This window comes from Aythya fuligula, chromosome 3 (assembly GCF_009819795.1).
Source record: "Aythya fuligula isolate bAytFul2 chromosome 3, bAytFul2.pri, whole genome shotgun sequence".
NCBI classification, from domain to species: Eukaryota; Metazoa; Chordata; class Aves; order Anseriformes; family Anatidae; genus Aythya; species Aythya fuligula.
In genome coordinates this window covers 109,302,169-109,430,662 of record NC_045561.1, presented here as the reverse complement: position 1 = coordinate 109,430,662, position 128,494 = coordinate 109,302,169, and the positions used below count along the sequence as shown (strand labels likewise).

At 45.3% G+C, this 128,494-nt stretch overlaps 2 protein-coding genes and 1 non-coding gene across 3 annotated transcripts; 2 read left to right on the top strand and 1 right to left on the bottom strand.

Annotated features, from left to right (window-relative positions):
* Positions 1 to 7,415: 7,415 nt before the first annotated feature.
* GDF7 (growth differentiation factor 7) lies at positions 7,416 to 10,925 on the bottom strand. Its single transcript, XM_032185755.1, has 2 exons — positions 10,571 to 10,925; positions 7,416 to 8,341 (listed from the first exon to the last, which is right to left on the bottom strand). The coding sequence occupies exons 1-2, from the start codon at positions 10,923 to 10,925 to the stop codon at positions 7,416 to 7,418; spliced, it is 1,281 nt and encodes a 426-aa protein (XP_032041646.1).
* A 14,982-nt stretch (positions 10,926 to 25,907) lies between these two features.
* Positions 25,908 to 25,989, top strand: TRNAS-AGA. Its single transcript has one exon. It is a non-coding gene; the product is annotated as a tRNA-Ser (tRNA).
* A 70-nt stretch (positions 25,990 to 26,059) lies between these two features.
* HS1BP3 (HCLS1 binding protein 3) lies at positions 26,060 to 76,707 on the top strand. The gene is made up of 7 exons (XM_032185267.1): positions 26,060 to 26,182; positions 30,477 to 30,642; positions 39,284 to 39,491; positions 41,752 to 41,974; positions 63,173 to 63,324; positions 63,800 to 63,935; positions 74,949 to 76,707. The coding sequence occupies exons 1-7, from the start codon at positions 26,142 to 26,144 to the stop codon at positions 75,181 to 75,183; spliced, it is 1,161 nt and encodes a 386-aa protein (XP_032041158.1). The 5' UTR covers positions 26,060 to 26,141; the 3' UTR covers positions 75,184 to 76,707.
* Positions 76,708 to 128,494: the final 51,787 nt, after the last annotated feature.

The following is a 128,494-nucleotide window of genomic DNA, read 5'->3' as shown; positions in this document are numbered from 1 at the left end:
GCACTTAGTGATAATGAGGATTTAGGTTTTCAATGTAACAGGAGCATGCCTATGTCATACTAAAAGTAGGCCTGGCTCACCATATTTACCCCCAGTTCATAAAGCAGTGCTCCCCTCCCCCCAAAACAAAACAAAACAAAACAAACAAACAAAAAAATAATTTCCCTCTCTGGTCTAATTAATCTAATCTATCTGATCTAAATACAGGGGTACCAGATCTCCCTCTTGAGGTCCTGGCAGGCACCAACTTTATCTGTCTGTCTATCTATCTATCTATCTATCTATCTATTTATTACTAAATAAGGACAATTGCTTTGGGGTTAAGTCAGTAGATGCCCAAGTCAGGTTATATCCTCATTTAGCATTTTTTTCCACCATGTGTAGAAGTGACCCTGGACATCTTACCTGACTCTGCTGTGCCTCTGATTTCTTTCAGATATGGATTAACCGTGGCAATGCTTGTTTTTTAGAGTATATCTGAGGAATAAGTAATTTATTTTGTAAACCACATGAATAGTCTGAAGTCCTATTAGATTTTGTTGAAGACCTGACCGATTTCCTGTGAATAATCATTCAGTCCCACCCTTACAAATTTTGTTGAAAATAACTTAATACTTTCCTGTAAAACTGCACACGCAGCAGGCAGGCACCGTGGTAACCTGTCTTCCCCCACACGCCTAACCAGAGAACTTGTGCTACATGTACATTTACAGACAATGTGACTGCAAACAGGTATGTCAGGATACCTGAAGAATGGCTCGTGCTTGGTACGTCACCTCAGGTGCTCCAAGATAAGAAATCACCATGCCTGTCTCCAGCTGTACCATGTGCTTGTGTGTGTGCTTAAGATGAAAGGTCAGACTAGAAAATACCAGTGTTGTGGGAATTAATATTGAAGTCCTTCAGGCAAACCCCCATCATCAGTTCTCCACGTTGCTTCTTCTTGATTTCAGAACATGAGGTTGCTCTCTTGTGGCTGAAGCACATACCTGATGCTGCCTTGAAGGCCTCTTCCATGCTTCCAAACATCCTTACTCCACATCTGCATGTTCACAGTATTGTGTATGGTGGAGATGTATTGAAGGCAGTCTTAACCCTACCACATTCATCCGCTGTCCCCAGGTCACTTTGGTGATGACCATTGCAGGAACCATGCTACATCAGCTCACCCAGCCTGAAACTTGTCTTATTGCAACTATGCAATCCTAGTCAAAGCAAATAAGATAAAGGTCATATAGCTATTTGCAGCCCCACCTAGAATGTGCTTCACATAAAGACAATCTAATCTTACAGATTCCCTGCCTTCTGGATGCCCCATAACTTTTAAAGTTCACCTTCTAAGAATATAAAAGGGTTTCATGAGCCAGTGGGCTTTATTAAGCTATTAAAAATAAAAAATAAAATGCTTTGAAAGAGTGAGAAAGGGAATCAGGAGAATGAGAAGAAAAAAAATAATTAAAAATATATTAAAAGCAATATCTAATAAAAAGTTAAAAAAGTAATAGTAATATACAGTCTAATCTCTAGAATACTAACATACGTACAATGTGTATCAGTGATACCTAACAGGAATGAAACCACTAGGCCTGATCTGGGGGAAAAGAATTCCCCACTATATTTTCCAAGTATATTTTCATTTCCTAAGTTTAGAAATCCAAAATGTCTTCCTCATTTCCTAATGGGATATTTTCACTAGATGCAAACAGACTGGGCTTGTCCCACACCCCCTTTGGAAGGCCTTGCCCTGGGCTCCCTCTGCAGTGACTGCCAGGCTCTGGGCTCCTGCAGAGGCAGAGTCTTGTGTTCAAGTCAAACCTATCAGGAAAGCTTTGCATGGTCACAAGCACAATGTGAGCAGGGGAGATTACTCCAACTGTCGTATTTACCCCTTAAATTTTGTGTTTCTGAGCCTCCTGTTAAGTCAATGGTGAGCACCATGCTTGGCTGGTTGGAGCTGGGTAGCTACAGGTCAATGTAGGAGAACTGTATTCAGAAGCACAGGAAAGAAAAGGGACGTACCGTTTGATGACAAATCCATTGAAAACACTCACTGTTCTTCCACTTCTTCCCTTTGAAAAACACCTGAGCTTGCCCGGGAAGGCAGTGTAAAATGAATGGCTTTTTCATATTTGTCTTTTATAACCCAGGTAGCCCCGAAAGTTGATATGACTTATGAAAGATGCTCTGAAATGAACCATTTGGTTTTGATACACAGGCACAAGTTGTCAAAACGAAAACTCTTGCAGGATCTATTTATCAATAAAATATTTAATAAACTTATCTGTACAAAATATTAAAGAGGTTATTGAAGAGTATACAAGAATACTTATTTAACAAATATATACTGCTATATAATATATTCAAGAAAATATAGATTGCTGTTTACAGTTCATTTACAATCCAATATGTACAATCTATTTAAATTTTAGAATACATACAAACAATGCATTTACACCATCACTTACAGAACTATCTTCTTTAGAGATATTTCACACACTCAAACCTGGAAAAGCTGAACAAATACATGGATAGTTTAGAGGCACACACAGGGATACAAGTATTGCTTCAAAAAATTAACTACTAGAGATACGGCTATTGGAAACTTGAGTCCTTTTTCATTTATTGATATTTTCCTTTCTATTCGAAGGAAAGAAGACATAAATAAAACCATGACTGACCAGCAGAGAGGCTCATTTTGTCAAAAGAGCTCCAGATAGTCTTGATTTGACTTCAGAAAAAGAACAGGCACTGATAGGCTATGTGGTAATTTGGCAAACTGGATATACAAGCATGACTGACATTGCCCCGGGCTGCATCTAAGCTGGGGAGCACCGAGAACAGAGCAGGTCCTCCCTGCACAGAAGTGCCTTCAGTTCTTGGGAGCAGCGCCTTCACTTTGCCAGCGAGGAGCAGGAGCGTGACACGGGGCCAGTGACTTCAGGGGGCAAGGCTGGATCAAAGCCCCAAACCACAGCTAAGGTTTAAGGGCTTGATTTTCAGAGGCACGGCACTTCGGAAACTTAGACCTTTCTTTTGGGGCATGACTTACATCCCACAGATTAACCTGCTCATGTGGGGTGAATATAACCAGCGTGGTCACCCCCTCCCTGCCCAAGGAAAGTACCCCAGTCTCAGGTGACCAGAGCCAAAGTGACCACATCGCTTCAGCACCTCTTCAGTGACTACAGCCTGGTGTCTCCATGAGCAACCATTCCTTGTCCTGCCCTGTGGAAGTCCTTTAATGCCCCACTGCTACCAGCGCTACAGGCGCAAGCCCTCAGCCTAAGGACCAGCAGGGAGCGAGGCAGCCCTGAGCTCGGCCTTTTTTCCCCCTGTTCCTCTCCTCTCTGTCCTTCAAGGTAGGGATGAGGAAGCAGAAAAACTTCTTCATGGAGGAACACCATGGAGAACGTTGCCATCTCTCCCACGACCGAGACCAAAGTCAGCACCACAGCACTCAGTGAGGCCAGGCCTTGCCCAGTGTATTGTTCCTGTTATTCCTTCACTAGTGGAGACCTGGGCGACACCAGTGAAGGTTCATAACACAGCAAAGTGGAAAGTTTCCACTGGGAAAAGCACTTGAATGTCTGATTCAGCGTGAGCAAGTCCTCTCCTCCCACCACCTTTGACCCCACCAGGCCTGTAGCCCTGCAGGCCCATGCTCATGGACACAGATGGTGCCTGCAGCTCCCTCAGCCTTGCGTTCCTCACTTCACTCCACAACCCTGTGCTCCCCATCCTGAAAACCCAAAATACAAACACAAGTATCAAAACTGAAAAACGAGCTCACAAAATGTCAGACTGAATGCTGGAGTGGAGATGAAAGGAAAAAAAAAAAAAAAAAAGAAAAAAAAAAAAAAAAGAAGAGCAAAACCTGCTGAAACCTGGCCAGGTTTCGTCTGGGGCCATTTCTGGGAATAGATCAAGCTTTGGTTTAGGACGTTTAATAGTAACGTACTTGAAAATGCTTTGCTGCCTAATGCTTCCTGCTCTATTCCACTCATCCTAAAGTTAAACATGGGTGCATCAGCCTCTTGTGCTTTCCCCCCATGGTGTAAACCGGGATCCTCTCCAGTACAGCCAGTTCATGAGGACTGCTCTGATACCAGTACCAGTAGAAGGGAAAGCAGGACCTACGTGTGTCCTGAGGTGCAAGGCTGTAAAATATCCTTCTAGATGTAGGGCGGGGTCCTTGGTTAGTGTTTTCTACCAGCAAGAGTTCCAAATTCTGTTTGGTTTCTGTTTGTTTGTGGTGTTTTTTTTAAAGGTCCAGGACACTTGCTGATACAGCGTAACTGAGTTTCAGAGAGAGCTTTGCATTTCTACGTACACAGCAATGAACTGTGTTATGAATAAAGAGCCTTAAAAGAGTGAGGACAGATGGTTTTGTTGTGGAAAACAAAAAAACGCTTACGACAAAACCCAGTGTGTTAGATGCACCAGCCTGGTGCACCACCTCACTCTTACCAGAGATCAGTTTGAAGACAGGAGGGGTAGAAAAATGCTCACCCCACGTGCTGCGGTTACACGGGAGCCAGCAAGGTGACCACCACTAAAAAAACACTTCAAGGTTTGTGGGATAGGGGCCTAAAACTGCCAACAGGAGAAGTGGCTGCTTGCTTTGCAAAGGGAGTGTGACCAATAAATCACCGCAGACCTTCCCAGCTTTCCCCAGCAGTGAGAGCTGTGCAGTCAAGATGTGAGTTAAAATCCAGATGGTGCAAATGCACACAGAGCTGGCTGGCACTCAGGTTTGAGCAGAAGGCAGGCTCAGGTCTGCTCTTTATCTAAAGTGGTACATTGCCAGTCTTTTCCTCTTGGGTACACCAAGCATCAGCAAACAGCCAAGGAGGACCTTGTTGTTCCATCTGCCAGTGCTGACCAGAAGCACGGCCGCTGGCATTGGTGCAGCAATGCCAGGGCAAAGCTACGAACATCCATTGCTGTGCCAGAGGATATTCATCTCCCTTCTACACCTGGTTTGAGCAGGATGCAAAAAGCGTGGGGGTGTTATTTTAAGAGAATTAAAAAGCAATTATTCCTTTAAAAAAAATAGAAAAGGAAAATGGCTAAATTAGCATTTCCTGGGAAACCTTTTTAGGCCAGAAGTCACCATGGGCACTCAGGCAGTTAAACTGGGCACAAAACATCTAGCTTCTGCCTGTCCCTGCTTTGAGACCTCACCAGGCTTAAGCAGAGGCTCTGGTTTTATAGACCTCAACGAGCCTAAGGCAAGGCACATGCACCAAGCTTGGTCCGACCACGCACACTTCCCCAAATCCCAGCTCAGTGCTTTCAAATCATTTTTGGGTCACTCTGCAACTTTCCCTGCTCCTAAGCCATCACCACCCCATGCAAGTGGTGGAGCCCAATGAATGCGGGTACACAGTTCTTTATAAATGCCTGATATTTCTAGCTTCACTGTAATTACATCCTGCAGATAAAAATGGTGCTGAAGGTCAGACAAATCCTCCAGGAGAATATATTCTGCATGGAATTGGTTGTTGTCTTTTTTTTTTTTTTCCTGGAAAGGTTGTATAAATACTGCAGATCATGAACCTATAATTACCCATTCAAATCACTCTGAGCCTACTGAATTCACCTCTGTCCATGCTCAGCCTCTCGTCTCTTATTTATAATGCTTACATGTGCTCAAAAATCAGCTCAGGCAGGAGGCGACTGATCAGAAATACAGTTTTACTGGATGGTTTTGATGGCTTTCCCCCTTGGAAGTAAGCCCCCAGCAGGACCTGGCCTTACCTATCCCAATGCAGAGGTCTCTTCCAAAAAAACGACGTGCCTAATTTAGATAGAGCTGATTGATTCCTGCACGGACAAAACTACAGACAGCATCACCATCAGTAGTGGCCTCTGCACTCTCCCCAAAACCTCCCTGTTTATTTCAGTGATGCAGGCTGTGAACCTGCAGTGACCAAACCACAGCTTTTCTCCTCAGGGTGCTGCTGTGCCCTCGGACACGGCTCCCCGTCCTGCAGGCAGGGGGCTGAGGCTCACAGCAGCCACCAGCCCGCGGGGCTGCCAGGAGCTGTGTGTATACATGTGTGTATGTGTATATATGTATATATATCTTGCCTGTTTTTGAACTGCCCACAAACCTCCACCGCAAATATCTGGAGGAAAGGCGAGGGAGTAAAAGAAACAAAAACAAGAAAAATAATTAAAAAAAAAAAAAAGTTTCAACAGTGAGAAAACCAACAGGGATTGAAAAACGTGGTACAATGGAAGCTCGATGACTGTGCACGCCGTGGTGCCAGCTTCCTCCTGCTGTGATTTCTGCTGGCCACCAACACTGAGCCTGGGATGAGACCCGCCAACCCTCCCCAACCTTTCCTTGCCACAGAGGGTCACCATAGGGGGAAAAAACAAAACAGAAACACAACAGCAAGAAAAGCTGCTGGCACGGCCATGCTCCTTGAGACGCTCCTGAGATGGAGGATGAGGAGCTCGACAGGAAAAAAAAAAAAAAAAAAAAAAAATCAGCAGGGATTTTTCTCCCCCAAAGCAAACTCCTGTAGCTAGCGATCACCGATATTTATAAGGCAAGAGCTTGACCACCGGCAAAAATACAAACCATCCAAAGCAAAACCTGTGCAAACCCATCCCTGACCTACGCCAACCCAGCCACGATGCTGAAGCTCGGTACCAAACGCCACCAAGGCAGAGCAGAGCCCTCACGGCTTCCCACAGCTCCTTGCCGATGACAGGTTCTCTGGTTTGAAGGCATGATTTACGCTCAGCTCCAGAGCTCCTAAAATGTTGCAGCCCTCTTAGCACAGCCCAGAGCACCCTGCTCTACCCAGCTCAGCTGTTTGCGAGTTAAAAGTCTCTTTTTTGGCGGATCCAGGCTCCCTTAGGGGAGTGGGGAGAGGCAGGGAGGGATGGAGCTCGCTGTAAAACTGGTGCCAGCAGAAGGTGGGGTGGAGCCTGGCCTTTTTATAGCCAGATTATTTGGAAAAATAAGAACCCAAGCTAAATGACTCTTCCCTGGGGAACCTGGGGCTTTGCTTCTCCCCAGATACACCGAAGATGTGCCCTTTTACACTCCAAAAAGAGAGCTCCCACCGCCCCTGCACCCCACTGCCACAGCCGGAGGGCGATGCTGACCCGATGCTCCATCCCTCCCACCTTCCTCCACCGAGGCAATTTGGCAGAAAACCCCAAAACTTTGAGAAAGAAGCTGTCTGCAGGGAGGGTCTCCCCATTCCTCCCAGGCTCATGGCCAGGGCAGCCCCAGGGAGGGCAGGGGGCTCTTAGCTTGGCTTTTGGGAAGGCACACACCAGGACGTGTATGTATATATATATATATTTTATATATATATATATATATATTTCTATTTATATATTTAAAATGGGGCTGCCAGGCGGGGCGGGGAGGGGGAGAGCTGCAGAAATTGCTACCTGCAGCCGCACGTCTCCACGACCATGTCCTCGTACTGCTTGTAAACCACGTTGTTCCCGGAGTCTATGTAGAGGATGCTGATGGGGCTGAGCTTGGAGGGCACGCAGCAGCTCGGGGGGGTGGACTCCGGGTCCATGGAGTTCATCAGGGTCTGGATGATGGCGTGGTTGGTGGGCTCCAGGTGGGAGCGCAGGGGGAAGTCGCACACCCCCTCGCAGTGGTACGCCTCGTAATCCAGGGGGGCGATGATCCAGTCGTCCCAGCCCAGCTCCTTGAAGTTCACGTGCAGGGGCTTCCTGCTGCAGCGGGTCTTGGCCTTCTTCCCGTGGCCTCTGCCCCCGGCGCGGCCGGCGACGGCGGTGGTCCTCCTCTTCCTCCGCTTGGGGTACGCCTCCCGGCCCGGATCAGGAGGCTCCAGGAACGGGGGGCTGCCCAGAGCCTTGATCTTATCCCGGATCTCCTTGAAGAGGTTCTCCTTCCTCTGGGTGCGGGAGAAGGCCACGAGCAGGGCTCGCTCGTGGGGCTGCGGCCGGGGCTTGCTGAAGCCCAGCTGCCGGGGGGGCAGGAGCCTCCCTGACTGATCCGACACGATCCTCAGCAGGAAGCACAGCAGCTTGCCCGACGGAGACCTCTCCCTGCGGCCCCGCAGCGCTTCCCAGACGTCAAACACCTCCCATCTGGAGGAGCCCGCGTCCAAAACGTCTGCAGCCCTGGAGTCCAGCAGCCGGGGCTCCTCACCGTCGCGGCTGGGGCAGGTGGAGAGGAGGAGGTGGTGGAAGGTGCCTTCGGGGGACAGGGCCAAGCTGCGGTTTTCGGGGAGGGCACGCAGGACCCGCAGCTCCGCGCCCGTCACCTCTTCTGCCTCAGGCAGGCTGGAGATGTCAAAGAGGTACCGCTGCTCAGGGGTCGATAGGGAGGCATCTGGAAGAGATAAAACAAACAAACCAAAAAAAAAAAAAAAAAAAAAAAAAAAAGAAAAGAAGAAGAAATATAAAAACCCAGCCAGCTGAAGCCAAGCTCTTGCTGCAGAGGCACAAGGAGCAAACAGGGGAGAAGGCACGCTGAGCATCCCAGCGGGGAGGGACACGGCAGTGTGTCCTAGCAGGGCCACCCGGGCTGGAGGTGGTGGCAACAAAACGGGGAGGAGAAGGTGGGGAGGGAGGGAGGGAAGGAGGGAGGGAGAAATGGAAGCGGCTCCCTGTGTCCCGAGGTGTCCTCTGCCTCCTCCTGAGTGTTTCAGTGCCCCCAGCTGCGAGGTGCATCACCGCCCTGCACCCGTTTTGGCATGGAAAGCCCCCTCCATGCACAGCACAGTCCCCAGTGTCCAGGTTGTCACTGAGTGCTCCTGCCCTTTGTCCCCCCTCCAGCCATGCCAAGGAAAATGCTGCAAAAAAAATCTCCTTTTCCCTCGCAGGCAAGGTAGGGTGCACCCGTTGGGGATGCTGCTTCGGAGTGTCTGACACAGGAGCTGAAAGTGAGCCCCGCCTGCATTTGTCACTAATTTTGGTGGGTCCAAAGCCCAAACACAGCCTCGTGCAGTATCTGGTACCGATTAAATACACTAGGTGTGAATTAAAAAAAAAAAAAAAAAAAAAAAAAAGAAGAAGAAGAAGAAGAAGAAACGGTGGCAGAGGGGAAGATGAATGAGTTCTGGGAGGCTTGGTGTTTTGTTTTCTCCTCTCTAACCTGACCAGGGCGTGCAGCGAACGCTGCTGCTGAGCCCCAGCCCCATGGTTACCCCAACCTCTACCCTCAAAGCCTGATGCCTCCACTCCACAGCCTGCACCGTGTGGGAAATAGTTTTCTCCCCGTCATTTATTATTATTATTTTCTTTTAAAGCACATCTAAAATTCCTGCGAGGCCAGATAAGGAGATCCCTTTCAAGACTGCATCTGGTTTCGTTTTGTGCTGCAGCTCGCAGGGCACTGCCCTCCCTCCCCCCGAAGCATCTTCCCCCAGTGTCCCCTCGGTCCCTGGCTGCTCACTGGATTTGGGGGGGGGAGTAGGGGGGTGAAGGGGGGCTGCTTTCCCCTTTGGATTTTCATTGCATTTCGATCTGGGGGCTCTGATTTAATGTTTGGGGTTTTTCTCCCACGAAAACTTCGTCGGGAGGATGCGATGGGTACGCGGGCACATAAAAAAATACGTCGTTAAGCGTCTCTTCGATGCTTAGCGTTAGATCCGGGGGTGTGAAGGGGGAGAAAAGGGGGTAGAAGGGGAAAGGCACCGCGAGGCAGAGCCCCCCGAGCGGCCGCACTCCGTCCCCGTCCCCAAAATCCCCGCACCGCAGCCCCAGCGGCATCCCCGGCGCCACCCTCGCTGCCTGAGCATCCCTACTCGCTCCGGGCCGGTCCCCGCTCTCCCCCAGCCCCAACCCCGTCCACGACCCCGTTCGCCACCCCCTGCATCCCCCCCAGCCTTTTTCGGAGCCCGATCCCCGCGCACGGCCCCGTTCCCCATTAAAACACGGCGGAAGGGGCATCCCGCACCGCGCACAGCCCCGTGCGCGCCCCGACGGGGGGGACCCCGCTCCCCGACAAACCCCATCCCACCGCACGGCCCCGTACCCGAAACGGGGGATCCCGCTCCCAAAAGATCTCCATCCCACTGCGGTGACCGCATCCCACTCCCCAAGGAGCCTCATCCTGCTGCGAAGACCCCATCCCGTTCCCCAATGAGCCCTATTCCATTGCGCAGCTCCCATCCCGCTCCCCAACGACCCTCATCCCACTGCGGAGATCCCAGCCCGGTCCCAAAAGAGCCCTATCCCATCGAGCAGCTCCCATCCCGGTCCCCAACGAGCTTCATCCCATTGTGCAGACCCCATCCTGGTCCTCAAGGAGCCCTATTCCATTGCGGAGACCTCATCCCGGTTCCCAGCGAGCCTCATCCCACTGAGGAGATCCCATCCCGGTCCCCAACGAGCCCTATCCCGTTGCGCAGACCCCATCCCTTTCCCCAGCGAGCCTCATCCCGCTGCGGAGATTCCATCCCGGACCCCAGCGACCCCCATCCCATTGCGCAGCCCCCACCCCGCTCCCCACCGCTCCCCATCCCGCGGCACATCCCCCTTCCCCCCTTTTCCCCCCTCCAAACCCCATCCCGCCGCGCACACCCCCGGCTCCCCACGGCCACCCCCCGGCTCTCACCGCTGCGCCCCCGCTCCGCGAAGCCGGTCACCGTGGCGGGGGGGCGGCCGGCGCCCCGGCGGGCGGCCAGGCGCTGGTAGAGAGCCACCATGTAGTGGTGGGGCACCACGGTGCCGTTGCGCGGCGGAGGAGAAGAAGAAGAAGAAGAAGAGGAGGAGGAGGAGGAGGAGGAGGAGGAGGAGGAGACGGAGGAGGAGGAAGAGGAGGAGGAGGAGGAGGAGGAGGAAGGCGCGGCCGCCGAGGGTCGCGGGGGGGACGCCGCCGGCTGGCCGAGCACGGCGGCTGCCTCCAGCCCCCGGCGGAGGCGGCAGGCTCCGAGGAGGCAGAGGCAGAGGGCGGCGGCGGGGAGGCGCATGGCGGCGGCCGGGGCGCTCGGCGCGGTGCTGCTGCCGCCGCCGCTCCCCGCCGCCTTTTGAGCATCGTCCTTCGCCCCGGCGCCGCCGCCGCCGCCGCCGCCGCCGCCTTCGCCGCCGCCGTCGCCGCCGCCGCCGTCGCCTCCCGCCCGCGGCGCCCCCTGCCGGCAGCGCGGCCCCGCCCGGGCGCCGCCCCCGCCCCAAATCCTCCATTCCCCCCCCCCCCGCCCCAAATCCTCCTGTCCCCCTCCCTTCTCCAAATCCTCCTTTTTTTTTTTTTTTTCCCTTTTTTTCTTTTTTTTTCTCTCTTTTCTTCCCCCCCCCCCCCTCCCCGGTCTGTCTTTGTCTGCAGGTGAGCCCCCCCCCCCCCCCCCTCCCGGTCACTAAATGGGGTAGGGGGAGTCGCTAAGTGCTCGGAGGGGTTATGGGGAGATAAAGGTGAAGCCTGGTTTGGGATGGGTGAGAAAATGGGGTTTGTATGTCGCGGGGAGACCCTAAGCGTGTTGGTGGAGGGGGGAACGGAACGGAGGTGGGACCCACATGGTGCAGGGTGAGAGTGGTTTTGGGGTGAGGGCACCTTGTTGTGGGGAGGGGACACCTGCAGCACTTGCTTCGGAGGGCAGCCCTCGGTGCCAGGCTGGAGGGGGCACCCCCACCTTCCCCTCCATCATTTGGGCAGGGGAACCCCTCAACCCTAACCCCAACCCCAACCCCAATCCCAATTCCAATCCCAACCCCAACCCCAAACCTAACCCTGACCCTAACCCTAACCCTAACCCCTACCCCTACCAACCCCAACTCCAACCCCAAACCCCAACCCCTAACCCCAATCCCCCAGCACTTCGGGGCTGGGGGTTTCACCCCACACCGCTGAGGACTCAGACCAGGGACCCGGGCACCGGTGGCTCCGGGGACCCTCTGCCCGCCCCAGGACACGGAGCCCGCAGCAAAACAAAGCCGGGCCAGGCTGCGGGCTGATGTTTTCCCTCACACGGAGGGTTTCCTTGGTAAAATTCAGATGTTTCCTTGGGTCTCGATTAAAATAACAATGTGGGGTATTTACTAGGATGTTATTTCAAGTCTCTTAAGTCCCTGGTTATGTCTGTTGCGATTTCTCCGCAAATACAAAAACAAGCGCTGTGATGATTTATTGGAAGGAATGCAGGTGTTTCGCCAACACAAACACGGTGTTTTTCCTCTTCCCCCCCCCCCCAAACAATCGCTTCTCACGAGCGTTGTCACTCTGGCCTCTCGCATTTCTTTCGGCAGGGGTTTTACAGGTGCTTTGGTCGCAGGATCACCAGCGGGTTTCTAATGCCAACCAGCGGATTTGCTCCGTCCATGCACGTAGCGGGGAGCAGCTGCTGCAGCTCCCGGGACAACGTCCTGGTTTGCATGCCCTGCACACTTGCACAGTCTTTGCTCGCCGTTTGCACGCCCAACACGGCTTGCACAACGCTTGCACGGCATTTGCCTGGCTTGAATGGTGTTTGCATGACTTTTGCATGGCTTTTGCACACTTTATTGCACACTGCATCCAATTTGCACAATCATCACCACTCGTCTGGCAATTTGTGACCGCCAGGAGCCCTCACCTGGCTGGGGCAGAAGGCAGAGGAAGGGCAGGCTGAAGCCTTCACTGCCTGTTTTTCTCCTGCTTTTCTCCCCTTGTTAAATCCCATCCCAAAAACATGAAGGTGGAAAAGCTCTGTCCTGTCCCACACCTCCCATTCCTAACCCTAACCCTTCCCCACCTCCACCAGTGGCCCCATAGCCACGGACCATGCCCCAGGTGGGGACTCCCACTCCCCGGGTGTGTTCAGGGAAAGCGTCAGGGTTGAGTGAAATGGTCAGGAGAAGGATGGAAAGATGTGAGAGGAAAGACTGCCAAGCTTTAGAAAACACCAGGCAAGTCCGTCAGGGTTTCTTCCAATGGCTTCTGGAGCCTTCTGCCTGGATTCCTCTCATCCAGACCATTTCATGGGCAATGGTGAAAGGGGCAAAAATAATGTCTGTCATTTGTGAGGAACCTCCAGCCCCTCCAAAATCAAGGGGATTGGAACCATCACCACATTTTCCCCATCTATTGTTTAAAATAAAATAAAATAAAATAAAATTCTCTTAACTCAATGGACTTTTCTCTGACTTTTTTCTTTCCCCTGAGGCTTTTTCAGCCCCAGACCAGCACCTCTGCTCAGCGCCAGCCCCACCACGTACTGCTGGGTTCCCACCACCAGATTCCTTCTGAAGGCACAAACACAGGCAGCAGACACCCACACAGCGCCAAGTGACACGCACGTGGGCACACAGAGCCCAAGGAGCAAATCCTGCCCCGCTGTGCATCCCCCAGCCCATCCTCTCTGCCATCCAGGTGCATGAGCATTGATCTTCCCATCTGATCTCCATCACAGCTTCTTCTAAACCCTTTTGGTCTTGAATTTGCACCAACCCATCCCAGATGCAGGAGGTCCCCAAAGTGCCCTGGTCCCACATGGTGCAGCCCCAGCTCCTGCCCCAGCCCTTCCCCACTCCCCCCACTCTCTCTGCCGCGCACGATTTCACCCTGGCAAAGGGCCACCTCCTACCAGCCCCCTTCCAAAACCAAATTAGCACGCTGCTGCAGCAGCAGAAATTGGAGAGGAAAGGCTGGAGTTTTATTTTACAACTCAATTAGCAAGTTTATGCAGAAAAAACACCCATATAACCACGGGAGATCCGACGTCCTCTTGACTCCACCGGCAGAGACCCGCTCTTCCCGGGGGCGCTGCCGTTGCCACAGCCACTGCAATGTTCCCTGGCCTACGGTGGCCCTCTACCAAGGTGGTGAGGCTGGCTCCAGCCCTGCTTCCTTGCTCCACCCCTCCTTTGCTCTTACGAATCCTCCCGGTAACTCCAGCATGGACTGAAAAACAGAGCCCTGATATGTCCCACAGCACTATTTGCAACATTAAATGAACCAGAACCCAAGGTGAAGATAAAGAGACACATTTTCCTCGCTTTTTTTTCCACAAGAACCTATGCCTAATAACACAAAACCAAGGTTTGTGTGCCAGCAAGAGGTCCTACATCTCGCCATGGTGTCTCCCATCCTTACCCAGACACTGTCTGGGTTTTTGGATGGAAGGGGCGCTCCTGCTTGCCTCCCTCAGTCTCCCATGGTGGACAGGGAGCCTTTGCATATGAAGCAGATCCCCAGTTTGCTTCTGTGCCATGGGGCTGAGTCCTTGCTGTGGTGAACCCTTCCTGCACCCCTTTTTGGGGACTGGCACTGGCACAGGGGGGCTACCCTGCACGTGCTCCTCACCAGAGGGAAGAGGGAGATAGTTGGTTGAACCAGGAGGGCAAACACCCCACCAGCTCTGGAAGGTGACTTCTCAGAGGAGGAGACAGACAAAAGACATCCTTGAGGACTAACCATGAACCTGGTGGCACAGCCACAGAGCCCTGTGTCACCTTTCCTGTCATTGGCACTGTCTGACAGAACAAAAACAAACTGCAGTGACAAAATTCCTCCGCGCCTCACAGACGGAGGTGTTCGTGGCTGTTTCTACCAGCCAAGCCCAGCGGGGCTCCACCAAATTTTCAAGTCTTGAGCAAGTTTCCAGCAGCCACAGTACTGATGCTTGTGGTTATTTGGAAGAATATGTCTTCATGTAGTGACCGCGCAAGAAACCTCTTGTGGCTTCACTTGAGAAATGTCTTATAATGAGAAGGCTGCAAGCGCCAGCAGGGCCAGCTCAGCAGGTAGCCAAGAGTCAACATTTGCTTTCCAAATCTCCTCGCAAGTCTTTCCAAAACTTATGGAAGCTGAAGCCAAGCTGATTTATTTATTTATTTATTTTATTGTTTCTGATTGTCTGCACAGTGATGGGCAGGGAAGATAAGAAAATCAAGGTATGAAGTCAATGCATGTAACATCAGATGGATTCAAAACCCCATGGGACTGCTTTCCTTCAGGCCCACAGACCTCACATCACTGCGATCTGGATGTGTAAAGCCATGCTTTTGCCATCTAGCACTTTCTACTTGCATGCTGTGCTGTAGGTAAGGGACAGGAGACGTGGAAATGCCAGGCTGAGAGCTCAGCCCTGCAGGAAAAGAAACCCTCTGTGGATTAGGCTGTTGGGTCATGGGTACAGAGGTAGCCCAGGCTGGCATGTGGCTGGGACTCACCTCGCTTCATCTGGGCTTTTTTCTCTATCTAATTATTCATCTTCCTCCCATTTATAGCTGCTGGTGGAAGAGCAAGACCTCCAGATGTGGTTCCTACAGTGTTAGCAGAGGAGCCCAGCCGAGGGAGCTGCCACAGAGGTTTTGGTCTTCTTGCACAGAGCCATCCCTGCTGCCTCCCCATCCCCACCTGCCCCCTGTGAGGTGCCACCAGGAGAAATGCTCTCCTGCAGCTAGAGGGTATCAGCTGGTCCCAAAGGGGAGGCCGGTCTGGAAGAGGGCATGCCACTTGGCACCAAGGGAGTGTAAGAAAGCACCATACACAGCCCTAAGCGCTCTGAGGAGAGATGCCTCCCCCCTGAAAGACCCCACGGGACAAACCGAGGAGCTCAGAAAGCTCCTTGCTACCACCACACCATCTCCTGGGACTCCCGAGCAGAGCAGAGGAGGAGAACCCCTCCCAGAGGACCATCCCCACGCATCCCACGGAGCTGGGGCTTGCTGCGGAGGGACCGGAGCAGGGGGAAAGCTCCGGGCTGGCAGCGAGGGACATCTCCCGGGGCAGGAGCACCACCTCCCGGCCTAGGGATTTATAGCAGCGAGCCGTGCTGGAGCCCAGACGAGCCCAGATCACAGAATCAGAGAATCATTAGGGTTGGAAGAGACCTCCAAGATCATCTGGTCCGAGCATCCTCCTGCCACCAATGTCACTGTCAGTTGCAGGGTCAGCATCTCTCCCTCTGCATTGTCCCATCGCTGTCTCAAAGAGCCCTCAAGTTAATAAATACAGAATAATATTATATATATATAATATATATATGTGTAATATATACATGTATGTAATAAATACATTAAAACATTATATATATTATATAAGGTTATAATATATATATATTTAAAATCACAGCAAAGGGGCCTTTCCACAGCCTTATTATATAAGCCTCAAACAACTTTACTATAAACAAGTTTTTCATCCATATATCTTTGCCCAGTATATATATATTAAGAGGAGGTATGTGCAGTGTACTAAATCCTTCAGCCCCTGCCCATTTTATGCTCCTACTGAAGCTGAAGGCTCCTGGGCAGGTACAGCCCGTGCAAAGCCACACAGACCTGTTGCAGGGTGGGATGCCAAATCCTGTTAGAGGGGGGGATGCCTGCACATGGTCATGGCTGTGCACCTGCAGCTCCTTGCAGAATGTGCAAGCTGGCGTGGGCTGTGCTGACCTCAGCATACAGGTAACATACACTTCTGCCCTATTTATTTGTTTCAGGCAAAACGCTCAATTTGCCTTGCCATCCTGCCTCTTCCTACCCACCCAAACACTCACATGCAGGCCCAGGCATCTGAGACCATCTCAGATGCTTACTCGTGAGCATCTGCTGGCACCTGAGACTCCCTGGGTGCTGGCGGACCTCCAGCTGCTCTCAGGAAAGAGTGGGTCTGTCCTACATCTTCCGCCTTCTCTGCCAGCACCATGTGGATGTCTCAGGTGCCTCGCAGCCTGCAGAACAACCCCAGGTGCCTATTTAAGCACCTGAACAAAACACGTTCTCATATGAGACCATCATCAGAATTTAGCAGAAAAAATGCATGCGATGCATCTTCCTGGTATAGAAGAAATCCTTGAAGACCACACCACTGCTTGTGGGTCATGTCAGTAGCGTATTGGGAGTTATGGCTATTTCTGTCGTTTACACATTGGTCCCACCAGGTCAGTAAATCAAAATATGCCAGTCTGGGCGCCTTGCTCTGTGTCCACAATGAAAGTGCAGCTGGAAATGATTTGATGTGGTTGTATGAAATGAAATGAAATGAAATGAAATGAAATGAAATGAAATGATTGTCTGGCAGGCAGCTACCAGTTTGCTAACAAGCGCTTTGCTCCTGGAACAAGGAGGTGTTAAATTCTGCCCATATCCTTCCTGCAGCACCTCACCCTACAGCACAGATTAAGTCTGGGCTGGTGATTTTAATAAGAACCAAAGACACAAAGAGACTTAAGATCTTCCTGGGCCTTGCTGATTTTGATTTGGAAACTGCAAGTGAATCCAGCTCTGAATCTTCTCAACAGTCTTTGCTCTGTACAGTGAGGGCTGTACAGTGTGTGTAGGACAGGCTGTAAATGTACAGACTCTTAAGTCTTCCCATTAGTTCTCCTGGAGGACACGATTGTGGAAGCAGAACTAGCCGCTTTGGCTACATCTGTACAAGCAAATTAAATGTTTGTACTACCATTCCTTAGCACCAAGGTCAATTGCTGTGGACTAGCCCATGTCCATATGGCTAAACTCTCTCAGCCTCCAAGCCCGATGACCACGCACAAGCTGTTGGATGGGATTGGGCCCTGGCCTGCGTTAATAAGTGAATTGCCCCAGGAACTGCTCAGCGGAGTCCTAGGCTGAAAACGTGCCAGGGATCCTTTTACCAATGTCACAGTGCTGACAGCAGCGTCAGCCCTTGCTCCCTGGCATTGTTTGATTTACCTGTGCAAATGGTGTCCTGGAGATGCTGGAGGCCAAGGCAGGGTAGCTGATGAGCTTCTGTGTTGAAAACCCGTCTCACTCCTCCTCCCAGCTCAGTCAGCTAGAATAACATGGTCTATCAAGGAAACTTCACCTCCATTCTTCTCAGTTTAATTGTTTCTCTCACCAGGTGGTGGTTGCTTTTCCTTGCATTATGGGCTGCTGAAAACTTAGCTCAAAAGAAAAATGTCAGAAGTGTATGCTATGCCATTGTACCATGAAAGGTTATATCCATCTCTAGGTGTATTTTCCTCTGTATTTCTAAAGGACAATCATTCATTTCTATAAAATCTCCAACATTGATATTGTATTATTTTAGTAGTTGCTGTTTCGGAGGGGTGGGTTAAGGAAGCAGGTAGTGTGGATTCATTTCAATTGCAGATCTACAAAACAAGTGTGAGATTTACTAGACAATCATCAGCTTTATTGCTCTTTTAGCTGCAGAGACTGTACTGACTTGATTTTCAATCGCTGTGATAGACACATATATATTTAATGAGGGCTCATGAGGGCACCAACATTGTAACACCTACTTTTAAGGTCATGAATTTCTACCTTTTTAGCCTCATTCAGTTGCCTACACATAGACACTGTAAATAGAGATGTACATCATCCGCATGCCCTCTATAACCACTGGATAAAAATAGGCATCATCTTGAGGTGAGCACCTGAAGCAGGTCACAGTTCTTCCAGAAATTTGTCCCAGAAACACCCTTATCTCCATCAACTACTATGCAATTCTACCAGATCAGCACAGAGGAAGACGTTGGTAGGTTGCACTGGTTGTACTACGAGACAGAGACATACTTATATCTCCTTGAGCAGCTGGCCAGCTCCATCCTGACATGCTGTCACCAAAAATGGTTGGTCACTGTAATCTCTCCTAGCATCTGCCAGATTAATTATCTTGAATTAAAACTAGAGCAGCAGGACTAAGGTAACTCCATTTATAAACAATGTGTATTGTGCTTCCTTTATACTTCCTCCACATTGGAGGTACACAAAAAGCATCTGGCCTACTGATGAGCCAAACCTGACAATTTCCTTCAGAGTTTATTCTTCAGTCTTTCCCTTGGCGGGGTGCAAATGCCGACCTTTCATCCATCCACCAAATTTTTACAATAGTTGGAGGAGCTAAAAGCTGTCCAGCCATCTCTTCCACAGGTACATGAGTGATAAAAAGAAGAGCCGGGGAACTGTGGGCCCTCTCCAGAAGGAAATGGGAGATCTGGTCACCTGAGATATGGAGAAGGCTGAGGTACTCAATGACTTTTTTGCCTCAGTCTTCACTGACAATAGCACCAGCCACATGGCCTGGGCCCCACAAGGTGAAGGTGGGGACTGGAAGAATGATGAAACACCCCATGTGGGAGATGATCAGGTTTGAGATCATCAAAGGAACCTGAAGGTGCACAGGTCCATAGGACTTGATGAGATACACCCATGGGTCCTGAAGGAACCGGTGGATGTAGTTGCTAAGCCACTAAACCATGATATCTGAGATGTTGTCCCAGTCTGATGAAGTTCCTGCTGACTAGGAGAGGGGAAAGATAACACTCATTTTTAAAAAGGGAAAAGGGCCCAGGGAACTACAGGCCAGTCAGTCTCACTTCTGTGCCTGGCAAGTTCATGGAGCAGATCCTCCTGGAAACTATGCTGACAACACCAAGCTGTGTGGTGTGGTGTGGTCAACATGCTGGAGGGAAGGGAGGCCATCCAGGGGGACCTGGACAGGCCTGAGAGGTGGGGCTGTGTGAGCCTCATGAGGGTCAACAGGGCCAAGTGCACGGCCCTGCATCTGGGCTGGGGCAATCCCAGTACAAACACAGGCTGGGTGGAGAATGGATTGAGGGTAGCCCTGAGGTGAGGAGCTGGAGGTGGTGGTTGATGAGAAGCTCAACATAAGCCAGCAATGTGCACTTGCATCCCACAAAGCCAACCATATTCTGCCTGCATCAAAAGCAGCATGGCCAGCAGGGTAAGGGAGGTGATTGTCCCCCTCTGCTCTGCCCTTGTGAGACCCCACCTGAAGCCTGCATTCAGCTCTGGGGCTCCCAGCACAAGAAGGATGCATAAGTGAGTCCAGAGGAAGGCCATGAAAACTATCAAGGGGCTGGAGCACCTCTCCTATGAAGCCAGGCTGAGGGAGTTGGGGTTGTTCAGCATGGAGAAGAGAAAGCTCCGGGGACACCTTACAGCGGCCTCCCAGTGCCTAAAGGAAAGCTGGGGAGGGACTCTTTGTCAGGGGGTGGAGTGATAGGACAAGGGGTAATAGCTTTAAACTGAAAAAGGATAGATTTAGATTAGATATAAGGAAGAAATTCTTTACTGAGGGTGGTGAGACACTAGAACAGGTTGCCCAGAGAAGCTGTGTATGCCCCATCCCTGGAAGTATTCAAGGCCAAGCTGGATGGGGCTTTGGGCAGCCTGGTCTGGTGGGAGGTGTCCCTGCCCAGGGCAGCGGGGGTGGAACTGGATTATCTTTTAGGTCCCTTTGAACCCAAACCATTCTATGATTCTATCTCCTCTTCTGATCTATTTGGTTAAAATTGACCATCAGGTTATTATTACATGTTTATGTGGGAAGCAGACAGACAGGCTGACAGACACATGAAGCAACAGATCAACAGAGCAATTGCATACACCCATTTTAGGAAGAGATGCTGAAGAATAACATGTTAATGCCTTCTCATTAACCACCCCTTTCTCTTTTTCTTGCTAGCTCAAAAAGCTGAAATTTTTCCATTTGGGAGAATTTCAGGTAGGCCCAGAATCACTCGTAAAATGGAGGAATTGTTCCCACAGTGCCCATGGAATATTTTATAATTTTAAAAAGAAATCCAGGAGTGAAATTTGTAGCCAGCTCTAACCCAAGTGGCTGAAACTGTGCAATGATGGGTAGTTCAGCAGAGGAGTCGAGGTCTTCATGAACCTCAACCTTTTCCCCCTCCTGCAGGGGGAGAACATCTTCACAAAAAAATCTTCACAAAGAGAGTCATCTCGACACTTCACACAGGTGATGATGAGCAACCAGAGTGAGCACCAAAGCCAAGAGGCTGAGCTCATCTCCAACCAAATAAATTAGCATAGATATAAACACCTCCAGAGCTTACATGATGGGAATGACAGAAAACAAGGTAAAGTCCTTGGTCAACAGCACAGGTCAAGTGTGTGGTAAAGATGTACATGGAAAACATGAAAGCAATATATCTGGGAGTCTACATAGAAATGTGTGCAACTACTGACTGTACCTTCACCTTTCCTTGATCTGGGGAAATAACCTTTTCATTGCAACTACATAAAGAGTCAACTACCTGAAGCTGTCTTTGAAAATAAAGGAAGAAAGGAAGGAAGGAAGAAAAGAAGAAAGGAAGTCTATTGCTTCTGTCTACTGTAGATGTGTTTTTGAATTACATAGACAATTTTATGTTTTGTAAGGCTTTTTGGGGGGTTTGTTTTGTTTTAAACTGAGGCAAAACAGGGTAACATATTTTCTTCCTCACTGTCTATCAGGAAGTTTAGCCATGGTTTACTGAAGATGTCAAAATTTCAGATACAGGGAATTTTAATTTCAGGACTGCATCAGGGCAAGATCCAGGTTATCTTTCAGCAGGAATTACCTATGGTTTCTACTAGATTATTCCTGACATGTGGCTCATCATATTACAGGTTAACTGTTCGAAGGGGGAAAAGCATGAGGCATAATGAAGAACAGCAATATAACTCTCCTCCCTTCTCCTCAGAATAAATCCATCCCAAGTTTAGGAGGTGTATAGATTAAAAGACTGCCTTGAAAGGCTATCAACAGCCTTACCACATCATATAACAAGAGTGAACTTTAAAGCTAGCATTTCAGCTCCCTTTGAAACTCACGGAGCACCCCAGTCTTAATATAAAATCTCCCAGTGGTTCACATCTGGGTTCTGTAATTGTCATCTGAAAACAAATAGCGGTAGAAATGATAAAGTGACTGGGCATCTCACTGGAATACTATTACCCCAGTGCAGCCTTTTTTCAGCATTCTATTTCAGTAATTTAGTATTGTATTTCTCCCAACCTGATCTAGACCGAGAAAGGTTTCATTTCAGCTTTTAAACTGTGTTTTCATAGCCAATTTATTTTGTTTTTAAATATGTTCCTCCCTCCATGCTCCCCCCCCCCCTCCCCCCCAGTTTTGTTTACTATACCCTAAACAGGGCTCTGATTTCCCCACATCCACGATTACAAGCAGAGTGCTTTGCCAGGGATCCAAAATTTGGTGGACTGTTCCCCCATGGCTTATACACTCACTGTGGCTCGCCTGCTAGCTGTGGGGAGATGCAGAACGAACCCAAAAGCTGCCAAGAGTCACGCCCAGATGGGGCTGTGGTCAGCTGGCAGATGGATATGACCCTAGGAGGGGTTCATGGGGTTGCCCCCTGCCCTGATAGAGACCCCTGTCCCCTCTGCCCTCAGGGGGAGCAGGGAGGGATTAAGCCATAGGGTTGCAGCCCCTCGGCATTGATCTGAATGAACAGACCCCAGCCACAAATCACTCAGTATTTTAACAGGCTTTGGGATGTTTTCCTTCCTCACCTTAACCCTTTGTGGGAGCCTGGAGCCTGTGGAAGATAGTCTCTGGCACAAAAGGCTCCTTGATGCAAATCTGCTTTGTCCCAGCCAGAGCTGAGGGGACAGGGAGAATTGTCCCCTGCACCTCTTGGGTCTGGGCTCTGTGCTATGGCTGCTCCTGGCTGTCCAGGGTTTCCCTTTGCCTCACCAAATAGGTCCTCAAAGAGGCCAGAAGTTGCTTGTTAACCAGCTCACAGGTGTCAGAGCATGAACTTGGCAGCTGCCTACCAGCCCCAAGCCACCCAAGTGTGCCCAAGTCCTTGCAAACTTCCTTCATGTATTTTTCAGGTCACCACAGCAAGGGCAGGGGGGAAAGCTTTTGAGTCAGGTCCTGCAAAACAGAGCAGATGGGACTGTGCCCATTTCTGGGTGCTGGAGAGGGGTGGATGCTGTTTTTCATCAGTTCTCTCTGTAGCTTCTTGCCTGTCCTGTCCCAGCCCAGTGGATGGAGAATGATCTATAGTCTGGCAAAAATAGAAACAACAAAAAACAATGCTCTGTGCTGTTATAGGGAAAGGGCTCAGGGAACAGCAGCTGTGGGCTGCTGACTTCTAACATTTGCATTTCTTTCTTGTTCCCCTTTTTCACCCCACAGACCTCTTGGTGTTGAGGCATGTGAAAACTCCTCTGGGTTACATTTTGAAATCTCCTTAGGGAACTGTGTATGAAAAATAAATAAAAATGTCAGCCCCAACTGCGAATGCAGTCCCAGCACCTGTCTGGCTTCAGCTCTAGTGAAAATCTCGAGGTAACTGGTCTCAGAGTCATGAGGTTAGACTGGTGTCACTGGGATTGTCTGCACAGGTAGGTGCTGCCACACAGGAGCTGGACAGCTGGGTCCCAAAGAGTGAGACCCAGGGAGGGGACTGCAGTCAGCACCAGCAACCTCTCAGTGGTTTATTGGCTGTATTTGAGTGCTCTCTAGTGGACAGAAAAATTAATCCAGAGGCAGACATGGCTGATGCTCACACTCCTTGAGCCGAAGTCGCTCTTACCTGGCTGCCTGTGGCGTTGGGTCTGCAGCATCCATGGGGCTGTGCTGGATGTCTGGGAGCAGGGTTTTGGAGGGTGGTTTAGATAGGATCTGCTTGATGTTTGATGCTGCAGGGTTTGGTCCATGAGCTGTGGCATGCATACATCGTCAGATGCCTTTGCCAAAAGCTCACGCACAACATGGATAGTAACATCCCACCCCTATCCCTGTTACGTGGGGCATTCTCCTTGTGCTGAAGGAAACACGTGTAGGACCCATTCCTGTGTGTGTATAATCAGCAAGTAGAAAAGCAGATAGGCACTATAGAGGCAGAGTAGAAAAAAAAAAAAAAAAAAAAAAAAACGTTGCTCCCTAAGAGGAATTTAGTGAAGAATTAAGAAAAAAATGATTATATTTATTCATTTATCAGCCACTGCTGAGACTCCAGCAGCCTTCTGCTCTGAGAGAACCTTGCCAGTGCCAGACATAGTAGCCCTGATGCAAGATAGCACTTGTTTCATACCATAACATGATAAACCACTAGATACAGTGGAAACAAGTTACTTTAATATGACAAGAAGGCAAGGTTTTATCCCAAGAAAGTCAGCTCAGGTGGTTACACAGTGGGTGCTCACAGATGACAAGAACCATACTACTGAACCAAATGTCCAAAGGTATCCCAAAATCATGAGATTTATAAGGATACTGTATCGTAATTGATGTTACATATATTAGGTGTGTGATTATTGAACTCTGAAACTAACTCATTATATTTTCTTTCTTTTTTTTTTTTTTCTTTTTTTTGAAGTAATGGCAGCCAAAAGATTTTTTATCATAATGATAATGAAACTGAAAAAGCCACTTGAGTGATGAAACTTCTACACCAGCTGTCAAGGTTATCTGTCTTTCTCTTTAAATTCTTTGTTTAAAACCTGCCTTCTCCATTACACTTGTGTTGTGGAGTGCTATTAATTTAAGTTTTCAGGATAGGACCATCTTTCAGCAAGAGCTCCTCTCATATGGACACTTCACAATCCTCGTACATCTTGAACACAAATGAAGTTCCTTCAACCATTAACTTAATTACTTTTCTCCTGTTCATTCCTCTTTACTTTCCAGAGGTCTTTGACTAAAATCATACTGGCCTCCTTTTCTCTGAGCACCTTCTTCAACTTGAAGCTTTTATCTGAATGGATAAAAATAAAACAACCAAACCAGTCAATATTGGAGAGTTAAGAGGCTGGAAAAAGGCCAGTAGTCCCCAAGAAGGGAGCACTGAAGGTTGAGAGTTTCTTCCCTTCTACTTTGCACATACACAAGTGAACTGAGGCAAGAAAGACGTCTGAGACTGCATATTTTTTCCCATCGCTTCTTGTAAAAAAGCAACACTTTCATGTTGCTTTGAATGCTACATAGAAAATTTATTCAATTTAACTGTTTTTAAACTGTTTTAACTGTTTCTCTCTCACTCACTTTTTTTTTTTTTTTCCTCCTCAGTCAGAAAAGAGCCCATGGGTGGGTGTTGGTCAGACCCCATTGGGCACAGTGGCAGTGGGGCTTCTTCACACTCCTAATCACCAGTTGGAAACATGCAGGGGAAAGCTGGTAGGAGGACATCCAGCACATCTGAAAACCAACACCAATAACGGTGTAACATCACTAACAAAATTATGATTTTCTACCATTACTAGGCCTACCCTCTGCTGCAGGGAACAAACATGAACACAGGAGGTTCCCTCTGAACATGAGGAAACATTTTCTTTATATGATCACTGGCACAGGTTGCCCAGAGAGGCTGTGGAGTGTCCTCTTTGAAGATCTTCAAAAGCCACCTGGATGTGGTCCTGGGCACCCTGTTTGAGGTGTCCCTGCTGGAGCAGGGGTTGGGCCAGATGAACCCAGAGGCCCCTGCCAGCCTCAATCATTCTGTGGTTCTGTGAAATTATGCTCCAAATATTCAGGGATGTTGCTTTTGAAGAAGGCAATACAGTTGCACAGCTCCAGCAGTCTGCTCTATATGCATCTTAGAGTTTGCTTCTGTCAGGGTTGTTTTTTTCGTACAGCTGCTTTACTGAGATTCCTTCATAAACACAGCCTTCACAGTCACCATGTGATTAAAGCCCTTATCCTAACCTCATGGATAAGTCAAATGATTACTTTCAGAGCCTCGGAGGTTAGCAACACTGAGGCATTTATTCTTCAAATCTGTGATTCTTTTGTCACAGGGTGAGCTGTTATAAAAACACCACATGATGATGACACTTGCTAAGAAATCACAAAAATGGGCTGTGTTAGGACTTCCTCATGCACGTACAGATGTGGTGCTCATCTTGCCGGGTCAAAGACAGAGCCCAGCAGCATGCTGGGGCTGGGTGGTCACTTCTGTTTGCAGACCACAGCCCCAGTTTTTGAAGCACCCATCTTCACATGGACTTAGTGACTTCATGAGGACAGCGTTTTGGTGTGGAGGGCAGCAGGCTCTGTGGGGCGGGCTGGTGGAGCAGCAGCAGGGCTTGGGGCAGGCGAGGTCCCTTCCAACCTGCAGATGCAGCAGGGTAGGGCACACAACTTCTTCCCACTTCAGAAGAGAGCACAGAGGTGTCACTGGGGGGTAGGGGAAATGTTTTGGCGCACTCACACCATCAGGCCCCAAAAGCCAAGACAAAATTACTGGGGCTCACTCCCAAGAAGGCCGCCCGCCGGTGTAGTCGTGGCCGAGTGGTTAAGGCGATGGACTAGAAATCCATTGGGGTCTCCCCGCGCAGGTTCGAATCCTGCCGACTACGGCTCGGGGCCGCCCTTTTCCCCTCCCTCCCTGCTCTCCTCCCCAGCACTCCTTTTGCACCAGAACCGCCCTCCGGCAAACATCCGCCGCGGGTTCCCGTCACAGCCTCCTGGGCTCCGGGGCTGGCCCGGGAGGAGGGCGGCTGCCAGCGCCATGCAGCACGGCCCGGCGCCCGCCGCGCTCGTCACCACCAGGTACCGGTGGCACCAACTCGCCGGGAGCTGCCGCCACCGAGCAGCCGGCTGCGGCCTGCCCTCGGCGGGAAAGGGATCGGAGAAAGGCCGGGAGGGGAAGGGAAGGGCCGGGAAGGGCAGAGAAAGGAAAAGGAGGGGAGTGAAGGGACCCCCCCCATCGCGGGGAGCCCGCGGTGGGCGCTGAGGAGACGCCCAGGGAGGCGGCTGCCGGCGTCCCTTGCAGCGGGGACACTCGGGGTTTGGGGCAGTTCCGCGAGTTTTTTGGCAAATTGCTGCCGGAAGAGGTGCTGCTGGCATCTGGTTCGCCATGCGTGGTGGCCTCTGTGGTAGCTGAGAGGCGCTGCCCTTCCGTGGGGGCTCAGCAGGGGGCTTAGCGCGGTCCCCCGGTCCCCCAGCTTGGTGGGGGGAGGGTGTTTTGGGGTGTTTTCGGGGCAGAATGTGATGCCTGAATAATAGGTTTAGGCTTGGCTTTATAAACACCTCTCTAGCTGAGCAAGGCTGCACCACGTCCTATCCCATCACATCCCTTTCCTGCCCATCATGTCCCTTCCCTTCCCATCATGTTCCATCCCATCCCGTCCCATCCCATCACGTCCCCACCACCAGACCCATGCCCCAAAGGCCACAGGGAGTCAGTCAGTCTGGTTTTGAGACCAGGCCAGGAACAAGTAAAATAAGTTTCTTCTGTTTTCACACCTTCTCACATCTCTAGCCGTAGGCACCAAATGTGCCCTAGGTGGGTGCAGAAGCACTGTTTTGAGCTGTATTACATTTTTCAAGCCTGTATTTCCCTAGAAGTGCCGAGCCAGCACCTCATGAAGAAAACGCTTGTGGCAATCTTTATAGAGCAGTGATAGAGGTTCCCTCCTCCCCCTTCCCCAAAGGTGTTTGAGACCACATGAAAGTAGTTGGCTATCAGATGTAATACGAGGAGCAGAAGTGCTGATTCAGCACGGTCTGGACTCACGCACCTACCTCCTAGGACACAAGGCAAAACTATTTCAATCACACGAACTTCAAAGCCATGATTTTCATCCTTAAATACTTTGCTGTGTCAGGGCCTGACTGCCTTTGGAGTAGTGGCCTTGAACCTTCAAACAGATCTGACTGAACTCACATACACGTTTTGTAGGACTGACTTTATATTAGGTTTTAGGCTGCGAGGTGGAAATCTGAACACCTGGATTTATTTTACAGTGAAGGGACTTGCACATTGTCCCGCTGATGTTGTAATACCTTCAGTAATAAAATTAGATGTATATGTGTGTGCTTAAGGCTTTAACAACTGAATATATTTTCTGTCTTGTGAGATTAGATAGCTGTATAGTTGTGAACTTTTAAAACTGTTTTTGTATACACAGGTTTGGGGGTAGGTTTTCTAGTTAATGGTAATACAAATAAATAATAATCTGTACCTGTGTAGTTAGACTACACAGACAAATAAAAATGTTTGCTGGCTAATTTGTGTCAGATATTTTGCCTTCATTTTGTAAAGAAACTAAGTGTTCAAGTCTTTTCATCTTGTACTCTGACCTGGGTAGTCAGACTTTGGTCCCCTTTGGGGTCTTCCATGGAAGGAGGAGAGGTTGTTGGAGCTGCTGCAGGGGCTGACTGTGTCAAGACAAAGTACACAGTCTGCCTTCTTGGCACATACGCAGTGGAGTGAAGTTTCTCTGGTCACAGCACTCACATCCCTTATTTGCTTTCCTGCTTAGCAATGGCTCCTTTCCTTTTTCTGCATCTTGGCCTCTCAGCGCAGAAAGCAGATTAATTGAACTGCGCAGCCTCTACATTATATGCAACTCAAAATACAGGGTGAAGACCTGTGATTCTTCCATGAACTGCGGAAACTGCCCTGCTCAGCTGACCTTTATATAATCTCTCCTTCCTCTGTCCTGTGCTGCTCCTCCTTGATCTGCTTGTGCAAGCACAATATTAGTGCTATGAATGCTCTCATTGTATTCAGGTGAGGTCATCTGTATTAGGAAAATTAACCATGTGCCCAAGTGTCCCCTGATCCATCTGTACTGTAGACAAAAGTGACTTACAGATATATGCATCTAGATTTAACTAAGGAGCAGGAGCAATAAGCCTGTGTGTCTAATATATTATTATTAATATATTAACAACCAGCTTTCTGTTTTTTCTTTCTTTTTTTTAAGGCCACCAGTGTGAAAATGATTGTATTTGATGTGAAAAAATGCAGTGAAGCTATTTCTGTCTTGTTTTTTAGGTGCTGCTCCCATTTGAATAACAACAATAACAGTATATAATGAATTAAAACACTGGGGGCTGCTTATTTTGAAACCAAGGCATTAGAAGAATTAGAGCGTGCTTTGGATATTATGTCATACCTGTTGCAGCCTCCCTGCTGACTTCTGTTGGTTTAGAATTATTTTTATATTTAAAAAACCACGTTATCCTGTTGCCATGGGAGGAGGTAATAGTGGTAGGTTTCGTGTGAAAGATGATAATGAAAGTGATCACAAGGTGTAAAGCAAACAAACAAAAATGTATCTATTTCCCTCTAATCCCTTTCCATTACAGTCATTTTAGTGGAGACTTTTAACAACTTGCAAATAAAAAAGCCTGGGTGTAGGTAAGGTGCTTGCTAACTCCCTGGCATTATTCGAACTCTCTGATGCAGCAGGGCTTACAATGACGTTGTTGTCTCATCTCAGTACATCGCTACCTGGCTGATGTTTCAAGCTAAATAAGGCTATACAGGAGGGTTGGCTTGACAGTGGTTGTTCTTTTATTTTTATCAGAAGCAAAAAGCAGGTTAATTTATCACGTATGCTCTCTCTGTGGCTGCGTTAACAGAAATAAGTCACTCTTGAGTTCCAGTAAACAGCCCCGTTTGCTGCTGTAGCTACAGTCACGACTTTAGAGTGGCTGCACATCTGGAGAGCATTTGCTGTGCTGCAAAAATACTAGAAAAAAAAAAATCCAGATCCAGCTGATTTTACTGACAGGTGTCCTTTTAGGTAGTGTTTTGGCTGCCGCTGCAGGAGACAACACTCCAGATAATGACTTGTTTAAGGATTCAGCAGACCACTGTGTGCCAGCCAGGCAGTTCTAAAGACACCTGTGTATTTACACATAAGCGCTGTTGCTTCTGTGTTTGCATCCTGTAACTGACAACAAAATTTTGTCTGCTAGTGTAAAGAAAAGTCCTTGGCTGGTAGCAGGTGAGGACAACATTGGAGCAACCAGAATGGCATTTAGGTACCTAGCAGAAAGCCTCGGTGACAGTAGAGCTGTGGTTAAAGCCCTGATGTTTTAAATATGGCTTGCAAAGAGAATTGGATCAAAAACTGAGCCTGTGCCTGTGCTTGTTGGTATTTGATTTACGGAGAACTCTTGAGATATTCTGTTTTAAAAGCTTTAGTTTTGCATTGAAGATTCAGAAGTTGCCTTCTTGGGAAAACTCAAGTTTCAAAAGCACTTGTCAGGTTTTGACATGACGAGAGGAGCCTTTCAAAACTTTCTTTGAAACTAGATCATTTAAACCACTTTAAGGCCTATTTTAAATTCACATGCCTAATGTAGCCTTAGGTGAAAGGGCCTTTGTGTCAGCAAATCAACTTCCTAAAGAAAGGGGCAAGAATTCCACAAGACACCTCTGCAATCCACAGAGCTAAGGTTAAAAAAAAAAAAAAGCAGTAAAAGTGCTTAATGAAGAGAAACGTGTTTTCTAATTTCATTTAAAGGGTTCACTCACATGTAGGAAGGAAGCACTTCGGAGATGCATCCAGAGAGCACTCAGATGGAAACAGCATAGCTGGCCCAGCAGTCAGCTCCAACATCTCTGTATTCCAAGTTTTAATCTAGTTCCTTGGATAGCTCTTACAAACATAAAGTTGTCCCAGCATCCAAGCAAGTTTCTTAGTCCTTTTTTGGCCCTTTTCAGGATGTCCTAAGACAAAGGAGAGGTGAATAGGGCTTGGCTTCAATTGTAGAGAACAGAGCTTTGCCTCAGAGCACGTCACAATGAGACAGGGATCTTGGCATCTTCTCATCTGCCCTGCTGGGCTAGGGCAGCATTCGTGGAGACTGTAATAATATGCAAAACCAATATGTGTTGTTTCATATTAAAATGGGTGAAGTCTGTGCAAATTTGTATTCCTGCAGTGTATAAACAGACCCTGGGGTGTAGGGTCTGTCCTGGGTCCTGTAGAAATGGGGGTCTTTGCACTGACTTTCTGGAAGTTTGAATGGGATCCTCAGGGAGTATCATTTAAGTCTCTGTGCCGATGCCTGAACTCTGTATGTATTTTATTTTTCTCCCTAGGCAAATTCAGAATAAACACACGGGGCTGGATTTGTCAGTGCCAGAATACCAGGAAATCCGTGGGAAGATGATGTCTGGCCACGTAGAGTATCACATCGTCGTTGTTACCCGCCTGGCTGCCTTCAAATCTGCAAAGCACAAGCCTGAGGATGTTGTTCAGTTTATGGTAAATGTTTGATCAGCGCCATGTTAGCAGTGAGCTTTTTGCTTTCTTAATCTTCTTTGATTATTTTGATTCCGATGTAGCAGATAATTTGTTAGTGCAGCCTCCTTGTGTCAAGGTCCTTGATAGGGAAATGCACTCTGTAGTTCTGCAATAGCAATATTATACATTTATTAATTGAATTTTTTATTCCAGGAGCTCAAAGCAATATTGTCTGTTTCTTGTTCGCTATAAAGCATTTTGCATTATGGGTCAACAAGTAGAAGTTAATCGAGCTTTTTATAAATTCTGCTACAAAATTAGTTTCTCAGATACATGTATGAATAGTGGGACTTGGTGCATAAACATGAAATAAATATACAATGAATGAAGCAGAGTCACATGGAGCAATAGGAGGAATTAGCCTTGGAGTAGATAATCTATTAGGCTTGACATGGTTTTTAAACTGTAATAAGAGAGTTTTGCAAGGAAGTGTCCTTATAAAACATAAGTGAATCAGATTGTCTTTTTCCTAATACTTGCTGAGTAAAGGTTTGAAAACACAGTATGTTACTTAAAACAGGTGAAATTAATTCCATCTCTAGCATTTGTGTGTTCATTTGAGGTGTCTCACCCTGGGCTGCCTGCCGAGTAGACGGAAAAAGTTGCGTTTAGGGTACGTTTCATTGGATCCTCTTCAGCTTTCTGCGGAATCACACCCAAAAAGTGTGTTTCTCTGCCCATTCACTATAAAGGGTCTCTGAAGTCGTGCACCTTCTTGTGTGCTATGGGCATCTGCACCTTGCAGATGTTTTGGTGATACCTGTAATGTTGGAGTGATATGAGTGTGTGGTTACCTGGTAGACCTTTAGCTCTAGTATAACTCATGCTCACTCGGACACAGCTGGTAAATGGATTTGCACACAGTCTGATTTGCAAAGAAACACATCAGTTTTGTGAAACAGTGCACAGTGAGGAGCAGATCTCTGACACTTGTTGCAGTCCTTAGGCAATAGCCTTATGGTAGAAGGCAGTGCTGGCATAAAAGGCTGCTCTGTTTTCCCCTTCTGTTCCAGGGGAAATGCCTGTTCTCTTTCTTGCAGTGCTTCCTACTTCGTGACAGTTGTCATGTGGCTGTTCTGTAATGCCAGCTGAGGAACTGGTCCTGGCTAAAAACTGCATTTGGGAGTTGTTTTAGTACCAACTTACACCTGTTTCTTGAGCCTGTGAGTTGCACAGCACACATTAGTACTTGTTGTAGGACAGGGGAAGGGTCAGACATGGGCAGAAGAGAAGATGATGTGGATCTTTTATTTTTCTGCAGCAGTGCCTGCTTGTATTATGCAATATTTCCATGCAGCTCTGTGGAAGAAAGAAGCTGACTAAACCTCGGGTGTTAACACTGGCCAATTACCATCTAACTCTTTGCTTCTCTTACAAAAAGTAGTTGAGATCAGCTCTTCTCTACAGACAAGAAACAGCCTTCCTACTGTGGCGCCCCTGCTTGCTGAGCTTGTTCGTTTCCACGTCTGTTCTCTCTGAGTAGGGGGATTTTCTGCACTTAGCTGCTCTTCTCAAGTGAAATGAACCTTTCTGATTTCTCCTCTGGTCAGACCCCTTGACATTTCGTTCTTTATGAAGAAGAAGACTGCGGTGTAGCCTGACGGAATAACATTTATCTCATCAGATACTTTTTTTTCAGCTGACTAAGTCTGATATATTACATAGTTTGGTGCCTGAGAGTTATTTAAAGCCCTGAGATGGGAGATTGGAGGATGGATGCTTTGCATCAATTCATTTCAGCGAGTCTTTTCTGTACATGCTACTGGAAGGAACAGAGGGATTCACCTGCCCTAACTTACCTCTGTGTAAGTCAGATATTTTAATCTTAGTCTCTTAGGGGAGAAGGGGATGAGGTGAGTCATCCTCTGGAAATGCCAGTCTTTGACTGTTAAGGGAAAGCATTCTGCATGTTTGATATCTGGGTTGGGGGGCTTCAACTCCAGGCTAAAAAGTCTTAAGGCTTAGTTGAGTTGCACACAACTTACTGTCAAGACCATCTGAGATGCTCTGTTTTTTTTTTCTCACAAAGCCTTCAGAAGGTTGTGGGTCTCCCACCCGTAGGTCCTGTCTGATATTTGAGTACCCCATGCACCACCGTGGATACCCCAAAGCATGATGGCATGAGATGCCTGTTTTTAGGCAGAACAGTCTGTTCTCTGCGGTAAGATGTCAGCATTTGCCACAGATTTCTAAGATTCCATTGCAGTCAGTATTGTACTGTCAAGAACCATGTAGCTTAGCATCTGTGGCATGGAGGAACTTGATTTGCTTATCAGGCGTGGTTGGTACCATTTGAGAAGCCCTGAGTTATCTGAGATATCTTCACAGCGCCTTGCAACTTGACACAGAACGTAAAGGCAGTGGTGCTGTCCTGGAACAAAATGAGGTAAGAGACTGTACACCATCAACCTCTAGCTGGTTGTGCTGAGGCAGCTGAATCCTCTACCTGAGATATTCTGTGTGAGTATGAGTTTCAGACATGTCTTTCCAAAAGGATGTGTCACTGTCGTGAGAGCTGAGACGCCTCACAGGCACGCCAACAGTTGTCTTAACCTGGAGGTAAATCCCAACCCTGTGGCTGCTGGGTGAGGTGAATTGCACCCATTGTGCTTTGTGTCTGTAGAATGCCCCGTCCTGCTGCATGTTGTACCAGCACAAACAAGAACCAAGAGCCCTTCCCAGACGATTTTCAGGCAAAGTGCAAAAGACCCAGTTGACTGAGGGAGTTACGTTGGGCAGCAGGTCTAACACTACATTTGCATAGCAAGGGAGGGTGAGATGAGACATCTGAAGGAGGAAAAAGAAAGAACCGTATATCTGTTCTGCCTTCCTCCCTGTGTGAGCAGAATAGGAGAAGGAACTTTTTGGGGTATTGTGGAACCTATAAAATTTGAGAGGTTGGAGGAAGGAGCCAGCGTTGCAACGCTGAGATGACAAGTTACAGGAGACTGGTAGGTGTGGTGGGATTTTCATTTGCTCCAGGTATGATAAACCAGTTTTGGCTACCCCAGGATCCAGATCTGTGTTTTGAGACCCTTTGTCTTTCTTTTTCTTCCTCCTCCTTCCTCTCTTTCTTACCCTCAAAAATTGATTTTCCTTGTCCAGCTGCTTCTCTGCCTGCTTCCAGTTGAAGTTCCTGTTCTCTACCCTCTCGTGCTCTAGGTGGCAGCAGTGAAACTGGCTTTCTGTGCATTAGGCTGTGAGCCGCTGCAGGCAGCGATGTGATTGTGCAGTATTTCTTGCTCAAAAAACTTCTCTGTGTCCCCTGTAAAAAGATGGTGAGTAGGACAGAAGCATCCCCTCAGCTAACTCTGACCTCAGGGCTGCAATTTAGATCACACTGGATCAAGATGCGATTTGGACCTATGGCCAAAATGAGACAAGCAGCAAAAAGAGATTTCAGATCTGGCATGTGGAGTTACAAGCTTTCACTGTGTATTCAAGCAGTCTGGAGTCCTTTGTTCCCCAGCCATAATGGGACTGTGGCATTTCGAATTGAAATGTTTGTGAAGCGTTAAGAGAAGAAGAAATTCACATCCGTCATGACCTTCAGATCTAAGTTCTTAGGAACTGGAAGGATTTTTTAATTAAAAAAAAAATGTCATTTGTAATATGCAGCAGATGGGTTGTAGAACTGCTTAACCTTAAGGTTATATTTGGTAATTAAAGGAAAACTCAGCTGTATTTCTTTCAAAGGTCAGAATCCTCTTGTCCCATTGAAACAATGAAGTTGGTTTTATCTTTTGTACTGCATGAGGTACTGCTGCAAAGGTAACACTTAATTATTGCCTGCAGATCTGCCATTTTCTGTGAGAAGAATAAAAGGCTTTATTTATCTTAAATGCTTTTCTTCTAGCCACACCTTACCTTTTTTTTTTCCACAATTAACTTCTCTCTTCCCAGCCTAATTAAAAACCCACCCAACCTATAGTGCTTTCTCATTCTATTTGTGCCTAGCTTAATTACTTCTCTTTTACAGGTTCCATTTGTTAGTCAAGTTCGTTCTTTTTCAGAGATGAACAAATAACTGCTGGTGTTTGACAGGCACAACATGTTTTTTGGAGGAATTTACTGCAGGACTGTCTTCCTCTCATAAAACAAGGGAGTAAAATTATGTGGGTGTGTATTTGTCTATGCTTTCAGTATTGGCTCTTTGCATATGTTGGCCTTCTTTCTATGGGCCTCAAAATCTGCACGCTGGGGCTGCCGTTTCCTGACCATACAGGTATGTTGTGGAGATGCATTCCTTCACGTTACAACCTCGGGGATGTGAGGGGAAAAGAGAAACTGCTCAGTGTGGCAATAGGCTCAGGAGCCATTAAGAATTCATGTTCATTAAAAAAGAAATACTAGAGTGCTTGCTCTTCTGCTGGGTAAAACAGGTGGGGAGAACAGCATGTGGTCGTGTAATTAAAGTCTGCTGTAATGCATACCCATGAGGTCACCAAGCAACACTGATTCTGGGATGGCTTAACTTGGAAGTGTGCTGTAGAAGCTTAGGTTGTGTTTTCTGTGAGAAGGGATGCTGGGATGTTTTCTGTTCCTGTGCCCAAAGCTGCTGGCTGTTTGAAAGCATAATGCTGCCGTACCTCCATCTTCTGACAGTGGTAAGAAGTGGGATTTTTAAAAAGAAAGTCATGCTAGCCTTATATATTTCATGAAATACTATAAAATCTGGCATGTTCTTCACTCAGTGTGCATTGGCTGGCCAAAGTTAGCTCTGAGGCCTCCATTTCCTTGAAATCTACTCTGTAAACAAAAAGCATATTAAGCCAGGTTTGAGGTCAGAAACAGGGCATTAAAAGGAGAAGGAGCCTAGGAAAAGGAGGCATTAAATCCCATTAACACTGAGTGGGATGGAATTCTCCCCTGCACATCTGAGAGTCCCAGGCTCGTGTCCTGCAGGCATTTTGCTGCGCTCCTCTCACACACGAGGTTCTTGTGAAGAAGGGGGCAAGGCACATGCATGAGATTTGAGGGATTAGCACTAAACTTCAGGCTTTCACTTTGAACTTCCCGGTGGTTTTCTTAACCTTCTAGCTATATTTGATCATACTCATCTTACTTATCTGTTTCTGGTGCAAAAAAGCACTCAGCCCATCCCTGTCTCTCTTTCAGTTCTGCCTTGAAAGTTAATTGTTACAGGCAAATAGGGTCCTGACCCGGCAAATATGCACATCCTTTGCTGTATTTGCATGATTAACTCTTTTGAAGTTAAGTAGATCGAGCCTTTGATATTGTGACTTGAGAGAACCCCCTTGAAGCCAGTGCACTCGGGCTGACTTCAGCAGGTGGGGCTTTGGCTCAGCCGCATTCGTGTGAGTTCAGAGAGGGGCTTGGAGGGGAGAAGATGATTGCAGGATCAAGACCTAGAGGAATTATAGGTAACATAAGACAAATATTTTAGTATTAATCAAATGGGATTTGGTTACCTGATTAGGATTGATGACATAGGCTTTAGACCAACATTTTGTTTTTTAACCTGATGTTTTGGACCATAGAAACCACCGCCTCATTTCAAAGGGTTGTGAATGGTAACCAGGAAAAGAAAGATTTAATTTTGCCATGTGCTGATGTGCCTTTCTCTTGGAAGATTGTCAGAGGACATCAAAGTGCAAGGGTCAATAATGGCCGTGATAGGGCCATCTTCTTGACTGGAAAGTTGTGCAAATGCTGTGCGTTCTCGACTTGAGAACCCTGTGAGACCTAGACAGTGCTGTGCAAGGCCCCTGCTGTGCTGCTGCTTTGGAACAGGGAGAGCCACATGCACCAGGACTGAGGTTGGTACCGTCTGCCAGTCTTACTACCTTGGTTTTGGTGCTGGAAATGCAGCAGAGATGACAACAGAATTGAAGGAAGATGAAGAGCCAGCAGCAGACAGGGTTTGAGGCACAGGAGGCAGAGAGGTGGCGGGGGATGGAGGTTTCACAGCCTGTGTGGATGGTAGGTTATCCCAGCAGAGGGCATCCCCACACTGTTGGATGTTGGTCTGCAGGGTGTGTTGCAGGCTTTTGGGCAGTATGTCAGCATGCTTTGCATATAGTGTTATTACACTGTGCACGCTGTGTCTCCTGCTATGGTTGGTGGTGGGCTTCAGCACCCACGCAGACTCACAGCGGCTCAGTTAGCAATGGGATGTGAGGGAGGGTGTGCGTTTACCTTCGGTTCAGTGGTGTAAGTAGACATAAATTGAGATTTATGAATAACTTATGGATTTTGATAGAGGAGGAACGAAAATTGAGAGGGGAGAGAAACAAGTTGTTATGTCTCAGTTTACTGTTCCTTTTGGAGTATTTTATAGCTGTTTTGGCGTGGTCTTGGTGATTGTCTCCTGTCTTCTCATGCTTTCAGGCATTAATGTTATTTATTATTGCAATTAATTAGATGATAAGCATTTTTCACAAATCAGGCTTGATTTTTTTTTTCTGGGCAAAGCATAATATTGTTTATTTTTCAGAAGTACTGGTGATTTCCTCACTGCCCTTACACTCATGGTTACACAGTGTGTTCGGAAGGCACTCTGGTACCATACCCTGTTCTGAGTGCTACTGGGACCCAGCAGACTGAAAATGTACAGCCATTCACAAATTCCAGATTTGCTTTCCCCTCTGTTTTTGGGGTATCTTTCAAAGGGAGGATCGTGTTATCCTGGGAACACCTCTTTATTGCCTTCACTTTAGTTCTTGGCTGCTGAATTGCATGGCAGATCTGCTTGGAGAGGACAATGTCGCTTGCATTTGCCTGTGCTGAATACAGGAGCCAAGTCTAAAATCTTTGTTTCTTATTCCCCTGTCAACTCAGGTTTGTTTTCATGTTTCAGATCTTTGTGATAGGGCTGCTTGCCTTTTATTAGTGGACACTGAACCTGGAGTGATCATTGTACAACCAAAATGCAAACATTTTTCAAATCACCTAGCGTGGTTGATAATTACTCCGAAAGGCAGGGAAGCATGAAAGCTAGGCTGGTTACTGTTCTTTGTGGCAATGTCTAGTTAAGTGAGGTAGTCTAGGTGTGTCTGCTAATGTCAGGGCCTGCTCTCTGGCCTGGAGGGCAGCACAGTCTGCCTGCATCCACAGTACCGGACTTTCTTAACAACCGCAATGGCTGGCAGTGCCCAAACTGGCTACTGAGTGCTCTGTGCACCAGGCTAAGCCTTGGGTGGAAAAAATTAGCTGAGGGCATGCTGCCTGCCCAGAGTCAAAGCTGAGCCAGGCGCTATCAGGTTCCAGTAGACAAGTTCCACTATCAAGTTCCACTTACTGGGAATATGCCCCGATACTGTTCAGTTTGCTGGTAGAGGTGTGGTGGATAGATTCTGGGTTAATCTAAACTTGTTTCCCTTCTATATCAAATATATCAAAATATATCAATATCAAAGCTTCTGTGCTTTTTATTGGGTTGACTTTCTGTTATCACCGTGTTAGTGGAAGCATTCTGCTTTCTTCCATCCCAAGATGTGGTGCTTGAGTCTCTCCATCTTTTCAAGCACAGTATTAATTGAGATTCAGTCCACTTGAGTTCACCAGAACATGTTCCAGGAGGGTAAGTGTTGCACCCTAGCAGAGGATCTGTCCCATACGCTCTCTGCTAGCACTAGTTTTGGAGCTGTTGTTTTGTTTTGTTCTTTAAATAGCTCTGTGTTCATTGAGACACACTAATAGGTTTGGGGGCTGTGGAGCGTCAAGATGAATATATAGGCTGTATAATACCACAGTCACATAGCATGACAGTCACTCTCCATTATGCCTCTAATGTCAGTTAGAGAGTGTTTTGTTTGCATGATTAGATTATTATTTTTTTTTCGCATGTTGTTTTGCAGTCCTGAATTCAAAACCGACTGCGGCGTGGAAGCCACCCTATTTCTAACCAGCATTCCCATGGTTATTGCTTTCCTTGTATCATGAGCCTTATTTCTCCTGTTTTTTGTAGAAGGAATGACTGTTGTGGGCAATTTCTCTTTGTATAAGAATCTGTAGTCCATGACCAAGTCGTTTTCATTTTCTCATGGATAAACTAAGGAGTCAGGGATCAGCTGAGGTCTGTGCCCTTGGGTTTCTGTATTAGGTGCTGTGCAGGGCAGCAAATGTGCCAGCTGCTTAGGCCTCAACAGCCAGAAGCACACCAAAACCCACCAGGGCTGAGAAATCTGCCTTCTGGCATAGGGGTGAAAAGATTCACTCTGCTTTCTCCATCAGGCATGTACCTGGCTTTGCCTCCTGACTTTTGGAGCTGGTCACCAAGTAGCTCATTTTTAGTGGACAAGAATTTTTGCTGTCAGAGAAAAGTATTTGGAGCAGTGATCTTCCCAGTATTTAATTAACTGATGAGTCAGGCAAATGGATGCTGGGTACCTGGCAATGAGCTTCTATTTCATTAGGGAGCAGATTTTAATAACAGAATTAGAAGACCAGCAACAGTGTTTGGGGATTCACTGTGGAGATAACAGGCTCTTACCAGGCTTTATGTAAATCTCCTCGGTAATACGTGTTTTCTACTTCAGTTTCCAGGTTTAATGTTTCACAGTGCTTAACCTGTTGCTTGCTGCCCATGTCTCCCTCTTGCCTGTAAAGAAACTTACCCAGACAACATGTTTTGTTGCAGGTCTCCAAGAAGTACAGTGAGATAGAAGAGCTCTACCACAGACTGGCAGCCCGGTATCCACAGGTTTCTCTTCCACCCTTGCCTAGAAAAGTTCTCTTCGTGGGGGAATCCGACATTTGGGAACGAAGAGCAATGTTCAATGACATCATGAAATTCATCTCAAAAGACGAGGATCTAGCAATATGTCCTGAGTTACTGGAATTTTTAGGTAACTAAAAGATGTGAGTGTCCCTTTTCCCATGAATGTGATTAATAGAAGCTGCATTAAGTACTTGACTGAGGTAGTCAAGAACTAGAGAATGCCAGAGTAAAGGCTGTGACTGAAAATATTCTCCTGTGCATCTATAGTGCTGCATAGTCATGTTTGCTGTTATTTTCCCTTCTTTCCAGTCAACACACACCTTACTCAGAAGCACTGATGCCACAGTACTTGCTTTTAAGATATCCATTGCACCCTCTCTCATTTCCCTTAGGCCTATACCAAAGCTGTACTACAGAACGTGTGAGTTTAGAAGGCTAAATAATCATTTACTGCCAGTGTAGGAATGGACCTTGAAAAGACAGTGCAGGGCTCCTTTCGTGAACAACTGCTCCATGTTTTGCCTGTTTTTCATTCCTAATAAAACTACTGGGAATTGCTGAAGTGTGTACTATTGACCCTTGAAAATATTTGAGTAAAAGTGTGATGCTTTTTTAGTTAAACCTATTCTCTGCCCTTTTTTTATATATAATTTTCCTTAGCCTCTTGTCCAGTTCTTGTTGCCCATTCCAATAATCCAAACAAGTCCTTTCTTATGTTCCTTGGGCAGAGAAGGGAGTCAGTGAATAAATGGAACAGATGGGCTCTCTGCTCTTAATTCAGCTGAGAGTTGCTGAGCAGGGAATACTCCTGGTGCTGTGCAGAATTCTCAGTGTAGTGTTAGTTTTAAGGAGATGAAGTTGCAAGGTACTAACAAGTCATCGTGTGTGAACTGCCACTTTTGGAAAGGTGTGAAGCATGGCCAGGTTAGAAGTTCTGACAAGAGCACATCACTGTAACTAAATCTCTATCAAGCATGAAGTTCACAATTGAAATCAGCTTCCTAAAGTAAAGGGGGACAAAATTACATCATTTTAGGAAAAGGATTGTGCCAAATAAGGTTTGAGAGTTCTCCCCCATCCTTATCAGTGCTCTCTTGAAAGCAGACCCCTTGCACAGAGAATTTAGAATTCATGTTGCATGAGTCTTCGCTGTATGTGGTACAGATGTCTACATCTGAATTAGTCTGGACTGTCTTTATATTCTATGGACAGATTGTGTGCAAGTAATATGACCTGCTCATCAAAGACTGCCTTAGAATAATATGTCTCACCCTACCAATCCAGGTGGAATTCAGTATATACACTGCAGATCCTCAAGCTAGTGTACCTTCCTGACAGACATTGGAGATACAGTCAATATATTCTGAGGTATTTAGGTAGAACTAACATGGTAAAACATAGATGTCTACATGCAGCATCCTAACCTCCACTGCCTACCCTGACCAGCACTCCTTTGCCTATAAAGGGAGGAAAAGACCAATTGTTCAGTGTAGGCACACACATTTGGTTATAAATTCTACCCGAGGTGATTAGGTACATGCAAGCATGAAAAGCTGGATGAGATGTGTCTCACATGCCATGTCAGTTTAACAGTCAAAAGGATGAAGCCATGAATTTTATTTATCAATAGTGTTTTTGTTTTGTTTTGTTTTTATGCTAGCCTATTTTTAGCTAGTCTCATTACTTTAGATTAGTTTCCCGAACATCCAGAGATTCCACAGCACGGAACAGTTATGTTCTCCTCATTCTTCTGGGCTTTGCATATATCAAGTATGGTGAGAAGACTTGGTCAAAGTGCATATTTCAGTTTGCATCTTGCATACTGAAGGAAGTTAGAACTTCAGGCTTCTTTTTTGAGTGTAAATCAAAGAGCTACATTGGAAACTATTTCTCATGCTATCTAGTGCTGTACTTTTAGCCCAGATGAATTAAATTAGTAACAAAAAGTGTTCTTTAGCTATCTACATCTGAGCAGAGTATTTAAGCCCCTCTGTAGCCATCGGAGAGAAACAGGCACTTCAGAGGGATACTTGTTCTCAGACAACTGTCTTTGGATGCAATGAGTCACTAGCTGAAAATTCTATTGTTTTCATTGAAGGAACATAAATATGTTCCTTCAAAAAAAAAAAAAAAAAGCATGTGTTTTAGATAAAGTTCATTTCCTTTGTCTTTCTCTACTTGACTTCTTTAGATCAGTAAACAGACCAGAAATATGACAATACATCAGTGGATAGAAGGGAGAATTGGGAATAATGGAAGAGTTTCACAAAAGCTGATCATATACACCATTTCTCAAACAAAATCATGAGAAACAGGTGCAAGGCATGAAATAAAACATGACTGTAGTCCCGTGTATTCAGTTTTGCATCCTTAATTGTATTTTGCAGGGACAAAATCTACTAGTGTCATTGACTTCAAGGGTAAAAACATTCCTGATGACAAAGAGAAAGAAGATGAAGAAAATGAGGCATTGGATTTTTTCAAAGAGGAAAAGACACCTGATTTAATTTCAGAGCTTGTATCAGTGAAGGGTGCCAAAAAATGTGAGAAGAAAGAAGAGGAAGAGGAGGAAGAAGAGGAAGAAGATTTAGACCCTCTTGGTATAATCAGGTATGGACTCAATACCTTTGTTATTTAATTTTTAGCTCAATTTTCTAAGCAAATGAGGCTGTTCCATGTCACTGTCCTGGATGAGTCCCAACCTTTCTGTAAAATATTTCACAGAGGAGAAGAGACTATTATGTTTCTATCCAGTTCAGGAAGAAGTGCCTCTGTAGAGGGAAGAGACTTTGTAGTGCCTTTTTAGTGCATGCCTCAGGGAATCCAGGTGAGAGAGAGATATTGAGAATGCCTTGATTACAGTCTCAGCTGCAGTAGGCACTTTAGTGGACACTGCAGGGTGCCACCACGAAACATAAAGCCCCTGGGCTACATTGGATGTGCCTCTCTGGAGTGCACTGGTGTTAACAGTGTCTGGAACTGCTTCTGAGTTGGCTGGTATCCAGAACAATGTGACGTTACAGCAGTGTGAAGACCAAAAGAGCCAATGCATCAATCAGGATGTTCGCATATAGGCTTTCTTTCCTCCTGCCCTTTTCTGAAGATGTCATGTGCTAAATGCCTCTAAGGCGTAAGCAATAACAGCCTGAGAAACAGAATAATTGAATCAAAGCTTGCTGAAGTTCGTATCTGGGCTTGCTTACCTGCTCAATAATTTTCAGAAGGCTATCACCACTCCAAGATGGAATTTCTCACTTAATTCCCAAAATCATGAGAAGCAAATTTACTACTAAAGCCTGAAAGCAAATTTAGTTTCCCTGTGGCTGGGATCATGAGTATTGACTACTTTTTTTTAGTGCTTCTCAGGCTTTAGATGCCCAAGTAGAGGGGCCCCAAAAGCACTGATAGTAACAAGCCAGAACTCTCTGTTGGTGTTTCCCAGTTACCTTGAATCATTTGTGGAGTGGCCATTCAGTCCAGGTTCTAAGCCTGGGTCTCTCACACTGAAGTCAGGTCAACCACAAATGATTAATTCTGGGAGCACCATTTGGACTTTGCTTCTGGTAATAAAACCACATTTAATTGCTGGCATCCAGACAGTGTCCTTTTTACTTAAGATTTTTCTTCCTTTAAATGTCACCAGGAAACTTTAAATATTATTCTTTTGACGAAGCATGTGCTTAATTACTCAGCATCAAAATCATTCCTTTGTTGAAGAGGAGTTTTAAAAAGTTAAGCAGCTATTTACAATGAAAAGCTTGATAAAGCAGTACTTCCCGCAAAATGGTCCTTAGTTGGTAGAGTTTATAAAAGAAGCTGTCCTTTTTTGGATAGGAAAATGATCTATTGGGTTAGCAAATGCAATGTTGTATTTTCAGACTTACAACAAGTATAAGCTGTAAAGAATGTGCTGTGCCAAAACAAGCAAGAGTTTTTTTTTTCCTGCCTCTCACAGTTTGACATAGCATTTGAAAGTCTGATTATTTTGTTCTTTTAATGCATTGGAGGATGAAAAGATCTGGTATTTAATCCTCATTTAGTTTATTGCTTCCATTCCTTTTGAGAACAGAATTATTAGTGAATCAGAATAATTTTGTTTATAGAAGAAGAAATATGGTATTAAGTGGTACAGTGCTGCAGCATGACATGTCATGCAGTCAGATGTTTTTCACTCTAAGTCAGTGGTTAGCTATCTATAAAAAGCCTCTCAGAATGTATTTATTATTATGCTTTTAAATCTCACATGTACAGTGTCACAGCAGAAATATAAACATGGAAATAAGAATTCTGAATCTGATTTAATATTGTTTCTATTCTCCTCTAACTCACCCAGCTTCCACAGAAGATATTTTTCATTCAGATCAGTGGTAGCAGATTGAATGTAAGCATTGTATCCCAGCTTTATGCCATCTAGTAATAGCAGGTGTCAAGATAAGACAAGGACAGGAGCTTAATTGGCAGTGAATGGCCACTTCTGGAATGACCAACGTAGTGTATCTTCCATGCCCTCAAAATCATAGGTGATTACGTGCTTTAAAGAGGGAACTTGAGGACTCACAGCTTCAGGCATGCTTGAAGTTAGGTTGGGATGGGGATGAGTAAAAAATTAGGTGATACAGACTGGATAAATGTGTTTAGTACTACACAATTCCTTAACACATGCGTAATTCAGGTTAAAAAAATCCACAATCCTTACCTCCGTTTTAAAAGAAAATAAAAAATGAAAAAATGTAAAGTCAGCACTGAGACAATGGACTGGCGTCCATTGCAAGCAGTAGCGGTAGCCAAGGTTCTTTTGAGTAGCAGAGCTCTGACCTAAACTGAATCGTGTGTTTGGCATAATCTTACCATTTTTTTCTTTCTTTCTGGATGAGGATGAAACTGCTCCAGTAGCAGAGGCCTCCATATGTTGTCAGCATGCTTCATTTGGTAACAACTTCTCCTCCTGGGCCAGAAGGCTGCGACTTGGATTGGGCCCAGCACTGCTGCTGTGCTGCTCAACCACCAGATATCCAGCTAAATGTACTGGCCTTAGGAGTAATATGCTAAACTAGGGCCTTTTTTTTCTGTTTTTATATTGCTGATGATCATCCAGGTATAAGCTGGTAATGGCAGGCTCCTTTTCCCCGGAGGAGATGTCCCAGTTGTGCTAGTCTCTTCCTCATATTCAGGGCTGGGACCGAGCTGCTCTTTCGTGTCTGGTGGGTGACTCACGTGCCAATTCCATGTTCTTCAGCTTCTGTGGGTGTAAAGTGTGGCCTGCAAACCTACCTGGTGCTTCTTTGCCATATGATTCTCATGCTCAAAAGCTTACTTTCCGTGTTTGCAGAGTGTTCTTGCACCATGTCTGGGATCCCTAACAACAGAAAGCATTGCTTTCTTGTCCAAATCAGGAACATTTCGAAAACCATAATGCTTCTGATTAAGTTTGCAGCTTTTAACTCTCCCCCTCCACCCTTATTTTTTCCAGGAATTTTTCTTCCTAGAATGAGAGGTACTCAAAATGAGGTTACATTTCTGGGGTGTAGTGCTGAAATTAAGCTGAAACGTGATTTCAGCAGGTGTACTTTTTCCTCTTCTCCCTTTCTTGAGAGATTGGAGTATTTTTATTCCAGTGTGTTGTCACCAGTTACTCTGCAAGTTCTTGTGGACGTTTGCAGAGACCTTCTCAGCTTTGGGCAGAATATACAGGTTGTGTAAGAACAAGCACTCCTCATACTGACTAAGATACTCCTTTAACATCAGCTGTGCAGTGGGGAATGAATGTATTGTACTCACGTTGGTAGCAGCAGCACATTTCTAGCTGTTTCCTTTTATTTTGTGGTCTAAGTGTGCAGTTACTTGTCATAGGGCTTTCTTGGCCAAAGTGTCTCTTTTAAAACTAGCATCTATTATTTTTTTCTGGTAAGCCATAATCCTTTATTAAAATGTTTTAATTCCTTTTGAGTGGGAAATCAGATAGGTATTTTACTCTACATCATAGGGAAAATATTAGGTTAATCACTCATCTTTTTTTCTCTGTTGTCCTTAAAATGAAAGTAATACTACTGTTTATCACTCTTTTCTAAATCCACCTGTCTTAATATTTGCAGATATCTATTTTTAAGTACTCAATAGACTTTAAAAAACATTTTCAACAATATGTGTTGTTTTTTAGAGGTACAGTATCTTTCAGCAGTGCTGAATCTTAAAGGGATTTTTGATAAATTACAAAATATTACTGTGTGGCTAGTCACAATTGCAAGGGTTTTTCCATCTGGAATGCCTTCAAGAAAGAAAAGAGCAAGAACACTGGACCCAAAATTGGCTAATCCTCTGAAGGAGAAGGCGTGAAAGACAGCCACGAGAATAGCAAGAGCTATTAATCCACAGGCAGGATGTTTTTGATGATACTGCTGAAAATTCTGCAGTGGAAAAAGGTGTAATGTGCAATGGTATAAGAAAAGATTTGCATGGAGCAAAGAGAAATGTGAAGCAATGTTCTTGGATGGTATCAATGCTAGTAAACTCAGCAGTGCCAGGCCCTGCTGGCTGAGGCTGTCTGGGCATTATCTGGCTGCGTCTATGCTGTTAGGTTCCCCTGCCCTCCAGGTAAGGTGCGCTGTGCTCAGAACGCTCCTGGAAATAGCTGCTGGCCTGTGCTGTCTCCTGGACTGTGGTTAGAATGGGTTAGAAGACAGGTTGTCCCATGACAGGAGAGCACCAGGGACCTGTGCTTGGGCCCAGGGTGTGAAGAAATTACAAAATAAATAAATAAATAAAATAAGTAGCCCTGAGCTGCTCTGTCCACAAAGGTTAGCTTTCTGCCTGCTGCCCTGTTTGCTCTCCATTTCTCCATTTGCCTCAAGGGTTTTGCTTTCTGTAGGGAATCCAGGAAACCAGTTGTGGATTCTTCTACTGGGTCCAAGAAGGAGCATGTAGGTATTTCTAACTCTGTATCTCAAAACAACTTTAAAATCACATCACAGTAAGCAAGCTGTTTTTTTGTCTTCTCCCTCTGTGGATGAACTGTGCGGTTTTACTGCGTGTAGGTTGAAGTCAAGGGCTTTAACATCTCTCCCCTCACTTTAAAACTGACTTTTACTTGTATTCAGTTTATCCCGATAAACTTGAGACAGCAGCTGATTAAAATGACTCAGAACCAGCTTTTCTGAACACAGCAGCAAGCAGCAATGATTTTGCAGAAAGAACAGGAGGACTTCATGGGTTAAAGCATGCAGCAGCCCTGTGCATGCATTTCTTTGGCCACAATTAAATTGTGAGGTAATATTTGTTCTCCAGCTTGGAGAACCCACCTTTTCCTGTGCTTCCCTGCCTCCATCAGCTCTTAGCACCCCTCACCAGAGCCTCTCTTCCATGTTCCCTCCCTTCCGTCCTTTTTCCTTTGCCTCCCTAAACCTTGCAGTGACAGCACATCCTCCAGCCCACAATTTTTCCTGGCAGACTGCACAGGGCCATGAGGTGGGTATTCCCCAGGCAAGGGCTCTTCTGTCTCCTCGTGGGTCCGTGAGAGCTTCTGTCTCCACTCTCTCCCTTTCCTATTGTTTCAGCGGATTTCCCCTCGTGGCTTCTCCTCATCCCATTTTGTCTCTTCCCAGAGGAATAAAGGCACAGGGGCGGATTGGAGCTTTGCATCTGTTGGGTATAAACATAGATGGAGCTAACTCCTGACACCAGGTCGGAAGGGATGGGGCCGGAGAGGGCTGACCCTTCAGGATCCTACTGCCAAAAGTTTTTAAAAGCCTTGTAGCTCATTGTTGTTGCGGTCAAGCTCAACCACCGCTGGTGCCAGAGGTTTGTCATCGCTGGGTTTGGTTAGCAAGGGGATTATTAAAGGACTCGGGACCTTTTCTGGCTGCAGACGGAGTGGACAATGGCTTTTAGCAACAGCTTGGTGGGGAGGAAGCAGCCGGGCAGCAAGCCCTGGCTGTGCCAGAGCCCTGCAGAGCCAGGAGGGCTGCTGGTGCACGAGCCAGCAGTTATTGCTGGGTTGCATCCCAATGGCAGCCCCACTAGGGTTTGACTCCTGAGCTATCATCCCAGTGTTGCCTTGCCCTTCCTTTTCTTCCCTGTTGTGCCTTAGGCTGGCCTCAGCCTTTTTGTCTTTGGGGGCAAAATTTCATCTTGCTTCCTCTGCCAGAAACGCTGGGCTGCTGCGAATGGCTCACCCAGAGGCAGAAGTCAGCTTCGGGGGAGTCCTGCGTTTTGCATCTTTCCAAGCGGTTTTATTGATGGCATGCCCGGAGCTGTAATCGGTGAGGGCAGGGTGCTTGCTGGTGGGTTTGTGCCTCAAAGGACGGCGAGAATATCTGCAGGCTGCAGCAGTGCCGTGGCTCAGCTGCTGGGTGCCGGACAGATGGTCTAGAGCAAACTTGTCAAAATGTGTGTTCAGCTGCTGTGTCTTCTGCTCCTTGGTCGGCAGGATTGTAACCCTGTGCTGCTACTTCTACTCCTCAGCATCCTCCTGCTCTTCAGCGACTCGTAAATTCACAACTGTGTTTTGGTCTGGCCAGGTGAGTGCATGGCTTCCTCTCTGAACCCAGCAGGATTCATGCACAGCAGCAGAAACACTCGCCTGTCTGTCCCGACCATGAGAGAAGGTGTAGGTGTCAGAACATCAAAGAAGAGGGAAGATCCAGGTTATGTTTTCTTTAATGAAATTCAGATAGTTAAAACAATGAACAAAAAACAAAAAGAGCCTTGTTTTCCTAGCAGTGTGTGCATCCGTGCTCGCAGCTGTGAAGCCTTCAGATATTTGAACAGGCAGATCTTTATATTCTGCGACTCGTTGAGTCACAAGTTGAGGTTGCGAGGCATGCCCAGCCAGCACTTTGCCAAGTGACACAAGTATTTGTCTGAAGTCCAATCCAGCTGCTGTCGGATTGGCAACGTGCAAAATCCTAGTAAACAACCCCGTCGGCCTGCCACTGAAACATTTCTGGCAGTTGATTTTTTTCCGAAAAACCAAGGACATGGTTTGATGTAGTAATCTTCCCCATCAAAGAAAGGAAAAAAGAAAAGACAGCAAAAATGTGTGAATTACCTGCCCATCCAAATAAAGGATGAGCCTTATGTCCTTTTCACAGAATTGTCTGTTCTCAACACTTCTTAGGGGCAAACTCATAGCCTTTCCTTGGAGATGGCTTAATTGAGTGGAGACGGAGTAACGCAGGATGGCAGGGATGCTCTCTCCTTGCAGCAGTTCTGTCTCTCCCGTTTGCCTGTCCTGAAGTTCACTCGCAAGGCATCTATAAATATAAATGTTCTTTTCCCATATACAGATCATGGAATGAGCTTTCCTTTTCTTTCTGTCTCTAATCCCGTCTCCTCAGCTCAGCTTCCCACGTGTTTCTCTTCTGCAAAACTTGCTGTCTCCCCCCAGATGGGAGGTTGAGGGTGATCGAAAGAAAACAGTGGAAAATGAACATATGTTTAGCTATTGAATCTCACATAAACATCCATATTAGTTCAGTGTTTTCTCCCTTGAGTGATTTCTCTGGGGTGTGGGAAGATGTTTTCTTTGGGAGAGCTCTGTCAGGGTCTGCATGGCTCCGTGGGGTGGAACTGAGAAGTTTTTGTAGCCGTACTTCCCAACCGGGGGAACTGAGGCTGATGAGTGAGGGACTCAGCCTTCTTCTCATGGCTCTTCTGTGGTAGTCACTAGCTTAATGTAAGTGCATTCAGGAGAACTGAGATTTTCTGGAACTACTGGTTTTGCAGTTGTGGGTTACATCCTTCAGGAGAACAGATTTGCTGGGTGAATGTATAAAACCTCCTGTGTATCCACCTCTGGTAAGCAGAAGAAACCGTACCTTGGGAACAGAGCTAAGGCACTCGGACTGCTGGAGAGGAGAGGATGCACAGATCAGAGATCTGAAGTTGGCTGCTCGGTGTTTTATTCTACAAATAGTCACTTTCCTGACCCAAGGAAAACCTCTAAGAGTCCTCCCCCATGCCAGCATTGTCCTTATCTGCATTCGTATTTCCTGGTCGAGCCTTGGATTTAGGGCCCTATAAAATTATGCAGTCATTGTTTCCCCAGGTTTTGCTTCACATGTTGAAGCAATTGCCTCAGTTAAACTTCAGTGGTGAGTTTCTGTCGTGGCTGGCTTGAATGATTCCAGCACATCCACAGCTGGAATGTGAGGCTCCTCTGGGAGGGAGCTGGAGTAATTATTTTAATGTGCTTCATTTTCTTTCTGATTAGAACACTGCATATATTTAAATGGCTTTTATAAATAGTAATTTTGTGTTTATACCATCAACCTAAACCCAGAGGACTGCAAATAGCTCTATAGGCTGCACAGCCTTGCATCTGTGCGTGCCATCCGGAACGTGCCATCCGTTTTCGTGCAGAAGGCGAGTGGAGCTCCACCTGGGGTAAAACGCAGTGAGGGCTCAGTGCAGCAGCTCGCGGCAGCATCAGCACTGAGCAGAGAGCAGGTAATGCACGGGGAATGGTGCTGGTATGAATGCAAACACCCAGCTTGGAATTCAACCAGCTCACTGGATTAGATCCTGCTGCTTTTAAGGAAGATGGCATGGGATTTTTAATGGACCTGGTTTACTGTTTTTGATGCGTTAAAGCACAGCGCATGTGAACCTGCCATGCACTTTTCTGCATATGAAATAATTTTCGAGCCAAGTAATGATGGGGAGCTGGCACCAAATAACATTGCCACTAGCTGGCACCAGCTTTCAGATAATTCCCACAGTCCTGTAAGCGAACTCTCAGCTTTTGGTTTTCCCATCCTGTTTTAACAGCAGTGTGCGGTCATCTGTAGCAGTGCGGAACCGAACAGCGATGCAGGCGTGCGGAAGCTGCCACGAGCTGTTCTGCAGGCACATTAAGCAACTCCTTCGTTAGCCGAGACAGATTCATAGGAGGCAGGAGATCCTTCAGAAGGGGTACAGGATAAATTTACCACTACACAGAATCAAAAGTGTGGTGTGCTTTCTTATTTATTTATTATTTCGGCTTTGGAAGAGGATTGAGCATGATGTAATTGGGCAGATTTAAACATGTTTTGTTCCATGGACTTTACAATAATAGGATGACTCAAGTCCTTAATTAGAATAAAAAAGCATTACCTCATCTATTAGCCTGCGCCTTTCACCGAGGCACGGGAAATCTTTAATCAGCAGGCCTGGGGAACTGCATGTAGATGAGACAGACTGCTAATGAGGGATGGATTCAGAGGTGCTCTGTTGTTTTTTTGTTCACCTCCTATAACAGAATGGTTTGCTCTGGAAGAAGCTGTCTGAGGGGTGACTGTGTGCTCAGTTTAAATCGAGATGGGAGACTTGCTTGTCTTTTCATCTGATGCTGTCAGATCCCTAAATCAGCAGACTTAATAGAACCATTGTTCCCTTTTCCCCACGGACCTGCTGCAGAAATTTCTGTCTTGGTTTCAAAGGATCAAAGAACTAGCTTTAGGAAAACCATTTCTGGAAGCAGTCTGTAAAACTTTGCCAAAAATGCATGAATTATCCATTGTAGCTACAGGCTGGTACTAATTAACACACCTGGGGGATCACAGCCTCTTGCTCCTACCCCTTGCAGCATTTGTCCAGATCTGGAGTCATGTGAAGTGCCAGCAAAAGGAGGAACGTCCTTAAGGACAGACACACATCTGGGACTCCGCAGCTCTTTATTCTGCTCTTGAGTTTCTCAGGTCACATCTCGGTTACGTTACTTGAAAGTTTACTCTCTCCGTTATCCCTTTGGTAGAAGGAACAGAACTGATTTCATATCTCTGCCTGGGGAAAAGTTCACCTCTGCACAGAAACGTGACATTCAGATTGCTGTTAATAGGAATTATCATCAATGTGATAGTAAGGATTTCTATTGCATTAAATAATTTTTGGGTAAGACCCAAAACCTTTACTTACTTGCTCCCCAAAGTAAGCTGGCCACCTCCAGTCCACACGCAGAGCAAGCTGGCTACATCCAAACCAGAAAGAGCCCTGAGCCTGTAGTGATCCTTAAACTATGTCCGGCCATTATCTGTGAGAGCAATAATTCTCAAAACTTGCAGGACAGACATCATGTGCCAAGGCGTTTTTGCAGCAAGTTTGCAGCCTGGCTCCTCGGGTCAGCCCCTGGGGCCGGCCCTGGTGTCTCAGCTGGCTTGGAAAAGGGCTTGGCTTGGGTTTTTGCTAGTACAGGCAATTTCCCGAGGTCTGCTCTCTGAACCATGATTTTCTGTAATAACTGCTACTGCCTTGGCATGGCACACAAGCTGGTCAGAGTGGCTCGAGTGGAAGATTTCCAAGCCTCTTCTCTGCCTTGCTTTATTGCTTTTTGTCTATAATCGCATCTGAGGCATTTTTGAAGGCATCATTAAGCACAAAACACAATGTCTTGCCCTCAAAACCACCTTACAACATTATCTAGACCCATTTGCTAAAGATGTCTCATTTTTCATCAGCATGATGGGTGATATGCCAGCATTGGCTGTTCCTGTGTATGACAATCTTGTCCTGGAAACTTGTTTCTCCGTCATCCATCTTCCTCGGCTTGGTTATGAGTGACAGAGGCATGGCAACAGTGTTTCTGTAATACATTTAAAAAAAAAAAGCAAGCATAAGCAAAAAAGGCTCCTGAGGGCTAACCCTCCCTTCCTCCCTCAGGGGCTCTTCCAGCAACCCCCTAACTAATCGGAGTTGTTTTTATTTGCTCAGCCCTGCTGCCAAGAGACAAGGGCAGTGCCACACAAGGCAGGATGCTCAGACGGGAAGGAGAAGCATGCGGTCCAGAGCTGCTGGCCAAGGTCTCGGGGGAATTAGTTTCAATTCTCTGTTTCAAAGACATCCTGTTTAGGCTGTAGGCTGCTCACTTCTGTTTTTTGGAACCTCATTTTGTTCCCAATCTGTGAACAAAAGAGCGTCGGCGTTCGCTGCTGCAGAGAGGTGCAGTGAGAGTAAGCTCTGAAAGGCTGCAAGGCGTTTGGGGGCTGTCCTGAAACATTGCAGCCTGCTGGCAACGAGCCCCTGGGAGGTGGTGGGAGATGTAAGGAGATGTCGGATCCTTCACTCTTCCTCCCTCGTGAAGGAACTGGCTGTGTTTGCAGGGCGCCTGCCAGCTGTTGGCAGCACAGTGCCATTGCTCGAGGGAGGGGAGGCTCCGTGCTGCTGCTGTGCACTGTAAAGAGATGTTACTGATGGGTGGTACGTAAGATGCCAAGGGATTCTTGAACCCCATGGACAAACAGCACGATGAAGGACAGGATCCCTCTGCTCTCTGCTTACCAGTTTTGGGAGGGGCTGTCACACAGGACCCCTTCCCAGGGTATTTCCAAAAGGCAACGTGGAGAAGACTGCATCAGGTTTATCTCTGTCCACAGTCCTCTGGCAATATCTGATCCATGCTTTGCACCTTTGAACACCACCACGTGCCTTCTTTCTATGCTCAAGGCATGTGATAAGCACCCTCCATCTCAGGCTATCGCTTCGCAGGGCTCTAGCAGAACCCTCCTATTATTTCAGGCACCTTGAAACCATCTGAAAATCAGACACAGAATAACAATTACAGGGGTGCTGCAGAGAGAAGGGGAAGATGCAATGCCAAGAGGATACAGCGCTGCTCCAGCCTTGTACGTGTACGTGCTGCCGCCTGTGTTCATGGCATCTCTGCTGTGGGTTTCTGCCAGCCATGAGCTCCTTCCCTTCCTCGGGGAGATCCCAGGCAGGTAGCAGTCCTTGGGGGCAGAAAGGAGACGGGTGGGCCGTGCAGAGTGGCTCAGTGAGGGGCACAAGGCAGCCCCAGCAGTCAGCACCAGGCATCGTGGCAGCGTTTGCTGTATCATATGGCTGCGGCCACACTGGTCTCATGGCCTTGGTTCTCTCTCCTAGCCATGTGGCATGTGAAAGGTCAGCTGTAGCATTTCTGCTTATGAACCCAGGTCCTGAAATGGCCTGGGGATGTGTTTTCCGTATGAAATCATCATTCTTTCCCCCAGCATTGCCACAGCCATTGTAACAGCGGGGAGTGGGAGTGTAAAACATGGTGCAGTTATTTGTAATTGCCGCTCCCCTGCTGTCACCAGCATTGTTTTATCACTTTCCCACTAGTTCCCTCCTCATGACACAGATCACTGATATAAATTCTGCTTCCCCTGTGTATTCAGTGAAAGATTCCCCTTGCCCAACTCCAGTTCATTTCCCACATCTTGACAACTTAATGGATGGTTTAATTGTACCAGGTGCTCCCCAGATGTAAATATATACTAATATAATTTGAGTCCAGTCAGGATTTGTGAGACAGCAAACTGGCCCAAAAGATGAAGTTACTTGCCCAGGCTCACACCGTGAACCAACAGTAGCTAATCCTGAGAAGAGCTCTCCATGAGGTCTCGTGTAGCCTGGGATTTGAAAACACGAGACATTTACCAGCGTTTCTACCCAAAGCTCTGTTCCCTCTTCCATTTTCTCTATGGCATCCCTCACTGTGCCTGGATCTTCAGCATTTCAAACACCACCGGCCCCGAGGGAGGCAGCTGGTGGTAGCACATCATCAGGTAGCTAATGGGAGCGAGGAGCAGCGCCGGTAATGAATCAGTGGGGTGGAGCCGCAGGCTCACATCACTGGTGCAGAGTAATAATTCCCATGGGGATGAGATGATAGTTGGAGGCCGCGCTGAGATCATCCAGCTGCAGTCTCTGAAAAGTGCCGGGGGAGTAGCAAGCAGCGCTCCGGGTGAGCAGAGCCCAGGGATTTTTGTCAGTAGGAGCAGAATGATTTGGGTTACGCTTTTAGAGCGCTGCCGTGGCTGTTAAGTAACAGCAGCGCTGAGCTGGATCTCCTGCATCTCACGGAAAGGCTCCTGCTTTCTTTTGCTTTCAGCTGGGTGTTCGTGGGCTGCTTGCATCTGTCAGGTTTCTGCCATCCAGGCTGACCTCGCTGTGCTTCCCAGGCCAACCCATCCACCCCGCCTGGCAGGCAGCTGCCGTGAGCACCGAGCTGGGCGCTCAGCCCCTGAAATCACTGATGCTGCAAAAGCCTGTGTGCTGAGAAGTCAGGCCAGTTACCGATAAAAACGTAAACAGGAATCTAATTAAAAAAATAACAGAGGACTACGTCAGCTATTTTTCTGCTTGCAGCAGAAAGAAGCCCCTTGGCAGCTGCCTCTGCAGAGCCTCAGGTGCCTTGCTGAGGAGAGAGAGGTTTGTGTCTGCCCGCTCCCCGGTGTGCCTGCTCCTGCAGTCTGACCTCCAGCAGCGTCTGCAACAGCACAAGTAAAATTTGCTTCGTGCAGTAGGTGTATCTGTGGCCTGGGGAACGTTTCACCCAGGGCAATTTTATCTTACCTCTGTTTAAAACAAAACAAAACACCTTTAGGCAAGAAAGTCACGTTTCATTTTTATGGCAGGCATTTTGGTCTCGTGATGAGCTGGAGAGGCAGCAGCCGGAGCACAGGGCTGCATCCCCAACAGCAGTGTCATTTAGCTCTGACAATGCCTCGCTGTGCCCTTCTCTATTTCACTCCCCGTGGTGCCAGCTCCACATTGTGGCGACAGGTTTGTTTCTCCCGTGGTGCAGAAGGCAGAGCAGCACGGAGAAAGAAGTGACCTCAGTGAACAGCAGGATGGCAGGGGGGCCGCCTGAGGGGGAAGACAATGGAAAAGCAGGCTCAGCCCCATCTTCCTTCCTCGGGCTCTGTCATCAGCCAGTGGAGATGCTGCTCCTTCACAGCGGTCTGCCTTTGAGCACAAATCCTGCTTGGCTGCTGCCGGAGCCTGCTCACTGCCTGGGTCACCAGTCCTCTGGCTTTTCCTGAGCCCTGTAAATGTAGTGTGACAGGTGTGTCACAATTTTCTGGGCCTGACACTTTTTTTTTGTGTCTCGAACATCATTTGAGGTTCGTTAGAGGGTTTCGTAGGTTGAGGGTTGGAGTCTGCATGTACCAGGCAAAAAAAAAGGAGGATGCCCTTCACACAGTTATCCATGGAACCTCTGGGACTAAAGAGGCCAGAGATTTTAGAAGTGAACAAACATCCTCTTTTGTCATGTTATCTATTTGGGCTTCTCTGTCCACAGGCAGATTAAAATGAGATTTGTGCCTGCAGTCTTGTGTTCTTGTACCACTTCTGCTTTTGGATGTGGTGAGGAGGGAATTCTCTTGAGGCAGCAGCACAAGGGAGGTTGTCTCCTGCTGAGGAACACGATACGAGGCTGAGAGGCTGTCAGGCAGAGGTGGCAGGAGATGCCAGCATTCTGTTTGCCAGGAAATGAAGATCAGGTAACATGAAACTAAACCTTTGCAAAGCAGACAGAGAATAGCCACAGGCTGCTTGTCCTTGGGAGGAGGCCCCAAGGTCTTGCGGGTCCTGCTGAGTGGAGTTGTGAGTGACCAACACTTCTGGAAGTGCAGCATCAACTACTCACCTGTTCAGTGCTTTTCAGAAATGATTAAAATATGTCCAACAAGAAGCTCCAGGGGTATACTTGTGTGTGAGTTGGCTTTTTTCAGCATTTCAGTGTTGAAGAAACCACTCACTTCTCCAAAGCAATTGTTGTTTGCATTTGTCACTTGTACTTGCTCCTGTTAAGAATTCTCATCACAACGTTTAAGGTAATTGTTGTTCTAAATTCAGAGACCATTAAGTGTCCCAGCAATCTTATTCCAGAGATGTGACATCCTGTGGAAATTCAAATGTAAAAGAAAGGGGCTGAGTGTAGAGGTTTCCAGTATGACCACTGGTTATCACCCAAACTGTGTATGCTTTCATTACCATAAAGTCCCTATTTCTGGTGCCCTTTTATTTGTATTTGCTCCTGAATCTGTTGAGCATGTGACAGACACATGCTCACTAGCCAGTTTTTTTTCACACCCTCTTCGTTTCAGCTTGGTTGACTTTGATTGTAAAGCTGCTCAGGACATTTTGTGAAAAATGTCTCATAAAGGGACAGTGCTGACCAGTCGATTTCATTACAGTTGTCCTATTTACATTCCTGTTATGTGGCACATGTTGTTGCTGAGTTGTATGGTGGGTAGATAGACCCCTTCAGAGGTGTGCAGCAGAGAACTTGCCCACAGAGTTCCTGCCTTAGGACATACAGACCTGTAGCAATTATTAAATAGTGGAACAGAATGAATTTTTTTGTTGTTGCGGTGTATGTTTTTTAGGGTCAAAATATAGATCTAGGGCCAGTTCCTGGAAGTAACTCCATTCGCTTGGACAGTGACCTTAAAGGAAATAGACCAAGGATTAACATTTGGTAGACTAGGTTAAGTCCAAACTGTTCTTCCTAATTTTTTCCTTATAAAGCTTCCTGTCTCCAGAAAGATTTTATATTTATTTAACATTTAACATGTATTTTGTCTTTATAGAAAACTAACTTGTAAACACACTTGTTTATTTTTGGTGGTCAGCAATTATAGCTGGTTATCATTTTCGATCAGCTTCAAACTCTTCCTTTTCTCTTCCTTTGCTAACTTGCCTATTGTTTTTTATGCTTAATTTCGTCTTCTTTTCTCTTTCCCCTCCCTTCTGTTTTCCTACTTTTCCATTGCAGCTTCCTGTTTTCCCCATCACTTGCAGCCTGTGGTCTTTTTCAAAAGCATAATTTGACCAACAATAGTAAACTTTAGAATTAAAACAGAAAAAGAAGAGACCAGCATACATGTAGAGGAATGGAGGGTACATGATGCAGATGAGGGAAGAAGAGGGCTGAAGATGACCAGGAGGCCTGGAGGATAGTGCAACGCTGCAGATCCTGGAGATGGAGCAAGAAAGTTCCTGATACTGGCCCAAAATTTGGAGAAATGGGTTGAGGACGGATGAAAAGGAGACAGGGTGATCCTGGGCAGAAATTACAAGGACTTGGCACAGGGAAAAGAGAAGGTGCTTCAGGAGAGGGAAGCAGAGCAATAATCAATGCTTTTCTTCTCTTATCAATTTGAAATCGAGTCCTACCATGAACACAAATAGAGAAAAAGAGTTAGAGACATAAAAAAAAGTGGTATATGCCAAGCCCCAATGCTGATTCTTGCCTGGTCACTCTTGTGACCAGGCAAAGTCCATAGACCGCACAGCAAGACATGAGATTCTCTCACCCTCATCCCACGACAGCAGTGAAGAGATAACCAAAAAGAAAGCCTTCTGGTTTCATCCCTCCTAGCTCGATGCATCTGAGTGCCTCAGTTAGACATAGAGATATCTCAGGCTCACTCTCTGCAGAGAAACAGATACCTGCAATGCTACAGTGAGCTCCCTGTCCGCAGAAGATGGGTGATAGTGATTTCGTTGTCCTGGGCCTGTTTTGGAAGAAAAAGGTGGGAAGCCTCAGGACCTCGATACCTGGGTAAGGTACCATTAATAACCAGTCCTGTAGTGTCATAAAAAAAAACAACAGCATGATTCTGGCAAGTCTCCAGCAGCTGAATGCTCTTTTAATTACTCACTGGCTACATCTGATTATATGCCTTTCTTTGCCTTTACCCAGCATCAGGGAGATGCTCATCAGCCCTGTGTTTCTTTGTGGTGCAGTTTCCTAACACTGGCTTTATTTTTAGCCCTCTGTAACCTCCCTGAAGTTCTAAAACGTGTTGAGTAGTTACATCGAGGGTGCGGAAAGATGTTTGGCTAACTTTTCCAAAACATGTTAGTGCATGTTATCTGGTGTGGCATATTTGAAAACATGCATCATTAACATGGGTATTAGAAAAAGAGATACTTCCCTGTCATCAGAAACCCTGAAGGTACCATTCTGCTTCTTTGCAGATAAAGCCCCAAATACTAGTGAGTAGTTCTGGATTTTTTGCAGCATAATTGGCTCTGTTGACAGCCACTTTATTATTGCTGTCTTGTTCTGAACCAGTGTCCTTGCTGTGGTTTCATTTGTGCATGGTTATATTTTGAAACTTGTTTTTTAGTTGTCCTTAACTTGTTTCAACAAGTCGCACATTCTGGTTTAGTCTACAAGATCAAATTAAAATGATAACAAAACTACACACTAAAAAGGTATACACTGAACAGAAGTTGTCAGTCAGTGCTCTTGTTGTCTGTTTTTGAATTATATTGAAAAAGGATATCATCAGAAAGTTTAAGGACAGATTTTAAAAAATGCTTGGCTTCCTTTTTGAAGAATAGGTACTCCCGAGTGCTGTGCCCTTGGAAAGATCTCTCCACAAAAGTGGGTCCCTAGATGGGAGCTGAAGTCTTAAAAATGTAGTCCTTCAGGCTTTCTTTCCATCTGTTGCTCTGTTGGAACAATAGTCCAAGGCTAACCTAATCCAGGGGATGGAGCAGAAGAAACTTCGTCTGCAATTTAATGCTCTTCTTGCAAATGATTTCTGCTAGGACATTTACTCCATCTATTATACATTATCTTATTTTGGGATATGCCAGGGCCAGTTAAAACACTGTAAGTTACTGTGATGCCTCTGGAAAAAGAGATGACTGTGTGAGGTAAAATATCCCTGCGGCCAGCACTTGTCACGGTTGCTTAATGCTCAGCAGCCAGGCTGTGCTGAGCCGACTTGCTGAGAGTTTCTATTCTGCATCCCTTGCCCAGAGCAGATGAGAATGACCCCTTTTGTCCTGTCTGGTGTTATCAGGCAGCTTTGGAGAATGAGCACTGTTGAATGAAAAGAAAGCGGCAGATGACATTTTGTTTTCTGCAGGAACTAGTGTATAGGATCTTTGTTTTTCAGAAACGGTTTGCAAGAAGATGTGCTAATATTGCTGCTATTTTAGCAGTCGTTCTTTTGTTCGAGCCTGAACGTAGATGTGTGGGAGCTGCGGTGCCTGTTCCTATTGCTGAGCTCTTTCCTTGTAAAATTTCATGGATTCCTAAGACGTGAGCACGTATATTCTGCGTAAGTCTTTTTTTATGTTACTGTAACATTCCTCTCCTGGAGCATAATCTTATTCCTGTAAAAATAAATGGTCAGATTTTCAGAATAAAGAGTTTAACAAATTTTTGTCTGCGTACTGAGATTACTCTGTACAGAAGAAGTATACAGGGTAGTTAGTGTAAGTATTTGTTACAACTGTTTTAACCCCGTAGTGAGTATGGGTTGGGGACTCCTGCCTGTACAGCAGACACGCAGTGCTCCAGAGCTCTTTGATTTATGCTGTGTGTCACCAAGTGGTAGGTGTGAAGGTCCAGCATTTCAAAGCTCAGCGATCACACACGGAGCGTCTTAGTCATCCCAGTTGCTGTTTCTGCAGCTGACCAGAAAGCTCTTCTGCATTATTGATGTGCCAGTGAGACAGGGAGGCTGCCAAACGAGTGACCTACATTGTGTCTGTAAACAATAACAGGAGAACCACGCTCACAAAATGGGGTAGGTTTGGACGTGGGTGTCTCCCGCGTGCAGGGTTTTGTTGGCACTTTCATGAGTGACCTGAGAACCATTTGGGAGCCAGGAACCTCAGCCTTCAAGTGCCCCAGTAACCTGACTAGCAACCAGCAGATTCATACTCCCTAATTTTAGGTCGTCTAGTTTTGGTCCATGTCAGTTCAGAGGCTAGTCTTTATTTACATTTATTTATGAGACAGCTTGGCTCCTTTTGGTCTCAGAGCAGAAGACTGTGGTGTTTCTGGAAGCACTCTTGCAGTGCTTTGCAGGAAGGCAGGGAGTTCAGTTGAGTAAGGAGGGATGGCTCCAGAAATCTCGTCAGCTGAACGAAGGACACATCAGCTTTAGGGCTGGTTTAGTTTTCATTAGTGATTTTTTTAAAATTTACTGGAGCAATGTTTCCAAGGTTCACTTGTTTCAGCAACGGAGAAATAGCAGTGGCAAGGGTCATTTTATGCCAGCTGGATGCAGGTAGTTTCAAAATGTCAGATGCCAAGGTTGCGAGTATGATGGATGAGGAAGGGGCTAATGAAGAGCAGGGCTTGAGTACAGTAATACTTCAGGAGAGTAAATGTTCCTGCATTTCTGTCCTCCCAAAGACCTCTGCATCTCTGCACTGGTCTCCTGCACCCTAGCACATCATGATCATCGAATTAACTATCCTTGCATGCCTACCAGCAGGTAGTTTCACTGTCTGCTCAGGTCCCTGGTCCCCTGCTTGTGGGGATGTGGCAGGAATAGAAAGATTGGGGTTGAGCGGGCAGGCAGAGCTACCTCTGTCAACACACGGTCTGGCCAGCTGAAGCTGATTGTGAAACCAGAACCTCAGACAGACACCGAAACTTCTCACACACCCTTTCTCATCTGTTAACCTCTGCTCGGCAGCGCACAGCCTGGGCTGGCACAGCTAAATACAGAACCGTGGGAATCCTGTTCCCCGGCTGGAGACTGACCTCAGCAGAGTCCCAGCACGGATATGTACGGAATGGCTTGGCTCTCCAGCCCTAGCTTCCTTAGAAGGGCACTGAGGGGAAGTGACTTGAAGGCAGAAAAACAACTTCTTCATGTTCCTACTGGTAGTAGAGCCCTGTGGGTTTGGCCCTGCGCCCTGTAAGTGCCAATGGAGTCCCCTGGCAAAACAGAAAGCAAGACAGTGTAAATGGGCTGGTTTGATGGCTAGACTAAACAGAGGGTTGTTACTAAGGCCTTGCAGTTCACTGCATTTTGGGTCATGTGTTATTCTTTATGATGCTGTTTTATGGTTCTCTACCCTTCCCATGATGTTTCCCACCATTCTGATACTCTTTCCTGCAAATAGTTGAGCTCACGATTAGTAAACTTCTTGGTAACTTCACTGGGATAGAGAGCTGTTTGGAAATGCACTGGCTCATGTGTAAGTAAGTACCTGTGGCATAAGAGGCTGTCATGCATCAGGAGAGCTGTTGTAGCTCTCTGTATGGACAAGGGACCTTATCAAAGACTTTTTGGCACTTTGCAGGTTAGCAAATCATCATTTTGGCACTCTGCAAATCCTTATCGATATTGTCATTGATTTCAAAGACTACATTACAAGGCATGGATTCTGCAAATAAAGGTTCTTCCTCCCCTAGTAGATTGGATTCTTTTAATCTACTAATTCTATTTTTGATCAATTTGCCAACTCTATACAACTCGGTCTCACTGTTCTTCTGCTTCTATTGTTCTATAAAATCACTCTCATTTTTTACCTTTTCTTTTGATGCCAAGGCTCGTTTGAGTGATAGATTTCTTACCACAGTTAATAAAGCAATAATTTTAAGTTTGTGGAGAAATCCCCAGTGAAAGCTATCTGGCTTGTAGGTGTTATTACTATAGATTTTGTAAGTTTTTTGGAAGAAAGCTCTTTTACAACTGCTTTCGTTGGAAACGGGGCCTTGGAGCCAACCTTTCAAAAGTAGCTCAGGCTCCGAAGTCACTCAAGGCATATCCATAATGAATATAAACGCAAAAAAAAAATGCTTTTTGTGTTAAAAATAAGTCAGCAAGCTGTCACTGACAACTACAGATATCTTTAGCATATTGAATAGGCTGTGTTGTTAAGGCTGTACCTAAGTTCTACGTGAGGCTCACTCCTAGGCCTCTGAAGTGCGGCCTTCCCCGTTGCCAAGAGACGAAGTGGTGGTAGCAAGGTAATAAATGTCATCTGTAGGTTCTCTTTTCTTGATAATAAGCTTGTGGAAGTAACTGGACTCCACTCTTTGCATGCAACTGTATTCAGAAGAGGATTTTGCAAGGTTCTTTAACAGAGCTGGAATGTACATGTAATCTTTTGACCCTAGTTCGTAGTTTGATGACTATGGCATGTTAAGTGCTGATAATTGGGTTTGCTCTAGGCTGAAACCTGACCTGTTCTCAGCAAAGGAGAAGATCGGATCTTTTATTGTAAGAGGCACTCAAAGGGGATACCTTAGAAATGTTAGGGCCATGTCTGCTAGGAGTAAAGATCCCTGAAATATGGCAAATTCTTGGGAATTCATGCTGTCCTAAGGCATTATATTTCAGCATAGTTTGAATTGGACTTTTCATCTAAAGGCTTTGTCCTGTTCTCAAAATTTTCTTTTTTATGTAGTCTTGTTGCCTTATAATTCATGCTGCCCTACTGTGAAAGCTGCCTTGTAGCTTCAGCTAGTGGAATATAACTCCTTGATAAGAGCATAAGGCACATGCTTTTCACTCTTGTCCTATGGAGATGTCTCTTCCCATTGAGTAGAGAAGAAGATTAAAAGTTAACTTTGTCTCACTGACAAACTTACAGAAGACTAAATTTAGAGGAAGTTAATGCTACCCTTGCTTTGAGAAGATAGTGATGTTTGTAAATTCTGCAAATAGCAGTCTGTCCAAAAAAAGTGTCCTCCAAACCCTGCTTGCTTCAGCTTAAAGGTAAGGTGCAGTCTCTGTCATCTCTTCTCTGAGGAGGATGAGGGTGTTCTGATAAAGTAACTAACACTGCTATGAAAGGAGCATGCAGCAATCGAAAACAGCAGTGATCACTGGCTAAGTAATGGAGCCAAAGTGACTTTTAAAAACCTGTCCAAAGGGATCAGTGCAGTGTCCAACCTGCACTTTGTTTCTCAAGCCCTCCCCATTCTGTCTGACTTTAACAGCATTGCTGGAGCTGCTGGTCTTGCTTGTTTTATGCTTTTTGTGTGGTAAAATTGCTTCAGACAAATGTGATTGGGTGGCAGTTTTCACAGTATATCATTGTTAGCCCTGATCTTCGTGTTTCAGTTGTTTTTCTTGATAGTACTTACGAACTTACGAACTCAGTTAGAGTATGTCAGGCCAGTAATCCATCCAGCTCAATATCCCGTTTCTGCCAGTGACTAACGGATGAGTATGTACCTTTCTCTAATACTTTCCCAGCCTCCATCTATTTTCAGCATATGGAACTTTCTTAGACATAAATCTTTCTTGTTAAATGAAGAATTGCAGCTGATTTTCTTGTCTCTTATGTTTTTAGAACTAAAAAAACAAAGAAGGCATCTGCTCCTCCAGCCAAGGAAGAGAAGCACAAATTAACCATTTTTGAAGAAGAAGTAGATCCAGATGAAGGACTGTTTGGACCAGAAAAAGATTTCTCATCAATTGGTCCCAGGAAGAAGATGAAAGAGAGTAATTATCTATATTTGTATATACACAGTTTGTTTTATCTAAAGCATATGTAAACATTGAGCTTTTAAAATATAGTGATATGGAGTGTACAGGTTAGATGGGAATGTTAAGGCACATCTTCAGCTGCGGCAGAATCATTTAGACAATAAATATGACCTGTAGTTGCCCTAGCTGTTGACAATTGACATTTTGGGTTTGGGTATGTGGGTCATTGGGAGCTGACTATCCCACACACACTCATGGCACTGGCAAAAGTAATGTGACCTGTTTTGGGGTTGCAAGAAGAAAAGCAGATATTCCAAGTCCTGAGAGCACAGCATATTACTGATGTGTTTCCTGGTACTTGGTGAATTGGAAATCCTTGTATAAAAGGAATTGTCTACCTGATCTTTTTTTGAGCCTCATATACAGATTCCCTAGGTATTGTTTTGTGTCGTACGATTTAACTACAGCTTTTACTGTGTTCCCTTTCTAGATCTGAAATTATTTGAAGATCCAGACCTTGGTGGAGTGGTAAGATTGGGCGACTCACTACTGCTGCCAGCTGCCTGTGAGAATAAGGAACATGCGCTGAACATAAGTCCTGAGGAGGACACCGAGGAACTGCTGAGGTACTCATCTCAAATCTGTCCTGCAATATGAAAGCCACCTGAGGGGGGAGTTAATTAGACCTCAGAAGAGGTCAAATCTTGAAAACTGAAGACATTATAAAGGAAATCAGGAAGACCCTTTTAAAAAAGTAGGGTGCAAGATATTATTATGTGACTCCAAAGGAAGGGTCTTGAAGGCCCAAGGCATGCCATCTAGTTTCCATTCTCTAACATTTCTGCTTTTCATAGAGGGTAAAAACTGACCTCCAGTATGAAAAATGAGAAACCAGGGCAGGGACACCCAGAAACAAGGAGGAACTCAGCTTTAGTGATCTGAAATCAGTGACTCCTCTCTTGCCCCAAGAGGAATGATTTACTGCTGGTGGCTTACAGACCTCCATGCCCACTTCTAGGAGGAATCCTGTGCACAACACAACAGCTGCAAAGGACTCTTAAAATCTCTGTCACACAGTATTTAATTTTTAATCTAGTGGACCAGGGGGCTGTAGCTCATAGTTACAGGAAGGAATAATGTACTTGCTCTTACACCCCTTGTTAGTGTAGTGGTGAAACATATTACCTCATGTTTTATTCCTGACATTACTCTCACAAAGCTAGTTTGCCTGCACATTAGTGTAGGCAAACCCTCAAGACATCAAGCAGGGCACTAATGCTCAGGAAGACCAGCATCACCAGGGAATCTTTACTACAATAAAGAGTCAAATTTACACCTTCTGGATCTCATACTGGCATCTGAATGACGAAGCCAACCTATTTCAAGCACCAGTGCTTGCCAGCTAACTCCTGTTAGAATGTATGATTTCAACAGCAGGTACTAAACCCAAGGGAGAGAATCAGAGGGTGGCATCCTCTCCTGAAGCAGATAGTTTTGCAGCTATTACTTTTTCCCCATGTAAAAGTGCTGCCTATCTCAGCAGTAATAACTGGCTTAATTTAAACAGAGGTTAAATTGGGCTGGTGCCATCTCACATTACATCCTGACAGCCCACCTGATGTTTATAAAAGCTGATGGGGCAGAACATGACCTGATTTAGTGCTGCAGTACACTGGGAGCAAACATGTATGTGCTTGCAGTATTTTCATGTTTGCTTTCTCCTTTGCTAGCCATCTCAGAATGCACTGTTTGATTCAGATCATTCATATGGCTGGAAGTGCCTGTTTTAATGCAGTCCTTATATTATTATTCACTAGTGGAGGGTGTTTCTCCAACTGTCTTGTTAATGTCCTTTGAATTACACGTTTTCTCTTCATCTGTGGTGGAGAAAGGTCTCTGAAGTCTGCTCTGAGACCAATAGACTATAGTTTTAGATCAGTTTGGAGTCATCATCGTTAGCAGCACACCCAGATGATAATGGACATAGTGGGAAAAGATTCCATTTCTTTTAAATTCAACTAGTTTTAATTTATTCTTGAATTGTCCCAATGCTTTCAGTAGTTGGCAAGTCAAGATCCAGTTGGAAATCAATGCACGTACCGAAGCAGAAAATTGTGCCAGCGATCTCATGGGAAAGTTACTACAGAAATCCAGAGGCAAATCCTGGCTGTGCCAGAGGCACAGTCAAATAGGTCAGGATCTGTTGGTCTCTTTAGGTGCCTAACGCCCTCTGAAATCCCTCTGATAAGCCTAGCTCACAGAGTTATCTGCACATCATAGAGTGCTGGTGGACTGAATAGCAACACGATTGGATGTAAAGGAAAGGCTGAAGGGGAGGAACAGGAGAGAGAGTGATGTTTTAACCTAGTAGAACACTTCACGTTACCTGTATTCGTGACAGCCACCTCAAGTAACTGCAGCTGAACTTTCCCAAGTAGTTATACACAATGCAGTTTGTCTTCTGTTCAGCTGATAGCCTTAGCAGAACTATCAGGTCTCATAAATGTAAAGGCAATATTTGAATCATCTACTACCTTCCCTCCACACTGGTGTTAAATGTTCCCGCAGGGCAGTGCCACAGTCTTTTGCAGGCAGTGACCCTCTGTGGTGAGATGATATGCTCAAAGTGAGCAGAACCCTGCACTCTCACTACTATGGATGCTTCAGCAGATCTTTAGGCCTAAGAGTAAATTTTGCCTGTGCCCTGCAGATGTCACAATCCCTCTCCTATCTTAAAGGGGACTAAAGAAATCTCCCCAACTCTCAGATCAAAGTGGGAGCTGTGACAACCCACTCCTTTAGTGGGCTACAGCCAGGTAAGCTGTTCAGGGAAAATTAGCAAAGGTCTTGGTTTCCTGAACATAATCAGTTATATATACCACACAGAAAATTTGTCTGGAGACATTTTGTCCAGACTTAAGACCAGCCTGAGCTATTATGCACTGGCAAGTCTGTGGTAGGTCAAGAAACATTAAACATGTTCGCTGTGAAAAGATGAATTAGCTGAATAATGCAGATGTGGTAGCTCTTGATTTATGTAGAGTACATCTGTATGTACCACATGGTCTAATCATGTGGATGTGGTAGATCTGAGAAGTGTTTGCCTTACTGGTCAACACTCAGCTGAACATGAGCCGGCAGTGTGCCCAGGTGGCCAAGAAGGCCAACACCATCCTGGTTTATAACAGGAATAGTGTAGCCAGCAGGACCAGAGAGGTGATTGTCCCCCTGTACTCTGCTCTGGTGAGGCTGCACCTCGAGTACTGTGTTCAGTTTTGGGCCCCTCAGTACAAGAAGGACATCGTAGCCCTGGAATGTGTCCAGAGAAGGTCTACAAAGCTGGTGAAGGGTCTGGAACACAAGTACTGTGAGGAGCGGCTGAAGGAACTGGGATTGTTTAGTCTGGGGAAGAGGAGGCTCAGGGTAGACCTTATTGCTCTCTGCAGCTACCTGAAAGGAAGGTGTGGGGAGCTGGGGGTTGGCTTCTTCTCACTGGTAACTAGTGATAGGACTAGAGGGAGCGGCCTCAAGTTGTGCCGGGGAGGTTCGGATTGGAAATGAGGAGACATTTCTGCTCAGAAAGAGCTATCAGGCACTGGGACAGGTTGCCCAGGGAGGTGGTGGAGCCACCGTCCCTGGGGGTGTTCAAGGAAAGGTTGGACGTGGTGCTTAGGGACATGGTTTAGTGGGTGACATTGGTGGTGGGGGGATGGTTGGACCAAATGGTCTTGGAGGTGTTTTCCAACCTTAAGGATTCTATGATACTGGAAAATGCACTTTCCAGTGAACCACAGGTAGAGATAGGAGAGCACTGCATGAAGCAGAAAAGGGCAGAACCTTCTCCTTGCAAAGCAGAGATGAGAAAACGATGATGTTCAGAGCAGAACATGGGAGCAAACTAGTCCTTTTTAATCAGAACACAGGAGCAATCACGTCCTTTGTGACCTGTGTGGTAGCACTGTCAGCCCAGCAGTGAATCCCAGCAGTGACTTGTAACTCCCGAGGAGACAAAATGAGTCTGCAAAACGTGCGTGGGTTCTGCACGTCATAACATAAGGAAGAAAAAAGTATGACAAATGTGCTCATTGCAAATGGAAGACTATGGTCTCTCTGGATACCTGCTCAAGTAAAATGGGAATTAGTATTTTAAGTAGAAACACGCATTTTAACAAGTGTTGAACCTTAAGAAAGACCAAATGCATCATACATGTAATGAAAGGTTTCTTTTTATGGCAAAAATGCCCACTTCCATTCAAATATCTTCCCTCTTCCTGTCCATTGACCAGCCTCTAGCAGTTCCTTCTTGACCTACCAACAAATATCAAGTGATGGTGATAGAGAAATTAGGTGAGCTACCTCACTCACTGTAGAAGCAGTCTCTCTTTCCTACCCCTGGGTCTGCCATACTACTTTAGTGAGGTACATGCACTTACATGTCCCTCCAGAACGTGTGGAAAAAAGATAAATTTCTGTGGTAGAGAACAGCAAGGTCAAGTCTCAGTGTATTGCCTTCAGGAAAAAAAAAAAGAGCATGTCACACTCCTCCTTCAAAAAATGTGCTTTGTGAAAGAGACAAGAGGTAACCAAGTCTTTTTGGCTCATCTCTTCCATACAGGGATACAAAGAAACCCAGGCACCTCCAAGAAGTCAGGTCTGATTGCTTTCAGCTCTTCCACAAGGTGGCCCACAACAGTGAAATCCAACAATAACTTACCAACCCTTTCTTAGATTGCCCTTGGAAAAGGATTTAGGTCTAGGCTTCTGTTTTCTCCTCTCAATTTCCTTGGCCGTGTCACACCATAATGATTCCTTCTGGATGCATTCAGCCTTTTACCAACATTCTCAAAGCTCTTCCTCAGGTCTGATTTCCATTTAATCTAGTGATAGAAGTCAACTGCTGCCGAAATCAGTATCCTGCAAACTCTCACATCATGGATTCTCATGCCATCTTATTTTCCCATCTCTGTCTACCCAGTGGCCACAGATGTGCAAATTAAGTTTTCATGCAGCAGCACTGCAGTCAACCTCTTCTGCCTCATTAATCTAAATCACGCCTGCCTGGTGTGATGGATCAGGCAGGTTTTTGTGGAAAACCAATGCTAGAATTGATCCTGTGAATGTTGCAGCAGCTCTGTGGCCAGAATTACATAAATTACCACACATCCCAGCCTGAAATAATTATCACAGTTGTCTGAGCAGCCTTTTAGGACAGATTTAATTAGCCTCACCTTTGATAATGAATAGGGAGTCAAGATAGAAGGAAGCAGCTGTCAGCATAAGATTTGTCTTTTTTTCCAGTGCTGAGAAGAGTGTCAGCAGCGGGATCCCAGTTCTGCTGCAGTGTGGTGGTAGACCTGGCATTTTCTTACTTAGGATTACACTGACCTGTGCTGCAGGTGTTGAAAGGAGCAGTCCAGCTCTTACTTATGTGCTACAGCATCCTCATCCTTTCCTTGCCCATTAAAGATGATTTTTGTCTGTATTTACAGGCTGTTCTGTATTTACACCTACGAGCTGTGCCGTCAGGGATACAAGTGATGACCCTTACAGGAGCACGATGTTGTTAGAGGATGAAGGTGTTTATGAAACCGCATCCTAACAATGGCCATTTCTAACCACCACTCAGTCTGCATAGCTTCCTGAGCAGGTTTTTCAGCTTCAGGTTTGCCAAGAAACTGCTGCCAACCTTGAAGTGGAAAAAGTGTGTGTGCTCTTCATTCAGCAGGCCACTGGTGGCAGCTGAATTCAAAGAGCAACACTTAGACCTTAAGGCTAGCCAGAAGTCAGATGGGACACCACCTCCAGCACCGTATGATGAGAAATACTTTTTCCCTGTCCAAAGGATATGAGAGCAGGGTATGAGAAGAGCTTTGAGAGGCTCTAGAGGGTTTACATCTAGATCTTTTGGACAGAGGGTTGTTTAGGTGGTGGACAGGTGGTAGAGGATTTTGCAACAAGTGAGTCAGAAATTTCTGACCACTCCAGGGCAGTTTCCATGGCTTGTTGTGACCTGACGGTGGGGAAAGAAACATGATATGGCTGCAGTAGCTTTCAGTAAACAAATAAATAACTTTTTTTTTTCTTTTTTAATTTGTGATGGGTTTTCTTTGCTGCCCAAGAGCATTTTCCACAATGGTTTTCAAACATTTATTCTGTTTATTTCATTTTTCCTGTGATGCTACTTACAAATAGTGGAAGAGCTACAAAATAAATGTGGCCAACACAACAAAAAAGTTGTTACCAGGTGGGAAACATTAATTCTTGCTCCACTCTTGGTTACATGCATGGGTTGTATGGAATAAAGGATGACCTAGTTTTGTAGTCTCTCTTATTCTAAATCCTTTTGCTAGCCTTGAGAATCACCAGATTTCAAACATCTTGCCCCAGGGCACTTGTTTTTTCGACAGCCATCTTCAGCCACAGGGACAAAAACTGCCTGTTCTCCCCTGCCTAAATTATGTCATTGCCATAATTCCCATTGATAAGGGAACTTTCTAGAGAAGCAACAGAGAAGTTCGAACTTCTTTAGGATGGGAAAAAATGGAACCAGCTCTCTGGTTCAAATTGTGAAAACTGATTTGTCTCCTTTCCTGGGTGAGTGACCAAACCAGTAGGCTGTTACCTCAGAGGGCTTCTTGTGGGCGTACAGGTGTAGGATTTACAAGGACTAATGAGCCAATTTTATGGTCTTAGGCCAAGCAGCACCATCAGGCTACATCATGTTATTAGGCTCACTGGCTCTGGAACTGTGTGCGGCTGCTGCTGGGAATGGTCCCTGTCCTATGCCAGATCCTGAGTTGTGCCTCAGAGCTTTTTGGATGAGGGGTAATCTAACACAAACACAGACCAAAACTGTGCAGAATCTCATGTTCCAGTGTCTTGACATGTTTCCTGGCACTGTTTAAACCAGCATGAATTTACCTGGAGTGGACTGCAGGGGAAAAGCAGGAGCAGACGGGGAGATACCTCCTAGACCATCTCTGTAACTTCCATCAGCTCCGTTAGACGTCACACTCTCTCTGTTGACCATACCACAAGTGCTGGGAAGCAAAGGCTTTTCCCAAGTCATATATGTGGTATTACACCTCTACCCAACACTTCACTGAGATATCTGTTGTACTTCGAATTAACACCAGCCAAAATAAAGAATGATAACAAGGTACAGAAAGACAAAAGTCTGTTCTGCAAGAACTGCTGTGTCTTGCATAACCTGGCTTCAAGTATGATACTTTTGGATACTTAGCAAATTAGGGCAACCTTTGTCTCTTGCTTTCGTTACTGATTCTCCTCATTAGAGCATTCCCACGCAGAGGAGGTTACTGTTCCCATCATGCTAGGTGCTATACATACACATTCTCATTCTCATCCCCCCAGTTCTGTCCAGATAGATGGGATGAAAGTCAGAGAAGTGACATCTAAAATGCTGATGTTCTGATGGCAGACATGTCTTTGCCTCTGTCAGAAATCTTTCACCCTTTGGAAGTCTACATGTTAGCTGTCATATCACAGGGCTTTGTGACAGCCTTTCTGTAATAAGGGCTCTGATTGCATTCTCTCTGAAAACAAGGCGATTTTCCACCGATACTGAATGTTCGTGAATCAGCACAACAGTATGGCAGGAATTTTAAACAATGTGGTGCTGCTTTTCCATTAAAAAAAAAAAAAGACTAATTAGAGAAAGATTAATTACACGGATTCTGTGTCTGATTGTCTTTAACAAGAAGGGCGATGGGGGTGGGAAGGTTCTTCCTTTAATCTCCTTGTTAGGAACAACAGACTAGTTACTTGATTTTTTTTTCTTCTTCCACCTCCTCTCCTGGAGTTAAATATGGTTGCTAGTTACGCACTGTAACAATTCATTTGCTTCTCAAGAAATAGAAGTCCTTGTTCCTAGCTCGGCCTGAGGCATTGTGCATTTTACCTCTTTAGTTTTCCAAAGCCAATTGTGTCTCACATGATCAAACAGCAGTGGATCAAACACTGCAGCACGAAAAGCAGGTTTTGAGACAAAGACCACATTATCTGCTGTGTCTTCTGTAAAAGACTTCTCTCTGACCAAGGTCTTTGAAAAATCCAGGACAAAAAGGGAGCTTTACTGGTCAGAACTGTTGGTCTAAAAGCACATTGCCAACAACAACATCAAAAACAACATAAAAACAACTACTGCACTGCATCTTTTAGAGTTATTTTACGACTGTGGTTTTGTTGCTGTGGTTAGCAGAGAAATGAATGTAGAGCCACAAAGGAGTAGATAATTCAGGAAGCTGTGACGTCTGATGAGGTTAATGAGCTGTGTTTACTTCTGGCCCTGCTTGGCAGATCAGCGACCCTTCTCAAGCACTGCAACTAGTTCAAAATCATGCTCGCTCCGTATGATCTGTATGTATACATACGCATTGTTCGTCTAGATATTACGGTTTCTGTTATTTATGACCAAATCTTTATGACATGGACACTGATTCATTCAGTGTTTGTTTATGCCAAGTAGGAAGGCATCAGATCAGCTTCAGAAATACCAGCCCTAACATGCTTTGTTTATTACACAGCAAAGAGAACATGAACATGTCTTGGCAATGTAATCACAGGTGTGATATCTCTTGGATATCACAGTTTGCAGCAAACAGAAATGCCTGGGCTTAAATGAAATTAATTTCTTCTCTGTAGATGAGGAATTCAGAAGGAATCAATACGCTGACAAGGTGTTTTGTAAGTTAGGTGGGATATGACACCCACAGGGAATCACGGAAACCAAGAGACATCATAAATCTTATTATCAAATTAAAAGAAAATATAATCTCCAGAATTACCCGGGGGATGAAATTTGAGATAACAGCAGGAGCTGTGTGCTGGAATACAGAGTCCATCACGTAGAGCTCAAGGTGCAGAGCTTTGAGACAGTGTACCTGCTCTGTCCATCATAGATGGACTCATTAGTGTTCAAGCAGCTAATCTTACAAGATTGGCCTTGATTTAAACTGACCCTCTTTTGGTTTCCTCTGAGAGTTACAAAAAGATCTGGCTGGCATTGCCTTAAAGGATTCTGACCATATGACAAGAAATTCAGGCTTCTCCTTGTTCACATTATGGCCAATTCACAGTGAGTGCAGTGCGTCTCAGCCCAGGCAGTCATTAAGTTCTTCACGGCTTTTAATAAGGTCAAACATAAAAAAATAAACCTTTGAGGTCTTGCAGTTTTTCTTAATAACAGCAGAACCTTTTGCTGAGAATTCTGGAGCTCTTTAAGTATCTGTGCTTTTAGCATTCAAATAGTATTTTCTAGGGCTGGAGTAATAAAGTGGATTGGATATATTTATTCTTCTGCTGTTGATCATGTCCCCCATGGTCCTGGCTCCAAGACATCCTTACTTTCTGACAGTGAGGAAGATGTGAATTACGAAAGATAAATGAGTAGAAGGACCAAAAAATGCCTGACTTGAAATGAGATGAGGCTCCTTCATGCTCCAGAAACAGACTCTAAAGGCACCTTCCTTATCCTCCCTGCATGGCATCCTGTTCCAGTGAGCGGACCTGCAGGAGAACTGCTCCAGCAAATCCCTTCCAGTCACCAGGGTCTCAGATGAGAGGGCCTTCAGAGAATCCTCCCAGAGACAAAGAGCCGTTCTCCATTGCAAGGTCACTTCTCCATTTACTGCTTGCCGTTTGCCACCAGGTGGTTATGGGTGCTGTGACTAAACGCGAACATCCAACCCATTCGCCTAGCTGGAAGGGCTGTGCCACCTCCTGAGGCAGTGCTCTAGCAGAGACACAGGGAGAGGAGAATCATAGAATCATGGAATCCTTAAGGTTGGAAAAGACCTCTAAGATCATCTGGTCCAACCATCCCCCTACCACCAATGTCACCCACTAAACCATGTCCCCAAGCACCATGCCCAGCCTTTCCTTGAACACCCCCAGGGACGGTGACTCCACCACCTCCCTGGGCAACCCGTTCCAATGCCTGATTGCTCTTTCTGAGAAGAAATGTCTCCTCATTTCCTACTTAAACCTTCTCTGAAGCAACGTGAGGCCATTCCTGCTGCACATGTGCAGCCATCTCCCTTCTTGTTTCAGATTTGCTTGACCAAACTTTCTCATCCTCACAAGTCCTCTAAGTAAAACTGCTTGAAGGGGACTTGAGCACGGAAGAAAATTCCAGTCCCTGTGCAATAATTCCTGCACCTTAATTTTATCTCATAGTTCATGTGTAGCTTCCCTGGCAGGCTACCCTTCAGCTGAGGCAGAGGGAGTTTTATTGCTGGCAGTGTTACAGCATTTTAATGGGCTGATTCTGTGATACTGAAGTTTGTTAAAAACAGTTCTTATATCAGAGCTTGTAACCAGTTAAACAGTAAAATCTGTTCACTGCTTCAGACACCATGGTCACAGAGCAAGCGTATCCCACTAGAGCTGGGGTCTGGCAAGGAGATAGTCACAAATTATGAACCTTGATCTTTGGCTCCTGGTCCTCCATGTAAAAGCTTTTGCTTGCACGTCTTGCGATCAACCTTCCATGATTTTTTGTGTGCTGCAATTAAGGGTGGAGCCTTTTGCAAGTCTTATATTTTGTAAGCGTATGTGAAGTTAGCATTTTATCAGGGGGACACTTTTGTAGCTGGTCATTACAGAGCTGATGAGCTGCATGCATTGCTGGTTGGGTTTCGAATACTTAATGATGGTTGATCAATGAAGCCTTGGGAAATTAACAACTGTGTTTATTCCTTATGGTATTTTTTGACCACCGTGCTCAGAGAATGAAGACAAGAAGCTGTTTTAATTCAAAGGAAAAAATACTATGGCCTATAAAGACTTCTCCAGCTACATTAATTTTTACTCTGCCATTTCTACTATGTCTTTTAGCAATGTGATAGGTCACAACTTTCTTTTTCCTTTACATATCCACTTTCCAAAGGCAGCGACCTCTTGGAGTCATAAGACTATCTGTTACAAAGGTTCTCTCAAAATCTTTCTAGCTCCAACAGGAGCAGAACTGGGCATGCACAGCACGTTGTGTCTTTTAGTAAGGTCAAACAGTCCAGGTAGAAAACATTCTTAACTGTTCCAACCATTTTGCTTATTTCACTAGGAAATTGTGAAAAATGGTCACCAAAAAAAAAAAAATTGTTTTATAGATTCATAGATTGCAAAACTCTCTCGGTTTCTTGGAAGCAAATGTGAATATAATGTTTTTAAAGTCATTAGATTTTCCAGTTTGTCATGACAGAGCATGTCTGCCTTGGGGAATGAAGTTAAGGGAGAAACAGAGCTGAATGAGAAAAGATTTACCATCCCGTGAAAATGTCTGAGCTGTTGGAGAAGGAAACCATCCAGTTGCAAATTAAAAGCAATTTTTTTTTCCCTAAACTAAAATCACGATTTTTTTTTCAAAACTGAAAATTGTTTTTAATTTAGGCAGTTGAAAGCTGTAAAATGAAATAGCTTATATGGTGAATTGAAAAATCATAAAGAGACAGTTTGTTTTTTGGTAACACTTAAATTTTTTGAAAAACTCTTCCTAAAAGAGAATTTCCTTCCAGAAAGTTTTATTTTGCAAAACTGCATTTTCTTAGAAAACAAAAAGCAGTTCAGAAATTCCCAAGCTGTATCACTGAGGAGTTTATGATATTTTCTTTTCATTCCAGGGTTGAAGATGATTTAGAAGAACTCTTGAAAGTAACCTCCAAACCGAAACCTAAGGTGCCATCAAAACCACCGTTGCCTAAGAAACCAGCAGTTCTCCCCAGGAACACTAACACTAACACATCTCCGCTGGCAAAGCCAAAGGAAGACAGAATTCAAACAATGAATGAAGTGGACATTCTCCAGTATATCCAGGAAAATGAATCTCTCAGCAACCAAGACACAAGTCTTTTCTGAACATAGGCATTTTTAAAATGCGATCACACCTTCTTGGCCCAAACTCCCTGTGAGCTCAAGTGATGATAGCAAGAATTGGCCAGATCTCTTTACTGTCATGGTGCTCGTTTGTATGCCATGATACAGAGGGCAGCATGTTTGACTAGCGCAGGCGCAATATGATGTTTTTAAAACAGTGTAGTTATGGTATATAGTTGCCTTATCTTTTCAGGGCCTTACAGGAATATGGACAAAGACATAGCACTACAGATTATGTCTACTACTATTTTAGTATCAGAATAGTAAAGTTTTGGCCAGTTTTGATCTGACTGTAAATGACAAGCGTGTTGCACACATGGCAGGTATGAATAGCGTCCAACAAATGGTCTGAAGCAGGACAAGATGCTTTTCCTGTCATTTTAAACAATGCATTTCAGCTTACTGGAAGGGTGATTTTCATTTTGTTCTGTGAACTTTTATAGCAGCTTTTTCCTCCCTGTCTGTTATTGCAGTAATTTATAAACAGTGACTGTTAAGTATAGGTAACAGTTCTTCTGTAGTTCAGAGAAATACTGAAATCACAGCTAAGCCTCACTGTTTTGCTGGCCTTGTTGCACAAATGCTGACTTGTAGGAGAACTTGTAGGCCTGCAAACACTAGACGCTGTGTGTCTCTGGCCCCTGGGGGAGATAGCAAATGACTGAAGATGGCTCAGGATACACAGCTCCAGACACACACAGAAGTTTCAGTGTGTAGGAGGTTTGGATGCTGTAGGACTCTTGTGAACATACACAAGATACAAAAGGGCTATTTTTTTCCAGGCAAGTCTTCCTAGACTTCTGCTGCAGTTAGTGGAGAGAAAAAGATTTCTGCAGAAATTGAGTCAGTGCAGGTGTCCTAATGGATGAACTCTTAATCGCTCTCTGGAGTCAGTCTCTCTCATTTCCTTCCCTTCTTCCATAAATTAAAGAAGGATCCATGGCGATTAATCCCACTACATTAAAATGAGCTTTTACATAAACAATGGTCTATAGTAAGCCATATAACAAGGGAGGACAAATTTGGGATTATCCAAAGGAAAAACATAGGAAGAAAATTTACTAGAGAAAATGTAATACGCAGAAAAATAAGAACAATGAACAGGAATCCCAGACTACCTTCCCTTCTTCCCGACTCAGGCACTGTGGTTAAACACGCTGAATTTACATCTAATGCAGGTTGATATCTGCTGTCATGTGGAAAGAGATTCCTCTGGTCATATATATACGTGTGTGTTATATCCAAATGTGAAGACAAGCTCCCTAGAGGGAAAATATTAATATATTTAAGCCATATCGCTACCCTCAAATTTGCCTTTCTAATATAGAACAATATGAATAGAAAGCCTTATATGTATATATTTTATTAATGAAATTATCTCTATTAGTATTTCTTTTTAAGCCAATGGAAAATATGATAATGGTATTTTGGTTTGGTGGGACGAATAAAATAAAATCATTGGCACTCTATGTAAAATATGTTTCAGAACAATAAAAATGTTTGCTAACCTGCAGGTGTTATTGTTATTATTGTTCTCTAGGTTGTACAATAGCAGCAGATGGGAGTTAAAGGATGGAGTCCATGTTGTTAAAGTGCAAGCTCAGCTAAAGCCCCACGTTAATGAGTAAGAAACCATGAATGTTAGCTGCTCCTTTGAGAGATTTCCTTTGAGAGCAGCTAAAGGTAAAACTATATATGGGCAAAGGAAGTACCTGATTCTGTCTGTTCTCACAGTGTCCTGGCGCAATTAGGAAGCTTGTTTATCCCATCCTGCAGAAGGCACTGAGGAAAAAATAAATGACTTCCCAGAGGCCTTGCAGAGAACAGCAGATGAGGCTGAACTGTTGAGCCTTCCTGCTGCACTACCTGATGTCATGAACTTACATTCATGAACTATATGTTGTATATTTAACTGAGGGCTGTGGAATGCTGATCTCTACTGCATGCAGCACTGCTCAGACAGCTGCTTGTATGTCTGTGGTTTTGGCTTACAGCCTGGCACATGGCCTGGACACCACTAAAACTACCACATTAAGGGTCATGGATTTAACAACCAGCAGACTGAGTGAAGATCTTTACCCTTAGCACACAACACTGGAAAACTCTTAAGATTTCTTGAAGTAAATTAGCAAAACAATAGAGGCACAGAGCTGGCAGGGGCTGTGAAGACAAGTTTGTCCACCTCTTTGCCCTAAGCAGGAGCATCTGGCCTGTGTCCTGCTGCTGGCTTTTCTTGCTGTCCAAGACAAGGTGTTCTTGGTGCAAGAGCTGGCAGATGCCAGAGCAGGATGTGGTGGCTGAACACAGGATGGAGAGATACCATATTATTGGGCACCATATTATTCTCTTGGTGGCAGTAATTATGCTCAGATGTTATCTCTCATAGGCATTTTTCTAACCTGCCTTTAAGAGTTTGTCTGGACAGCAGTGCTAGAGATGTCACACCATGGGAGTGAAAGGTTTTCTTACTGTCTGACAACTGTTCCTAACTCCTACTTAATCTCGTAACTTCTAACTCTCTTCAGCACAGAAAGAGAACAAAATATACGCTTTTCAGCCTCATTTCTAGACTGAACTCTGCCCTCTGAGGGAGGCAGCAAGACAGGTCAGGACATCACTACGACACCAGCTTCTCACGACTTCGTGTGTCCCAGCTGAATGCTGTTATCTCACATTGGATTTCTCCCCTTTTTTAGAACTGCTACATATTCACATACCAATTTACCAGAATGAATAAAGGATGTCAGCGTCCCACAACCTTTTATTAACACCACTTGGTGTGGCAACACCGTGTAGCCTTTGTTCCAGCTGGGACTATGTTTCCCCTTAACCTTTCCTCACAGCAATGGCATCTGTCTGCCTTCCACCACCTCTAAGAGCTCTGCTCAGAAACTGCTCAGGCAGTGGGAGAGTGGATGTTATATATTACCATTAAACCATGGGAACATTCCCAGTAATACTGATGTAACAGCACTGTAGCTCAATCCCTTTAAAACAGCCAAGGAATACTTTGCCCTCAGCCTTCCCCCAAAACTTTCAAAATACCTAGACAACATGGGGAAGGAAGAGCTCTTAATTGTTTCCTGTGGTAGATTTTTAAGATTATTTAAAGGTCTGTTTTATTTCAGAAAAATCTATCTTTTCTGTCAAGGCACTAACGTAAAAGGATCCTTCATAAATCCCACTGTTACACATTTGTTTTACAATGCAAATGTCTAGCTCCAGTAATATTTATAGGCACTTAGAGGTGAGTTACAGTCCTTGAATAAATTATATATAATGAATCATTATTGTACAAGAGAAGAATGTCAGGCAAATGCAGCCCAGAAATATTGAACATATTATTTGAAATGACATCAGGAAACCACACAACATACTTTGCATCCTGCCAGACCAGAGCTTTTTTTTTTTTTTTTTTTTCCGCATACATCACTCCTAGTAGCAGCTATTTTATTAGCCTCCTCTTGACAACTCTTGAAATTCAATTATGGACTCTAATGTAGTTCTTGGCTGACAGGCATCACCTTTCGACATTAATAATAGCTAGCTCATCAGAAGATTTGAAAAGCAGTAGAGTTAAAATTAAACCCTTACAAAAGATGTTTTCTTTAGTGATTAGAACGTGTAATAGGTATCTCTACTGCTTTAGAAGCTGCTTCTTGTTTTGCATAACCTTCTTCTGCCTGTGTGGTACAGCACTAATTAACATATAACACCATGTACTTCATTATTTAGGTCACAGTTAAAATGCTGATTTCGCCAATTTGGGTATTTCACAGACGAACTGTGGATCATCTGTTTAGATCAGTTCTGTGCTAAATTTTTAGGAAAGCTAATTTGCACATAGCACTTAAGGTCTAGTTTAGTCAGGGGCAATTTGGGCTGGGTCTAAAAAAAATGTATTAATTGAAACTGATACTTCTGCATCTTTGCTGAGCTTGCTACAGTGAAATATGCAAGTCAGCGCGTGATTTAAGGTCCTGAAAACCCCGCATGCTCATGGGACACTTAGGCCACAGCTAATGAAAAGAGACTCTAAATGACCGGTCCCTGTGGTCATTAGATTTAATATACAGTACAAAAGAGCACTGATACTTCATGTAAATGTGTGACTGTCACTAATCTGACCAAGGATTCTAGAATCTTTGTGGATGTGTGCGTGTGTGTGCACGGTCATCAACCACATTTCTTATCTTATTTGTGACCTTTTAAACCCTTAAGTCATGAAGAGGGGTGGTTTTTACTGTGAGGTGTTATCTGTAATCTCACTTTACATCGTAACTTTAAAAACTGGACTCAATGTAGTCAGTCAGTTGCTTTCTGTATTGTACCGGTTCCTTGGTTCATCTTTAATCCCCTCAGATCCAGTTGTTTAGCCCTCGCCATATTTCTAATCTTCCTTTTTACCCTTCTGCGTACTACTCCTGTGAAACAAATTGAACCTCATGAGGAATTCAGATGAAGGGAAATCAAGTGCCTTGTATTTCTCGAAAACCATCTGTAGGGTACGCTGCTTTGAGTAAAAATACCAGCAGTGAAAGGTGGTGATGGTAAATTAAATTAATAGTCAAATTAAGTACTGCTGTGGGAGTTCAGAAGTCAATGAAGCTGCTTAAAGGATTGATTAGTCATAGATACTTAGGAACTAAGCGTTATTCATACCAGGGTGTTATGGATGCTAAAAATTTATACAGGGTCAGGGAGATACTGGCTAGGCTCATGGAAGAGGAATCTATCAAGAGTTATTAAAGATGCCTCTCAGAGCTTGGGAAGACGTTGAGCTACAAGTTTCTGGAAGCAAGGAGAATATTGAACAAACAAATATTTTCATAAATAGTCATCTGCTTTTGCTGTTGTGAAGAATACCATACTGGGCTAATCCAAAATTCATACAGAGTGAGTCTGTCTCAGCCTTTCCTCATAAGAGAGGCTCTGGTCCCCTAATCATCTTTGTAGACCTCTGCTGGACTCTCTCCAGTATGTCCATGTCACTCTTGTACTGGGGAGCCCAAAACTGGACACAGCACTGCAGGTGAAGCCTCCTAAAGAGGGAAGATTACCTCCCTTGACCTGCTGGCAGTGCTCTTCCTAATGTCCCCTAGGATCCCATTGGCCTTCTTGGCCACCAGGGCACACTGCTGGCTCATGGTCCACCAAGACTCCCAGGTCCTTTTCCACAGAGCTGCTCTCCAGCAGGTCAGCCCCCAGCCTGTACTGGTGCATGGGAATCCCTGAAGCCAGTGGAAGTTTTGGGGTGACTTTTTTGAAAGCCACGTTCAATATGTTCATGTAGTATCGGTGGTGAGCAGTTGAAGTCTCATTGGTATCAGAGGAAGATTTCAAACATCCCTGAATGCTCCTCCAGGTCCCAGCTTTATAGGCAATCTTAGTAGATATCATCATTTGCCTTGGAAGTCAAAAGTAAAAGATTTCTCAAGGGTGACTAAGCAACAAAAAACATCACTAAAACCCCAGCAAAGTTCAGTGGAATAACCCCTAAATAGCCCATCAATGTTATGTTATGCCCTTTTTCAGTGAGCTGCTTAGGAGCCTCAGTGTTTGACCAACCACAAAACACAAACATAACCCACTGACCCCGACTGCATTAAAAAGCCACCATGGTTTGTTACCCTCCAGTGTATTGTTTTTCCAGTTCCTAGGAATCATACTATTAAATACAGAGGTTTAAAACTGTGAAATCCATGGGGAAACATTGAGGTCATTGTGCCATCTTCATGTATCACTCACCCAGGCAGATCAGGATGATTTATAAAAAACATCTTTTTTTTTTTTTTTTTTTTTTTTTTTTTTGTAAAATATACATACATATATATATATATAATATATATATATATATATATGTCAGTTTCTTCTTAAACTCATTAGTCCCCTAACGTGATTCAGCCGTTCTCTGCCGAGGGCAATGGTTCCATGCCGTTTATGTCACCAAAGGGTTGCTTCCTGTGTCTGCTGGCAGAGTCAGACGCAGTCAATCCTGACTGTCAGGATCCCACGCAGATCATTAGAAAGCTGGTGATGCTGATGCTCTGGAGAAGACCTAGAGGGATAGGACGTGACACCACTGTTCAAGCCCAATGGGTTTGCAGAGCACCACTGAGAATGGGAGAAATAGGAACAGGATGGAAGAAGGCATCTGCTTGATTTACACACACTGCTGCAGAGCTTTCACTTCCCTTGAAGGACCAGGGCTGTAAAGTTGAAATGAACAATTTGTTTTATAGTCCTTTGGTGAGACGAGCCCCATGGTTTTTCAAATGAACATAAAAGCAAACAAAATAAAATTACTAAATTCCTGGGGTATTTACTGAAACCTTTCCTTATTTCTCTGCTAGTTTCTCTGTGCTTTTTAAGTTTATCCAAGGGATTAGTGCTAATGATCACAAACTTCTCAGACTATTTTGTTTGTAATAATAGTTTAAGGCCACTGATTTCACCTCAGAGGAGCTTATAGAAGTGGTTCAGCTTAATAATATCTGGGTATGTTAACAAGCTTTTCTTGTGAACAAAAATTATCATTTATTTACTTTGAATGTTGAGAATCATAAGTACCCAGTGCTTTCCCCCCTTATGCAATCAAATCTGCAGGCTACTATGATTTATTTTCCTACTTATGTCTTCCTGTGTCTTGACCTTTAATAGCTTGCATATTTAATCTTGTGTGCAGTCCCTTGGAGGAATTTCTTGTGTCCAGGACTGCTGGCTAATTATAGTTGTAATGCCTTACCTAGAAAAAAAAAAAAAAAAAAAAAAAAAGTAATTCTACATGGGATGATGTAGAAAATTCATATTTTTCATGAATAATGAAAAAGAAATCTGAAGCTGTCCTCATCAGTGGCTCATTGTAGCTCAGGGGAGTACTTTCATTGCTGGTCTCCTGATCTCCATTTCCAGGGTGTTGGTTCCCATCACAGAGCTGCCATGGAGCCAGCTGGACACTTGGGGCCAGAGGACCCAACCAGAAGTGGAAATAACTTCCCTCAGATGTGTAGATGATGGCAGTTGGTGCTCACGTCCAGCTGTTTCACTTTGCAAACCTCTCCTGTTGTGCTGCCACACACGCTGATGCCGTCAGTGTACATTTGGTGGTAAACTGAGCCCCAAATCCAGCTGACAACACCCTGCTACCTTCCACCTTTGCAGGAAGAGATGGGACTGATAGAGCAAAGAGAGGAAGGGGCAAAATCCCAGGAAGGTTCAGGTGTGCCACGGGATGCATATGCTGGAGTGGATCTCACAATACCCATTCAGGTACCCCTAATGTGACAGCTTAGCAGTGCTGTCCCAGCTCTCCAGGCTGTAAATGAGTTTTGCATTAAGCAAACATTGGCTGAACTGAAGAAACAGAGTCACACTGTGTGGGAGGGGAAGGGGGAAAGAACAAGGTCCCACATCGCCTGCTCCCAAGGAGATGTCCTTATTAGTGGAGTTATAAAATCTGCTTCTCCCAAGAGTCCTGTTCCTTTCCAGTTTCAGCAGGGAAGATAAAGCATGTTTCCAGCACTGCCTTGCTTTCTGTTTGCTGGAGAAATGGGAGACAGGGGTTCAAAAGTCCCTGAGGCTGAGAAAGGCAAAAGCCCCTCATTTCTCCCCTCCTGGGTGAGTACTTTGGGCGATGTAGCAGCAAACAGCTAGAATCCAGTGGCTCTTTATTTGCCTGTGGAGTTAAGAAACTGGCTGAAGCTTTTATGTCTGACTTTTTAGCACTGGACTGAGCGGACTCCCAGGGGATAGTTGGTTACACACTGTGCAACCTTGCTGCAGTATTGATGTTGAACATCCTACAAAATAAAAATTTCCTTAAGTGGTGTGACAGGAGACTGGCCCACTGCTGCTGCCTCCCATTTCCAAGCTGGCAACACAAAGACCAGGCTAGATCAGTTAGCAGGGTGTTTGCATGGCTGTGTCCAGAGCAGAATTTTTGGCTGAGGACAATGAGAAACAAGGCTATTCTGAAATGTGTTGCACTCACTAGATTCACCAGCTCCAGTTTTCGCACATTTGCAAGTCTGTGCAGCACACTCGGGTTTGCAGAGCAGCCATGAGCTGTCCCATTTCCTTTCAATGCAATCATTAGCAGATTGACTGCCTTCACCTTCAAGGCAGTAATTACTGCAGATGAAATCTGCAATGTTTGCATTTAGTGTTTTGTTTTGTTTTGTGTTGTTGTTGTTTGTTTGTTTTTTTTTTAATACATTTCTGTTGTTTTTAACTTTTTCCATTCTTCATCACACCTGACCTGCAAATACCTGTATATTTACCAGCTCTGTGAAAGAAAATGATAGAGAGTTTTTGGCTCAGCCCTATGATGATAAGAGAAAGACAAAAATTCTAGGTTTAGTGAAAAAAAAAAATGTAGAACCATTTCCATAGACCCATGTTTGAATAACATCCCATTTCTGAGATCTCCCTTGGGAGCTGCACAGAGAATCACTAGAGACCAGGATGACATCCCAGGATAGCAGGTAGCTCGTGCTGGGCTGTGAAGGGCTGGGCTCTGTTGGGCAGGGACACTTGGAAATGTGCTGGACAAGAGCGACAAAGCGAGCACAGCACTGCGCCACCCAGCCCACAGGCTGGGGTGTTCTACATGTGTCAGAGATCTGCTGCCTCCCTGGCCTTTTCCATAGCTATTTTAATAAGAGCCATTTCACTAAAACAATAGTCATTTGTTTTAGATGCTTCAGCAGGTATTGGGATTCAAGACTTTGGGGACATTTATAAGCTGTGTGTTTCTCTCTGTCTGATAATATATATGTATATAGTACGTATGACAACATGGAAAAAACAGAGAGGCTTATTAGTCTTCCCACAGTTAACCGGGGACTCTGCAGCAGAGCCAGCCAAAAATTTGTCTGGTTTCCTATCTTGGCCATAAACCTCAAGGCTAAACTAAGAATACGAGCAAAACAATCTTGTGGGTTAAGGGATTTTTGGATTTGTTTTTGCTTTTTTTTGCGATATGCATATGGATGACCTGAAATATTACATTTCCAAAAATTTTTTGCCTGCCTTTCCTGTGTTTTGTTAGAAATTTAGGAAGATGCTTTGACTGCAGAATAGCCCGTGACCTGGTGACATTGTGACAGATGAAAAGGACAGAAAATGAGCACAAGGGCAGGATATTTTAGTCTTACAATTCTGAATTTCTTTCCCGGCTGAATTCCTGTTTCATTTAAAAATGTCTTGCAATGTTTATGAGAAAAAACAATGTTTGCTGGGACCGCTAATGACTTTTCCCAATACTAAGGGTGTGAGAATCTGAGTTTCCTCCTATTTTTTTGAATAAAATATAAGAAGGAAATGAATGACTGTTATATATAAATGTGGAAAAGCTTAACTGTTTTCTTTATTATGTCAGCAAAATAGGGTCAAACTCTAAATTACTTTAAAAGTCACCTTTCTCTTTCATATTCAGTCTCCAATTCCTGAAATAGTCACCGTTCAGTCAGTGAAGGCGTGAATATACCAGTATGAATAAAGCTTTGGCTGGATTTGGATCAGAATGCTGCAAGAGGGAAGTTTTTAAAAAGAAACTCTTTTTCAAAATCGTGATCAATTTTCCCAGAAAAATAAAAAAAAATAATAATAAAAAAGAAGTGCCTCCAAAGGCACAAAAGTTAGAAATTTGTTTTCCTGGTTTTCACCTTGATTAGTCACTGAGACTGTAGCTACTGTAATTTCCTAAAAAACAACAACAACAACAAAACAAACAAACAAACAAACAAAAAACACTAGTAGATATAAACATGTCTTTGAAAGGTATAAACATATTTTTGGAGGTTTTGCATAGCTTCCCAGAAGCAGGGCTGTCATCTTAACAGAGAAACATTGCTACCCCTTCCGCATGGGCGTGGGTGTAGCCAGGCCTAAAATGGAAACGGTATCAGCCGCAGCAGGCACAGCGTTGAATATTCTGAATATTCAGTTGCAGCCAGAAAACAATGTCCTGACAGCAGTCCCAATTCTTAGAGGCACAGTTATGAAAGCAGTTAGATTAATGAAATGCTGACTAACGAGCAATTATGTGCACTTCCCAGCAAAAGAAAGCAACGTGGGTGATTTAAGGCAGAAGCTTTTGGGTCACCACGAAGGCACGGCGGGGTAAAGGCCGTGGGGCTGCCTGGCACCGCTGCACTGTGTCACCAGTGTGCTAGGGCAGGGACTCGTGGGGAGGGTGAGAAATGAGGTTTCAGAGCATGAATAAAAAACAGTTTGCTGGAATCTGAGCTGTTTCTAGTCACTGGATACCAGCTACCCTCTCCTTATCGATTACACGTCACAGGTGAGACAGTTGTCCCATTTGGCACCTGGTTAAACCGATAGGAACAGGACCGTTATTAGTATGAAGTGACAAGTTATTCCTGCTGCAGATAAATATGTCTAGCCATTTCCTTTATAGGACACTTGTTTTAGTTCCTTAAATGCTGCCAGATTTTAATTGTTCAGGATAACATTTCACTTGCCAGGTTATTTGGCTCCAGTTGAAATATTAAGAAAGTTTCGGCTCAAACAGTTCAGCAGCCTTCACATAATGAAGCTGTGGAAAATTCTCCTTTTAATATGAATTTTTTCTTATAACTGGGTAGAAGAGAAGGCCTTATAATAAAGCGTCTTGAATAAAGTGTTTGGAAACCAGTGTAGAAATCACTGGGGTTTTAGGGAAGCACCTTGTGCCTTTGCAATTAGGAGTAGACAAGGGAAGCCCAAACCTTCCCAAATTTATCTGTATGACAAAAGGTGTCACAAAGTAGAGTACATGCTGCCAGAACTGAAACCTTGTGGGCAATTCTGTGAATTTTCCTATGAACGTGACTGCCAGTGACAGGGCCAGCCTGCAGCCAGCCCGTGCCCACCCCAGCTCTCTTCCTTAGGCCCGACTCTCCCTGGGAGCTGCTGAAGCCCAGCTCCCGAGGGGCCTTGGCACCCAGCAGGGATCAGTCTGGAGCGGTATATGACACATGATGTATGAGAAAGGCTTTTGAGGCCAGCTGCAGGCCGGGCAGATGTTAGATGTCCGTATTTAGGCAAAGGCACCGAACCACAAAGGTGGGGTTGTCTATCACGGAGCTAGCAGCTGAGAACCCTTTTTAGTCAGTGGAAACAACTGGTGCTTCTAGGCTGCTTCGTCTGACCTTCAGCTAACCTGGGGTGAGACAAAATACCCCTCTGGAAGTGCCTTTTTGCTTCTAGAAGGGACCCTGGCCAACTAGTTCAGCTGCAGACTGTGGGCATCTAAACTTGGGTGAAATGGATCCTGCCCGAGCAGACCTTCTCCCCAAAAGTCGTGCTGGGTCTCCCATCAGCGGAGCGCTGCCACCTGTCAGCTGACAGGAGGCTATTCCAGGCCAGGACCCATGGGCTGGAGCTGTGCCATGGGCATTATTTTGGGCCTCGTCCTGCACATGTGCTTTGGGTCATTTGTTAGCAGATGAGACAGACAGACAATGTACTGTCAGTGGGTAAGTGAGGAGGCTCATGGCAGCAAACGTAGGGAAAACAGAGTGGCCATACTAAGTCCTAGGTGTGGATTGTCATCTCCTGTGCGTAAGCAAAGGCCTGTCCCAATCTGCTGTGTGCTCACCTCACAGCAAAGGTACTTCACAGGAATCCTTTAAAAATGCAATTCATACATGTAAATGATGCGAGAGCTGCAGGTGGAAGTGTTGGGGCCTTGGACCTGTCCTGAGGGAAGTCTGAAGATTGCAGCAACCATCTCAGTTTCAAATGTCCATGGAAAGGCAAAATCTCAAACAGAAAAACAAAAACTACTAACCAAAGACATAAAATAAAACGTTAACAAGAAAAAAATGAGGTAGATCTTCATTTGGAGCTTCACATTTTTTTCTAAAACTGTAAAATTGGAATTTATTTTTTTATATTCTAGCTAGAAAGGAGATGTGAACAATTGTGACAGCTTTTTTTTTTTTTTTTCCTTTCAAAAATTTCATTTTGAAAAGCAGAAGTTCATCCAGGAAGACACACCCTTTGGTAGAGAATGATTCAGTTTAAATCAAGTTTAATTTGGAGGTGCTAAAATTGCGCAGTGAAGCAATTTCCTGGCCTGCTGTGGACCTTGGCTGCCTGGTGGAGCTGTGTCCTCAGAGGGGTGTTATTGCTAACCCCATTTCAGCACAGGGAAGTGAGCCGAGTGCCATCTCCTCAGGACTCACATGAAGAGCAGGATGCTTCTGGACCGCCTGCCAGTGGAAAAAAACAAAACGTACGTTCTCTGGCTGTGAAGCCATTAAATATTTACAGCACCAAGCTGCAGAGCACAGCGGTGCCATGACGTCGGCCTGCCATGCAGGTGATGTGCCAGGGTCGGATCTGAAGCCAGGCACATCGCCTGGGGTACTGTTGACCCCTCCAGCACTCCCACACCAGCCTGATGCTGGGGGGACACCCGAAAAGCTGGGCGTGACAAGGGAAGAGGCTGCTTGCAAGTCTGGAAGTGGCATCTGCGTGAGGTAATGGCACAAATGGGTGGCATTTCCGAGCTGTGCCGTGGGAAGCCCTTCTTGCCCTGCAGATCTTCAAGCTCATCTGGAGGGGGTGGGAAAATATTGACAAGAGTGTTTTCTTCCTGCTCTTGCACAGAGTTTGTCGTCTGTCCAGGTTCCTTTCAAACAAGAAGTGAAGGATGTCTGAAAAAACAAAAGGGGAGAAACTGGAGGAAAAAAATATGTTTTGCTCCCCTGCGTTCTCATGGACTTCCATGGATTTCCAAATATTTTGGAAAGCCTGGATGACAAATATTTCACAAATAATAAAAGAGAACTAAAGATGCAGCTGGCTAGTGGGATTTTAATGAGACTAGCTCTCTGATTTGCACTGCAGCATTTGCACCCCCAAAATTAAGCACCATTCTGACATCCTTGTGCAAATGGAGGCTGGAGAGTGGTGCCCCCACCTCTTTCATTCCTCCAAAGGAATTCCTTGATTTTGCAGATGGGAATTTTAGTGTCACCCTGTGCAGCCTAAGAGCTATTTATCTTCTGCAATGATGCAACAACATTTCATTAACAAGTTATGCCAAGGGCCCTACACCTACATAAAATTTTGGTTTTGTAAAATTAAGGTCTTCATGCCCTGGTACAGAAGCTCCAGGCACAGTGAACACAGCGATTAAACTCCATTTATCCAAAGGAGCACAGGGCACAAATAGCCCTTCACACCTCCTGTCACACCAAAATGGATCTCTTCTGATGTGCACATATGGCTCTAGACAAAATAAAACCTCTCAGTGCTCCTTGAGAAGCACAAGGAAAGCAGAGATAGAGGCGGGTGCTCTGACCACCTCGAGTACCTCCAAAGTGAGCTGGAGATGGGCACCAAGCCAAATGACAAGCGTGTGCCCCCAGACAGGCTGTTCCTGCCCTGCTCCCACGCTGGGACCGCAGAAGTTATGCCCAACAGAGGACACAGAGGGAGCCCTTGGCCCGTTATTCCATTTTCATGTGCGTGCAAAGAAACCCAACCCAACCCATCCCGAAACACTGCCTTAAGCGACCAAATCAACGCGAGGTGCTCCTGGCAGCGGCACCACTGCCCTGCCTTCGCAAACAGGAACGGGAGTTTGGAAATCTGTCAGCAGGGTTTGTTCCATAAGCAGCTGATGAGGAGCCCTGCTTTGCCTGCCAGCTGCCTCGAGGGCCTACGTGGGGTCGGGGTGAGCCGACACTCCCAGCCCTGCAGCAACAGCTCCTGCTGCCGCAGGAGGGATGGGAGATGGGCTTGGGAACGGGGTTCTCCTGCAATTTGGGATTGTGCAACAAGGAAAGGGAAATCTGGGAGGAAGGTGGGTGAAAAAATAGGTTGGGTGGTGCGGTTGGAGTGGTGGTGGTGAGAGAAAGGCAGGGGCCCACCATGCAGACTGCGTGCTCAGGGGTTGCCTTGGGGTGCGTTGAGTGAAGGCCCTTCAGAAGTGCCCTCCAGGGTGGCAACACCTGGTTGCTTCATCCAAAAGCCACGTTAAAAAAAGCACTGAGACCACTGCTGGATGTGAGCTGAAGCAGTAGGTGGGGAGAATAAGGGGAGTCTAATCAAAAGCTCACGCTTGATGCAAGGCAAAACACTTCAGTAGATGCACCCAGGTTTCCTCTGCTGACACTGCTGGAGAGGCCTGCATAGGTACAGGCCTTCAGAGCTGGATTTTGGCTTTGTAAACTGGATGAGAAAGATAATATTTTGATGATTGAAAGTACCTGTTACAGTTAACACCAGTAGAGTGTCACCAGGAGAGAGACAGCTAGAAAAAGCTAAAGGCATGTGCTTCCATCACTGGGTGCCCCTGCTTCTCCCCACTGCTTTTATGACTAATGAGCCATGGGTGCTTCTTTGAGGGTTTGCTCATCTGCTGCAGCAGCCACTAGTTCCTTATTTATCTGCCTGGTTTGTATGAACACCACTCTTGCAACCTGCCTGGGGACAGCTTACTCATGAGCATGGTGACGTGGGACAATTTGTCCTGAGCAAATTTTCAGCCCAGAGGCTCTGGGTCCAGCGTGTAAAAGCAGAGCCTCTGGGGAAGCCACAGAGTGGCTGTGATGTTCCTGCAGCAGTAATGGTCAGGGGATGCAACCAAGATTAGATTTATAGGGAAGGACTGTATTTCTAATAGTCCCACTGATGTAACTGGAGAAGAAAAATGGATCTGGTTCTGGGCACTCAATCCATTCTTCAGGTCTCACTACTCTGAGAAAAGTCGTATACAAAAGTGAGTAAGAGACCCAAGGCCTTCATCCTTCCCTTCTCCTCTGTTCCCTATCCCTTCCTTTCACCCAGCAGGGCTGGAAGACGCACAATCACAGAATGCTTTGGAAGGAAGGGGCCTTAAAGATCAACTGGTTCCACGGGCAGGGATGCCACCCACTAGATCAGGTTGCCCAAAGCCCCATCCAACCTGCCCTCGAACACCTCCAGGGATGGGGCATCCACAGCTTTTCTGGGCAACGTGTGCCAGTGCTTCACCACCCTCACAGTATAGAATTTCTTCCTTACTAATCTAAACCTTTCCTCTTTTGGTTTAAAACCATTACTACATGTCCTATCCCTACACTCCCTGACAAGAGCCCCTTTCCTGCTCTCACAATCATTTACTGCTTGACTAGTAAGACATTTCCAGCCCCAGGAGACCAAAGTTCATTTCTCTCCTCGGCCTCATTTTAACCTGATTCACTGTGCTAAAAAGTGTTCTGGAATTTGATGTTTCCCGTAAACATAAATATCTCCTAAGGATTTCACATCTTTGAATGCATAGAAAAAGTAAATATTAGTAAATATTCATTAGGCTGTGGAGTGCATGCAGATGAGTTTGTCTCCATGAGACAGACGTGATGGCATGTATCTGATTGTAGTTCCCTCTAAGACAATGAAAGGAGGTGTATTTTACACAAGCTGGCCCCTGAAGCAGGGTTCATAGCAGGTCTCCCCACTCCCAGGCAGTCCTTACTGTTCATACCCTCTTTCTTTCCCTCTGTCCTGGTGAATAGGAAATCAAACAACTTTCAGAGGAGAAATTTCTGTATCCCTGTCCAGAGTCTGTTCTGCCTGGACACTTAGGGCATCTACCCCTCAGGAAGGAGACTCGGGTTGCTCTCCACAAGGAAACATGGCTGTGCATATTTTCCCAGGAGCTCCTAACCACTGACCTGGTACCTAAACCAGGGTACCTGACCTGGTACCTAAACGGGTCTTGTCTCATCCTCTCCAGACTTGCTTTAGGTAAGATTTGATCCTTCTCAGCACAGGAAAAGGCTGAGGCATTTCTGGATGTGCCCAGAAGCTGGTGCTTAAATCTGTGACATTTAGTTTTCTTGCTCTGCAGACCTCAGGGTGGGTGTCTCACATCTTTGTACAATGAGAACAAACCTGCTGACAGTGGACCTGGTTCTTTGTAACCACTCTAAAATTCAAAGAAGTAGACCAACTCACAGAGGCTGTGAGCCATGCACGGAAAATCGTTGACCAGGGGGGATCTCAGTGGCTGAGCGGTCTGCAGACATCAGATGTGCCAGGATTAGGCAACTGATAGGTTTTCAAAGGTTGAACTCTGAAGTTGCATCTTTCATATGGTATTTGGAAAGCCCAGGAGTCACTTAAGACTTTGTGCATCACAGCCTACTAAGACTCTCATGTTTATCTATCTATCTATCTATCTATCTATCTATCTGCCGCACTGTCTCCATTTCCCCAGAAAGAAAATCCTTCTGTGTAGGGCAGCAGATTCAGGAGATTTTCCTGCCCAAGGACAACACATGCATTACATCAGTTTCTTTTTCCTATCTGATTTGGGGGCTTTTTCACTCCTTTCAGTATGCAAATTGTTCCATTCCTTTAATGGCTGTTCTGCCTATGGTCTGAGCAGCTCAGGAAGTCTCCCTGTGAACTGAATGCAAAGTGTGGCCACTTTTCCCTTGAATATCACTTCCTTTGATTTGATAGGGTTTCTAACACAATTCCTGTTATAAGAAAGAGATTTGCAGGCACATAGTGAGAACCCAAAGGAAGCGATTACAGGAACAACTGAAAGGAAAGCATGCTCCATGCTCTGCTTTGGACACCCTGGGATTTCCAGCAATAAGCCACAAAACACCCAGTGGCTGGGGACTGGCAATAAGAGGGGCTGGCAGGGTTCACGGGCGTTGGAGGTGATGTCTTGCTGGGGATGGCCAGGTCTTCTCGTGGGACCTGCCTTCTTGCCTTCTCTTGTCCAGCACATGTAGACACAAGCTGGTGCACTGAGACCTGGCTATTCCCTTTCTGACTCCAGCTTGACTCCTCAGCAAAATAAATAAAGCAAATGGGCAGAAGCTTTAGGAGAACCTGAAACCCATGACGGCTTTTAAAGAAAATCTCCATGAATATTTAGATCTTAAAGGGATTACGATGGGGCTTTTGTATCTCAAGCAATTATTTGGCATCAGCTTCGATAAGTCATAGAGGAGGAATGGACATTTAATTTAAGTGTTTGGTAGTGAATTCAAGAACAAAGGACAGATCTGTATCTCAGTTCCCAGATTTTCCCTGGTGTTGACATATTTCTCCCTTACAGAGACTGGGAAAAGCCAGAGTCTCATGCAGTCCACACGGACAGACACAATACTTGTGTGATTTGTAGCATTATGCAATTAAATGGCAAGGAAAGACTTACTGGATATTACAATTGTTCATTTGCTCCTATAGCCAACCTCCACCTTCCCACAGAAACAGCTAACAGTAGAGAACCACACAGGTTTTCAAACGTTTCCCTGCCCATCAGGATAAAAGTGCTGGGTTTAGGGGTTAGATTAAAAGAGTCAGGAAATTGACTCAATAAGATGAAATTTCTGTTGATACTGAAACCTTTCAGAAAGCTTTCCTGCATTCTGCCAATTTTCTCCCTAATCTGAGTAACTCCTTTTCCACCAGCGTTTAAAAGAGAAAGGTCAGGCTGAGACTGATGCAGTTTCTTCAGAAGCTGACAAAACCCATGGCTTCACGGCTGGACTTGGGCCATGTGTTGACCTCTGGCAAGCACTGAGCAGGCGATGGAAAGCACCCAACATCCAGGGAGCACCAGCATGTCCCTGTGATAGCAGTGCCACCAGCACCATGTCCTGGGGGCTGCGGGGCTGTGTAGTGACACCTCCAACTTGCACGTTGTGGTGGGGAAGCCAGTGCAGAAGAGTTTTCTCCTTCTGGTTGCTGCTTTCTGCCCCACATCCCACATAACCACATCATAGCTTCGCCACACTAACATGGGGTTGTGTTTTTATTGGAATAATCCCAGGACTTGCCTCTGGCCTTGGCAGCAGCCCCATGCATTTCCCCCATCCCTCGCGTCCCAGTTTCGGAGCACAGGGCTGGGCTGCTGCTGGTGGCACTGATATGTGGAAAGAGTTCGCACCTCAGTTGTCCCATTATGCCTCATGTCTACATCAAGAGTGCTCTTGTCCCTGTGTTCACTTTTATCCCTTTCAGCTGCCAGAGGACACCTGGACTCATGCTACCCCTTGCTAATGGCAAGGAGCTCCTTCCCCATGGGCACAGGATGTCTGACCCTTTGCCAAAAACATCTCCCAGGCCTGATCTTGGATGTAGTTACACATAACCTCAACAAACACCAGCAATAGAATGGCAGGACTGAAAAAAAGCACGGAATGCCACTGACTCTTGTGTGAAATGACCTCTGCGTGGGCAGCATCACCCTCATAGGTCTGAGCGCATGCACGTCCTGAAATGAGCTGGGCCAGATTTTGAATTCATGACGAGCTAATCAAGCCAGGAGACATCAAGAGCTTTTTCAGGGTGGCTTCTGAAGCTCTATGACTTTGGTCTATCAATCTTGAATGTCTCTGGATTCAGCTGTTGAAGCTCTGGGATGGGATTCTCAGTGGTAGATCAGCTGCTGAGGTCCATGCAGCTGTGCTCGGCTATGCATCTGCTGGCAATGCAGAGGTGAGGCAGAGGTTTGCACTCCTGGTTTCTCGAAATTGAGCTTTCCTGGCCTTAAGATCCCTTTGCAAAGGGCTGAGCACCTCTCATCCTGGCACTTTGTTCTAGCATGGTGGGAAAGGAGGACAATATCAAGCCCATCTTTTCCTTTCAGAAAAGCTGTGTGAATGAGTTCCCCTAGAGAAGACAGGAGGTTAAAAATAACCCTGTGAACAGCGGTGACTAATGGGCTCATCCACACGGGCTGCCTCCCCCTCCACTGCTGTCTCCTGTGCATTATCTGTGGTCCATGACCCCGGGGGGCTGCAAAGTGAGTGACAGATTTGCATTCACTTGGGGAACATCCGTTATCAGTGATGTGCCAGGTTTTAAGCTCTTCATTGCACTAACTTCAGAACTGCTCTAATCTGGTGGGAAAGTCACACGGATCTAGCAAGCATCCTGCTCAAGGGCCACAGTGACTGTTAGCTTATAATGCTGCCTGGTCCCGTGAAGGAATTCAGTCCCACAAAAGAGAGGCATTGGCTAATGATTGATGGGGCAACAGAAAAGAAAGTTTCACATCTCAGCCTCTATCCAGGAAGGTCTGACAGCCTTGTAAGGCTCATGATTGGGGTAAGAAGGTGCCTCCTGGCATGCAGATTGCTCCAGGCTCCCTTTCAGCCTCCAGCAGTGCAGCCTAACCTCTTCTTTCCATGGGTATGCTACTCCTAGCGTTTCTCTGCTGGCCTGGAACATGCCCACTCGTGCTCATGGACAGGTCTTGGCATTTAAAACCAGCATTACCCAATGAGACGTGTTGAAACCCAGGATGATGAGAAGGTTTCAACATTCTTGTGGAGGAAAAGAACAAGAGGAGATGGGTTGGAAATGACCTAATGGTAGTCTATTAATATTGGTGGCAGCAGCCCATACCTTGTAACAGGCAGCTTCTGAGTCTGCCTTGGACCCTGTTTGGGGAGTAGACGTCATTTTAGATCATGAGGTAGGCACAAGAGTGTTCAGGAGTTTATTAAGAAGCATCTTACAACCTTACTCATAGATGAACCACTGTAGGACACCCAGCCCTGAGACCAGCTGGCACAGGAGGTCCATGCCATTGCAGGAGGGGTGTGTGGTGTGGGTTGGCTCACAGACAAGGGGACCCCATGGGATCAGGGCCAGACGCATGCCAGGGACCAACAACCACATCAGCAGAGTAGCCAAAGTCCTTCTGGTGCCCATCTCTTTGGGCTTGTGTGGTAGTCTTGACCATGACATTGCTGCCCAAGGCTCTTACCCAGGCTCTGGGGCAGCAGTTTTATTGGGGCGTTTGCTGGAAGTTGCAACATGTGGTGAGTGTACAGCAGTTCTTATAAATGTCTTTTTTTCTTGTTATGCTGCACAAACTTTTTACGTTGACTCAGTCCCAAGGAAGATGTTTTCTAAATAATAATAATAAAAAAAAGTCCGGCTACACATGACTTCCTAAAAGGATGTTAATAAAAAATAAATGTGCTGACCATGAAAAAAGATGACTGGCAAGGACATGTGGAAGATGGTAAAACCGTTTAGTGGCACGTGAGCTCTGAGGGAAGGATCTGCTTCGCATTACACAGCCCATTTCCCATAAATCTCAGCCTGAAGCATTTACTTCAATGAGTGCCAACCAGGCTTGAGTGTGTTTTGTGTTTTTTTTTCTGTCCAGTTTTGAGCAGCATGTGACCGGCAGGCCCTGCCTCGCTGACAAATGTGCAGAGGGCTCAGTGCTGATGCTTCATACTGCAGGAACTGACTTTTATGGAGCTGCTCCTGATTTACCCATGTAGAAGCTCTGACACGTGAGTGCAGATTGGCAAGTTATCACGCAGCACCTCAGCAGCAGCGAGCGCCCAAGTGTGATGTGAGCCTCTGGCAGCAGGGGTTAGGCTTGACATCATTTAGCTTGCAGTGAGAGAGGATACAGCTCCGCTGAGTTGCCTCATATCTCCTGCAGGCAGAAATGGCAATGCAGTCATCACAGCGCCCACTGCGCATGGGAGAAAATTTGTCTGGCCTTCTGGCAGAACATGCCTCTGTTCCTTGGGATGCTCTCTGTGCATATTGCATTGCCCTTGGCTGTTTTAGGATGTTGTCTCCACTTGCATCCAGAAATGTCAGACCCAGTCATGCCGCATGTCCTGCGAAGCCACACCATGTGCTGGACCCTGGTCAGTGCTCACCAGGGTCTCATGGCCTCAGCTTTGTCATCAAATCCTGCCTGCTGGTCTCCAACATTTTGAGCTGAAAAGAGCTGGTTGGCACGTGGGGTGGGACGTGAGACAGCCACACATTATTTGGAGGTCACATTGCCTCCTCAGTGAGGGATGGGGAGTTCCTTAGGTTCACACATTGGTAGTGTAGGAATGGGGTGTCCCTCATGAAATCCATGGGGCCCTGCAGTAGCAAATGGCAGTTTTAGGAGATGAGACAATATCCACAGATGGAAGAAAGTCACTTTCATTGGCTTTTGAAGTCAGTGAGAAATCAGCTCCTGCTGAAGGGCTGTACTGCCCATGGGCTTCACCTGGGTATGGTTGTAGGTGACAGAACTGCATCGGCTGCATGGTGGCCACCAAAGACCTTCCACGTCAGGCAATCACCCCATCCTGTTTCAAGAAAACCCTTATTTTTTGGTCTGTAACCTGTAGAAAAAGTACATTTAGTGCTTCCTTTCACCTAGATCAGGCAGCAGGTACTGCAAGCTTTGATGCAAAGAGGAAACAGGAGTACTAGCGAGGATGGTATGGAAGGAATGGTTAAGCTCCTTGCAGGAGAAGGGATAATTGATAGAGAGAAACACTGAACTTTTGAATGTTACTGGCAATTAATTGTTCAAAGCTTCCAGCAAAATAAAACATGTTAAAATATTGCATGTTTCACAAAGATTTTATATGCAGCATTTTTTTTTTTTTTTTTGCAACGGTCCCAAGTGTTTCATAAATTTTATTTATCTCTCCTGTAATCTGGCCTTTTGTTCATGGACTAACTAAGTGAGGTCAAAGAGGAAGAGTGAAAGAGCATTTTTGGCAAAGGGAAGCTTTCAATATGTCACATTTAGTAGAAGTAATAAGTACACAAAATCCCTGGATCTATAAATGTCTTTGTACAGGGGGGCTAATTTGCATTGCTATTGGATATCTTTCCCTAATTATCTTTTTTTTCTTTGTTGTTCTTACTTCATTTGCTGTGTAGATGTGTATCAAGGCATTTCCTCTGCCAAGTGGGGAATGGTTGACACAGTTGACTGCAGAGCCGGGGCCCTTGTGCACAGACCAGCCATCGAGACGGCTGCGAGCTCAGTGTCACGCCAGAAGAGACTCATTAGGAAGAGACACCCACCAGGACTTCAATGTCTTTTTCCCTGTCTTTGCACTCACAAAATTTTATAGCCCACGAGATCGCCTGAGCAGAGGCATGCCAGATATTAGTTGTGAATGCGTGGAAGGAGCTGAAACACAGAATGCTGGAGTCAAAATAATCCTCTTCCTGGTTCCTGAGGCACCCTTTATCTATGAAGTATTTGCAAATATTGAAGCCTGATCTGTGCCAGCAAGGTCAGGCCAGAAAAACCCTCTCTCACATGGAGTATCTTCAGTCACGATACTGTTTTACCAGATCTTTTCAAGGGCTGGCATATTTTCCCATAAAGTAGGATGAGTAAGTGCCCTAAGACTGGAGGAGAGCAAATGTCACTTCTGTCTTCAGGAAGGACATGGGGAACTACAGAGCGGTCAGTCTCACCTCGATCCCTGGGAAGGTGTTGGAGCAGCTAATCCTAGAAACTACTTCCAGGCAAATGAAGGACAGGAAAATCAGGGGATGGGAAAATCATCAGGTGAAGTCAACATGGATTCACCAAGGGGAAGTCACACTTGACCATCCTTCTATGATGGCCAACCCTGATGGATTAGGGGAGAGCCGTAGACATTGTCTACCTGGACTTTGGTAAGGCCTTTGACACTGTCTCCCATAAGATCTTTGCAGACCAGCTGTTGACATATGGGCTGGATGGGAAGTCAGTGAGGTGGACTGAAAACTGGCTGAGTGGAAAAGCTCAGAGGGTGGAGATCAGCTCCATCTGGACATCTGTAAGCACTTCTTTACTGTGGGGGTGATGGGGCACTGGCCCACGGTGGTTGTGCAGTCTCCCTCCTTGGACACCTTCAATAGCTGCCTGGAGATGGCCCTGAGCAAGCAGCTCAAGGTGTCCCTGCTCGAGCAGGGGTGTTGGAACACATGACCAGCTCCCTACAGAGCATTTCCGTGATGTGAAAGAGGACTGAGGACACAACAGGAGCTGCCATTTCCTCTTCGTTTTGGCCGTTTTGGCTCCCCTCCACTTGTGTTACCTGTGCCCTTGTTCTAGATGGAGAAGCTGCCTGTTACCACAGGCCTCTTCATGCATGGTGCAAGGTTCTGCCTGCCAACTCGCATTCAAATCCTGTGCAGTTTGTCAGTGTACTTGTTTTCTCTGGAGGAAGGTGAGCAATTTGATTAATGCTGAATTTTGGCTTGGAAGAAAGCAGGCTCTCTCACTAACAGATGAAGATTAATGCAGATCCTTTCCCTTTCTCAAGACTTTATACTTGGCTGGCTTGAGTCCTTGCATAGATGCAGTCTGCATGTTTGAACAGGGAACGACTGTTTTTCAGGCAATTTGGCTCCTGCCCTGTTGAGATCTCCTTTGTTTTCTGCACCACAGAGGTGAATGATATTTTTTGCACCCATGCCAGTGCAAGAAGCTCAGTAGATGAGGCTGCTGGGCAGGCTGGGGCTGGGGAGCTGCAGTGACACTGATGCACTGCTCTGTAGCACCCTCCAGCCATCTAAATCGAGAAAAGGAAGAAGCACAAAAATTTACTTTTTCTGAAATACTGAGAGAAATGGCTTAAATCTAGTTGTTTCTCAGCAGAGTCTACCATGTAGTTTAAATGCACTCTCTACCCCTCTCTGGCCTTAAAATTATGCCCACAGAGACCAGCCCAGACTCAGCCATGAGCTACAGGTAACATCTGGTGCTGTCTAAATGGGGAAAACCTGACCAGGACACCTGGAAGCACTGCTCCAGCCACATGCATCCCCATCTGGGGCAGGTGGCTCTGCCGCTCTCACATGTAGTTATCTGTTAATCTTATCTTACCCCAGCTTGATACAGTCAAGATTGAGCACGTGAGATGACCATGAGGTCCTTCCTGGAGGGAACACATTCCCTCGTCCAAGGAGGAGACCCCACAGCCTCTGGGCAGCTTGTGCCAGTGCTCGGTCACTCGCACAGCATAGAAGTGCTGCCTGGTGTTCAGAGGGAGCCTCCTGTGCTCCAGTGTGTGCCCATCGCCTCTTGTCCTGGCACTGGACACCACTGAGCAAAGCCTGGTTCTGTCTTTGCACCCTTCCTTCAGGTACTGTTAGACATTGATGAGATGCTCCCAGTCTCCTCTTCTCCAGGATGAACAGTGCCAGCTCTCTCAGCCCCTCATCACAGGGGAGGTGCTCCAGTCCCTTCATAAATGTTGGGGGTGGCCCTGCACTGGACAATGTCCAGGTCTCTCATCTGGGCTTAGTCCTGTGCTCAGCATGTCACCATCAGACTCTCTGGGTTCAAGATAGAGATAAGCATTTTGCATTTAAATATTCAGAGAGAAGTAGCCCTGACACACAATGGGTGCTAAAAGCAAGAACACCACCCTAGTTTGTCACCTGAACACTGCCAGGCTCTCTGTGTAACCCACAAGAGAGAGGAACCTCCAGAGGGCAATTCAGCTTCCTTAAGAAAAATATGATTTTCTGTTTGTATCCATTATCTCAATCTCATCTTCTCTACCTTCCTAAGCATTTCTGCAGAATTTAAATTTTGTTCAAGGTAGCATTTAAAGTAAAATATCTGTGCAAATTAGATTAGTTCTGGATCATTAGATCCCTTCCCAATTTCTGAACAAACACTGCCAACCATTTTAGAAGTGCCAACATGCAATGAACAAACCACTATTATCCTTGCAGTTGCAGGCTTGTCTTCTGATGAGAGGTAAGCAAGCAGCCAAAGTTACTCTGCATCAGTTAATTAACACCATTTCACAGATAATTTACACTAAAGGAAAGCACATCGACAGGTGTGTTAATACCTGGGAATATAATTTCCATTTGGGGAAGGTGGGAACTCTCAGAAGTGGGATAAGCAAAACACTGTCAATGCAGCTAAAGTGCAGTGTACGCTAGGTTTGGGGCCTAAATGCATAGAATAATCAAATTTGAGCACTGGACTGTTTTTCCAGGTGCCATGTTATACCCACACTACTTACAGGTCATGATGCCCTCTTGCATCCAAAGCCTCAGGAGCTGCTATCTGGGCATGCACAGCACAAACTACATGTAAATGTGCTATGTTCTGTCGAAGGATTTTCCTCTGTAACTTTATTCTTTTTTAATAGATAGTTGGGGGATAAACCTCCTTTTCACCCCACAGGAGCTACAAGGCTGGTAGGCAAGGCTCAAGGCTCAGGGTTGTGAATGATGGAGGCCTTCCTGACTCCCTAGGCTTGGAGAGAAATGGATAAGACAACATGTGGCTTGGCAGAGCTTGGTGCACTTTGGTATGGTTTTTGGGGATGAAGACAGGGTGACCAACAGCAAGGAAGTCTCTTGGTAAGGCAGTTTGCAGTACATCTTCGGCTTTGGATGGGAACAAAATGTGTCCCAAGAGCATACAACCTTGCCTGCCTAATTAATTACTGCGCTGGGCTGTGCTTCAGGCAGTTTCATATAACACAGCAGCTAAACCAAGAACCAAAACCCCACCACCAGGATCCACAAAGAGCCAGCTGCCACCTTGTCACACAGAGCGGTGTTGCCTTTCACAGCCCCAGGGGGCACACAAATATTGGCCATGATCTCACATCTCAGGACAGAGGGGTGAGTAAATCTGAGCTCTACAAAGAAAACCTGCCAGCCAAGTCCAACTGCAGTAACTAACCAGCAGTTCTTGACATTTACTGTTCTTGGACAAAGCAGCCTTAAATACTGCATTTAAACCCTGGCTTTGAAAGGCTCCTGCTTAAATCCAGATGCAGCGCAAGTGACACAAAGGCACATGGATGCCTGCCACTTTCCCACGTGGCCCTTTAGCTACTACAAGACCACATGAAACCCAACCTCTTGTTTGCCAGAAATGGTGTGGAAGGGATGAATTTACCCAGGACTGTTGGTGGAAAACTCCTCCAAACTTCAAGCACCCTCCCGAAACGCAGTGAACAGAAATCCACGCTCAACCCCAAAATGGGGGCTGGTGCAGGGACTGGATCGGGTCCCAAGGCAGCATCATGGTCCCTGCTGGAGAGCTGCAGAACAATGCTCCTTGCTGCTGGAGACTGAGCCCGTGTCTTTGTAGGCTCCAGTTAGTTCTGGTTTGCCTTTGGCATGGATAACAGTTTGTTACCCTTCACCTCTAAGCTGGTCTTGGAGTAAGTTGTTCTTTTTTTTTGTCTTACTGAGCACTTTTTAATTAAATACTTTGTTCTTGTTGAACTGGTGCCCTAGCTTCTCGGAAAGCAGTCTGACTTCACCTATTACTGCTCCTTAGTACAGCAAACAAAGGGAAGGTGTGTAAAGGCACTTCCACGTTGGTGACCTGGCTGTGCTCTCACTCCACCTTCCATCTTCATCTACCGCAGCACAAAAACTCATCTTCCTGGTGAAAATGAAACATGAGAATCTGGTGTTGTTTACAAGATTGTTAGGAGATTGATGCTGGAGAGTTCCCCATCCTCACAGAGACAAAACCTCGGCAGCCAGCTGGCCTTTAGAGCATGGAGGGGAAGAGAGAGGCAGGAGCTCTCTGACTTGCATGGCTGTGGGCCTGGGGGAATCTTGGTCTTTTGACTGGGGAAGGAAGAACAGGCTATCAAGAATAGGTCCAGGACCTCATTCCATAGAAATAAATTCACTGACTGTAAAGTCATTGCTGAGGTACAAAGGACGAGCCTGGTCTGAAGCAAGACTTTTTTATTGAATGAAAATGGGGGAGAAAAAAATAAAAAATAAAAAAAGATGTGCTTTTCAAATGCTCAGTAGCAATTTTTTGTTGTTCCCAGAAGACTTTAGCACATGACAGTGCTCTTCTTCAGCAGTGGAGGAGCACAGATGCAGGGCTCTGCTGGCATAGAAAGGCTTTCAGGACTTTTTGTTGCGGTGCTCTAGATCACTCAGAGCCAGCAGGAACCCTGTGCATGGCAGGACCCATCACTATTGACTCCTGGAGGTAAATTCACATAAGAAAACTTCCAAGTAAAGGGCTTTCAGTGAGATGAGCTATCTCAAGCTCTAGGCCAGGGTGGCAAGCTCCCAACACCAGGGAGGACATGCAAGGTCCTGGCACCAAACCCCACTGATTCCCATTGTCTTTGAGCAGTGCTGAGACCCCCACCAGCAAATATCCGAGTCTATGTGATACACATCACTGCTTCCAGCAGCCTTTTTTATAATATTTATCCTCCTTAGCTAGGGAAACATCTTGGTAAGGTCATGTTTCTGAGCTGCCCCATTTGGGAGGTGTGCTGTCCCTGAGCTGCTGACACCATGGGCTGTCCCTAATGCCTCCATGTGGGAAGGAGCAGCATTCACTGACCCAGAGCAGGCAGCAGCCCAACCTCCCCACAGGTTACTTTAATATTTTCATTAATCTTTGGTCAAGCTCAGCCAGTACCCTACTTTGGTAGGAGCAGAATTATACCAGAATTTCATCCTCCTGGAGATGCCAATTAACCTATATATGTTTTTTCTGGACCTTGAAAAATGCAAAACATTGTATTTTTCACACAAGCCTTTGACATTAAAACACAAGCCTTTGACATTAAGAACAATCCAGTTCGCATTTCTCCCACACAGCCAAATTTTTCCCCCCAAAGTATGTAATCCTCAGCATGCTGTTACCACAAAATAGGGAAGTTTAGCAGCGGTTAGAGCAGTTCCCTGGTTCACTTGCAGCCATCCTGGCTCTGGCCCCCTTGTAGCAGGCAACATGATTTAAATTAGTCTGAAGAAGACATAAACATGAGTTGGATTTTTTATGAAAGGCTGCGTGCATTCCAAGCAACTTTTAAGAGCTCTTCTAACACTAACTTTTAAGAGGAACTTTATCACACTGAGATTAAAGGATTAGACTTTGAAAAGAGTTCCTAGGCAGGCCCAAAAATTTACAAAAAAGGAAGAAACATCTTAGAAGAAGAAGAAAAGATCTATTGTGAACGCAGCAATGTCTGTTTCTAAAAATTGTACAAGAGAGTTATTCTCTCTCCAACCTGATAAGATGCTTCTGCCCCGTCCACTGCGATTTGAGAAACGGAAACCATCCAAAATGAATTTCATCTGGCTGGATTAAATGGGCTCGGCAGGAAGTTCTGTTTTCAGTTGCTTACCGGTAGGGATTACACAGCCTGAGTCTTCTCAGCAGACCCTTTTGCATAAGCTTTGATTACCTTACAGCAGGAGAGCTGCTCGCCCCAGCAGTCACTCTGCCCAAGGGGCACGGTGTGCTTATAACGCATAATAATGAGCAATTACAGCATCGTGAATCTGTTCTTGATAGCTGAATCTGTACTTTATTGCTGGGATCAGATTAGGCGCCCAGAGCCTGCCTAAGTGACAGAGTTTTTTGCTAATGAAACTCCAGGTAAATCCTGCAAGTGCCTTGAGAAGCCTTCAGGCAAATTTGAGCTCCTGGTGCTTATCTTCTCCCTCTGGGCCCTGTTCAGCAAAGCATGTAAGTACAGAAATACATACCCAAAGAAAAGCAGGTAGGTAATGATAGCTCCTAAAACGTAGTAGTTATAAGTCTAAGTTTCTGAGGTCTTGCCTATGCCCTGGTGATAAGGTGTCCTGTGAGTTTAGGAGCTGAGCTCTGAAGATGTGTGAGAGGCACGGATTCTTTTCGTCCAGGGAGTTTGCATCTAGAGGACTTCACCAGGGCAAGTCTGTGGTCTTGTGGGGTTAAAACATGATCCTGGCACCTCTCCTGATTCCAGATCTTTTCTGCTGACCTCTGAGCGATGGAGAAGAAAGCCTCCACTGAGTATGAAGAAAACTTTCAGACAGGAGAGGACTGAATCATCCAGTTGCACCTTCCCACACTCAGCAGGTAGGTGACTCTCTGTGCATGCACAATTAAACACAGCTGGCTCTAGCAGTGCTTACCTCTGCTCAGCCAGTTTCTGTGCAGGAACTTGCACATCTAGACTGTCCCTGGTGAAGGCTTGTCCAACCTGCTGTTGAAGTTCTCCAGTAGAAGAGGTTCAGGAACTTCCCAGGCAGCTCCTCCCGCTGCTCTGCTGCTTTACTGTTAGAAAGATTTTCCTAATGTCTCATCCAAATGTTGTTTTGCGGCAACTTCAATCAAGTATGTTTTGCCTGGTGCCACCAGACGGACAGAAAAAACTGCTTGCTGTCCTCCCTGTCATGTTCAGAGAACCTGCTGCCAGCTTCTCTCAGCTCTATCCTCTCCTCTCCAGGGCAACCTGTTTAACATTCCCCCGACTCAAATTCCTTAAGCCTATGTCATGGTTGCCCTTTCTGGACAGTAGCCAGCCTTTCTTACATTGGATTTAGCACACGAGCCCAATCCTCACCAACCACTGGCTTCCTACTGATGCAACCCATTTTATCTTCTATCTAATGTCGTTTCATGTTTGGGGGGTGCAGTCTGTTTTTTTGGGGGGACAGGTGGTTGCTGCTTTGCTGCCAGCTTTCTATTTGCACATTTGGTCCCATATTAGTGTGTTACTGAATTTAATTGTCTGTACTTTTCCCCTGACTTACAGATTGCTCTGAGTCCTGCTGCAGACCTCAAGCAGGCTTGCAAACTTCCTTCCTGGGACTTCATCGCTCCACAAATGGTAGTGTGTCCTCTATGCCATTGTCTGAATTGGCAGTGAAAAAAATATTGACTAAAATCTCTGCAAACTTTCTAAAGAAAAATTAATTAGAGAGAACTACTGACAGCTTGCCTTTCGGTGCCGTTTCTCAAGCAGTTCAGCACCCACCTCGCTGTGATTTAATCTTTCCCTCTTTCTTAGTGTCCAAGTACATCATCCAGCAGTGGCAAAAGCATTTCTCGTCACAATGCAGCACACCAGCTATTCCTTTTCTGCTCATTGGGCCAGTTATCCTGTTAAAGAAAGGAGTCGCACTGAGGTCACATGATTTGTTTTGGAAAAATCTACTTTGGATATATTTTTGTTTATTCTTCAGGTGTTTATGAATAAGTCATGACTGAATCTTTCTGGGTGCCACAGCAAGCCTGGCTGGTCTGTAATTCTCTCAGTCCACGTCCTTTCCCCTTTCCTCTTTGCGCTTTTCCAGCCTGCTGGGATCTCCTCTTCCACCATCGTTGCACACTCCAAGATAATTGCTAGCATTGCAAGGATTGCTTCATCTGGTCCCTCTCATACCTTAAGGTGAATGTCATCTGTCCCTCCTGGCTTATCTAATTTCTCTAATTTATGCCTTACATTTAAAACATTATCTAAACATTCCAACGCTGAGGAAATTACGAGAAAATGCCAAATAGCAGTTATTACGTATTGATTTATCAGTCTGCTGACTCAGAAGTAATGGAGCTTTTATGTCCCATTACTTTCAAAGATACTTTCAAGTGGAGAGAGACGTTAGATTTATTAGGTCTAATGTTAATAGTGTGTTTATAACCCCTTTTTGAAAACAACATTTTTGCTACAAAGAAATAATGAAAGATCAAGTTTGAATTTCCTTCTTGTAGAGCTGTGACTTTTTCAAAGGATATTCTTTACCTTTCATAAGGCCAAAATATTCAGTATTTTTGCTTTAAAATCCAACTAGTTTTTTAACCCGATGGTAATGGGAGTTCATAATTTTGTTTCTTTCTCAAATCGCTCAAACTGTTGCCATGGAAATAATTCTATATGGAGATGGGTCAAAAGAAAATAATCTCTCAGAGAAGATTGCTACTTGAAAAGCACATAAATTATAATAATTTAATCAAAAGCATAAAGTAGTCAATCTAAAAACCTATGCGAGTATAATAATTCAATTCAACTGCCTGATCTTTCTCTCCTATGCATATCTTCTACACTATTGTTAAAAATCCATTACTAATTAATCTGCTAATACAGTTTTCCAGGACACAGCCCAGTTGGCCACTGAAAGTATTCTGCAAAGGAGATGAGAAAGGATTGCTGTTAGATAAAATAAAGAGCGTTGTTCTCACACTTGCTTGTCACTTTGAGATAAATGTGATTTCTCCTGGATATAGAATCCTTTATCTTCCCCCTTTCTGCCCTGCTGTATTGCTGTGGGAAGGTTTGCTACACGTAATCCCTGTCTCAGATGTGGCTTCATACCCATTGTGAGAATTTTATCTCCAGGAACCTGGTCCCAAGCCCAGCGAAGGAAAAAAACAAAACAAAATGAATCTTTGGAAATAAAATATTGCTTTTATGAGGCCAGAAGTGTTTGTAGATACTTGGTGAATGGTAATCAATTTTACTATGGTAGCTTTTCATGTTAAAGTAAGGAAATCCCACATTAATATCACCAAGGAAAGACCTGATCATTTTAGGGAAAAACAAGCCCACTCCAGAAGTTCTGATTTACCTTAATTTTGCTCCTCTCACTCAAGCTCCCGTGAACACATGAGGTGTACCTGCCACGTATCTATGAGCTGTGTTAATGGACATTTTCCCTGGGCCTTCTCCTGAGACATCCCATTGTCCTTCTCATCACCCAGCTCACTATCTATCCGCTACACATTGTTTTTTTTCCTAGGTCCAGCTACATTTTTATTCAGTGCCCTTCACCCAAGGCTGTACTAGGTGTTATGTTTGAAATGAGCAGCAATAAGGCATCGGCAAACATTCTTCCCATTTCAAAGACAGCTGAAACAAGATGGATTTATTGTGTGATTTGTTCCTGGCTATTGAGGCCCCTCTGCTGGAAATGGGAAAAAAAAAATTGCAAAGCACTGAATTCCAACACTATCCTTCAATTAATGGAGAAGTGAATTCATGCCATGTCATTTCAGTTTCAAAAAAGTTACAAAACATAGAAGGATAAAAATGACAAAAATAAAACCAAGTATCTTAGGATGGCAGGATTAATAAAAAAGATCTGAATGCTTATGATTGATGTCACTAATAGAGAAATGACTTTTACTTGCAGGGATGATATGGGGGGTAATATAAACTAAAATAATGGAATAACAGGGTTATTAGGCCATTGTTTATCTGGCTTTAAAGCTGAGAAGGACAGGCTTTTACCTAAACTGGTGATAAAGCTTACATATATAGAGAGAAGCAGGAAAATAGGAAGTCTGTAAGATAAATCCTAAAATATCTCCCAGCTCTCGGTATCGACAAGGCACTCAGAGCAGACAACATCCGTCCGGGGGTGCAGAGGGAAGCGGAGGCGGGATGGGGGAGGTCCAGCAGGGTTTTTTCCAAGGTCACGCATTGCCGGAGATTCCCCTGAGCCAGGGATGAACTGGGTAAACACAGCCCGAGCAAACAGCTGCGGCCTTGTAGAAAATCTCAAGGCTTAAAGGAATACGCTGGGAAGAGCTGGAGAAGTGAGGTTCTTTGGCACAAGAAGGCAGATCGAGCCATTATGAAACCTGCTCTGCCAGCTCCCCACCCCAATTAATGGTGTGGGGAACATCAGGAGATCATACTCCTCTTAGGGAACACCAGGAGATGTTCCACCCTCCAGTGGAGATGCCTAAATTTAAAAGCATGAATATGGAATATCTCTTTGCTTTTCCTTCCTGCACCTATCAGTGGGGAACCAGGGTAAGTGATGGCTCACAAACATACATTCCACCTCGGGAAGGCATCCAAAATTAGGAAAAAAACTGGGCATATCTTTCATTCTCACTGAAGTTAATGGAAGCAGGCACATGTTGTAAGAGTTTTATATGCATTCCCAAACTGGAGTCAGATTAATATAGATGTTGACTTTTTAATCAAACAAAGCATTCCTGAAATAATGAAAAAAGTGATTTATTACTAATAAGAGTTTACAGGAGAGTTTTGCATATTTTTCTGAAATCATTACTTATTCTCACATGACAAGTCTGAATACTGATAGTTGGGCTTAATAACAGGTTACCTAAAGGATGCCTTGCTGTTCCTATTCACCAGATGGCTTTGGCTTTCAAGCAGAATAACAAAAAATAACAGTGTAAGAGCTCCTATAAGAAATTAAGATCAGTAATTCTCTCATGCTAAAATTCTTAAAACATCTCAGACCTCCAAATAATTCATTGTTGCCATCAATCAGTTTAATAGCCCTGAAGAACATATATCACAGCTCTTTGAAACAGGTGACGTGGTGGTGACACATCCTCCAAATTATTCATACGTTCACTTATCTTACTGAACTTTGTCACATAAAATTCAGTGCTTCAGGTAAGAAGGCAGTTTTGTCCCTGAAGTCTTTGGGTTTTTCTTCCTTATTGACCTACCACTGTAAAGACATATCATTGTAAAAAAGTACTATTGATTTTCAGAAGCTCTTTGGAAAAGTTGTATCTTGCCTTCATTAATAATTGAAGTAGTAGTAGAGCTCTATATCTGGTAGAGAGCTGAGATGGTCTGCATTTAGTCTCCAAATGACTGAAAAATAAGGCAAAACTAAGGAAAAGGTGTAGGAGTCCAAGTTGATGCTGGGTTTTCGGTCCTACTCGCGTTTAGATCTGGGGGTCTGAAAACATATCTGCAGTTGCTGCCTTTCCATGGAGGTACCTGAACTGCACAGGCAACTCAGAATTTTACCTCAGGAGTTTTGAAGAACCCAACTCCTCCACTGAGTGCCTAGGTGCATGAATTTAGCTAAGTCCACCTTACACCTAAACCTGCCTGTGTCTGGGAAAGCAGAAGTGCCCCTGCCCTCCCTCACTTCTCTCCAAGGCTCTTTGGTGCCTAAAAGGCAATTCCTGACCCATGCCTCATTTCAGTGTCCCTTGGACATGCAGGCAACTTCAAACCCCTCTTTAGGACTCAGCTCTCTTACATATCTACAGGCTCCCTAGATGTCCTCCAGAATCAAATGTCAGGTGTTGCAGCATGCGGCAGAAATGATGAGCAGCCCATCACCAAGGCATGCTCTTGGATTTTTTACTGAATTTTGGCACCTTCAGGAGTTAGGCAGAGCTTGAGAGACAAGTTCTCAAAAACTTTTAAAAACATTCTGGTGTTTAAATCGTTCTGGGGCAGCATCTGGGATTTACGAGAAATCAGTTGAGCTCTGGGCTGGCAGCTTGGTCCCTGTGTGACCTGGAGGTTCTTGATATTTATTGTCCTGTCTGACGGATAAGGCTGCACCAATGCTACATAAACCTCAGAGGTAAAGAACAAAGTAAAAATCTCAGACAGGATTTCTGAAAGTTTTAAAACTTTTTCCATCGGGCTGTTCCCAGCAGGCAGAAAAATCCTGGCTGAAGAGTAAAGGCTCCTGAAATGAATAGCATAAAAAGATGGCTTTTATTATCTTGCTTCAAAGTACAGATCATGACCATTAAGTTATTCAGGGCTACAAGTTCCAGACCTCCTTTTCCCCCCTTTCATCTAACCAGCAGAGGAAAAGTCCCTAAAATCTTCAGCGTTTACCACAGCCAACGCATCTTTCTCTGGAACAAAACATAACCCTTCCCAAACCCCACAACCGTCCCGCAGCCCCCAGCCAGCCTGATTCCAGCATCTGCGCAACGTGCACGGTGACAAGCCAGAGACGGCGGTGTTTGTGTGCTGTCTCCTCGCTGACCTTTAGATAAGAGCAGCCTTCCCCTCCTCTGGTCAACAGGAAAAGCCAGGACAAGCCTGACCGGGAGCGCCCTGCAGCTTGTGGTGGCCTGAGGGCTGGGGGTGGGCCTCTGCCTGCACAGAGCCAGAGCCCTGTCACCACCCGATGGTCTGATGTGCAAAGTTAAAAACATGAGTCTCAGCTGTGCTGAGGGGCACCAGGCTGCTGGGAACAGTCCTGCCTGCCAGAAAGGGGTGGGAAGCCCTTTTTGAGGCCTGGTCCCTCAGAAAGCAGGGTTTGGGCATTGCTCTGCTGGCCCACCAGACAGCTGGGACAGCCCCAGACTCGTGGACTCATGGTGTGGGTGCATGGCCGGTGCCATCAGCCCCAAACACACAGGATTCATCGATCCCAAATACACACACACTGCTGCTGTGGCTGTCAGGAGACCCCAGCCCTATCCTGCCCTCTGGTATGCAGGTGAGATGAAAGTCCCGTGGTCTTTTGCTCTGGGGGTTTGCTCAACCCCTCTTCTGCTGCTTGGTGCCCATGGGGTTTTTTGGAAGTTTGCACCTTAGAGCCTGGTTCCCTGCATGAAATTTGGCTGAAAACACCAGGGAAAGGTGGGTCCTGGTCCCATAGGGAGCAAAGAACCCCACATCACAGCCATGCTGCTGCTGCCCAGATAAAAAAATGTCTTCACCCATGTGGCAGGCAGGAACGTGGCTGAGGCAAGGCAGCAAATCCAGCAGCAGGGATAGGTAACCTCAGTGCTCATCCTCAACTCCTCTAATTTGTTTTGATTCCATTGTGACGAGGTCGAGGGGCATCATGGATGTCCTGCTCTGTCCCCTGTCCCCTGCCCCTGTCCCTGGAGCACCTCCGACTTGTCAGCACACTCCTTCAGCAAACCGAGGGATGTTAGTGCTCTGAGAGGCCTTGGTGAGATGTGGTGTGAGAGGGCTGCACGCTTTTCACAGCAGCTGATTTCCCACCTTAAATGAGAGCTCATTTGATCCCTTTTTTCAGGTAAGACTTTCGCCTGTTGGTGTCAACGGCAGGAGATTACCTATGGAAATGCAGAGAAGCATAGATGAAACATAAACTGTCCAATCTAATATATTAACATATTTTTGAGTGATGAATTGCCATTGCCTTGCAAACAGCTTGCTGCTACATCAGCCTTCTGAAGCAGCAAACATATAAAATGAGCTCTTTGCTAGCATTATATTAAGGATTTTTTTGAGCTCCCTGCATTCCTGAGTGGTTCCCCAGCCCAAGCCATACATCACCATCATGCACTCACAAGGCTGAGTTAAGCGTGCCGCCTTGTGAGGTGCTGTGTGAGTGAGGAGAGCAGGTGGAGGCACCAAAGCTGAGCACCAACTGGCTTGTTCCCAAGAGGTGATGGGGCTAATGCCAGACAGTCCTGTACAGGGGCTGCTGGTCCTGCAGCCTTTACGTGGCTTTTTAGGGGGCCTCTGCCTTACCTCATGCTCTAGGGCACAGCAGGATTTGGAGGGAGGAATGGTGTCAACAGCGTGCAGAAGAAAGATGCTTGCTGGTTTAGACCACCATATCCACCACTATGCAGCTGGGAGGGCAGACATCCTCCACCCACTGCTTTTGGGCTTCTTGACTGGTGCATCTGGGGATTGCTCCAGCCAGGGCCATGGCAAGAGCAGAGAGGGATCCAGAGAGGTCTGTGCCCAGAGGTCAAGGCAATGTCTGATTTTGTCAGAATCATCCCCCTAAAATGGTGTAGGAGATTAGGGAGAGGAGAGGAGAAAAGGGGAGGTGGGGGCTCCCCTGATAAGCTCCCCTGATAAGCTCCATGGGCAGCGATGGTGCACGTGCACGCTGGTGGCTGCCCGGCAGAGCTTTGCAGTGGCTGTGCCCTTGTTTTTACAGCACAAAGCAGGGAAGCCCAGATCTCACATGGAAAAAAAGAAAAGGCAATGTTTCCATCTGTGTGTGGCCACCAGGCAGCTCACAGGAGACAAAAAGAAAAGCTGTATCAGTGCAACTTTCCCAGACAGACAAGCCATAACTCAGTGAGCCTAAAGCTCCCACAACGATCTTTCCTTCAGCTGCTGCAGCCTCCGCTCATTCATTTCCTTCCCTCCCTCTCCGCTGCTTCTTTCATTACCCATTACAAGACCTATTCATGGACATCCCTTGAAAAGTCCCATTTGTCCACGACTGTACCGCTCGCCTTCTCTTCCAGCTACCGGGCATTTTCAGCCAGGGGCCCCGTCCCAGGCAATAAACACCGCTTTGTCCACACGCAGCACAGCCCAAGCACCAGCGCACACTGTCTGCCTGCGATACAGGGGCTGCTCTGGCCCCAGCCAGCTATTGAGATGTCTTTGTGTGATGTTGCCATAGCTACCCTCCAACTAAACAGGGAAAGAGCTCCTTTGTCCCAGATGAAGGCCAGCGGAGTTTTGGAGCCCAGCCTGCCCCGGACGGATAGTGGGGATGGAGCTCACCCACAGCCACTGGGCCGTGTAGTGTTGTGCCCAGAGCCGTGGGGCTGGGTGGACACAGAGGCAGGGGGCTGCTCGGGCACAGTACTTTTATATGCACATATCTGTGCGTATGTCTATGCATACACTCTATACTGTGGAGTGGTGGTGGTTGAGGCACCGGTTTGCCAGCAAAGGAGGTGAAACTTGAAATGTGGGGGACTTGAAACAAATCATTCAGGAGCCCTTCCAGCCCTTGGCACAGCCCCTGCATCTCCTGAAAAGGGACTGCAGCTCCCGACCGAACGTGGGTGTTTCCAGACCAGGCTTCAAGGCAGCTCGCAGCAGAGCTGCGAGCACTGCCGCCTCTCCTGCCTTGGGCTCAGCAGCAGCAGTGCTGGCCGTACATTTCTGCACACATCCATTTTGCAAACCCATTCGTGCCCAGTGCACTGTGTGCATGTGTCTTTGCAAACACTTCACAACAAAGCATGGCCATGCCAAGTCCAAGGATCCACGATGGACCACAAAACCTCCAAGGAGAAGGAAGGAGATATGTGCTTAAATGCAAAGTACAAGGGAGATTATCCCATAACTGATTTTTTTCTTGTTTTTGCCTCAACCAGACCTTTAGCTTGATAAAAAGTGATGCTGAGTGTTTCCACACCACAGAAGTGCTGCAGCCTGACATGGGCAAGGTAAAAGCACGGTGAGTGATGAGTCCTTGCAGCCTGTGCTTGATGTTTCTACGCTTGCACTATAATGCCCTGTGCAGACTTTACTTTCTTCCTAAGTACACAAAATGAAGGGAATGTTATGCAGAGAATATCTCCCATTAAATGCAGAGGTCTTTAGAGAGGAGCGTTGGCGTCAACACATCTAACATGGTGCCCACTCTGGGTCTTACTGCTGCCTACCATTGACTTCCTAAAGCCACCTTGTTTCTTAAGGGTGCTTGACAGTTGGACTAGATGATCCTGGAGGTCTTTTCCAGCCTATATGATTCTATGATTCTGAAAAGCAGGGAGAATTTCAGACCTCCTGAGGCTGGGCTCTAGGGACTACATTCACAGAAATTCAGAGAAAAAGGCCTGGACATGTTCAGCACACATTTCAGCTAACATGTAAACTAATTTTGAAGGAAGGACTGAAGACATACAAGTAAAGGAAAAAAATATGATAAAAATATAACTGGGTTTTACCAAGGTCGCTTGAGTCAGACTAACTTGATAGCTTTTTGGTGATAAGGAAAGAAAAAAAATAATAATAAAACAGTAAACAAAGTACTCCATGGGCTTTTTTAGACATGGGAAATGCTTTAGATCTAATCTGTCTGGACTTCAGCAACACTTTTGATAAAAGAGCCACATGGGAAATTATTGTTTGTGTTGGAAGAAGCAGGGACTGGTTTTCAAACTGAAGGTCCCTCCGGAAACAGCCACGAACAAACACAACAGGTTCTGCTGGAAGGAAAACGTTAGGAGCGGGGAGACATAACCGGTGAAATTCCTCAGAGCCAAATTTAGTTAGTTTTCTTACGGAACAGAAAACAGGCGAGTGCTAATGATACTCGCAGACAATGCTGGCCGGCTGGGGATGTGGCCCAGGACTTTAGTGGCTTTTTTTGCAGCAAGGTGGAGAGCTTTGTTCAGCTGCAAAGCAGCCGCCAACAGCCACATTGCACACTCACACAACGCACCAAACGTTGTCACAGGTTGCACCAGGAGAGACTTCTGAGACAGCAAAGGCTGGTTTGTCCTCCCTTACATCTGTTTCTGGCAAAAAATGTGTGTTATCCTGGTCTTAGCTCAGGAAAATTCATTCAAACTGGAACAGGCTGGAGTGTGAGAAAGGCACTGAGATGTTGTAGGGAGCAGCAAGCATGTGCAGTGAGAGGGAATTGAATTAATCTGGCCGGGTCAGTCTGGTAAAGCAACGGCTGAGAGGCAATTCATTTGTGCTGTTAATACATCAAGAGACAGATAAACACCAAAGGGAAAACCTATGTAAGCTAAAGGCAAATGTTGGCACCAGAACAAATGTGCACCAGCCAGCCACAGATAACCTTAGACTGGAAATTAAAAGGAGTTTTCTAATCATAGGAGGAGAGGGCTTCAGCTGCAGCCTGCCAGGAGGAGCACTGTGGTCAGAGATGAGACCTGGCAATTCGTCTGTCCCGGTGGCTTATGACAGCAGAGACTGGTCAAACCAAACCACAGGGGCCCCCAGCCCAGTTTCCTCACTTCCTAAATCCTTTTTGGGAAAGCCTGCCCATAATGACCACGAGAAGCAGTGCTCACACATGTTATTAGAAATTCAAGCTTGTGAAAAAATGAAATATAAATTTTAAAAGGGGGTTCCATGATGTGTATAATAAACTGTACCCTGAAGATGGCTTGGAAGGCAAGGAATTGTGGTAATTGCCCTGGTTAATAACTCTGCACATCCAATTTACTTCTTTCTGCTTTACCCATGTTTGTTTGTCTTAGCTATTAGTAGTATCTTGTTTATTAAATCAGTGTTATTCAGCCTGTGGTCTACAGATCCTGGAAGGCATTAGTGCTACCTGCAAGCATTTGTGCAAAAAACTAATTAAGAAAAGGAAATCTATTGTCAGGAGCCCTATGTTTGCTCTACAGAAATCTCTATTATAGAATTGACCAAAGCCTGAAAACAAAATAAAGCAGAAAAGCACCATGGTGGGCTGGAAATATTTGGGATGGGAGTTCCCACGATGTATGGTCTAAACACACTGAAAACTTAAATTAATTTATCACTATCAATATAGCCTTCAAATGGAAATATAGCTATATCTTGTAAAGGTGGTTGATAGCTAGATATTTTGATACAAGAAATGAGCCTTACAGGCATCTTATGCTGTAGGTAGGATTAGCTAAAGTGCTTGCACATCTACGTTGATTTAAAAGTGTTATCACTCCCTAACTAGCATAGTTCATGTCCTCTGTAATGTAGCCCAAAGGTGTAGGGCAGTGTTTCCATGTTATATATATAAATATACGTATACACAACACACAAAGCCTGCAGTTGGATAGGATATATATATCCATATGAGAAGTCAGGGCAGTCTTTGCATGTCAAAAGGCAGAAAAAAAATGAACTATTTCACCCTGCAGTACCTGCTGTGCTCTCACAGTGTGTAAGTCAGGGATTTGGGGAGCAGCTGAGGACCCCCAGCTGTTGGACAGGAGGAGGAATGGTGCAGTGAAGCAGCTGCTCTCTTTCAGTGCTACTTTTGACACTTGCCTTTCAGCCAAGTCATTCAGCCCCATATGCATCAACCATAATATTGTATAGCTTGTTTTTTATCTGCTATTTAGTCATGACCTAACGACCCAAAAGGCAAAATCCCCAGCACTATTCTAATCCTCCAGCAGAAGCATCAGGAGCTCTGAGATGTCTCCTGAAGCACAATTTACAAATCTGTCCTGCTTTTTAGGCATCATCTGCAAAGTTTGCATACAGCTCCAGGATTATTTGGACCAAATGGTTTGAATCCATTCCCAATGTTTGCAGTTTGAAGTTGGACACATGTGCCAATTTCTCCTTCTTTAAAGCTGCCAATTAATTATAGGTGGTACTGGAACAGAGAGAGAAAATGAGCCAGTGTTTCAGGTTTTGGGCTCAAGTGAAGCAGGCTGATGTCCCTGTTGTGTCTCAGACAGGGACAAATCATTTAAGCTTGTTTTCCTATATAATTGTGCAGAAAATGTGATTGAGATCATGGGAGGTTCAGGCCACAGTGGTGGGAGCCCTATAGACAAGTTCCACATCTGCAAAGGTCTCTTATGTCATGACTGACTTCAAAGGCATGCAGGCTCCTAATGACTTTGGTAGCTCTGTGGGTGAGAATTTGCATATGTATGTTGTGTATATATGCCAGCAGTGTATCTACACCAGGAAAGGAGTTCCCCCTCACTGGAGGACAGCAGAGAGGCAGGGGCATTGCCTTCACCATCCCTGTGGGACCAAAGGACTGCAGCAACTAGGTGCATTGCATTAGTGCAAGTGCTGCTCTGCCACCATAGCTGGTTGTGGTGAGATCGTGGAGTCTTACCCTCTGGAGACATTCAAAACCCACCTGAGTTGCCCTGAGCAACCTGCTGTCACTGACCCTGCTCTGAGCAGGGGCTTGAACTACATGATTTCCAAACTCAGCCCTTTCTGTGACTTTGATATGTACATATGTGCAGATACACGACCCCTCATGTCTCAGATGTACTGCTGAATTACAGAAGCTCCATGAACTACATCCATCAGCTGATGCTGGTGGTGCTCAAGCATCTATCTGCAGACATCTGCATGTGCACTGTAGCATAAACCTCTTTTATGGAGGTTTAAAACCTTCTCTCCAGCAGCAAACCACCACGGCTCTGCTGACACGCAGTAATCTGTGAAGCTGTAATACACTGAGTAGGTTTCTGAGTCCTGCAGGTAACTGGAGCAAGGAGGAGACGTGGTGAAGGTCTGGCTAACTGATACAGAATCAAACCAATTTATGAAAAAGGGATATAGGCACATTCTGACACTTGCTGGAGCACATTTCACTGGTGATTCTTGTGACACCTCCCCAGGTCTTTGTGAGAAAAATTAGTTTACAAAATTCTAATGAATAAATAAAACTTTTTAAAGATACAAAGAAAAAAACCACTTTGACTAATAATACACCAATAATACATTAAAGCACAAAGTATTGTCAACAGTAAAAGCTCTTAATTTGGGTCAACTAGTGATTTAAATAAATAAATAAATAAATAAATAAATAAATAAATAAATAAATAAAAAGCTCTTCAAGAAGATCGCTCTTTAGAAATTGAGTCCTGGGAGCCAGACTCATCGCTGAGCTCCATCTGCTTTGCATCACTTTGTGACGCAAGCCAAGATCTGAGCATCACCAGGACCATGCAGAGTAGCTGGGGCAGACGGGGATGACTGGTCCAACAAGCCTTCATCAATTCTTTGGACTTTTACACATTCAGGAAGGGTTTCATTTGTTTATTTTTGTCTATTTCTTATGGCTGCTCTTCAGACACTGCAACAATGGTCTCACAGGTGCCAAATTTGCTGAAATGCAGGGTGGTAGGATGACTGACCTGACCTCTCAAAGGAGGAAGTTTTCTGCATAGAGGACAGTAAAGGGGGGACCCTGCTATGGGTTTTTCATAGGTAGCTCTGAGAGACAGTACTACTTAGCATAGAAGTTCTGTGTTTTCCATTCATCCCCTTAACTGGCAAAATTCACCTCACCTCTTCTCTGGCCATTTTTGTCTGTCTCAGACACCAGAAGGTCTCTGAGGACAGAATATCTTTTGCTGGACCCACAGGGCTTGTACTGCAAACAGTGAAGGAATATGCTTGCTACGAATTTGAGCAGCAAAACCTTCCTCTAACAAGAAACTTTGCTGGTGCAGTCTGCGGAAAGCCTGTACACATAACCTTCTGGGATGAGACATTTAGTCAATACACTCAGTGTGGAAAGTAAAATGTAGGTAAGAGCGAGGAATGAGAGCTCTCTTAATCATTGTCATTGATTTTCTGGAATGGCTAGGTGTCTGTTTATAGGAAGGATGAGGTGACATTCTATGTTTATTCAGTGTCTGCTTTGGGTGGGAGGAGATGGCCGTGCCAATTAACAAGTTTAATTAAAGCAGCAACCTTTCTGTTCCAGAGGTGGGAGCCTGTCATCTGTCAATTTATTTTCATGAGCAAGTCATTAAAGCAGGAGCTGCTGAGGACTTACTCATACAGCCCAGGTTTGCCGTGCATCTTCTCTGGCTGCTGGAAATCATTTTAGATCCAATATTGAGGCCTTTAGCTGATAAACTCAAGGATATGAGTCTGAATAGTTTCGAATTACATCTGTGATGTTTTACCGTGTTATTGAAATCTCCCAACAGCAGGGACATGCTGCTGCAGTCTATTGCAAGACTAATATACCTGGGTTTCATATATGTGTCACACCCAATATATCTTCAGGAGCACCCAATTCCCATTTTTGTCTTGCTGCTTGCAGTGGTGCTTACCTCTACTGGTCATGACTGTTCTGCCTTTCAAAGTAACTGAGCCATCTGTACTGAAAGACAAAGCTTGTGCACCTGGGCCAGGTGAATCCCAAGTCAGCTCTTTGGTGCTCCTCATTGTCTCTGCGAGTTTCTCCAACCAACATGTGTTTTTTTTTCACTATTAGGATATCCATGGTTCTTCCAAGACAGCCTACAGAGGAGTCTTTGGGAGCTTTGGACATGAGGAGATCAAGGATGCGAGAAGCAAAACTGGTCTGCCCCCAGGAGCAATACGTAGTCTGGCTTTGTGGGGATGTGTCATAAATAAAACAGGCAGAAACCATTTTGGTGTTGTTGGCTTAGACATCTTCATATCTCATCCTATGTCCAATGTCTATTATTCTGTGCAGAGGAAAAAAAAAAATGTTTTGTGGAAGTCAAGAGATCCCTCCCATAAATGCCAGTCCAAAGAAGTTTGACTTGCTTATACACACAAATAAGACAAACCCTGTGTGCTCATGCTGGTACATGCATGGATTTATGCAGGTACACATACGTGTCTATGCATACAAACACCCATGCACAAAACACAATACATAAGGAGTTGCCTTAAGTAATTTGGAAGTTGTCCTAGTCACTGAATTGACAGTGACATTAGGGAAATATTAGACATTGGAGGGGACTCAGAAAACATAAAGAAAATCAAATTGGCTGCTGGGAAGGATGTGGCTCCTGTGGAATGACAGGAAGAACCAAACACCTGAGGTTTTCAAAGCCAATCCAGAGTGGTAACTACACAACTCCCACAAAAATACAGAATTATATGGCTGAATCTTCTGGTCCATTACTGGTCTTCTCCATTACAGCTGTGGCTGAATCCCTCAACCTGCTTTGAAGAACTGATCCAAGCATCTGGGCTAGTCAGACAATAGTCAGACAATGGTAGAAGGGCTCCCTGCTGGACATTGTGCAACACCAGGACTGGAGAGCCAAAATACAAGCTGATTCAAGCAGGTATAGCTGGAAGCAATGAAGTTAAACAGAGAATTTAAAAAAAAAAAAAAAAAAAAAAGCTGAAGATTAAATGTCAGAAGTGCTTTTTCCAAAGCCAATGTCTATTAGCTTGGAGGACATCATCCAAAGAGAGTTATGGAATCCCCATTAGCCGGTCCTTTTGAAAGCTTAGCTACACCAATAACCTTCAATAATACATTTTTTGGAAGAAGCTCATATTGGCAGAGAAACAGGAGGTGAATTAATAGATCCTTTCTGGCTCTGACTTTTATAACTCTTCACGTTGAATCCTAATACAGGAGGTTATCTTTATAGCAGGCAATGAAAGATTTTCCCTGTAGATTACCACTTGAAAAGTACATGCTGCACATCTTTAAAGTACAGGACATTTTATACCTTCATTTGATTTGAAGTAAGTGGAGGACTCTACAGCCAGCTTCAAGTTAATATTTTAGCAAGAATCAATGGCGTAATTAAACTTTATGGATGTCCCTCATCAACAGTTCCACGTGACCAAGTTTACAACATGGTGGTACTTGGATAAATCATTTTGTATTTATGGATGGCTCATAAAAAGGCAGGATGAGGAGTTAGCCACGAGGGATGATGGAGTAATTACAATGAGTGGAACAGTTTTAAATACAATTTGTTAATAGTGCTATGAACCAAAATGTGTTTGACTTAAAGGGACAGCACTATCTCATTAAAAAGCCCCTCATGATGAGGCCTGGTTTTGGGGTTAGCCAGTCTTATACATCACATCCAGAAGGATGTTCCCTCCTTGTTTTATGCCTACACTGGCTCAAGGTGTCAACATTTGAAAAATGATCCAATTGCTAGAATCGTTCTGAGATGGTTTCTTTTTCCCAGTTGAAACCACAATGGGATGTAGACTTCAAATTCAAGTGCCTAAGTCAGGCATCATAACAGATGGCTGTGTTCCTCTGCACATCAACCCCAGCTTTAGCATGGCTTAGCCCAGTGGGAGCTCCCTGGGATGGAGAAAAGCCTAGCTAGGATGACCCATACCGAGGCAGGTCTTTGTGAGACAGCCTTTCTTGCAACCTGGAAAAGCAGCTGGGTTTAGGAACCACACAGCTTCTTTGCGAATGTTTGGATCAGAATAGGACAGACCCCCGAAGGGAGGCAATGCCCGAGGAGGGTGCAGGCTGATTTCCTACCCCCAGGTCTCCCTCTCTGCATGGGTAGAATTGAGTCCCAACAGAAGTACAGATTCAATGCAGCCGGACATGGCATTTTCTCTTCCAGCCCAGGCATTTTTTGCCAGACATTAGGCAGAGGCAGCAGTTGATTCCCATGAGAAATAGCCATCTTGCCATGTAATTGTAGAGCAGCAGCTAATTCCTGATTAATGGCAGTATAAATGAATTCTGATAAATAGATGAGGAAAAATTAAAAATGAACAAGCCGAACATCACTGCCACAGCTCACTGCCGTCTACTGTGACAAATGCTGTGCAATCCCTGCAAGGTTTTTTCCTCACTTCACTCCTACTGCTTCATCATTGCTTTCTTTAAAGAAAGGCAATGGTTCCTCCTGATGAGCATCTTTGTTAAGACACAAGTCTTAAATGAAGGTTTTCTCTCTGCCTAATGTACAGCCCTTCTATTACTGACACCTTCTGCTCACAGTGCAAGCATTTTCATGGGGCCACACTGGCAAACTGCAATTGGATTGCAAAACTTAGGAGCTGCTCACACCACTGATCTCAAAGCAAGTGAGAAGATGGAAGGTGAAGGAAGAAACAGGCTGAAAGAGAAAAATGCGGGGAGGAGAGGAGAAAGGTTGAGTAATGTTATAATTTGCAACACTGGAATAACTATCTGAGTTGATAAAACCTGTAGTGCAGAAGCAAGATTTAATAAATTCCTTGTAAACCTGGTGTGCTCCTTACACATGTGTGTGTTTGGGGAAGAGGGGACTCTAGGCAGCTGCTGGCCAAAGCATAAACACCTCTAAACTGAACACTTGTCTGTTTGCTGGTATTGGAACAGCACACTCCTAGCAGGGAGCAGGTCTGCTGCCTCGAGTCCTCGCAGTGTTCTGAATGAATAAGCTGAGCAGCCGGAGTCCCTTGCACATCCTTGAAGATGCAGAGCCCTAATGTTAAAAGCATCATCAGTATTCCAGTTTTCTTCCTTAATGTGAGCCTTCCTCTCTGCGGGAAAAAGATTTCAGATATTTGTGCTCTGATAAGACAGTGGCACCCTGGCCTGTGCTGTTTATACCAGTGGCCTGCAGCTTTGCTGTGGTGCGTGTCAGTCTTTGGAAAGTCAGAGATAAACTCACTAGGAAAGGTACCTGAATTTATTTAAGCACAAAATAAAAGTTTGAGTTTTCTCTGACCTTCACTTGGTACATAACTACAAGCCTAGCTGAATGCTGGTATATTTAAATCTGGAGTGCAAACACAGACAGCCTTTCAATGCTTCCCTTTTAAAGGACTGTTTGGGTTTTGGAAACCAGCCACGGACTGAAAGAAATGTGTTCATTGTGTTTCCACCCTAACTAACTGCTGCTAATCTGCTCAGAGGAAAGGTGCCTCTTTTTCTGTTCGCTGGAGGCTGCTATATCAAGGCTCGAAGTTCTCTGTAGGGAAAATAGCACTTAAGAGCTGAGATCCACTCCGAGAGGCATTTTGCCAAACAAAATGCATCACTACTGTCATGCCAGGGACCCTTTCACTTTGCACGTCTTAAAGCATCCAGAAGAGACTTAATTACAGCGTGGCTCGTATTCTGTTGAGGAGGTTGCAAATGTTCTTGGCTGGAATTTTTTGTTTCATCAAAGAAGATTTTCCTTACCTCCTCATGAAACTAAACATTCCCTGACAGCTTTAAAGCACAAGGTTAGCAGCCGTGCTTTCTGCCACACAAATTCTTCAGTTCCATCTCCAAATATTTCTTGTTCATTTGGAAACATGCTGAAATTATAACCTGTTTCCAAGGACAACCAGGTCCCCAGTGTCAGCTTTACAGGCTCCTCCAAAGAATGATGCTCAGTGTCACACAACACTGAGTAGAGAAAGAAAATAGAATCCCAAAAGGAGCCTAAAATCCCCAAATTTGAGTTGCTGTGGTTGGTTTCAGAAAAGATAGGGAATGAGTCCATGTGTAAGTCCAAGTAAAGGAGCTTCCTTTACTTGAGCCTGTGGTCTCTGGCTACTTGAGTTCTTCTTTGGGTGATGGCACAGGGAGCTTTGCCTCACCACTGCTCCCTTCTGACACCTCAGCTCTTGCTCAAGATCTCCCAAAACATGGACATAATTTACCGTAGTGTTATTAGGATGGTGCATCCCAACACTTGCCTGAGATTGGCATTTTGAGAGTAATCTTTGCTCTGAATAAAGCAAAACAGAGACTTGGACCCATTCTCTTTTACTGAGTGAGCAGAGTATTCACTTGGGAGTGACTGACTGCCAAGCTTACTGTGGAGCTACAAATCTTTATTTGACCCAAACTAATGTATTTCCATTAAAACCTTCCATTTTGAAAGGCTGATATGTAACATTAAAAAAATAATAATAAAATAAAATTAAAAAAAAAAAAAAAAAGTTGAAAAATTCTCAAACAGTTCTATTTTGGATCTTCTCTCTTCCAGATATCAGGCTGCTGTGATAAAACTGGAAGCCTTTTGGTATAATTTGTAATGTCTTAGACGCCTCTGGTTTAGAACAAAAAGCATTCCTTGAGATTAAATAGAAGCACTTTGTCAACGTTTTGGAGTTTCCACTCAGTGAATACAAGGATTAGTTCAATGATCCAGCCAGCTCAGCTCATTGCCAATAAGAACATTATAAATACAATACTAAGAAGACTTTTTTTTTTTTTTTTTTTTTCAACTTTTGACCTCAAGGTAGAAATTTCAATGAAGCATGAATACAGCTGGACAAAGCTTGCATTGGGGGCCTGAGTTATTTCCCTGCTTAAAGCCAGCTGATACGTGTTTGTTTGTAATACCTCTTGTGGGGATGTATTAAGCAGAAGAGTTAACCTGTGTCAACTGATGATAATGTTTAGCATTTCCTCCTGGGAGAGCTTGAGAAATAGGTTAGGTAAACACTGTACAGATTGCAGACAAAATGGCATGTTTGCTGAGGGGCCCTTAAACTGGTGATGCACGAGCAGTCTGGATAAACTGGTCTCTTCTGAAACAACAGGCCTTCACTCCAGCCAAACATGAAACTGCTTCTTCCAGATGAGTTAAAGGCACCAGCAGAAATGATGCTATTGGGTCGGTCTTTAGGAACAAATGGAAATGCTGCTGAATTCCAGCTCACTCCTGTTAGCCTGGGAAGAGTGCAAACAGCAGGTAAATGATACAAACAGTCGATGAGACGGGGAAGTATTGTTCATATGATTTTGAGGAGGTCAAATATGCAATTTTCCCAAGTGGGTCGTTCCACTGTATTTTGCTGTTTGCCAAGCATTTCCATCAGATGATTTTTATCTTTTTTTTTTTTTTTTTTTTTTTTTTTTTTCCTATTCAAAACTGTTGGATGTTAGGCTCAGTATATCTGGAACATAAAGGTTGTGTTAACCCTTTGCTACCAGAACACAGGAACAAACCACAGAAGCTGTTTGTGACCACACAAGGCGGAAACTTTGACATATCCCCATGGGATGATTCCTGGCTTGTGCAGTGATTACCAGTGGGTAGGTCTCAGCTAAGACCAAGGCCCATGAATTTCTGTACACCCATGTATCACCAGTGAGCTTCAACAGCAAAGAGGGAACATCCTTACATGTTCCTTGTTCACAGTTGGAAGAGCTTGATCTGAAGAGCTTGATCTTATGGTTATGAGTTTACTTAAAGTTTATTTATTCACATAATTTTGATTTTATTTTATTTCTGAGGTTATAGGTTTATTTAAACTCACTCCAAAAGGGTGCAGGAGCCATCACACAGTTAGCAGGAGACCATTTACTGCTCCCTCCCCTGACACTGGTACAGGCTGAGCCATCCTCAGCTTGAAGCCAAAGAGATGGCATAAGGCCACCCCGAAGGGCAGGCAGATGGAGCTGCACTTTTCCTGCATCATGCATACTCCTGCAATGCATGAAATCACCTGGGACTGACAGCACTTAATGCATTGGGTGGCAGGAAAGCCATGGGAAAGTCACTTAATGCATTGAGTGGGCAGGACAGCAGCCTGTCCTTGACACGGGCAGATCACCTCCACGGTTATCACAGAGCCCCAGCCCCACCAGATTTGAGGGTGTGCAATTGGAAACTGTCTGTGTTTCCCGACAGGAATGTGTGTGTGGGGATGGGGGAGCAGGATCGCAGCCCGCTTGGCACATGCATTATTGATTGTGAGCTGGGAGGTTTTATGTGCCAGGCAGGGGGATGTGAAGCTAAGGGAAAGGGATATTTCTTCTACTGTGGTTACTGCTTTCGCATGGATGTCGATGCAGCAGAAATATTGCAACGGGTTTATAAATTACGGGTGTCCAAAAGGAAAAACTGGTAAAACCTCCCTTTGTCCTCGTGGCAGTGTTTGTTATGTGAAGATGGATTGGTTGCTCCATTTGACGTGAGCGATGAGGCCAGCATTTTCTCTCATTATAATTGATCATGTAGCATACAATGGGAGAAGACACTTCGCCAGCAGGTCTGTATTCCTCGGCTGCAGCGCTGCAATCTGTTATTACCTATAGGAGTGTGTTAGGAGAAGCTCTGAGCCTGTGCACCCCTACCAGGAGGCCTGGGCTGCCCAGACCTCTGGCACGCAAAGGTCAACTTCGCCATTGTATCGCTGCGGATATTTTTGTGCAGCCTGTTTATCTTCAGTTCCCAGGTCATTAATAAACATCCTCTTTCGAATACTTTGGACATCTGGAATATGGCTTGCTTGTCTTCTGAGACAATGATATCCTTTTAGGCTGGTAAGGGAAGGATGGAGAGTTGTGTTAAAGATCTCCTTCTTTGGAAAAACACGGTCAAAATCATCTCTTTTACTCTAATTAATTCATCCGTCTGTTGGGATTCCAGTCTGCAGGAGCGTTTACGCAGGAATCTAACTTGCACATATACACAGCCCCACAGGTATCACCTCCCTGTCACCACCACTGCAAAATGTGGAATTTGCAGCCTGAGGGCAGGCAGAGTCACTTGGAGAAATAAAAGAAAGAAGAAAAAAAAAAAAGAAAAAGAAGAAAAAAAAAAAGGAAAAAAAAAGCAACATCTGTCCTTATTATACAAGTCTAATTACTAATATATTTGCAGCAGAACAATGAGTATAATAATTTTCAGTTCTTCTCTTTACTTCCTTTAATACTTACTTATACAAAAACAAAGTTGTTTTTTTTTTTCCTTTTTCCTTTTTTTTTTTTTTTTTAATGAAAGATAGCCAACAGATGCAGTTCTTCTTTCAATAGGTATAAGGAACACAGAATGGCATCATGGGCCTGTTCTGCTTGTGGGGGTCAGCTGCAGGGATCCGTGAGTGGAATTTATCTCACCATCTTACAAATCTACTTGAAAATGAGCCCAATCTCAGAAGTGTCTTTTTCTATGTATGAATCAGAGAGGGAATTTACAGTTCCTAGTTCAGATAGAGCAGGCATCAAGATTTAGGAGAAATGTATCACACCTCTAATGGCTGCAGCACGGTGTGATATGAGCACTGAAAATCTCTTGGTGCTTTGAAGCAACCCTTAGGATACCTGACTTGTTGGATCAGCTGCTCCTGTTGGGCTTGAGTTTGCAAGGGAGATCGCAATGTTTATCTCAGATGGAGATACCATAAAACACTTCCAGGATTTGCAGCCAGAAGTTGGGTCTCAGCCTTTGGTCTAGCATCTAGTTGAGGAGCTTGAAAACCTCTTTTTGTCGGTGCAACCCAACAAGTTGGGCATGCCAGCAATATGACAGATTGAGCAGGCATGGCTCTATCTTCATCATTACACTTCATTTTCTACCTCTAGAGGTTTTTGCTAGGAACATTTTAATGGAGCTTTCATAGAAACAATGGGTGGGCTGACTGGACACAGTGGTGTGTGCAGCCACACACCCCACTGAGGACATATCCACAGCATCTGCTTAGAAATGGTACCCAAGCCACCACTGAAGTTTGGGCTGTGTGGGCTGTAACTGCCCCCAAAAACCTGAACAGCCTATGTAGCACTAGCAGTTAGTAGAACACCCACATAATCATTGATTGATCATTCATTAGCACTCAATAAATTATGAAGATTGAAGCCTCTGACTACATGCTCTGCAGACATCTGCCCTGATATAGCTTCTTAATATTCTGGTGCAAATGGCAAAGGCTCTGGGCTTGTGTATTTCAGCAGGGGGCAGGGGTTTGTAGCTCTATTCATCCATCCATCCATCCTGGCCTCCCCTCCCTCCCAGCCTCACTGCCAGAGTCCATCCCCACCCCAGCTTTGCCAGATTCCTTTGCCATAGCAAAAAAAAAATAGCCCAGATTTAACCAACCCTGTTAACCTCACAGAGAGGAGGTGCCCTGTGCTCCCCACATAGGAGAAATTCCTGGGGAAGCTGATGGAAGTCTTATCCAGGTCAGAAATATGGCTTTTCTTCCCACATCTTTTTTGCCAGAACACATCTTTGTTTACTGCCTCCAAACCACAGACATGATCATGAAAATTATTTGCTGACTTGCTAATAATGCCACTGGGGCTTGACTAATTCCCCTAGCCTGTATGAATGGTAATTCTGAGAGTTCAGGGTTGTGTTATATCCCCTCTTTGTCTGCCTGTCCATGCTCCCAAAGTCATGGAGCTGTCCTTGAAAAACATGCAAATAAATCCAGATCATGCTTGCTCTGGGGAGTTAGCTAATCCCAGACTAAAATGGCCAGGAAAATTCTTGTGCTAAAATGGCCACACACCCCAAAACATGCCTAGCTGATGCTTCTCATGGCCCCAAAGACACTGGGAGATGCTGAAGCAAATAAGCCAAGGTCAGCAGATCCCCCTGCTAGGGTCTACTCAAGAGGGGAGAGAGGGTGCACCCCAGCCTCCTCTCCCACCACACACCCTGCCAGACTGGGAACACAGCAATGGGAAAGAAGACACTCTAGTTTTCTGTGCATATATATCCTAATGCATGTTTGAATAGAAAAGTCAGCTCCACTGCCTCTGTGTGACTAGAAAATTTTGTATTGTTTCTGTGATGTTTCATCTGCCGTGATCTTGGCTTCTTGGGGATTTATCTCAGCTCCTAATGTGTTTAGAATGAGATAACTCTTGGCATGCTCTTTTCCAATTACCTCGACAGGATCTATCACTCTAGAGATGGCAAATGAAATGCAGGACCCCAATAAAGAGTATACATTTCCATGGCATTCATATAAGAAAAGCCATTTGGCAGATGATGCATTTGTTTTTAGTGTTCCAAACTGTTGCAGACATCATGGATCAAGGTTTTGCCGAGCAAAATTACATTTGCTGGTGGCTGCTTGGGTATGTTAGAGACAGATGAGTTTGCACTGGCTTGCTAGGGAGCAAGCCTGCTTTATACAGAGACGTATCATCAAGTCACACAATTCATGGACTTTTGGTGGTTGTGTTCTGCAAAGGCTTTGAGCCTTGGGGGAAGTGCACAACTCCCTGGTAACCTGATTCTCTGCAGAAATCAATACCCCCCCTCTTTCAAACGAGGCACTTAAACAGAGGTCTTGCTCATTTGCTCTGCTTAAGGATCACAGGAGAGCTGTGCCATTAAGTAGGGGCTCTTGGTCAGGCTCCAGCCCCGCAATCCTGCACTGTGTCAGTGGCTCTGTGCTGCTGCTGAGAGCAGCTTCATGCACTGCAAAGCACCCCCAGCACCACGGAGCTGCATTTCCCTCACCAGGGATAGAGGACATTGTGTGACAAGTTTCCCTGGGATAATAGCATCAGAGAAAACCGGCCTGAAAGGGAATTCAAGAGGTCACAGCACAGATCCCTCACCCCAGGACAGGATCAAGGGTATTGAAGCTAATCCTGACAGGTGCTTCTCTAATCTGTCTTTAAAAAAGACAGTGATGTGAGGACTACACAGCTTCCCTAGGACATTTAGCTCAGTGTTTCATTATTTGTAGGTCAAGAAAGTTTTCAGTCAAACTGAAATCCTTTTGCTGCAGTTTGAGTCCATCATCTCTGACCCTTTTATGGGCACAAGGACAAACTATTCCCTTCCCTTCTGCAGGCACTTCTGCCTTGTTTCAAATGTTTATCTTATCCCAGAAGTCATCTGTCCCCTGGACTGATGTTCCCCAAGTCCTTTAACTCCACAAGCCTGGCCTGCTAGACCTTGAAACATTTATAGGATTATAGAATATCTGAGTTGGAAGGGACCCATAAGGATCATCGAGTCCAACTCCTGGGTCCCCAGGAGTCTCCAGAAAATAAATAAATAAATAAATAAATAAATAAATAAATAAATAAATAAATAAATAAATAAATAAATCTTGCTGTTTCTTTCAGAAGTTCTTCGAGTTGCTCTATTTCCTACTTCAAGTGCAGTAACCACTCCACATGAGGCTCCAGCCAAGTTCTGACCGAGGACAATGTTCTAGCTATCAGT

Bases quoted from the DNA above. Each gene is read 5' to 3' on its own strand.
- HS1BP3 (XM_032185267.1), top strand. From the start codon at position 26,142: ATGCAGCACGGCCCGGCGCCCGCCGCGCTCGTCACCACCAG. The intron at 26,183-30,476 runs GTACCGGTGGCA...TTTTCTCCCTAG, and splicing joins GCCGCGCTCGTCACCACCAG to GCAAATTCAGAATAAACACA. The intron at 30,643-39,283 runs GTAAATGTTTGA...GTTTTGTTGCAG, and splicing joins AGGATGTTGTTCAGTTTATG to GTCTCCAAGAAGTACAGTGA.
- GDF7 (XM_032185755.1), bottom strand. From the start codon at position 10,925: ATGCGCCTCCCCGCCGCCGCCCTCTGCCTCTGCCTCCTCGGAGCCTGC. The intron at 8,342-10,570 runs GTGAGAGCCGGG...TATCTCTTCCAG, and splicing joins CGCGGAGCGGGGGCGCAGCG to ATGCCTCCCTATCGACCCCT.